Consider the following 138,940-nt stretch of genomic DNA (forward strand, 5'->3'; position numbering starts at 1 on the left):
GGAGAAGACTCAGAGGAGTCAGAGCTGTTATCTTGGCAAAAAGAGATTGCAGAAAGTATTTAATAAAAGGGTGCCAATAATTGTGGCCAACGTGTTTTGGAGAATAACATTTATTTCATAATGTGATTCCCCCTTGACCATCTTGATCAAAAATGAATGCACCTCTTGATGGAAATAAATGTTATTCCTATAAAGATGTGCATACATTTTTGGTCAAGATCTTGTATTGACAATGCAAGAGTCAAGCACTCTGTAAAGTCACATCCCAAAGACTCTCAATGAATTTAAGGGCTCAATGGTGTTTTAAGCCCCCAATGGCTCCTTAGAGGCAGCTAACCCTACCCTCAACCTTAAACCCATCCCCTCGCTGCCTGGAAGGCGCCGTTGGGGGCTTAAAACACCAAACACCAATTTAAGGTCTGGACTCAGAGGTGCCAATTCATGTGTGAAAATGATTCTTCCTGCTCCCTCCTAACTATTCTTTCAATTTGAGCCTGGTGGATCTGAACATTGTCATCCTGGAATATGGCCATGATGTGTCTTCCTACATGGTTGTTTAAGAAATGAAAACCTACACACTCCATCGAGGTCTGAAAATATGGCATCTTTTTTTTTTTCATTTTCTGAAAATAAATGCTCTAAATGACTTCTTTTTTTTTCTTTCTTGAAATTTGTGAGAAATGTTTTCAGTAGTTTATAGAATAAACCAAAAATCTTAATTTTACTAAAACACATACATATAAATAGCAAATCCAGAAAATCCAGTGCTAATTTTGCAACATTGGTCTCTTATTTTATTTTTCCAGAGCTGTATATTACAGCACATGGAAATAAATAGTTGCCTTTATATTTTAGGAAGTCGTATCTAACAAGGGGATTATCATATTTGGTGGTCCTTGGCATCAAAAAGTTGGTTCTTTTAACCAAAAAGGAATGTAATTTCAGAGACAAGGCAATTTAATAGCATTTAATGAAAGATTATGACAAATTATAAAAGATTTTGTGAGATTTTATTTTTCTTTAAAAAAAAAAAAATGCATGCACCCTGATGTACAATATATGACCAAAAAAGTAGTAAATTAAAGTAAATACTATATTTTTAGTTTCATGTTGACTTTATACACATTTAAACTCCCTGTTTTCAAAGACAGAGACTGCCACCACAGCACAGATCTGGCTCTATTAAATCAGAGAATCAAAGTGGTGCACTGCTTTCATTATAGGCTCTTCCAGGGCTCAGAGACTCTGCCTACACAGTGCCTTAACCATCTGTGCAGAGCTGGTTTTCCCCTCCCCTCAGCCCAGCCCTTCTCTGTGCAGAGCAGAGCTCCAGGGCCAGGGCATTCCGGGGCTGCTCCAGACCGCAGTTAAGCAGCTCCGTCTGGAGTACGTGACGGCATGCAGAGCCGCCCAAGTCCCTGCTCTCACTTAACAGATCATCACAGAAATCATTAACACGTTTCATTCGGAGAGAGTCTTTCAAGTTAAAGTTAAAAAAGATAAAGTTTGTTTTCCGCAGCTTACCTGAATAACACTTTCGGGTTAAGGGCACAGACATGTAAAAGTAACTCTAACGTGTCCCAGAGTTTGTTACCGCCAAACTCATAGGGTTGAAAAAAAAATTTTTTAAGAAAATGGAATAATTTCTTTAAAAAAAAATTCCCATCAGCCTTGTCTGTAGGTAAATTAGCAAATTAACTTCTGTGGGGGCTTCCTTCATGCAGTTGTTACCTTAAACTTAAGGGAGAGTTCACCCAAAAATGAACATTGTCATCATTTACTCACCCTGAAGTTGTTCCAAACCTGTATGAATTTCTTTCTTCTGCGGAACACAAAAGAAGATTTTTTGAAGAATGTTTGTAACTAAACAGTTAATGGGCCCCATTGACTCCCAATCCATAGTTTTTTCCCCCCATATGGAAATAAACTGTGCCCCATCAACTGTTTGGTTCTCATTAGAGTTACAAATGATTTGCAGTTATCATCCGATCATGGTTGTATCTCTCTATTAGTGTTACTGGATCTTAGTGCTGCATTTGATACTATCGACTACAATATTTTTGCAGTAGTTTAGAATTGCATTGGCATGATTCAAATCATACTTATCTGACCGTTATCAGTTTGTTGCAGTAAACGAAGAGGTGTCATATCGATTACAAGTTCAGTAAAGAGTACCACAAGGCTCAGTACTAGGACCGCTGCTGTTCACTCTGTACATGCTACCCTTGGGAAATATCATTAGGAAGCATGGCATTAGTTTTCACTGTTATGCTGATGATACTCAGCTCTATATTACTTTGCGCCCCAATGAAACTTACCAATTCACAAAATTAACCGAATGTATAGCTGTTATAAAAAATTGGACAACTAGTAATTTCCCTTCTACTTAATTCTAAAAAAAAAAAATCTAATTATTGGACCAAAATCAAACACTTGATGGATGTTCTGTCAAATCAGTTAGGAACCTGGGTGTGCTCTTTGATACCAATCTTTCATTTGAAAGCCACGTTTCTAGCATCCGTAAAAAAACACATTCTTCCATCTTAAAAATATATCTAAACTACGACATATGCTCTCAATGACAAATGCTGAACAGTTAGTTCATGCGTTCATGACCTAAAGGCTAGATTATTGTAATGCTCTATTGGCTGGTTGCCCTGTATGCTTAATAAAAAAAAAATTCCAGCTGCTCCAAAACGCAGCAGCTCTTACTGGTTCTTACTAGTTCTAGCCCGGTTCTGTCAACACTGCATTGGCTCCCTATTAAACATCGTATACATTTTTAAATCTTGCTAATTACTTACAAAGCACTAAATGGATTTGATCTCAAAACTCCGGCCAGTTGATAATACTTAGAATATCAAAATCAACTGCTGGCGGTAGATCCTTTTCCCATATAGCACCTAAACTCTGGAACAGTCTTCCTAGCATTGTTCGGGAAGCAGACACACTCTGTCAGTTTAAATCTAGACTAAAAACACATCTATTTAACCTGGAATACACATAACACATTTTCAATTTTTAATTCAAATCATGTAAAATGATTGTTAGGCTACATAAACTATATCAGCTGGAACCGGGAACACTTCCCATAACACCTGATGTACTTGTTACATCATAAGTAGAAAGGCATCTACGCTAATATTAGTCTCTCTGTTTATCCCGAGGTTTACCGTAGTCAGCCGTATCCGGGCCATATCCAGATCTGATGAAGGACCTGTGTCTAGACACGACCACAAAAGTGCTAAAGACGTAAAATTGTACGTAAAAAGTCCTTTGCCGTTTTCACAGATTCACGTTTTTGAAGTGTTGTTTTCAAAAACTTGCAATGTGAAACCTACTTCAAAGTTTGCATTCTCAGGCCACCAAAACTCCGTTGTCGTGTAGATGAACATCCAGAACACAGATGAAAACGGTGTCTAATGACTAATCATTTTTACAATGGGAATTAACCAATCATTGGACAATGACTTTCTTCTAGAGCTGCTGTTCAGCCAACAATCTCTGTTCTAATAATTTTCTATCATCACTGTGAAGCTGCTTTGAAACAATCTGTACGATTGTTCGGTCGGTGACTTGACTTCCCACTGTTTAAATCATTCTTACAATCCTGACTGTTGTCATAAATCACAGGAAGATGTACAGGCAAGAACGCGTATTATGTAAACAAAGCACTCTATTGTGAACGCTTGTCATTACATCAGAAATTCTGACTGCCAAGAAACTGCTGTTTTTGGTTGGGTGTCGAGTTGGCATTAACACAACAAACTTTTTTGGCTCTCAAAAAGATTTACATTACATGCAGCTCTCTCTTTTGCCAATTTGAGCAATTAGCTTAAAAAAAAAAAAAACAGCTTCACCTTCTGCTATGGTTTTAAAGTGAAATACTATTATTCAGAGCATGTCGCTTAAATGTACAGGAAGGGCAAAGAGATGTGTGTATTCTGATTAAATCAACAAGAGAATAATCAGACCCGGCGGCTCCAGATTTGACTGTTAGGGTTAATGGTGCAGAAAAAGATATTTTCTATAATTCCAGGTTCAAATCTTGTTTTCACTGTAACACTGCACCATTATACATCATTAGTGTCATAAAATACTACTTCTTTGCTCACACAATGCATTATTTATTTTCTTTAAAAATACAAAGATACCTCTAAACATCAATATTTCATTATTAAAAAAGGACAAACATAAGTGATAGATACATAACGTGGATGTTATTAATATGAAAAGCCTCTCAGCACGGAAACCATCAAGTCTCACCCAGAACTCAGCACTAACATACAGAAATGACCCTAAAATACATACATGGTAGAGAAGACCAGCAAAGCACAAACCTGAGCGTTCAGAGTAAAGGCACCAGAGTTTTTCTCTCACATAAAACACAAAACATAACTTTGCTTTTAGGTTGCATTGTTGATTAAAGTGCAAACCAAGCACTATTGTGAATGAGACACATCTTCTGTCTTTATCAAAGAGGATCATTCGCTAGGGCAACTCGACCGTACATCTATATACTTCCGAATATACAACTCCCTTGTGCAGCCCATTTAGTGGTTTTCCTCTTTGGAAATCATAAAACACCTTGCAGTATAACATTGCCTTTGACAAACAACAGTATAAAAGCTGAATACTTCAGTGTTGATCGTTGTTCGAATGACAGAAGCACTGAAATATAAATACAAAAGCACGATTGAATCGCATGCATGATGCTTTCTCTAGCACTGTGATACCCATTCCACAAAAATGGAAAACTGTCATGAAATTCATGAGGCCGCAGAAATGTTCACGAAATGTCCCGTGTTCTTTGATACCAACCACAGCTGAAACCAAAACCACTCAAAGCACTGACAATGAAAATGTTCAGCATGAATGTGTCTCGGAGAAAACAGAGTTTGTTTTGACAGTACAATGAGGATCTTATTAAGCTTAAACTGCCCATGAATCCTGGAGGAAACATCTGTCTCGAGCAGAAAATGTTCTGAGGTGGCGGAACATCTCATGCTGTTGAAACAAAATTCATAAGTGAAACGCTATGTTTAATAAAACCCCTTATTATTTCCAATCCTGCTCTTCAAAGTCTTAGTGCACGCTGCAAGGCATTCGCCTTGGAAAATGAGTCGGCTGATGCTCTTCCTCTATTATTTTAGAGTCTCTTTCACTTTCACGAAGGCGTAAGGAACATGTTCAAGTATTCAGACGACTGACACTCCTTGAGAGGTGGCGGCGAGGGCGGTGATGATGTCCGGCCGCTCGATGCGTGCCAGAGCGGAGCAGAGCAGGCCCAACGTGGACCCTTCCTGTTGGGCCCAATCAGTTAAGAGGGTGTGGATGGGGTCCTGGCCTCGTCCAAAGACGTCCACGCGGTCCTGTTCGTAACCGAGCGTGGCGGCCAGCTGCCTCCAGCTCCGACTGCCCCCCTCTGCAAGAAGCCCCTCTACCTCCTCCTGCCTGTGGGGAGGCAGGTTCACATAAAGCCGCGTGTCCTGTTTGCTGTCCCGTTTGCTGCCTGCCGAGAGTATGAGAAAGCCATCAGATAATTACTAATCAGCCATTTAGCAGACACTTTTAGTAAAAGCAACTTTTAAGGCCCTGTTTACACCTGGTATTAAGATGTGTTTTGGTTGATCGGATGACCTAACGCGTAAACTTTATGGGAAGCACGCTAGCCGGACGGGATTTAAACTTTGTTGGCTGGAGACCCAAGTTGTGTTTGAAGACGAAAAATGCACCAAGCACAATGTTCTCTCACCATTCCTGATTTCTAACACGCACTCAGTGTTCGGTGTAGTCTTGCGGCTGTGTTTTTCAGTCGTCTCCGTGCTCACTCATATGAAAATTGCGCAAACTTATTTTGTCCACTAGATCGAAAGATCTGAAAAACCCATTCATTTACCCACATAGATGCTCCCCTCGAAGAAATCCGGACAGAAGTGCTTGAAGGTGGACACAAGTCGGATTAAAACACCAGGTGTAAATGGGAATGTGCCTCCCTTGTCTACCTGTGATCTGATCGACCAAAACGCATCTTAATACCAGCTGTAAACAGGGCCTAAGAGTGACAATCCGTCCAAGTACATGCAAAAACAAACATTTAACACAACCAGTGTAGTCGAATTGTCCAACAAATTGCTCTTTTGAAACGATTCTTTCTCACAACCATTGTAGTCTGATGATTCCCAAAAAGAAATGAGTCTTAAAAGTTGGTTCTATTAATAAAGAAATGATTAAATAGAACAAATGACTAAGCAAGTTATTTTAATGAACAGTTGAAATAAATGAATGAATATTACAAATGACTCTTATGAGCAATTTCTTTTAATGAACGGTTCAAAAAGATGAATGAATAGTACAAAGGGCTCATATGAGCTGGTTGTTTTAATGAACAGTAAAAAGAGATGACTAAATAGTACAAATTATTCTTATTAGACGTTCAAAACAACAAATGGATAGAACGAATGATTCTTATGAGCCAGTTCTTTAAATAAATTGTTTTGAGTTTGCGGTCTTGATTTATAGAATCAAGTCAAATCAGGAAATCTGAATGGATTCTCAGCCCTAGACAATGTATCTGTGTTTAAGCGGTTCTCTTATACCTTTGCTGGGCTGGCTTTCCTGAAGGCTTTGACAGTCCAGGAACACGCCACTGTCGCTGTGTAATTTCTCTCCTTCCCCGGCATTATTCAACTCACCAACCCGTGCTTTCACTAGAGCCTGCTTCTGCTGACATGACTTCCAGCTGAACACACCCCCCAAATCACACACTTATTATATACAATAAAAACCAACAAGAATAATATTTCACTCAACATTTTGGTATTCTATGTCTTACATATACAAGTAGAATTAATTTTTGAGTAAATCATCTTGTAAAGCATAGTTTTTCTTCTTGAAACCGCCGTATGACCTCACCATTTGTAGGCAACGTAGAGCAGGAGGCCGAGCACCACTGCAGCCAGTACAGACACGTAGACCAGGATGTTGTTGTTGTTGTTACCCCCTTGATCCTGTGGTGTGAGTCGAGGGGATCCGGACCCTGGTGCTGGGCTGCTCCTGTTCTCGGTTTCATCACTCAGAGTCGGCCATCGGGGGAATTCCCGCGGCACATCAGAACCAGATGGCCGGGACAGGATGCTGAGGTCTTTCACTGGAAAAAGAGATTTAACGGAATAAGTCATTTTGAACTGCCTTTATATATTCAAGCAAGATATTGAAAAACTGGGAACTTTATATATATATACTACTGTTCAAAAAAAGAAAAAAAAAGCCAATTAACACTTTTATACTAAAAGGATGCATTAAATTGATTTAAAAAAATGTATATAGTAGAGACATTTATAATCTTACAAAAGATTTCCATTTCAAATAAATGATGTTATTATGAACTTATAAAAACTGTTTCACAGTTTCCAAAAAAATATTAAGCAGCACAATTGTTTTCAACATTAATAAGAAGAAATGTTTGTTGAGCCGCTAATCAGCATATTATAATGATTTCTGAAGGATCATGTGACACTGAAGACTGGAGTAATGATGTTAAAAAATATAATATAATATAATATAATATAATATAATATAATATAATATAAACACATACATATACACATACAGACATACATACACACATACATACACACATATACATAAACTAAATAGATATAATCTGAAAAATGAGTGCATATATACTCCTCTGGTAGTTGAACTAAATGAGTAGTTGTGCGGTCTTCATAAATCAAGTGAAACTCATTAGACTCACAATAGTTAGACGTTTGAAGCACACTCAAGTACACCCTAGCCTAGAGCATTCAAACACCTAGATTGCAGAAAAATGCAGATGCTCATTTTAGCCTACATATGAAACCCACATCTGACACACATCTGCTGTGAGTGATTAACACATCATCAGTGTGCACAGGCACAGCTGACAGACTAAATACCAGATCGAAATGTTGGAAAGTGTGGAATGGTCAGGAGGATTCATGCCTCCCGCCCTCCATCCTGAAATAGATTGTACAGGCGAGGCCACCCCACACACACTATCACACAGATGCATGCATTCTTTTGTCCACTCACTCTCTCTCTCACTCACACACACACACACCCCACAGGCTGCCTGTGCGGATCAAACACTCGGTGTGGCTGCCCTGACCTCGGCAGGTCAAGTGATCTAACTGGTCACTCCACCCTGCAGAGAACAGAGGGCAACATGGGATGCGACCCACTAGCCAGCTGGTTAACCTCCAAACCGATTTAACTCACCTCAGGCCACAGTTTAACAAGCAATCCAATGAGGACATGCCGCTTTTTAAATGACAGTTTCTAAAAATAAAAAAAGCTAAACAATTTCATATTTGATCAAACAAAATCTGACGTGTTTATCTTCTTAATCTGATCATGACTGGATTGTTGCTAAGATCATTGAAGAATGAGCAGAACATCTGAAGTCAAAGTGAGAGCTGCATTTTCTCAAAAGCTTCTCTCTGACTGAACACAGGTGTCTGCCACATGTTAACAATCTAACCACACACACTCACACACACATGCATAAATGTTTTTATATATAGCTTGGCACAAACTTCATCCAAGACACACATGCATATCGGGTTACGTTCACACAGTCAGTGTTTGGGATTGACAATCATATTTACTAACAGGTGCGATGACAAATAAAAGGTCCAAGATCCAGGAAAAGGAAACTTCTTTTAAAAATCTAGTTTAAACAGCACGTGTCAAGTTCTTAGAAATGTACTCATGCTTTATATCCATGTTGGTTTCACATGGTTTTAAAAAACATTTATTCCATTTTTGACAAAAAAATTAAATAAATAAATGTAATGAGTACAAAGTTATATTTTTCCTTATACCGTGAATACATGGGAGTGCACACGTTAATCATTGTTTTTTTTTTATTATTATTTTTTTTAACAATATAAAAATTTTTTCAAACTAATCTGTATATTTTACAAATATCGTTAATTCTTTATTAATAAATATCATTGTTATTAGGCGTTAATACCATTTAGTAACACATACATATACACACACACATATATATATATATATATATTATTAATACCATATTGTAATACGTGTATTATAATATATATATATATAATTTTTTATCACATGACATAACTTTCAGTTGACAGAAAAAAGTTTTTTTTTTTTTTTTATATTTATAATATTTTAATACAACGGTTTTACAGTTTTTTCCCTAAGAAATAATCAAATCTAAACGGAAAATTACTTAGGGTTATTTTTTCATCCTTTTAATAAGGCTTTTGTCTTCATTATGATATCAGGACGGTTGAATCACACTGTTGTATAGTGCTGCACGATTAAAAAAAAAAATTATTATTGAATTTTTCTGAAATTGCAATAATTTTTTTTATTAAAAAAAAAAAAAAAAAAAACTCCAGGTTTACTGTGCTTGTTTGTAGGGCTGCACAACTTGGCCAAACATGTTATAATCATATATAAATATGACAATAAAATATTGTTAATAAAATGTATTATTTCATTGTAAAATAAAGAATAGAGTATTAAAGACACATAGAGTGCATATATTTATTTCATTAAATCCCATCCTTTGCGATTTAATAAATCACAATACATACACCCAAGATCATTTACATAAATGCGCACTAGAATTTAATGAACATAACACTCACCCATACAGACGGTGTCAGAATCCGGCTGGCAGGATCTGATCTCCACCTCTTCGTCACTACATTGCGAACAGGGCACGCAGGGTTTCCTGTCGCTCCTCTCCCTTGAGTAAGTCCCGGGTTTACACCGCTCACATATGGTATTTCCCAGCGGACCACATTCCCGAGCCACTCCACTTCCATGCCCACACATGCTGCAGGCCGCGCACAGCGAGCTTGTACTGTTACCATCCCGCCACAGGAAGAAACCCTCACCGCAGTCACACTGGGTCTCCTGAGTGGGCGTGCAGCGGGCCAGTTCAGGAATGCCGGAAGGGCAGCGGGCGCACAGTCGACAGGTTGAAAGACTCTCAGAGTCTGAGAACGACACGCCTGGGAGAGATTTAAAGGGATTTTTATCAAGAATATGAATGTAAACATTTGCAAAAAACAACAATACTCACATTTAGGCATTTATTCAAAGTTTGTTTTAATAACACTCACCATCTTTACACGGCTTACACTTGGTGTCTTCCTGGCCGCAGTTGGTTGCCAAGCCAGAGCCCGCAGGACACATGCTGCAACATTCGCCTGTTTTTGTGAACTGCTCACTGATACAGGCCTGGCCAAAAGCCACCTGGAAAACACACAAGCACATGTCAAATTCAAATTAGTGATAGTAATTATATGGAATTTGTAGCATTATTTTGCTCTCAGTGACATAAAAGACAATCCTAGCACACAGAATGACAGTGTCATCACAGTGTCTCTCTTCTGAGGAGATCACCAGAGCAGAAACAAGAAGATATACTGATCTTCAGCCAGACAATTATGTTCAAAGAATGTGCGGAATAAATACAAACTGTAAAAACAATATAAATGGTGATTATAAAGATTATAGGTAAAGAAGATTATAAAGTTCTAAACAATAGAAGCCTGGTGGAGTACATATTCATTAAGAGACTGACACTGGCATATGTGAAAGGGACGCTTTCATGTTTTCTAACACACACACACTTCCCTGTGATTTTGCATTATATATATTAGAACAGTAATATTAAATAATAATAATATTTCACAATATTACTAATTTTCTGATCTGAAATTTTCTGTATTTTTGATCAAATAAATACAGTTTTGGTGAGCATTAGAGACTTTCAAAAACCTCAAAAACATAAAAAAAAAAAAAAAAGAATGGTAAGAGGGATGCCCTTATGCAAATGATACAAAATTCAGTTTCCTAATATGGTGTTTAATTCTCACCAAACATAGTAAGCTGACGGGGAACTAAATATATCCAAAAAGGAGGTCTAGGCATTTAAATTGCACAGGGTTTCCTGTGAGAGCCAGAAGTGAGTTTAAGATTAGTTCACTTATTTCCTGATAATTTACTCGCCCCCACGCCATCCAAGATGTTCATGTCTGTCTTTCTTCAGTCGAAAATAAATGAAGGTTTTTGAGGAAAAGATTCCAGGATTTTTCTCCATATACTGGACTTCAACGGTTATCAACGACTGACCGTTTGGCTAGATAAGACCCTTATTCCTCGCCTGGGATCGTGTAGTAGAGCCCTTTAAAGCTGCATTGAAACTGCAATTTGGACCTTCAACCCATTGATAACCGTTAAAGTCCACTATATGGAGAAAAATCCTGGAATGTTTTCCTCAAAAACCTTCATTTCTTTTCAACTGAAGAAAGAAAGACATGAGCATCTTGGATAATGTGGGGTGAGTAAATTATCAGGAAATTTTCATTCTTAAGTGAACTAATCCTTTAAGGAATCTGTGTGACTTGACCACTCCAATTTGAGGATAAATAGTGACTGAGTGTAACAACACACCCTTTCAAACAACTATAAAATACGTTATTAAGAATGAGGTGGGTACAGCGTGACTAGGGGATGTTTAAAAAGACTCCTCGTTTATGGGAATGGAACATTATGTGTATTTGCACCCAGTTCAAACAGAGGCATCAGCAGTGAGGACAGCGGTGCAGCTCGAGACCTCAGGGGAGGGTGTGATCTGTTTGGGTAAGAGAAAAGACTTTGATGTTCCCCACAGACCTGCAGGTGTGATAGAGGAGGTCAGTTCTGTGGCATCTAAGACATGCATATGTTTAGGAAAATTACCCCTCACACACCCCCTCTGCTTCCCAGCTGCCCCCTGGGGCTCTGACAAGAGCCAACAGATGCCTAACATATAAAGCTCCTCCAAAGAGGGAAAGCAAAAACCCACGCAGCCTCTCTGATGTCTCGCTCTTCTTCTCTCTGATCTCTGTTGGGACAAGAGAGCGTGTGTAAACCTGTTGAATGAGCGCACAAGCTCATAATCTCATTCAAACACTAATACACATTTGTACACAGCAGCCCACAGGGCAACAACCTTCACTTTGTGAGTAAAAAGAGCACCTTTATTCTGCGTTTCAGCCACACTTGCCTATTGTTGAAACACCAGGAACTTTGCATTGTTTAAAAAGAAGTAAAGCTGAGTAGCGATTAACCAGATATACAATACATTGAAAGGGACTGAATTTAAATGTTTAAGAATGTGCCATGTAAAAAAATCCCATATTGTTGAACCACGAATTTTAATATTAAGGAAATGCCTCCTCCATGTCCATGGTAATATATAAAGATGTAATATATTCAAATAAATAAAGTAAATAAAATATATATTCCTTTCAAAAGTTTGGGGTCAGTAAGATTTTTGTTTTTAAAGAAATGATTACTTTTATTCAGCCATTTTGATCTTTCTATTCATGAAAGAATCCTGAATCAGAGTTTCCACAAAAATATTAAGCAGCACAACATTGATAATTATCAGAAATGTTTCTTGAGCAGCAAAATAGCATATAAGGATGATTTCTGAAGGATCATGTGACACTGAAGACCGGAGCAATGATGCTAAAAAATTCTGCTTTGCCATCACAGGAATAAATGACATTTTAAGATACACCATCATTCAAAAGTTTGGGATCGGTAAGATTTTTTATCTTTTTAAAAGAAGTCTCTTATGCTTGCTCACCAAGTCTGCCTTTATTGAATTAAAAATACAAACTCACCCAGTAATATTGTGAAATATTATTACAATTTTAAATAACTGTTTTCTATTTGAATATATTTTAAAATACTTTAATCCTGATGCAAACCTGAATTTGTCAGCATCATCACTCCAGTCTTCAGTGTCACATGATCCTTCAGAAATCATTCTAATATGCCGATTTCCTGCTCAAGAAACGTTTATTATTAATCATCAATGTTGAAAATAGTTATGTACAATTTTTTTCAGGATTCTTTGAAACTTTGCATCTCAGGAATAAACTACATTTTAAAATACATTCAAATAGAAAACAGCTATTTTAAATTGTCATAATATTTAACAATATTACAGTTTTTTTTAAATCAAATAAATGCAGCCCTGGTAAGCATAAGACACTTCTTTTAAAAACTTACCGATCCCAAACGTTTGAACAGTAGTGTATATTCAAATAAAAGAGTTATTTTGAATTGTAATGATATTTCACAATATTATAATATTAAAACAAAAAAGTCAAGCATAAGAGACTGAATTATTGAAAAATCTTACAAACCCAACACTTTTGAACATTACCATAGTACCTGTCCAAAGTTGGGAAACATTAAAATTGTTTATGCTTTTAAAAGATGTCTCTTATCCTCACCAAGGCCACATTCATTTCTTCAAAAATACAGTAATGTTAAATGTTTCACAGGAATAAATTACTTTTAAAATATATTCAAAAAGAAAACAGTTATTTTAATTTGTAATAATATTCCACAATATTATTGATGTTTTTACTGCATTTTTAATTAAACAAGAGCAGCCTTGGTGAACTTAAGAGACTTCTTTCAAAAACATATATATTTTTAAAAAGTTTCCTAAGTAAACTTTTGACAGGTACGGTTTGAATTAAAACTAATTGGAAAAAGCTTTTGGGGGCAGGGGTCCAATAAATAAGTATACATTATTTCTTGGAAAGATGGAAAGAGACGGAGAGATTTCTGAGCAGTACCATTGGAATGTACAGTTTTCCTAATGTGGTGTTTAATACTAACCAAACAAAGTAAGCTGAGGGGAACTTAACATCCTCAATGACAATATCTCACCATATAATTTGTACCTAAGTCTAGCTAAATAGAATGTACAAAGTGGGGACAAATGATATATCACCTACACCTATAAACATTTGGGCAGAGCAGGAATGTAGTGCTCTGAGGAGGGACGGGGGTGGGCATGAATACAGACACGTCAGTGCTGATTCCACATAATGCAGAGAGCTAATGCATATGAATGAAGCGACTTCACACAAAACATCTTTGATCTACCCAAACATTTCGCTCGCTTCACTGAGAGATAATGTCAGTCTGGATGCCACACTTGATAATGTAGGTCCCACACACTTAATGATGGGGACTTTCGTAAAGGGATAGTCCACCCAAAAATTTAAATTCAATCATCATTTAATAGTCCTTCCAAACCTGTATGACCTGCGGGACACAAAAAGATGATGTTTTAAAGAACTATTTTTGTCCATTCAATGAAAGTCAGTGGGGTCAAAGACAACATCGTACCCCATTAACTTTCATTGTATGGTCAAAAACCACAGAGACATTTTTCAAAATATCTTCTTCTTTACAGAACAAAGAAAGTCATTCTGATTTGGAATGACATGAAGGTAAGGCAAGTAATATTTTTTTGAGTTGACTATGCCTTTAAGTCCAATGCTGTGTATGATATAATATAATACATAAGCACATCTGTGCTGCCATGAGCGAGTTTGGAAAGAGCAGTCTGAATTATGAGAACATGAAAGGAGCTATGAGCCCCTAAAGGCAACAGGGATTGACCCCTCACTCCTACAGGCCAAACATACAACCACAGACATCCACTGAGACTGAGCTAGAGACTGACCGCTATCTTATCTCCTGCAGCCAACAGTAGCAGAAGATCTGTTTCACAACAGGCTAAACACGGCCTCGGGCCTGTACAACTTCAAGATCATTTACAAAAGTGTCAGTTTGCCCCCAAAGACTTCTCTATCAAAACTTGAGGGGAACAAGAGAGAGGAAAAAAAAAAAAGAGGTTGTGAGTTCAAGAGAAAACCGCAATTCTGGCCCCCACCGAAAGAAGTAAAGTGATGTGGCTAAATGGAAAGTCAAATTACTGAGCTGCGATTTATACCCCCTCGCTGTCCACAGACCAAGAGAAAATTATGATAATTACAATGCTCCGGATATCCCGGGCCCCTGCAGTTCTTAAGCTGTGGTTGCCTATCAACCAACAGACATGGGGGGAGGGGGGGGGATCTGCTGCTATCCCTGGCTCCCCCAGAGACTGTTTGAACACACCAGGAGACATGGATCTGGATCAGGCCAGAAGCATTTAATGCATTAACTACCACTGACCTGAAAAGGGTGCAAAATCATCAAGCAAAAACGTTCATCGTTTGGGTTTTGCATACGTCTGTAACAGTCAGAACAAATGAATCAGGCGTTTTGTGATTAACGGTTTTAATTTAGAGTGAAAAAGCAGCTTTTTATTTTGGGGTTTGGATAAACGGGAATAAATCACAGGGCCATTTGTCTCTGCTTTGACATCTGCAGGGCGTATTTATTTGAGCATAATTTATCATTTGGAAAACTTTCCATTTGGATGGTAAATTTTCAACATTTTATACACACTGAGAACAACTGCAGGATATTGCACTAAGTGTGAAAGAAAAACATTAAAGTTATGCTATGCAGGTCCCAGGGAGACACAGGGCGTTACTTTCCTGTCTTTGCTTTTGTCACAGGAAATACCCAGAATTTATTAAAAGATAATCATGAAAAAAAACAACAAAAAAAAAACATTCTGGATAATATAATCCTACAATTCTCTGACAGACTAACATGCTAGTTCAGGGAGAACGGGGAGTGTTGGAATGCAGTTGAGTTGTAACACCACACCTTCAGTTTAACCAATTAGAATTTAGCCCAGATTTCTTTCTTAACCTGCTAGTTTGATATAAGAAAGTAAAATTGGATGCCTGACTTGTTGTGAAAATGTTAATGAATGCTAAATAAAGTGTCATCTGAATCAGGTTCTCTTGTTTAATGTGATATAGCCTATAACATGGACTGTAACACTGTCCTAAGTATTTCTACTGCACTGACATATAGTCAGTCATTATATGTTTTTAATTGTTGTTAGCTCCAATTAAAAATAGTTGTTATTCCTATTTTATTTCTATGTTTCAATTAAAAAGTTTACAATGAAATTAGGGTGGGTGTTTAAGTAGTTTGAACAAGTAGCCTAAATTTGATTTGTTACAACTTAACCGGATAGAGGTTGTAACAACAGGCACTTTTTGTACGTTACTTTAATTGATACAGTTTAGGGATAAGTTGTGGAATTCTAAACTATTTTAATATGTAGCTTAAAAACATGGGCATACTAGATCAAGTTTTAGATACATGGCACAAAAACATTGAGTTACAGACCTTATAGCAAACAGTGTTACAACCCTCCCCGGGCTCCGCTAATTAAAAGTAACGTAACTGGAAAGACACTACCATCGGAAAATATGAGAAGTGAAAACTATTTACAGTCATGCACCAGAAATTTAATAAAAAAACGAAACGACTTGTTACGAGTTTACAAGTCATAAATAGTGCAGAATAACTCACCTTTACGGCCAAAATAAACAAACAGAGTTGAAGTGCTGCCATCGCTCCCTTCATCATCTTCAGGACTTTCCCTCAGTGTTTGGGAAATAAATAATGCAACGAGTCTCTTGTGCTCAAAACACACTAATGTTCATAACGACAAAGTATAAACATAAGACATATAGAGCAGCTGTTGAAAGTATCTGGTACTCTCTTCCATATATGAAGAGTCTTTTTTTCTTCGAGACTTCCACTGAACAGCGCTGTAACAGTAAATACGGATAATCCTCGTAGGAAGCTTTAAAAGTTCACAACATCATCTTTCTTCGGTCTCCACAGTCAAATCTGCTTGTTAGTGTCGATTCTTCACTCGACTGCTGCTGTGGTCGCGGTCAGCTGTTGACTAAATAGCTTTTGCTGAAGGGGGTGAACAATGAACATAAAACCCCCATATACGCGCGCGCACAGAGCCTCAAACGCACGAGCTCTGTGATTGGACAGACTGGCGCGTGATGGAGAAAAGTTGATAGGTTAAACTCTTCAGCATGATATTCTTGTGGGAAAATAATTCTGTCTCATAGTGCTCATTTATTACATGGTCATATTAAATATAAAAATGTTGCACAAATATTTTGAAATGTTGTTTTTGCATTTTTAAAAATGTGTTGATATTTTCAGTTCAAATGTGTAGCCTATTATAATAACTGTTAACTGTGAACGGACAAGGTGGTTATCAAGGTGAATTACTGGACTACAAATACTGGCACAGATTAAACCCCATTTTGTTTAGTAGAGGCTTCAGTTAAGACTTTGAGATAAAAAGAGACACAACAAACTTTTCAGGGTTTTAAGTAACGTCGTAAAACTCAGTATGGGGTCTCGAGACTTCAGAGAGCAACAAATGGAGACTTCCCTCGCATACAATGATCAGCGCTTCAAAGAATGACCGATAAGAAGCGGGGGGAAAGTAGCCTAAAGAAGAGATGGTGTTCAGTTAATTCTTCGCCTATTCGTTTCGCCTTTTCCTTTCGTTCCTGGTAGGTCTTAATGACTGAACTCAATTGTGTGTAGGCTACTAGGGAACTAACGTCTATAAGAGCCCTTTTTTTGTGTGTGTTGAAGATGCCCTGTCAGTTTACAGAGAATATAATTCTTGTTTTTTTCTATGCTGACAATTTGTTAAAAATAACGCCAGTTTTAAGATTTAGATTAACTATCAAATATAAAAATTACTTTGGCAGTTCCCATAAAAACTCAATTTACTTCAGGTAGCCTAAAACTGTATAGGCTAACTGGAATATTCTATAAATAGGTTAAATCCATTTAATATCTTTAATAAACATAACATAATTATCTAACATACAATTAACATAGCTTTAGAAGTAGCTAGGTTTAAACATGATTTTGCCCAATAAAGTAACAGCTTCACTGAGGCCCCATTTTACAATTACATCTGGTGTCTTAAATAAAAGATTATCCCTTTGTCAGAATATTACATTAAGTACACAGTACTCGGAGGACCTACTGCTTCCAGTGAGATTCTGATGTGCATATGATGGGCTGCGTCTCAATCAGCTCCCTAGTTCCCTAGGTTGTGAATCAGTATATTGCGTACACGAATTCGGGCACTTCGACCCTGACTCACTCACTACACATTGGGACAGTGAAGGCTCTATTTCCGGCGACGTCCTCAATGTACAACTTCACTACTGGTATTTATGAACAACAGCCGCACATAAATCTTGCTGACATTAATTGTTTATTTAAAAGTACATTATGATACTTTGACTGTTACATGTCCCTATACAACATTTCAGCCATAAATGTTAGCTACATCATATATATTCACTAAGCTACCTGTCTAGCTATGTATGTTTATGCCGAAATATAACGTTATGTGTAGTGTTGGCTCACACGATTTATGTTTCACTCTTCATAATTTCCAGTAAGAGAACATGCGAGCATTTATGCTCCCTGGTTTTCACGGTGCGTTGTGGGACTTTTTAGGGAGCGAAGGTTTCAGTGCACTGGAAGGATTTTGCGATTGACACAGCTCTTAAAATGGCCGACTGTCTGATCAGTGCCCTGACTACTGAACTAGGGAGACGATTGAGACGCACCCATGGAAAATACTATCCCATGAGGCCACAGGAGTGAAGTTGTGAATGGCAGTGAAGGAATGGCAACATAGTAGGGAATATAGTACGTCCGGATTGCATTCAGACTACACACATTCACACTATACAACATACGTTTTTAACATGAAGTATGCTCCTCATCAAATGTAGTAGCTACTTAGTATGCAATTTTGGTTGCAGCTTCTGAAAAATAAGGAAGAAATCAGATTATTGTATTACGAGCTGCAGTGATCTCACATTTTAGTGGAAAATATGTTTAGGCTACCATGGTAATATGCCTACAAATGGTTCAGTGATTGAGAAAACTTTGACAAAACGTAAACAGTTCAGATGTTCACATTTGTCACAAAAAAACTACCCAAATATTGTCTTACTTAAAGGGTTAGCTCACCCCAAAATTATCCCAAAATGTACTCGCCCTCAAGTCAGATGTATGCGACTTTCTTCTTTCAGCCAAACACAATCGGAGTTATATTTAAAAATATCCTGGCTCTTCCAAGCTTTATAATTGGAGTGAATGGTACCTTAGATTTTGAAGCCCAAAAAAGCTCATCCATCCACGATAAAAGTAATCCATACGGCTTCAGGGTGTTAATAAAGGCCTTCTGAAGCGAAGCGATGCATTTTTGTAAGAAAAATATCCATATTTATAACTTTATAAACTATAATCATAATCCTGGCAACGGTCGTCCGTGAGTCTAGTTTCTGCGGAAGAGTGACCTCTGACCCTTTAAGAGTGGATTAACCCTTTAAGGCCTGTTCACACAGAGGAAAACAACTATAACGGTAACAATAGAGTTTTAATAATGAGAATAGGGAAAGTCCACATCACAGCTAACATATAACGGTAGGAATGCTATTGTTGGAATCGCTTTCAGAACGATTTGTTTTGGCTGATGAATGATAAAAACATGTGGCGACATAACTGCAGTGCATGCTTAAAATAAAAACAGTGTTATAGGCCTCGGTGTGGACGCTAATATAGTTATTATTATAGTTATCTTTAGAGTAATCAGGCCAACACCCATGTCAGTGAGTCCCGAGTCATTAAGTAGTTTTTAGTCTTTGGATCATGGTCAACAGACCCTGAGAAGCAGAGAACTGTAAATTACAAGCCTATAAACCCTCCAAAGATGCAAAGACTTTGGCAGCCTGTTACCAGAGTGTGAATTTGCAGATCACAGCAAAGAAATAATAATACTTGAAAGATGGAAGATGATCACGGCCTGACAACGCAGAGACAGGATAAGGGGGTGGGGGACACTGGGAGGCTTTGTGGTTGTTTGCAGGTTGTTGTGGTTCAGGAACTACCCAGACAACAAGTGATTGTCAAGACGTTTTAACCTACACCCCTTCCCCCACCTCTTGTTTTGGGGGTGGAGGGTAGATGCCTGGTTCTACTAAGAGCAAGGTGTCAAGCCCTCCTCCCATTGTTATCCACCCAGATCAGAGCAGAATTGCCACCATAACCAGCACATCCCATCTCCTCTCTGTCCCGCTGCATGTAGTGACTGGAAGAGGCGCATTCCATCCCTCCATGCCAGAGTCCTCCCCACCCCCCCTCCCCGTCGTCCACTCAAACGTACCCCTTGGGGTGTTTATGGTTCAGCCAACAGGATGCTCGGCCCATTGAGAGATCAAAGGATTCCCGGCTCAGATAAATGTGGTGTAACTGTGACCTCTTCAACTCTAATAGGGTTTAACACGTCAGGACAGGAGGAGGGAATAAAAGGCTGAGACGTCAGGAAAAAACCGAGACTTGATTTGAGAAAAGAAAAGAACCTTTTTTAGGATCAAAAAAAGGAGGGGGGAAAAAACAATGTAAGATCAATTATGATACAAGTTTTTGTATTTCCTTTTTTCATGATTTTTTTTTTAAGTAAAAAATATGTAAATTAAAATAAATCACATTATTTAAACAGATTATTTGGGTTTTTATAGTTAACAAACTAAAAACATAAAAAATACTAGAAATAAACATTAATTTTAATTTAAATTCAAATAAATTAAAAACAGTAATAATAATTAAAAAGACAAAAACATACCAGAAAATTACTAAAACTAATGGAAATTAAAATGAAAACAGAAAATAGCAATAAAAACGAATTCCCTAAACCTCAAAAGTCACAACTCAAGTCAATTTATTTAGACTTATATATTTAATTAAAAGAAACAATATACATTTACACAAACACATCACTCACTCAAGCAGAAATGGGCATGTGTTCAACTGAGAATGGTTGTTTACATCTCTTTTGAAGCCATCATTTGTTCGAACAGACATGAAGCTTAACATAATTCAACCAGTTTGACAACATCATAGTCTTTACATAAAAAGAATCATGGAGTGATTTAGTCGTAAGCGTTTCATAAAAACGGGACTTAAACTCTTATGGCTTCAGTTTCTCATCACAAATCAAATTCTATCATTCAATCTTTAAGACTAAACTCAAACAAGACAGACTCTCAAGGCTCAAGGTGTGTGTGTAGCTGGGAAATACAGTGAAAAAAATAATACACACTTTAAAAAAAACTCCCTTAAGTTACATAATCTTACAGTAATGGTTTCAGTGGCAGTTTAAACTATGAGTGATAGTGATATATTGTGTTTAAGGAATAATTCAATGAAGAAAATGAAAATTCTGTCATCATTTATTCACTCTTATGAAGTTCCAAACCTGTATGACTTTCTTTCTTTAGTCAAACACAAAAAGAGGATTTTGAAGAGTCGCTCTAGTTACTCTCGTTCATGCAGTTAAAATGAATGTTGACTGAAGCATAAAAAAAAGAGCCATATAAAAAAAATTATACAGTAGCTTTGAGTGTGGAATTTTAAGTCATTACTCATTACACTCTTCATAATAAAGACTCCAAAAGGGGATTTTCGCACCAATGCCATAGAGAAATCATTTTTGGTTTCCCAAAGAACCTTTCAGTTGAGAGTTCTTAAAAGAAAAAAAAAATTCTTGCAAAGAACCTATTTGGAATTGAAAGGTCCATGGATGTTAAAGATTCTTCATGAAACCATCAATGCTTTTGAGTCTAACATGAACAAATTGTTCTTTTGAGTTTGAACTTTTCAGTTCACAAAGCCTGAAAGATTCGTTCGTAAATCAAACTCACTCATGTGTTCCGGTCACAGCATCTAACAGCTCACCAGAGGGGAAGATTTTCAGCAATTAACACCTTAAATATTAGTTTGATACACAACACATATTGTACAACTTAATATATAATATGCAAGTTGTATGGACAACTTTTATGGTGCTTTTGTGTCCTATTTGAAGCTTGAAAGACTCAGTCCTCAGTCATTGTCGTTCTAAAAGAGCGATCGGTACGATTTTATTCCACAGAAGAAAGTCATGAGTTTAGAACAATACAAATGTGAGTAAATACCAGAAAAAAAACCCTTTAAACAGTGTGTAACTGCTGGCCGTTGTGCTCGGTGCTTCCCTTTGTCTCTGCTGACTTTGCTATACAGCACAGAGCAAAAGATTGAACGCAACCATCCCAGAGAAGCCAGCAAGATGTGTCCGAAACCCATGTGTCTCACAGACACCACTCATACAGCACAGCCTTCAAAGTATTCAGTGCATCAAGAGAAAAACAGCAACCCCAAAACATCTAGACAACAAAATTCCAATGGTAACATACACAGAATTGTGGCCCCAGCCAACAGACACATTCACAGGGCAATTAAGACTAGCTGGCATATGTTTCACATATTACAAATAGTTTAATAATTACAGTGAAGAACACAGTTGAGGCACTTTGCAAAGTTCAAAAGTGGATAACTATTAAGATTTCGATTTTGTGTAGGCTAAATGAGATTGGAAATGCAGCACATTAAGCGGCATCCAAGGATGCTCTGAAACCATATCGTAAATGTGAAAAGAAACCAAAAGCTTTTCATTTCAAGTGCAATTTATCCCTACAGTGGAAGAACAAACAAGTGCACTCATTGACTTTAACATTTAAGAGGATATTTGTGATGGCTGTGCGAATCCCTCAGTGCAATGACAGGAAGGCACTTTCTTTTTTATAACACATATAACAGGATATTAAAGATTTACCCAGTGCGAGTATGGAGAATATCATCATTTAAAATAAAGCGATAGTTCACCCCTAAATTAAAACCACGTGATCATTTACTCACCGTCATGCCGTTCCTAAATATGTTTTTGACCATGACTTTAATTGGAACAAAAGACGATTCTTCAATACATGTAATTTGTTTATTTGTTCTCATTATTTTGTTTTACTGACTCTTTACATGTTTTTTACATTTTTGAACTTTTTAGTAGTTAGGTTAGGCTAACAGTTTTTGTTAGAAATTGTAATCAAGAATTATGACATTTCACTGTTATGTAAAATGCTGGTGTGAAACTTATTTATTAAAATACAAGGTTACATAATCCAAAAACAACTAAAATAACTTTTATAACGTTTCTGTGGCGGCATGTGGCATTTATTAAAATGGGTTTATGTAAATATTCTTTTAAGTTCACTAAAATTAAAAGTTGCTTTTCTTTAAAGCCTGTTAAATGTTAAAATGATAGCTTTTTATTTTACTGTGATGTTGAATCGCTATAATTAAAAATTGTATTCCCCCACCCCCCCAAAAAAATTGATTAATCGTGATTACTTACAGAAAAATGTTTGAATTTTAGATTAATTACTCTGATGATTTTTTTTTATCAACTGACAGCACTAATATATATATATATATATATATATATATATATATATATATATATATATATATATATATATATATATATATATATATATATATATATATATATATATATATATATATATATACATCTCTTCTTTTGTGTTCTGCAGGAGAAAGTCATACAGGTTTGGAATGCCATGAGGGTGAATTTTCGGGTGAACAATCCCTTTAATATATATAATGTCATAATCAATCATAATCATGAACATTTATATTGTTTACCTGTTTTAAGGCACTAGTGGTACTGAATCAAGTCTCAAGACTTAGTAGGGCTCAAAGCGCTTCACATCGTCGGACAAGAGTGAAAGGATCTTTATCGTCATTATTATTGCCTCATACAAAGCATCTGCAAGTAACCGTGCAAAGCAATACAAACACCCACACCCACATATAAACACAGAGCTAAAATATCTCTGTTGGTGCCTGTCCCATGGATAAATCTGGATTCATAGCTCAAAGTAAGAAGGTTTTCAAGTGTCAGATGGAGTACCAGTGTTGCTGTGCTGACCGTGATCAGCAAAGCGGAAGCAAAAATCAGCATAGGAAGATCTACTATACTATTAAACGGCTCAGGTGATTACGGTTTGTCACTCAGTGACAGAGACTAAGTCCATCACGCTGAGCTACAGTGCCTCGGTCTCCAGACCAGTCTGTGATTCACAGGACAGAACATACTGCTTTTAAAGTTAAAGTTCAGTCTCAGCCGCCAACGCTCAAAAAGTTTGCCGCCTGATCAAAAATCTTTGGAATGTTTGTTTGTTAAAAGCAGTATAAATCATTGCATTGTCAAGAAGAATGTTCCCTTTTCATAAAAAAGTGCATGTTTTGGATGTTCACAACTGTTCCCATTATGCTCTCTTCTTCCCAATCTCTGTTTTGGAACTGCAGGAAACCAGACGAGTGCTGAAGGAACGGTGGAGGCAAAGGTTTTGCCGAAGGCACGTGGAGCTCATTTACCAGGAGGTTCAACAGGGTTGTATTCGGTCTCTCCTGAGGACACCTGGGAGATTCTGCGTGTGGAGCCCCACAGTCGCCGGGAAAACTGTCCTGATCGCACCTGAATTAAGACAAAGGTTTAAATATTCTTGAGAAAAGAAGGTGCGGATTCATTTTCTACATGTGCAGTAAAACATTTTAACAGTTCATATATTATGAGCTAATAATGAATAATATTACATTTTAGGGATGCCATTTTGAATCATTTTGTCTAATATACCATAAAAAAACTAATTGTAATATACATATTGTTTTAAAAGTTAATATTTTAAAGTTATTTTACACTGTTTACACAATTTTACTATATTTACAAAAGTTTACTAACTGTTACACTTAAAATGTATCCAACCGTTTTCGAAAATTCAGAAGAATAAATTACATTTTAAAATACATTTAAAATAGAAACCAGTTAGTTTGAATTATAACAATATGTCACATTATTAATGTTTTAATCAAATAAATGCAGCAGAGGTGTGCATAAGAGCACAACACAAAAAAAAAAAACAACAAAAAAAAACAATTCATACCAGCTCCAAACATTTGAATTGTAGTGTAACAGTAAACTGTGACTGTCAATTTTATGCTGAAGTACTAACACTGTAACTTCACAGAATATAGGTGACAGTTTCATTGGTCACTCCTTTAATGAGTAGCATGCATTCTATTTCAAACAGTAAAAAATAGGGCTGTCAAACGATTAATCGCATCCAAAATAAAAGTTTGTGTTTACATAATATATGTGTGTGTATGGAGTATAATTATTTTCTATATATAAATACACACACATGCATATATATTTAAGAAAAATGTGTTATTTATATATAAAATATTTATATATAATATAAATGATATATAATATAAATATATATACACAGTATATACATGCAAATATTTCTTAAATATATACATGCATGTGTGTGTATTTATATATAGAAAATAATTATACACCGTACACACACATATAATATAGTTATAGTTGTCAAACGATTAATCGCGATTAATCGCATCTAAAATAAAAGTTTGTTTTTACATAATATAATATTATGTAAAAACAAACTTTTATTTTAGATGCGATTAATCGCGATTAATCGTTTGACAACCCTAGTAAAAACATAATGGCTTAAAAACCCTTCCACATACAGACCCTCTCAAACTCACTCACCTCTTCTGGTTTCCCTGCTCCCACCACAATGAGTTTGCCATCCTCAAGGCCCACCAGGATATGACTGCTCTCTTTCGTGACAGACACACAGCGCACTGGGACCTTCAGGGCCAAGGGCGCCACAGCCAGATTTAAGCTACACACACACACAGAAAGAGAGACTTGGGAATGAGAAGTAAACATGGACCCAGCTGCTGAAGATTTAATGTGATGACACAAAGGATTTAAGAATTCTTCTACAATAAAGATAAATAAATAAATAAAGATGATCAAACAGTTTGTGCTAAGCTGGACAGCTGTACGCCTACACTACCGTTAAAAAGTTTGGGCTCAGTAGGATTTGAACATTTCTTTCTTTTTTCTTATGCTCACACAGGCTGCATTCATTAGATCACAAATGCAGTAAAACAGTAATATTCTTACAATTCAAAATAACTTTTTTATTTGAATATTTTTAAATTGAAATTTATTCCTGTGATGACACCGCTGAATTTCCAGCATCATTACTCCAGTGTCACATGATCCTTCAGAAATCATTCTAATATGTTGATTTGCTGCTCAAGAACCACTTCTTGTTGAAAACAGCTTAATTATCGTGTGGAAACTGTGACTTCTTTCAGGATGAATAAAAAGTTCAAAATAACAGTATATATTTGAAACAAACTGATTTGTAACAATGTAAAAGTCTTTACTGTCACTTTTGGTCAGTTGAATGTGTCCTAGCGGAATAAAAGTATTCATTTCTATTAAAAAACACTGACCCCAAACTTTTGAACGATAGTGTACAATAACCGTCAGAGGTGTACTGTGTTTACCTGTACAAGTCTCGAATGTGAAGGTTCCCCTGTTGTGTGCCCACGATGAGGTAGTCAGGCACCAGGTGCAAAGCTGAAATCTTCTCATCCAAGGTCTCAGATGCTAAGAGAGAGCCATTTACAGAATACACATGCAGTGCATACTTCTCCTACAGGCAGAAAAGAAATCAATCAATGTAACAGTCAAAAAACAGGGCCCAAAGTCAAGGGTTGAGAAGCACTGCTGAAATGGACCTACATATAAAAACAATACATATTTAATTATTATTTATAATTTCTTTTGCATTTTTATAATGTGTTCATTTCCATTCTTACAATAACTATTTTTGCACCGGGTAGTTTCGCACTTAGTTCTGGGAACTAGCTACCAGGGTGGTTCCCCGAGAACTAATGGTTCCCCTAGGAACTTTTTCCTGGTTGCATTCGCACCGCCAGAAGGAAGTGACGTAAGTCGCGCTTATTGTGACCTTTATTTTAACGGCGCTGAGAACGCCAGCCAGAGCCACACAGTGCTCGCATCCTCCGTGTTCATTAGTTTACGGTCTGTGTCTAACAGTCCTGTCTAATATGTTATTAGATAGAACTGTTATACATAGAAAGTAGACAGTAATGAAAAGTTGTTAGCGTTGCCGTGTGGTTGATGTTCAGTGTTGCTAGCTGAGCAGAAATACACAATCATGTTTCCTTTGGGAAAGCTGCGTTGGATTTTCTCCTCAGCGTAAAGGTTAAGAGGCCCATCTATCACTGTTTTCCATGTCCGTAGAGTTAGTTTGTAGAGTAAATATATAGGCTATAATCTGTGTGTTTTAAAAAATGGCGGGTGCTGGTGTTTCGCGTGTGTTTGGCCAATCACAATAGAGGTGGGCGGAGTTATGAGGTTTGACTTACAGTTTGAGAAACCAATTGAGTTAGAAGCTTTGCTCACAAGCTGTTTTTAATACTTTTCATTGGTTAGATTTGCAACACCCACAGCCAGATATAAAGAGTAGTGATTTATGGGGAAAAATAAAAATGACAAACAGTGTTTAGTGGTCTGCAGTCAATCAGCACCTTTCCAGCCGTGCGGCCCTCCATAACAGTCTGTGCCACTATGTGCCCCTCCATGCCGACCTCCAAGTGCGCCACAGGGGCAGGAACGCAGCTCTCACACGGTGGTCTCAGGGTCCGCAGGTACTGTCCACGACGCACACTGTGCATGATTACTGTGCCATCCTGAACGAGAGGCAAAGACAGCAAGTGAGAGGAAACTCATCAACCCTGATGGCAATGCAATAAAGCTCAACTCCTGAAGGGACGTTTTAGAAATGGCCTGATTTAAACTGACCTTTGACCCTGAGATCGCCATATCCAACTCAGTGCTGAGGGCGACACACGCGACCTCTTGATCATGTCCACAGAGGACCTGCACGGGCCGTGGAGACAGACCGCTAGAGAAACCACCCTACAGGTAATCAAAGAATATAATCACTAGTTATATAATCATGCTGTAGTTCGGACTATTATTATATACACTACTGTTCAAAAGTGTTTGGTCAGTATGATTTTTTAGTCGTTTTTGAGTCTCTTACGCTCACTAAGGCTACATTTATTTGATCAAAAATACAGTAAGAACAGAAATATTGTGAAATATTTTTATAATTTAAATGATCGGTTTCTATTTGAATATATAATTTTTTCCTGTGATGGCAAAGCTGAGTCAAAGCAGTCATTACTCTAGTCTTCAGTGTCATATATGATACTTTCAGAAATCATTCTAATATGCTGATTTGGTGCTCAAGAAACATTTCTTATTATCATCACAGTTGAAAACAGTTTTGGTTCTTACTATTTTTGTGGTAACCATGATACATTGTTTTCAGGATTCTTTGATGAATAGAAAGTAAGAACCCCCCCCTAAAAAACAGCATTTATTTGGAATAGAAATCTTTTTACTGTCCCTTTTTTATCAATTTAATGCATCCTTGCGGTATTATTTTATTTAATACATTAATAATTTATTTAATAATTAAACAAATCTGACTGACCCCAAACTTCTGAACAGTACTGTATCTCATGTCAGTTATATAAAGTGATGAAAATTCAGCATATCAATAAATTAACACATCTCGGTAACAGCAAAAATGAATATGCTACTAAACATACTTTTATTTAAAAAGTATTAACAAATTAAAATAAAACAAAGGAATATAGTCCAATTATGTCAATTAAGCAAACACTGCTTCAAATAATTATTCAAGTAAATGGTAATAAAATCAAGGAAAAAAAAAAGACAAGTTATGAGCAATAGAGCAAAATGTATATATAAAAAAATAACAACAGAACAAACATAAAAACAACAGTGCTTAAATATTTGTAGGTTACATTATAAATGTCTTTATAAGTTAAGTATGTTTTGATCTTTTAAATGTGTCCTTGTTGAATAAAAGTATTCATCTTTTATTAAAAGTCAAACAAATCTAATGATGACGCATCATCTTGAGATATGAAGCAGCACGGACGCCCTTCACATGGGAACACAAGCGATCAAAAGCAGCTGTCTGTCAGTGAGACAGAGACATGAGTATCGAATTGAGGAGGTACATGTTTCTACATACTTCTGATATAGAAAAACATACTAATATAATTTTATTTTTGTACTAACTTGGTACTAAAGTACAAGTATTTTGTGTACGCAAACCTGCTGTAGGACCTGCCACACCATGCATGTGGTGTCCCGTGAGCCAGAGATGAGGTAGATACCACAGAGATCCAAAGCCAGGCATGTGACTACATCTATATTCCACAGAAATACACATTAATTAGTCGTCATGACATGCATTCATAATCAAATGCATTACGAAATCAGCAATTTTCACCATACATATTCTGAATGATTCACATCAAGAGGGACCTGACAGTTATTAATTGTTCAGTTTCAGCCAAAAAATATTGGACAACTATACAACTATTATTGAACAACTCATTAATACGCCTACAGCTGCGTCTTGGCTCAGTACTATTTGGGTCCGTCTATGTCGGACAGACGGCTCTCACCTATGTGACGGCAGATCCTGCCCACCAGCTTGGCCTTGCCTAACATAGTGACCCGCAGGCTGCAGTCCCAGTGCCCCCCGCTGAACAGCAGACGCCCGTCACTGGACACCACCAGCACCTGGGAGCCCATTTCCACCCCTGGGGAGAACGGCCCGCTGAGGAACCGCTGGGTCCTAAAAACAGATCAAACAAAAGGTTAGCACCAACAAACGGGACTAAACTTGTCAGCAGGAACAGTGGGAGAACATTTTGAAATAGATCAATGTTGTGTTTAAGCATCAGACACATGTTAGCAAACCACTCATAAATAACAAGAAAGGCTTGGCAAAACAAATGAGATTTTACTACAAAGGACTCAATTTGACTAAAGAACATTATAGAGATGAAAGCAGCCAAACCACCAGAGTTTGATGTCAAATAGCTGCTGTTTATATGCTTCTATAAAGCTTTTGATTATTTGTCCAAGGACCAGTGTTGTCACCAAAAAATTACTTTCTGGCTAAACAAAACTTCGTCTTTAAAACCGTATGACATCACTGATCAAAAGCCTCTGCACATGATTATATAATGTGTTTATAGTGAATATTTGTGCTTGTTCAAACTTACTTTGGGTTGCTCACAGAGGGGTCTCTGGTGAAGGTGAAGTAATTGGCTATGTTCTTGTCGTAGGGCAGCCAGCTATGAGTGCCTATCATTCCATTAGCACTCACTGTCACCTTCAAAACAGGACAAAAGCCATTCAAAACTCATTCAGATGCCGGTGTCTGTTCTGCAACAAACTGTCAGGGACCCCCAAACTTGGACCACCTACTGTAAAGGCAGATATTCTACCGTTCAGATGTTTGGTGTCAGTAAGATTGAAAGAAATTAATACTTTAAAGGGACAGTTCACTTTGAAATTAAATGTTGGTATGTTTTAGCTTACCTGAAGGGCATCCAAGATGTAGGTGTCTTTTTTTCCGCAGTAGTTTCAATTTTGATATTATTTAGGTCAAACTGTTCTTGTCTGACAGTCATATCATGCAGGTCTATGGTCACTGTCTCAAAGAGCATGCATAAAGTCCAAATTAAAACAATTCCCCATCGTCCAAATTAAACAATTCCCCATCGTAAGTACACATTGATGGCCTAAGACACGAAACGAGCGGTTTGTGTGAGAAAACGAACAGTATTTATATCGTTTTTACCTCTTATAATACAACCACGTCCAAGTGATCTGAGGGCGCGGGCGCTTCCTGCTGTGTGACGTGTACGCAGACTGGTGCATAGATATATATACACTAGATGTCACATTAAAGACATTCGTTCCAATGAACTGCCGTAGCCAAGGCGACATCTAGTGTATATATCTATACCCGCCCGCGCCCTCAGATCACTTGGACGTGGTTGTGTTGTAAGAGGTAAAAACGATATAAATACTGTTCGTTTTCTCACACAAACCGCTCGTTTCGTGTCTTAGGCCATCAATGTGTACTTACGATGGGGAATTGTTTAATTTGGACGATGGGGAATTGTTTTAATTTGGACTTTGTGCATGCTCTTTGAGACAGTGACCATAGACCTGCATTATAGGACTGACAGACAAGAACGGTTTGACCTAAAAATATCAAAATTGAAACTACTGCGGAAAAAAAGACACCTACATCTTGGATGCCCTTGAGGTAAGCTAAAACATACCAAAATTTAATTTCAAAGTGAACTATCCCTTTAATTCAGCAAGGATGCATTAAATTGGTCAAAAGTGACAGTAAAACATTTATAATCTTACAAATAAATTAAAATACATTTCTATTAATCAAAGAATTTTCAACACAGATGATAATAGTAAATGTTTCTTGAGCAGCAAATCAGCATATTAGAATGATTTCTGAAGGATCATGTGACACTGAAGACTGAAGTAATGACGTAAATGGAATTAATAACATTTTAACATGTATTTAAATAGAAAACAGTTATTTTAAATAGTAATAATATTTCTCAATATTACTGTTTTTTTTATGGTATTTTTAAATCAAATAAATCACAATAAAAAAAAAACATTAAAGAATCTTACCAACACCACATTTTAAACGGCAGTGTCTATATTTTTTATGTTTACAGACCACTGATCTATAATAAATATATATGATATATAGAGATATGTGATAAAGATCCATGTACACTAAGTGAAAACAATATTAAGAGTGAGATAAACAAATTGTTACCAAAATGATCTGGAAAATATGTATTTTGTGTTAAGACATCTGTTAGAGTAATGTTTGTCTTGTAACATCTAATTAATTTAAAATGTATTTGTAAAATGCTTTTCCAATAAATATCATTCCAAAGCAGTTTTACCGAGAATTTTGATCCCCTGCGAACAGACAACTCCATAGAAACAACACAAATATAAACTATTCTAACTAAATGCAAATGTTTTTATTTTATTTCATACTGTAAAAAAAAAAAGAAACACAATAGTTCAAAATCCTGATCAATCTTTAGATTGAAAAATAGTGCGTTATTTAAAAAAAAAACTTGCATATTTAATATGCACTGAGCACATTTTCTTGCACATAATAATAAAAGAAGATTGCTAGTATGACAGCGTGTAATACTTTTTTTTTTTTGGATATGCAGCAAATGAATTTCAAGAATTATGTTTTTTACTTTTTTTGAAAGAACATATTTAACAATAGCCACAAAATCTTTTTTTTCTTCTCAAATATTCCTCAGACTTCAAAAGTGGTTCTGAACATTTTTTAAATCATTGTCCACAATAATATTTACAGCTTAAGTTGTTTCTGATTGACCGCATTAGGATTTTTTAGAGCTTGGCATAACAAGACAAATTTATATTAATTATAAATTTATATTCATGTTTGTTTTGTCTTATTTTACATCATTTTAAGTCATCTTGAGGGCCCTTTGGAAGTTTGCTGAGGCCCCCTAATGGACCCGGGCCCTTTGGTTGAGAGCCACAGCCCTAGCATCTTCCATGGACCCACTTGCACCCTAAAATTCCTGTTCTAAGTAATTGGTTCATCCTAATCGAATATTAGTATACAACAAGTGAACATAACCATGAACTAATCTTACCAGTATGTCAGAACCTGGGATGATAATGGAGCGAGTTTGATTTCTGGGCACCATGGCTTGCACCAACGGCAGACCATCACTCACCACCTCCACGAAAACAATCACAAATCACAGTTTCACAAAACAATCTCCTTAAATCAAACTCAAATTTGCCATTTCAGCACATTATTCAGTTGAAATAAAATACTGAGAAATTTGGACTTACCTCCTTGAAGGATCTGAGTTTACTGAGCTGATCAAAAAGGTTGGGGGGTAGTAAGTCCAGACGGGCCTGCCGCCTGAATGCGTTCTCTGCTGACATACGGGGAGGATGAGGCTCCTGAATAACACAGAGAGGGTTCACTTGTGCAATATTACTATATTACATACAGTATATATCAAATATAATTAAGCTTAAGCTATATATATATATATATACTACCTTGAGAAGCTGACAGGGCGTTTGGCCAAAGTTGCTGATGATGCCTTCCAGGGCCTTGCGCTCGGTCTCATTAGCTATGGCGTCCAGATCCACTGCACCTGACAGCCAAAACACACACCGATCAGTCATATTTTCCATGCAGGAACATGTTCAAACTTATACGAACTCACAAGAGGCCTCTTACCCTCATAAGTGCAGTAGTAGAAGACATTAAGAGCTTCCACTGCTTCAGGTCCTCGCTGCTTATACCCGAATATGAGATCTATCCACTCATGCAGGTGAGCAGACACATGCTCACACTCCTTTAAACACACAGATACACAAGGAGAGTGTGTGTCAGATGAAGAACAAAAGAGTGTGCATGTTTTAAAAGCAGTTTTTCCATTGAGCCATTAAACCTGCAGCGTCATGGCAGAAATATATTTGTGCCATTGTTAATTGCAGTCTGAATTGGATGTGATTACATAAAAATATATATTTTATTAGAATAACCGTGTTTTCTACATGCAGAAAACAAAAAAGCATAAACATTGTCTGATTCATAAGCAAATGACTCCTATGAGCTGATTCTTTTAATGAATCTATCAAAAAGACTCTTTCAGTTGGAATCAGTCTAACGTATCACTCACTGAATTTGTCAGAGCAGTAACTGAAACATCTGACTCACTCACTGGATATTCATAAGACAACACATTTAGTTATAGTAAATTAAATATATATATTGTGTCAGTTCCCACACCAAGGCTTTTCTGTGTTTCCTGATGAAGTCTTCACGTGAAGACGCCCAGGGGGGAAGCAACACATCATTGACCATGTCCTGATTCATTTGCAAGCATCCCAGATCAAAATCTGCACACAAGACATAATAAAATTTAAAGGCCATTTAACATATTTCTGTGGCTGTGTGCTTTTCATCATTGACTCACTTACTGTTCAAGTTCTGCAGGAACTCTGGGAAATAGAAGAACTCTGGGATGAGCTCCTTCACATCCGCTGGACTCTCCATTCGTGCCTGCCACGCTGCTGCTACTGAATGAAACTGCCTATCGGCACAATCAAACCTAAACACACACACACAATCACTCATTTAAGAGCAGCCCTATGACAATGTGCTGATTACTTAAAAACCATCAGGTAAACAACACTGCAACCTAGTGGTCATTACAAGGGAGTGCAAACAAACATGATATTTTATTTACAATATTTATAACATTTACAATTTGATGTTGGTGATCTACATAATTTTATAGTTTTGGAGTGTCAAAACCATCAAACTAATTTAAATGTTAAATGATCAATTACATTTAAAGAGGACATATTATGCTTTTTTTTCCCAACTTTCTTTAGCTCTGGAAAGTTACAAAGTCCACTCCAAAAGGAGTTACTCTCTGTATCAGTAAGCACTTTTTCCTGAACTCCATGAAATGCCACAAATGTCTTGAGTTTTCTTCTGGGAACATACACGTCCTAACCCTCCTAAGGTTTATGCATTAAAAAGGTAAGGTGTGACATTTTGGAAACGCTCTACGTGGTTGACCAATCACAACACACTGGGTCCAGCCGACCAATCAGAGCACATTGCACTTTTCAGAAGGAGGGGCTTCATAGAGACCGGAACTACACAGAGCGTTTCACACATACTTAGAAGAGACATGCTGCAACAATGCAACATCTGAAAAATAATGTTTTGTTTTTTTTCTTTACATTTAAGCATGAATTTGATCAGATCCCAAAAACAAAATCAAGACTTTGTAATGGGGCATAATATGGCCTCTTTAATGATATTATTAAGATTTTAGTTCAATTTGTACCTCAGTTAACAATACTTGGAACGAATAAATGCACACATTTGAGTACAAATGTCTTCAGCTATAGAAATAATAAATAATAATTTGAATGTGGCCCAAAGCAAAATTAAGCACACCCTTGATCAGGGGTGTCCAATGCAGCTTGAAGGGCCGACGTCCTGAAGAGTTTAGCTCCAGCCTGCCCCAACACGCCTTCTAATAATCCTGAAGAACTTGATTAGCTGGTTCAGGTGTGTTTGAGCTAAACTCTGCAGGATGTTGGTCGTCCAGGAGCAAGATTGGACTCCTCTGCCCTTAGCTTGCAGCATTTACCCAGTAGTATGACTGCACTGGTGTGTGTGTGAGAGAGTGTGTATCTTACTTGCCGCTCTGGAGCTGTATATGTAATGAGGTGAAGGGCTCTGTGCGGATCATGTAGTGCATGACGCCGGCAGCATTAGAGTAGTGTGTGCCATAATGGAACTTATCGATAGTGCCTGTTGGGTCCTCAAAACTCTCATATCTATTCAAACAACAACAACAAGACACTTAGCAAGTCAGGTGAAAGACAAAACATTCTACATTACAGTGCTTTACCTTATGAAAGATCAAACTATTATAATTTCCTCATTTAAATCTATTTATAAATCATGTTATAGCTATAGTTATAGCTATCGGTTTGTGGTGTTGTTATCCATCCTTCTGGTTTTGTGATACACATTCTTTGATAATGAGAATTCTGCAATAAGGACTGCAAGACTGTCTCACTTCTCCCTGACGTTCTGTGCATGGCGAGAGTTGACAACACCAATGGGTTTGGACAGATCTCTGAAAACTGCTTGGTCTTCCAGATCCAATTCAGCAGATGTGTAGTCACACAACACCCAGGGGAACTGAGAATACACACATGCACATGAAGAAAAGCGATGACTCGTGTGACCAGTACAATATCCAGTAACAACATCAGAATCATGCACATTTAGATTTTTCAGCAAAATGGATTTTAAATGCATATTTATCACCCATTTAAATGGATTAAATTAAATCTAGGGTTATTACAAAAAAAAAAAAAAAATGTAAAAAATGTGTCAAATATAAAGTTATATAAACATAAAAAAAAAAAATTTATATATATATATATATATATAAATAAATTAAAATGCATAAATAAAATTACGGTAAGCTTGAGAAGCTGGGTAAGCTCCAACTTACCCACGACACTACATAGGACAAGTGGTTTGGAAAACAAAACAAAAAGCAAAACAAAATTTAAACGAAAACAACAAAACAAAAGATATTGAAACTACACAAAACGAAAACAAAAATTTAAACGAAAACAACTAAACAACTAAAGAACAAACAAAAATTTCAATGAAGCGAGAACAACAAAACCAAACATAATAAAAAAAAAAAAAATGGAAATGAAACAAAAACAAAAAACAAACAAAATTTTATACAAAACTAAATGAAAACAACAAAACAGAAATTTAAACGAAATAGAAACTAAACAAAAACGACAAAATAAAACAAAACAACACAAATTGAAATGAAACGAAAACAAAACAACAAAACGAAAAAGAAATTGAAACAAAATGAAAACAAACAAAAACAAATATTTTAACAAAACAAAGGTTAGGCTCTGTAAGGACTCACCACTGGATACTGGGATAAATCATTGTATGTTCGACCAGCAATGGTGTTGAGCTGCATCAGATATTCAAAATTGGAGATCTCTCTGCAAATCCATCTCTGCAAAAGGAACAAAAATTAAAATGGTTTTTTTTGGGTCCTTTTAACAGGTTTTTTATTGGCAAATACAATACAGAGGGAATAGGAAATGATGGGGAGAGAGGGGGGAATGGGATTGGGACACAATGCAGAACAGTTTCCAATCAGAATCTCCCATATAAGCACCAAGGCTCAATGTGTCTGGAGTTTGTGTTAATCACTTGGCCAGGGCAAGTTTTTAATTCCCCACATAAATGGAAAAAAATTAATATGAGCATTCTTTCATATAAGACGTACGTGAGTCAGGTTGGAGGCTTTCAGGAGCTCCTGAGGAGAGCGAGAACCAAAGTAGAAGAGATTGGGCGGCCTGAGACCCAGGATCCTGGAGTAGACTTTGTTCCGCACCTGTGGGAAAACCCAAACAAATATAAAAACACGGAGACCTCAAATGCAACCAATGCTTGCTGCCATCTACTATGTGTCCTTGTCCATTGTCTCTCCTACAGAACCACAGTTTGTGTCGAACTCACCCCCTTCCTGAAGTTGATGAAGTAGTGTGCCTGGTCAATGAAGAACAGCTCTAGTGCTGATCTCCGCAGGTTGTATCGCCTCAGGTGGACCTCCCTTAGCTGTGACAATGACCTCTTGAAATCAAACCCAATACCTGGATGGACAGTCAAAAGCATACACATTATAATCATGAATCATATCTCATCTAATACACTACTGGTCAAAAGTTTGAAATAATAAATATCCATTTATGTTTTTGTAAGAAGTCTTTTATGCTCACCAAAATAATGCTTTTATTTAATCTAAAATAAATTAAAAATAGAAATATTGCGAAATATAATTACAATTTGAACTGTTATATAATACTATAACTGTTTTCAAATTTAATATATTTTAAAATGTAATTTATTCTTGTGGCGACAAAGCTGGATTTTTAACATCAATATTCCTCCTTTCGGAAATCATTCTAATATGCTGATTTGGTGCTCAAGAAGCATTTCTTCTAATTATCAATTCTTATTATTATCAATCTAATATTACAGTTTATGCTGCTTAATATTCTTGCGGAAACGGTGATACCCCAAACTTTTGAATGGTAGTGTAATAAAATAAAATATAAAAAAGATTTCTAATATTTAGCAAGTGTGCATTAAACTGATCAAAGGTGAAAGTAAAGGCATTTATAAAGTTCCAAAAGATTATATTTCAAATAAATGCTGTTCTTTTGAACTTTATATTCATCAAAGACTCCTGAGAAAAATTAACATCAAATTTAACATTGATAATAAGAACCATTACAATTGATCAATTTAAATAATTAATAAATAACAATTGATAAGTGAGCACCAAATCGGCATATTAGATTGATTTCTGAAGGATCATGTGACACTAAAGCTGAAAATTCAGCTTTAAAATTGATTAAAATAGACAACAGCTACTTTAAATTGTAATAATGTTTCACAAAAAGGTTTTTACAGTAATTTTGATCAAATGAATGCAGCATAAAAAACTTATTTAAAAAACAACAACATTTAAATTATTCCAAACTTTTGACATTTTTGGCATATACGGTCCGATACAAGCTGCAACTCACCTTCCTCGGTCTCCTCTTTCTCACTGCTGCCATCATAGAAGTACAGGTGATGTGTTGTGACCTCCAGGCGACCTGGTACCACGGCAACAATAGTGATGAGCTCACACTCCTCTGAGAGCACCAGCTTTTCTTTCTGGCTCTCCTCCTCGCCCTCCTCCGCCCTGAGGAATGACACACACACACCCTGCTTAACATACGCTCGCTCGATCACTAAAAACCCAGCTGTTTGCAGGTACCAGAAAGGCTGAATCATTACTCAACTGATTCGTTTACTTGGAGATCAAGTGCTCTTCCACTGCTCTTGTGTGGACTTTTATGTTATTTCCTGTTCTGTGCCATGTTTTGTAGTTTTCTTTGATCCCAGGAGTGTCTTGTTTGCCTTGTGTATTTAAAACCCCAGTGTTTCTTGTGTTCCTTGTCGAGTCTTATCCTACATGGATGTTATGTTTGCTGCACTCATTCTGTTCCCTGGTACTCTGCTCTCCATGTTAGATTTGTTATGTTTATTCTATTATTAAACTCACAGCATTTGGATCCAGCTCTCCTTTGTTTTTGAGTTCACCCTAAGTAACACTATTACTCGGTGGAAGAAATGTTTATTCTCAATATTATTATGAATAAACTATATTTTGAAAACTGGCTGTCATATTGCTGCTGACGGAATATTTGATTTTTAAAAATGTATTTTAGGTAACATGCTAATTCTATATTAAAATATAATTTTTATTCTATTACTATTGTATTATATTCACATACCAATTTTTTAATACATAAAAATATGTTCCTTATATATTTTAAGAGAATTCCTTGCAAGGGGTTCATCATATTTGGTGGTTCTTGGCATCAACCAGTTTAATTTAGATCTCTTGGTTTAGATAACTTACTTGAAGCAAATGAGTGCTCAGAATTACAGTAGGACACTCACTCTTCAAGGAAGACAAAATCCTCATCTTCTAGTTTGTCATCCTCCATGTCACTAACTTTGGCTTCCTTGGCAACAGCAAGAGGGATGGGTTCGGTCGAGCTGCGAGGACTGTCGGCTCCTGCAGAAAAAAACAACAACTAAGAACTCCAACGTATAAACATTAACATTGAAATAACAAAGAGTTCAAGTGGAGAGAGATGATTCTAAAGTACTTGGTCTAGGCAAAAAAAAATTATTAAAATTCACAATGGCCATTTACCACCAATCATTCTGAGATCTATAATTACTCCCTATTGTTTTATTCCGTATCATTCATTCATTTATTAAAACTCATTTAGCAGATTACAGGGATACTAACCCATGTTATCTCTCAGTGCACTGGCATCACTGTGAGAATCAAAGTTGTAGTTTGGCACCAGCTTCAGACGCATTTTAGAGTACGTCTCTGCACTCGACAGTTTCCATCTCACCTCTGGCTGAACCCTGAAACACAAACACTTCCACTCAGTCCATCATCACACATACCACAATATAATACTTAGATATACAGTATCAGTGTATACAACTGAACCTCACTTCAACTCAATTTACGGTGGCGCTGGTTAGAGAGTCAGACTGTTAACCCAAAGGTTGCGGGTTCGATTCTCAGTACCGGCAGGAAATGACTGAGTGTAGACTTGAGCAAGACACCTAACCCCCAATCACTCCCCGGGCTCCACAGCAAAAATGGCTGCCCACTGCACCGGGTGTGTGTGTGTGTGTGTTCACTACTCACTGCTCCTAATGTGTGTGCACTAACTTGGATGGGTTAAATGCAGAGGACAAATTCCAAGTATGGGTTACCATACTTGGCCTTCACATGTCACTTTCACTTTCACACATATATGTACATATATACATATATAAAGTGAAAAGTGGAAGAGACATGTGAAAGCCAAGTATCATGTATATACACACTTCCCAACCAAAAAAAAAAAAAAAAAAAAAAAAAGTCGCTGTTTGGATTTAAATAGGCAAATGCTTAAGAGTCTATGATTGGATCATTATTGCAGTGATTATTATGTTTCTAGCATGTTATATGTTTGGCTACAGTTCTTCTAACCCTAATTGATGGAGTGTGTGGGTTTTCATTTCTTAAACAACCATTTAGGAAGACACATCATGGGCATATTCCAGGATGACAATGTCAAGGTGCATCAGGCTCAAATTGTGAAAGAATAGTCTTAAATTAATTGAAAGTCTTTGGGTTGTGCTGGAGGAGACTTTACAGAGTGCTGGACTCTTGCATTGTCAATACAAGATCTTGACCAAAAATGTATGCACCTCTTGATGGAAATAATATCACAACATTTATTTTCATCAAGAGGTGCATCAATTTGGCAGACTAGATCTGCTACACTGATGCTCTGTTGCTGCAGAGCAAGTACGTACTTGCTATTGCCATTAGATAAGATATGCTGCTGATGTAAGCATTAAGGTACAAGAGGCTGTGCTGTATCTTGAATAAGTCACAGCTGAAGTGCGTTGTTAGGCACGGCACGAAGCAGAGTAAACCCCTTCTATTCACAATACAACACTAACCTCGAGTACCTTATTGCTGTTACAAAATGGTTACTACACATTACAAATATTAAAGCCAAAAAATAAATGTATCAATGCAACTTTCATGGAGTAAAATCACTAAAAGCCTTCCTTCCGCTGGAAAAAATAGATTCATTAGATGGCGGCAAATACTGTATGAGTACATACTTTATGAGTGAGTGAGTCAGTTTTAAATCGAAAGGACTTAACCCTTGTGTGGTGTTCAACACCTCTGATCTTCCTGGTCAAAAATGACCGGCCAATAAAAAATAGCTTATAAATCTCTTGTTATGCTATATTATCACCCAATATTGGATTCAATCTTTTTGTCAACTTGTTCTCTTTCAATTAGGACTGGTTTTATATTTCTATTTGCATCTGTTTAATCGTAGGCCTCATTTATCTGAGAGTAGGCATCTCATTTTTGAGTAAAAAAAGCATTATTTTTGAATAATTTTGATTTCGAAACAAACTTCATGGTGAGAAATTAAAGTAGACTAGTGTGATCAACAGTGATCAACAATTTCTTCATATTTAATATTTCCAAAATTATTCAAAAATAATGCTTTTTTTATTAAAAAATGAGACGCCTACTCTCAGATAAATGAGGCCTACGATTAATCAGATGCAAACAGAAATATAAAACCAGTCCTAATTGAAAGAGAATAAGTTGACAAAAAGATTGAATCCAATATTGGGTGATAATATAGTATAATGAGAGATTTATAAGCAATTTTTTGTAGGCCGGTCATTTTTGACCAGTAACGCCATAAGTGTAACAAGGTGACAAACCCCCCCCCCTAAAAAAGTACGAAAATTTTCAAAAAACATTTGAGAAGTAGTTAAACCCTTTGCGAACAAAGTCACCAAGTTTCAGTCCAATGCAATAACATTAACTAGTATTTTCGGGAAAAAGAAAATCTTCCCCAGGTCAAAATGACCCGAAGACAACGTGAACACGGAGAAGCAAGACTGACAAATGACTAGCATGCCTGTCGGCCACGGGAAACCCCCTAAACTGTTAAAAGGACAAGATATCAACCGATCAGCTTGCGCCATCTAGAGTTTCATGACTGAACTGCTGTGTATAGGGGAGAGGCGGGACGATTGAAACGCGGGACGGATGAAACACTTTGATTTTCTTGAAAACCACTCACGTCATGTACGTCAAATTTCGTCAGCACGTACAGCACGCAATGCCTAACATACCCGCGAAAACATTTCTTCTTTACGTCGTGTCGTTTTGGAGTTAAAGCCGCAAAGCTGTTTTTGAATGCGGTGAGTGAATTCTTTCGTGCGGTACTTTTTTTTGACTGACAAGTTGGATTTATTGTTTCATGTGCCATTGTAATGATAATACGGCAGGTGTATTAGTACTGCAACACACCCTTAAGTGTGCAATATCAGAGTTTTTTAGTTTAAGAGCAAAAGAGGTTTAAATGACAGGATGCGCTGTCGGGACGGTTGAAACAGTGTTTCAACCGTCCCGACAACGCGTCCTGCCCGTTAAACCTGGTCATAGCCTATACTGTTCATAGATTCATATACTGTTTCTAGACTTGTGTTTCTTTTAATGCAAATTAATTTTCAATTACGCAACACATGCTATCTCTGTAATAATCATCAATTGTCCAATCTTCAATATTCAATAAATTTAATTTATCGTCGTCTGGTTGACCTCGTTTTCTTCATAATAACAGGTTATTCAACTAGCAAACACTCAATATGACTCAAGGAAGAAATGTAAGAAAATTAATTGTAAACTGATTTGTCTGTCTTCGTCAAAATAGCCTGTTAGAAAGATTACAAAATGCGCATAGGCTTATCGCCTATTGTTTATTGGGCGACAGAACAAAAATGGTTAATATGAACCTTTAAATGAAAATAAATTACAAAATATGTTTGTAACAATATGTACATAAGTTACTTGTCAGGTGTTGTTCACAAAAAAAATCATTAGATGAATAGTTGCCATTTAAACTGTCATGTTTCATCCGTCCCACCCCTGTGTTTCAACCGTCCCGCACAGGCGGGACGATTGAAACAAAGCACAACTCCCGTTCAAAGTCATATTTTACTTAAATCATTCTATATTTGTACCGAATAACACATGATACTAAGAGAACACATATGTGAGTTGTTAATCACAAAAAAATAAAAAATCTATCTGTAACCTTATCTTAGAAAACGACATTTATCTGAAAAGTGTTTCAACTGTCCCGGCTCTCCCCTACTACATACATAAATATCTATAAATGAGAAGTAAAATAAAAAAAATACTTCAATGCATCATATTCACTAAGCATCAGAAAGGTTTAGCGCATGCAGACCTGAGAGCCCATGCTCCTCTCTCACTGCTCAGTAATCTACGCAGTGATTTCCAGTGCCTCCACACCACCGCCTGCTGGCCGTTAATCATCTTCTGCACACTGTGGTAGCGGCTGTTTTCTGTGCGCACTCGTTTTAGGTACGGGTCAATGATGAGCTCCTGCAAAGAGAAGAGCACAAACAGTCCATGTTATTAACTCATCTATCATAAACACTTATGTTTCGGGGTTTGGGATGTGTACAGTGATGCGCGGGTCAATGTATAAACAAACCGCACCCGACCGACGTTTTCAACTAACCCGCCCGCAACTCGGACCGCAAAAAACGAAAAAGAAAATATTGTACCCGACCCGCTTCCTGACCCGCATTTTTTTTAAAGTAGCTATAATGCTCATCGTAGCGTCTTAATATAACTTAATATTCTAATTTTGTCAAGAATTATAAAAAATCGTCAATATAAGCTCATAATTTGTACTAAAATAGTCTAAATGTTTAGTTTTAAAAACAATTTTAAAAAGCTGGCTAGGTCTATTTTGATGTTTCTGCGCAAGTTCAGCAGACAGTGGTTCGGGTTTGTTCCGATCAGAGCTCGTGAGCGGAGAGCGCATTTCTGAATATTCCGCTCCGCTCATGGTCGCTCGCCCAACCCAGATGGCCTGCTGTTTCGAAAATATGTGGAATAAGGGCTGCCTCCGACTATTTTTTTTTTCTTGTCGACTAGTTGTTCATTTAAGCCATTCGTGGACAAATCGCCCCTTTATATTAAATTAATTACTTAAAGGCTAGCCTACAGGAATAAGCGTAATGACCGCACGCTTAAAGCTTGCCACAAAGAACCGGTTGAAGTAATGATTATGAATGTGTCTAAATTAGCAAGGAGACATTTAATTGTTTAGTAATAAACTGGTGTTTTCTGTGTCGCTGCAAAGATGAAGTTGACAATGCGGACTCGCCATGAACGCCAGAGAGAAATGTACATTTCATATGGATTAGCCTACATAATCAGAGAGTATAGCCTATTTATTTTGGTTTGAATATTTTCGTTTAAAAGTAGACATTTCAAGCTTTCTGTAATATATAGCCTATATTTATCAAATCTGTGAGGCACAAGTTGAGTTTCGGCGCCCTCCAGTTCACATGCCGTGATCGCGTACCGGCGCCTTATTTTGTCTGCTATATATTTGCTTCTTATTTAATAAATACGGGCAATTGATTGATAAAACATTGATCAAAATTAAGATACAATTTATACAAAACGAAAATCTTTTAAAAAGAGTTTTCTATAAAACAAAACTTAATGAAGTCGTCAAAATCATGTTTTACCAAAAACAGCGCCGTTGCTAGGAGGGCGTCAGCGCCTCTGCCTCTCAGCGCCTCTGCCTCGCGAGTGGATGATAGCCCTGAAGACGCCTAGCAATGATATACCTTTAGTGGTAGTATACCTTTAGTTAAGTTATCGCAGCGCGCTAAGAGACAATGTTATCGGAAAATGCAGCCCAGGTATATGCATAATGGAGATTCCAAAGCTCTCTTCTTTGGTCAGAACCATGGAGAGCGATCGCGGATTTACTTTTACAATGCAACACAATATTTAAAGAGCATCAAGCTATTAAAATCTATATTATGTATACGCACAGATAATATAACAGTAGGCTATATTAGTCAATTTTTTTTATTAGGTTAAGCACTGATTGGATAACGTTTTTTTATTTTATTTTTATTTAACGTTTTTAATTTAAGGCCCACCCACAATTGGTCTGGCTTATCCAAAACTGGAATCCTGGCGTCGTGCCTGGTTGGTCGTGCCAGTTTTGTGGTTATCAAATGTGTAAATAGCATCGCAAGAAGTAGCCTACACATGACAAAGCCAGCACTTTGGTCATCATCTTTCATTATTTCGGCAAATGTCTCCCACACTTTGCTCTTTCTATTTGTGTATTTGCGGAGCTTCCACTCCCCAGTCTTCACCTTTTCTCTTGCCGCCTCCATCTCTACCTGCAGACTGAGCTCGTGCGTCATCTTCGCGCCAGTTATTCAGCCAATAAAGTGTAAATTAAATTTAAAACGTATTCATAGAAAATTGTGTCTAGAACTATATCAATTACAAAGGTTTAATTGGCATCTTTATTTCAAACGACCCGACCGACCGCGACCCGAATATCATTAAAAATATTTTTGGATGACTCGTAACCGCGGGTAACCGCGGGTGACCGCGGGCACCCGCTCATTTCGGATCAACCCGCGCATCACTGGATGTGTAATAAATAATCCCAGTATTCCCAAGCAGAAAGCACTCAAGGTTTGCTCAATGTATGGATCAAACCAGCAATCCTCTCTTTACCAGCCTAACATATTCCCTCTGTATTGGAATAACTGGGGTTAGCAGACACCTGAAACTTGGCTTTGCAGTCAGAACGGTCCTTGTCTCTTCTCTGCGCAGTGCTCATGAGGTCATCAAAGCAGGAATTCCAAAAGTTGGACATCAGGTCGTGACTCTTTCCAAAAGTGTCTAGCTCATACTGCTGCATTGTGGGCTCCACCTACAGGCATACATTATGAAAAACATGTCACATGGTTTAAAATGGATGTTTTCTGCACTAAAATTTGATGGAATGAGCCATGTTTGAAGTTACTGTAAAGCAGCTAATACTGGCACATCTGTGACCACACACCAGAAATATATATTAATGTGTACATTTCATTTTTGTAGAATTGTTTGGAAAAAATATAATATAATATAATATAATATAATATAATATAATATAATATAATATAATATAATATAATATAATAATAGTACAAATTAATCCTTAAAATAAAAATGCATTGTTATTATTAACAATTCTTACAATTGATTAAAATATTTTTACAAATTTCAAAAATTGTTAAAAGTACAAATAATATAATGTAATAAATTAATGCATAAAATAACTGTAAAAAATAATTGTAATTATTTCATAAATGTATACAATATACTTTAACAATATACTTTAAATGATTAAAATTTTAAAAAAAATGTAATTCAATATAATTACATAATGCATACAATAATTTGAATAAAATATTTATTTTATTTATATTATAAATGTATACAATTTATTTACAAATATTAAAATACTTGATCATTTAAAATAAATTGTAAACATTAATAATATAATTAAAATAATAATGATTACTGATCATCTTCAATCATATTACTGTTGTTGATATTTTGCTTCTTTCATTCATACTGAACATGTATTGTACTGTATCAACTTAAAAAAAACAAAGTTAATGAACATGACACATTTTAATGCTGAACAATCAAAACACAAAGATTTTACTCTCTCTCTTCACCTCCACTCACCTAGATATATATATATTTGGGAATAGTGTAAAACCTGGTTTACGTCCCGATTTAAGGCATGGTAATATACCGTGTGATTTGTATACACGAACAGTCTAAACAGGGTAGATTTATAACCACACACAGTCACACTCCAGCCCTCATAAATCTTCTTTAGGTCACTCTGCCGTGATGTCTGTTTCATTTAAACGCATGGTTTGTTTTGGATTTGTGAGATGAGGCGAATAAATCAGAATTTTTCTATCTTGTTTTGGCACTGGATGAACAAAAGGGTCTAAATAAAGAGTTCATCACTACAATGGAAGCGGATTAACCGTCAAAGTGCCCTCATGCTAAAACAAACACACGTCCACCGAGTAAGTTATTCACTGTTTTAGAGAGAGGGGTCAACAGCTCTGAAACCAGTCGAGCAGCTTTAGGTGAACTTAAATGAATCCAAGGTGATTATATAATATGCAACAGATGTGAACGAGGGTATGGGTTATTTCAACGAAAAAAAGTGCTTTAATCCTTCACGACTGAGCTTATCTCGTGTTTGACTGAGAATGAGACTTATTCTTGTCGTTCTGCATCCAAAAAAGGTAAAACAAAAAAGGTTTGTGGTAACATATACTGACACGGAGAAGCTGCCAGCTTATCGTAAGGTAAACAGTCCAACTGTGTGTCTGCTAGGCTGTGTGTGTGTGTGTGTGTTTGAGGAAGATGGGGCTGTACTGACGTGGTTCTGGAAGAACTGCTGCCACTCAGCAGTGCTGCAGTAGTTCTGGAGGTCCTGGGCGAAGGAGGGGCTGCCGTTGGTGGCGGGGAGGTTGGGGAGCAGATTCTGAAGGGTGGTGCGTTCCGCATGCTGGTCCAAAAGCGTTCGGACGATGGGCACCAGCGGGCTCAGCAAAACCTCAGCGCCTGGGTCTGAACCAGAGTTTGCTGGCCAAAGTGGTGTGCCAAGACGACCCAGCAGAAAACACACCTCCTCCCAGGACAGACATAGCACAGTTTGCAGCAGGCTATGAAGCTTTAAACAGGCCATCTCACACACCTAAGGATAAAAAATAGCAGATATTACATGTTACTGTCATGATTTTGGGGTTGTCTGTGTGTATTGTCTTTTTTCCTAGCAACATTAGGCTTTTATGTTGATATTGAGTATTGTGAAAAGAGGTGATGCTGCAACATGTTATACGAAAATGAAAGTGTTTTTTTCAAAGTCGGACCCTACCAAATTAAGAGTCTTTTTTCACAAACAACCAATTTTTTTAATTAAGGCACATTATACTAAAGGAAATATTTAGAAGCTTAATGCTGTATAAACAGACAACCTGATGAACAGCCGACTGAAAGAAGCCATGAGGCAGGCACATGCTTTCCTGAACTGCCCAACAGTAATTCAGTTCCTCAGTCAGTTGATATGATCTAATTTGAGTGTGGGATGGGTTTGAGTAAGTCTGCAGAAGAACGATAAAAAACCCCACACATCTCCATATACGGACATCTGCTCTCCATTGGAATGAAGTAAAGCTACTTACAAAAAAAAGCTCTTTAAAGCCCAAAAGCCTATCTAATAATTCTGAACATGACCATGGAAAATGTGTGTGTGTTTTAACAGTCCACCTGAGGAAGGGAGTATAACAAGTGTGCAATTTCAACACCATAATTTATTTTATTTAGTTTTGTTTGACACTGTCATATTAATCATTCAGTTCATCCCACATAATCAGCTAATTAAAACAAATTGGTAAATGTCAAAGAACAAGAATTTTATAAAACAACCCTGGAATCCCTGGTTTATCTAGTAAGACGAGTGTATATGTGTGTACCTGTGGGTTCTGCTGCTGCTGAATGTATCCAGTGATGATACGCAGGCCAATCAGAGACATCTCTTTGAGCTCAGCAGACCCGGCTGACCCGGGGGTCGTGTGCCACGCTTGCAGCCTGTCCAGCAGATTTACCACCCCTTCAAAGATCTGCCACGAATATAGACACACTCTTATAGTCATTCAAAAATGAACACGTTGTTTACAGTAAAAAAGCAACACCAGAAGAAAGTTTCCTTAAAACTAATTATTTATATTACATATATGATTATACAGTACATATGAGATTCTATGTGAGTGGGATAGTGTGCTCATACATGTATTGTCTCACTACCCAGATCCTTACAAGTTGTGTGTAATACGTTCAAAACTTTGGGGTCAAAGATTAAGATGGTGATAAGATTTTTTTTAAATAAGCAGTTAATACTTTTATTCAGCACTGATGATGCATTAAAAGTGACAGTAATGTTTTTTTTTATTATATTTACAATGTTAATATATTCATATTTCAATTAAATGTTGTTCTTTTGAACTTTCTATTCATCAAAACAAAAAAACTAAAAAATCACCGTTTCCATAAAAATATTAAACAGCACAACTATTTTCAACATTGATAATAATAATAAATGTTTCTTGAGCTCCAAATCCGCATATTAGAATGATTTCTGAAGGATCAAGTAACACTGAAGTGTGGAGTAATGAAAACTTTGCCATCACAGGAATAAATTACATTTTAACATATATAAAAAGTTATAATACATTGTAATAATATTTCACAATATTATTGTTTTTACTGTATTTTCTTTAAAATACATTTAAAAAAAGCCTTGGTGAGTCTTTCGAAGACTTTTCAAAAACATAATTTTTTTTTTTACTGATCCCAAATGATTAAAAAGTAGTGTTATGTTGTGCAGATCTGAATTTTTGCAGTATTGACAAGGTTTATGTAGTTTATTCTGAACAGCAAAAAAAAAAAAAAAAAAACTGAAATCTGATGTTTACAAACTTCTTAAAATCAGATTTTTTTGTAATGTGCATCAACGATCTTAATGATCTGTTTCCAAATACAATTATTTTTCCCAACAGATTTAAAGCCAAATTGGATTTGTGTGTATTGTGAACATCCTCGTTCTGAATATCCTCCAACTTCTTGTTTCAGACTCTTCTGGCTTTGGAATAAGAGTCTGTGAGTTATAAAATCAATTCTCAGAGTATAAGAATATATCAATCCATTCCTAACCTTCTCACTCCATAGTGTGTGATTGTCAGTGCCCTCGGCGAATAGGAAGTCCTGGAGCAGTCTGAGGAGGCGAAGCAAAGAAGGCACATGGTGCAGAGACACGCCCTGAGAGTCCCTCAAATCTGACAGAGACGACTCCAGCATCATCTCCAACAGACTACAACACACAGAACACACATGAGGCATCTGTACCACCCCCACCAGCTTATGTTTGTTCACAGCCACAAAACAAAGACAATACAATTTGTCTTGAACAAGTCATCAGACAGGCACGCCCTGAGACTTAAAGTAAAAACAAGCTCTATGCTGATGCAATGCTGAAGCCACACCAAAAAAAGCAACAGCCCAGTAGCGCAAAGAACTTGTGTCCTCCAGAGATCCCCACCCTGCCCTCATCTGAACCAAAGGATTCCAGAAAACGCTTTAATGTACGGTACCTCCCTTCAGCCTCTGATCTCTACTGGATTTCAATTGCAGTTGTTGTTCTTATAACAGGGGCCATTTGCAACTTAAAGAGGCCATATTATGCCTTGATTTTGTTTTTGAGGTATGCTAGAACAGGTTTTCATGCTTGAATATTCAAAAAATTATTAATTCCCCCCCCCCCCACACACACATATTGTACATTATCACAGCACCTCTCTTCCCAGTCTGTCTCTAACATGTCTCTTCCCAGTTTAGTTCTTGTGTCTATGAAACCCCTCCTAAAAAAAGAGCAATGTGCTCTGATTGGCCGGCTAGACTGGTGTGTTGTGATTGGTCAACCGCTTTGAGAGTGTTTCAGAAATGCCAATGAGTTTTAACACACTACTGTCCCCCTTTTTTTTGCGTATGCCTTGGACGGGAATAATTATAAAGAGGAATATTGTGACATTTACGTTCCCGAAAGACTACAATCGAGCTCAGAAACAGTGCTTACTGCTATAGAGATAGAGAACAACACTCTTTGGATGCTCAAACAGCAACATTACACACTAAACAAAGATGAAAATGTAAAAAAAGCATAATAGGTCCTCTTTAAAACAAGCTTTACAATGTATAAAACAGAAAAAAAACCCATTTCTATGCAACCAATAGTATGGTTTCTAGGGTGTTCTGTGCGGTTGTTATGGCTTTGCTTATTGGTCCAAGTAAAAAAAAGCCCATCCCCAAGAGTCTAAGATTAATTCAAGAATTTGACAGTTTTCTCGGCCATGCTACATTACAAAATCAAGCCGCACAACTTGAGGTATCAGATGCAAAATTTAAATGCTCTGTGATAGGGTTTTGTTCAAAGTTCATTCAGTTTCAAAAGGTTCAATCTTCAAAGTTCAATCAGTCTGAAAAAAAACCATCAGTCTTCATTTTAGCTCTCTAGGACAGAGGAATTGTTAATGCAACATTAAAACCATTAAATTTCTACGTTTCTGACCTGCGTTTGATGTCGTCAGGAGGCCGCACCAGTTGGCAGGACGAGCCAAGCTTGGTAAGGACAGAGAACACCTGACCCCTCTCTCTCCATATCACATCCTCAGAACCCTCAGTGCCACTCCACAGCACAGAGAATACGATGTTTGTCAGCAAATTACACAACTCCTCCTCTGGAGCCTAATGGGGGGGGATAAAGAGGCATGTTTTTAGCTATCAGAGCTATCAAAGTATCACAAAGTTTGACTCATGTGTGTTCTGAATGGATATTAGCACATTATTATGGTTGCTGGAGGGGTTCTGGGTGGATGCAAGATGGTTACCTATTAGCCCATGTCAAAAGAGCTTCAAAAAAAGGTTGTTTGCTGGTCTTAGCTTGTTTAAGCTGATATTGCAGCCTGGCCAATCTTGTCTAGCAAGTCTGCTTTTTCCAGCATGGTCAAGTGTCCATGATATCCTGCTCCCTACACTCTGGTACATCCTTTAATTGTTGGGTTTCAATCCAACTATTTTATTTTATTTTTTGCAAATTTTAAACACTGAACAAGTAACTTGGTTTACTTTTATCATGCTTTTTACTTTGCTTTTCACTTGGTCTATAATTACACCCTGCTATATTGTCTGTTATCCTGTTTCAGCGTCTAAATCCCGAATTTACCCCGTCAACCTTTATTCACTATTCCCTACATTATTTTACTACTATAGTCCACTGAGTAAACAAATGAAAATGAGTGAGCGAATTCAGACAACTTGTGTGCCGGAAGTGCTGTAGATGCCATATTTATTCAGTGTGAAGCTCACAGTGCATGGGTCTAGCAGCTAGGCGTTGAGTATACATCTGTTGTACACTTGATTTTGAGTAGAGTGCAACTGGGATTGAATGAGTGTACTCGATAATGTCCCCTATGGTTTTGGACTCCAGCACAAATGGCTGTCCCCTTAAATAGTGTATGGGGGTGATTTCGGACACCTCCAGGGTGTTCAGCATGTACCTGTGGGTTGGATGTGTTGGAGATGGTGTCTGTAGGTGGTTCAGTGCTATAGCTTGTGTCGTCCAGAACGTTGGACAGACTGGAGCTCTTGCGTGGTCTCATGCCTGGGAAGGTCTTACTGTGCTCCAGAGGAGAAGGGGTCTCTGGCTGGCTACCCACAGGGGTCTGAGGTCCCTTTTGGAGTTCCAACTCAAAGGGTGAGCTGAAGGGCGAGAGAGGCTGATACACACTTTCCTCTCCCTCTAGCAGGCGGGACGATGATGGAATGTCCACGATGTTGGACAGGGAGGACGAATGACTGCTTTGTTCTCCAGAGTCAAATGGCTTGAAGTGGAGGGAACCGTTCCTGAGTTGTTCGGTTGACGGGGGAGACTGGGAGAGGTCAGAGTAGCCCTCGGACACATCCTGAGTTTCTCCTTCTTCCTCCTCATACTCCTCTTCAGGGCGGGGAGTGAGGGAGATGTAGACGTTCTGCCGAGTGTCCTCCATTACGCTGTCCTCACGATGGAAGACGGGTCTGGAAAGAACAGGGTCCAGCGAGGTGGTGGGGCTGGATAAAGAAGTGGATTGGGTGCGAACGCGAGACTCGTACGATTCTTTGACGTATAGTTTGGTGAGAACATCCTGCCAGCCTGATTGACGAGCGAGCTGCTTCACATACTCTTCATTAGAGTAGATCAAGTGGAAGAGCTACAGGAATGAAAGATGAAGACAGAAATGTTAATTAATTAATATAATAATTAGTCATTTAGATGAGTATGTATGTGTATGTTTAGAAATAGGCTTGGTTTTGCAGTTTTAAATATGCACGGCCACTGTGTTGTATTTTGCAAGGGAATCTATATTGTCAGATGGAATGTATCTTCCATTAAAACTTGTGAAATACCTGAGAGATTCGTTTTTCGGTGTGAACTTGATAAGATGATTTGCAGAGTGAGTCAAATGTTGAAATGGTAATTATGCTTTTTTTAATTTTTATTGTGATATCTTGCTCTAGCTAATCAAAATAACCTTTCTTAACCAATTTAGGTAAGGTAACAAGCAAAACTGTTAGCAAGTTAGCAAACTTGTTAACCACAAAGGCTAACTGAAAGCACAATCTTATCCCATTTTGGTTTGTAATGCATGATCATGAAAGTACTTAGTTATTATTATGATATATTGTTCTAAATTATCAAAAGAGCTTTTCTTAACCAGTTATCACTATGCTAAGGTGGTAGGCTTAGCAAGTTTGCTAACCAAAGGCTAACTGACAAACACAAAGAAAGGGAAAAGCTACAACACCTCTTAAAATTCCCTTACAAAAATTAACAATGGTTTTATTATAGTAATAGTGTAGTAACCATGTTTTTTTTTTCAGCTGATTGATTACCATTTGTATAACCACAGTTTTACTACAGATACTATGGTTAAACTATGGTTTGTGTAGTAAAACCATAGTTACATTTTCATAAGGGTAAGCTTATCATTAATACTTTTCATTTCACTAAAAGAGAAAATAATTTTCCCTGATCCTGCTGCGAAACAAACAAACAAACAAACAAACTGATTATTAAGCTGATCAAGCTGGTCTCCAAGCCCTGCCAAGTTAGCTGGTTGTGCAGCTGATCTTCCAGGCTGACCAGCTAAGACCAAACGGACCAGATAAAGAAGTGGTCAAAACCCCTATAAAACCAGCCTGCAAAAACCAGCTATGACCAGGCTGACAAAACCAGCCAACCAGCTGAGGGTGGTTTTAGCTATTTTTTCAGCAATCACTCACCTTACGACAAATATCTAGTCGAACACTAAGGTCGGCGCGATGGGACAGATACGCCACTGCCAACAGGTCTCTAAAATTAGGATTGGGATCTGCACAAAACAGACAACAAAACAGACCAATCAACACCTGAAGCATAAGTTGAAAACTACTGCCCACCTTTTCTTCAGTTTACCTGTGGCGAGCACCTGCTCATACAGACAGCGCACAGTTGTCATGGTGATGGGGACGTCTCCAAATGAGCAGACCAGCCCAAGGTAACTGGAGTCCTTAAGTTTGATGCGCAGTTTATTGCGCTCAGGTACACGCTCACTCTTCAGGACTTTATACATGACCTGCAGAAGAGCAGCAGACGTGTTAATATCACACTGAAAGAAACTGATCTCATCGTGATGATTTCAATGACTCAAAACATGCCTTACTGCAATGATTTCTGCACCATTTTAAGTGTTTCTCACCCGGAATAATCTCTCACGAGCCTCGTCGCCATAGTTGTGTTTGAGCAGCAGACAGTAGAGCTGCTCCACCCCTCGATCCAGAAGAACCGTCACAGCCTGCTCACGTGGATGAGGAGAACTCCTCAACACAGTGTATAACACATCTAGAATACTGATCAACTACAGTGAGAGAGAGAGAGAAAATATTCAGTCATGAGTCTGCAAGCTCTAGTCCTACCAGAATATTCCCATTATAACAAATGAAAAAATAATAATTGAAAGAAAAGTTTCTGTTTTAATTTTTATTTTTCACTGTAATAAAATGATAAGAATTTGTCTTAAAATGTTCAGTAATGCCTTTCTGTCTTTTTCCAAAGTAAAATATTAAATTGACAGTGACAAACCTAAATGTTGTGTCAGTGTTATTTTATTTTAACATTGATATACTATTACAGTTTTTCTCAATATATTCAATTAGATTTTATTTTTATATTTTCCTTAGTAATTTTAATTAAAGTTGAACTTTTAGTCATTTTGTTGTTATTATTTTTAATATATTTAATAATAATTTTTAATAATAATTCTTTACATTTTTATTAGTTTTTGTTTTTAAAATATGTCTGTATAGTTTTTGTTAAGTTTCAGTTTTTAGTTTATTTAGTTTTAGTTATTAATGTTAGTACTTATGAGAAATGGTGTCTTGACAACTAGCTGTATTTCCATACTTAATTTAATTTAATTTAAGTTAATGTTAATTTATTTTAAATAGTGGAAATGTTTTCTGTGGTTTTAGTTTTAATTAATTATAAATGTGCAATCCATGGCATGCCAAGCAATTATTTATGGGTCAGTTTGACCCTCTTTATGAAAACCTGCGGTGGTCATACAAAAATGTTATATTTTCCTGATCCTATGAAATTGACATTTCTGAGAAATACTTTTATTCTTGAATAATACAGAATTAGATTCACTATTATTTTTTATTGAAGAAATCTACAAATCATATATTATTTAGTCAATTTGACCCTCTTTATGCATTCTAGGGTCAAATATATTCCATTGGTTGGGCAAATATAGTCCCGCCCCAAAAATTGGTTGATCTAATGTGTCAAGCTGGTTGAGATACTCAAATAAACAATGATCTGACACAAACAGACACCGTTTACTCTTTTCAGGAAGTCAACCTACCAGTGTCTGACTACTAACAGCTATTTTTCTCTCTTATGAGTTTCCATGGGAGTTAGAATACTGCTTTTGAAGGCAGCTACAGATCACTACACTTTAAAACAGAGCTAGTGTGGTTCACCTGTTGCTCATCCTGCACTATAGCAGCGTAGGCTAGTACACTGTGCAGCTCCTCAGCAGTGGGAGATTTCAGAAGGTCCTTCAGCAGAGAGAAAAGAGAGATCTGCACCGTCCGCCTCTCTTCAGACAGAGGACTGCCATCCTTCTCCGCACTGTCGACCCCCCAAAAAAGTATAAACATCTTACATCAGCATTACGTTTAACTTTTACTTGGATCTATCACCAAAATCATAATAGTACAATTTAAATCTGAACGCACCTGTAGTGTGACCGAATCGAGTCCAGGATGTATTGAACACCGTACCTCTTGCGCGTTTTTAGCTTGCCTTCATTGATGACAGTGGTTAGGTACTGCACATGACCTACAAAGCAACATAAATTCCGAGAAAGGGGTTCGGAATGACATAATCAGGTAAATAATAACAGACGTATCCTTTTTAAGTAAACTATTCCTTTAGGACCTGATTGTTATTTGCATTTAATGCCAAGCAGTTAAAAAACAATGGCTTATGCTATTGTGATGTGTCGTGGTTGTTGATGTGTTTTTTTTACCCAGACAGACAGCAAAGTGGCTGTGGCTCCAGATCCTGAAGTCAAAGAGCAGGTACTGGTACAGTTGTGATAGGAGGGCGTTGTTGCCCTCGTTGGACACCTGCTTGAGCAGGAACTGACAGGCCATCAGAACGCTCATGTCCATCATACTGCTGGGGACCTGGAAAAGACAAATACGATCAGACAGCGTTTGTAGTTATTATAGTCATCCATCAATCTGTAATCAAATTAACTAAAGCGATTTCTGAGAAATTTAAATCAACCTAAATAAACTATTTTTTGAATATTTGCTAGATGTGTGTTTGGTGTGTGTGCTGTTTCTAAATAGTCCTGGCTGTGTAAATGGGAGAAAAAAACAACGTGGATTGGACCGATCCGCAGAGCACCAAAACATTCTTGTAGCCAATCATCAATAGGGGGCGTATACGCTCATGATTGGAGAGGAGAGAGAGTGAGCAAGAGGGGCATTTGTAGAAAGACTGTAGAAAGAGAGATGCCTGAGAGACATTACAAAAGAGGAGAAGGTCAGAGGAATAAAATTGGAAGAAGAAGGGTTACAATCAGGCAAAAGCTTTAGGACCCGCACTAATATTGGAAAAGCTTTTCAATGCTGGAGAGATATTAGAGAGTGGGAAGGCCTGAAAACGTACACAGAGGTTGCACTGTTTCTGCCCGATACGAGAGTAACATTTTTTTTTTGCTGTTTCATGGAACCAAGATATGCTGTTGTTTAAATCACAGCTGATTCATCCATACTTGCGCCAGCTGTTAGTTGTTGCCTGTGTTGCAAAGCATGTTCGTTATTTTGAGGACTGAGCAATGAAGGGAGGGGTGTGCTTGTTTTGGCGTCGATTTTAAATATCAACATTGTTTCTCAGAAATCGCTTGCTGCACCTTTAAATGATCTGATGATTTATCACATTATTTGCATATGAAAAACTATTTATATTAGAAATAAATATTTAGAAATGTCTTGTTTATGGTTAAATGAAACATGAGACGCACAACTTTAATTGTTGCATAGCGCCTCAATTCAATCTTGAGTTGCTCTGATGGTAAGGAAACTCTCTTTTATCTACTTTGCATATGTATCAGGAGGCTTGCTTTATGTTTTGCATTATATATATTTTGTACTAATAAATATAAATCAAAAGTAAAATTAAAATGAAATAAAATTAGTTATATTTCCATCCACCTATTTTATGCACATTTTGGGATATAGCAAAAAAAAAAAAAAATGCTGGATGGAAACACCAAGATACTTATAAATTCTAAAAATGTGCATTAAAAAAATGTATACGCTCAATTGACAAAAAAGTCATGTGACTTTGCCTCAACAATGGGTGTGATTGGATAACTGGATTAACCAGGAATCTACGATTTTTTTCTCTTAAACACATGGGATGGAAACAGTGCTTTATTCGCAAATGTTTTATGCAATATTCCAATTTTGCGCACAAGTTAAATTCGAACTTTGGATGGAAACATAGCTATTGATAATGATAATACATTTTCCTTAAACACCAAATAAGCTATAACAGGAATAAATAAGTATTTTAAATATATATATATATATATATATATATATATATATATATATATATATATATATATATATATATATATATATATATATATATATATAAAAGAAAAAAACATTATAAAGACGTAATTTAAACCTATATATATATATATATATATATATATATATATATATATATGCAGCCTTGGTGAGCAGAATTGTTTTTTAAAAAAACATTAAAAACCACAAACTTTTGAACGGTAGTGAAAATATTAATAACAAATATTATCAAAAATCGTATATATATATATATATATATATATATATATATATATATATATATATATATATTTTTTTTTTTTTTAAATAGGCCTCTGGACAATAAAATCCTGTGGGCTTTTTGGCCTATATTCGTGTGCGGATCTCTTTTTTCTTATTTTTTTATATATTTTCAAGTTAAATTTAATTTAATGCTTGTCCTACATTAATGTATATAATTGACAGCCTTGGTATTATGCCTGAGGATGGTATACTTGCGTAACTGTGTGTGTGTGTGTACTTTTCAACTCTCAAACTCAAGAATGTCTCTTCAAAGGACTTCACAGGCCTGTCAAGTCACAGTACATCAGAAGCAGATTAGATACGACTTTTAAATCTGTGTAACAATATAAGCCACTGCTGAGCCTAATGTTCCACAGCAGATCAGCATCTGTTTCTATCAACTTCAGCTGCTGTTTAATTACATGCTGTATCATTTTCACTTATCAACTTCTAATCAAACTACCTTATTAATATCACGTGCCTAGTAACTGATCTTTGTAAAGACAACTATGCAGCTTTTCTTTATATTGATTACGTTAAATGTCTCACAGAAGTTGATTGTGCTGTTTTGCTACACATGTGAACTCTTGATTTGAATGCATTTACGCCAGACGCTCAAACACTGCTTGTTCATTTCTTGAAAGATTCCTGGCACCAGATAAAACCTTAAAGCATGTGAAACTGTGGTTGTGTGTGTATTGTGTAATACCATGAGATTGTTAGCACAAGTGTTTCCTAACAGGATGCTACGCCTTGAAGACACTGTTAAATCTCCAGACGCCCTCTCTATTGACCAGCGTGTGTGTGTGTGCGTACCTTGCCGAGCATGGCTCCGATGATGGGCGGCCCGTGGCACTGGAGCAGACTCTCCTGATTGGCCGGGTGGTTGCGCAGCATGTTCTTAATCATCAGCAAAAACGCTGCCACACTGTTCTTCTCTAAACGGCCCTCTAACACACAAACACACACACCAGCAATTGGTTTTATATCAGTGAAGTGCACCATTGACAAATAACTGCAACAGCAGCATTACATGAGAAATCAACAGCCAAAGGAAATATAAAAGTTTAATAACAGAACACGAAAAACACAATCTTGCCTTCAGCCTCTTGCGCAGGCATATACACACATACGCAAACACTTAAACACTACTACATGAATCACTAACTTAGAGCAAAAACAGCATGCTCAGAAAATATCAATGGTGACTCATACTGCAATTACAGAAAATTGACATCATCAATGTGCTAAGCAGCTCAAAGTGCCAAAGTAACAATATGTTAATAATTCATTCTGTAATGCTGCAGACTTCCATTAAAATAAGTTGGATTATTTTAGGACCCTTAATATATTTTTTCATTGTGACATTATTGAAATGAGAATTAAATGCATTTCCCTCAGATTTTTCACTTTAATGTGTCAGAATGTTTTACGTCGAAGTCTGTTTGTAATTCTCAATGGTGATTCTCATCTAGGTTTTAAGTCCTGTAATATAATGTCATTTTTTATATGCATTACAAAAAATAAAATGTATTTATCTCTACAATTACTGTAAAACAATGATTTGTTTATTTTCCAACAAATACTACCAAGTTCTATATATACACGCACATACACACATTTTTCCTTTCAATGAGCATTTTTGTTTTTAGTTTTACACTTAGTGACACTAAAAACAAAAATAGACAGATAGACAGATATATATATATATATATATATATATATATATATAGAGAGAGAGAGAGAGAGAGAGAGAGAGAGAGAGAGAGAGAGAGAGAGAGAGAGAGAGAGAGAGAGAGAGAGAGAGAGAGAGAGAGAGAGAGAGAGAGAGAGAGAGAGAGAGAGAGAGAGAGAGAGAGAGAGAGAGAGAGAGAGAGAGAGAGAGAATGAATACTAACCAGATGACTTCCCCAGTGGCAGCAGCATGCCGGCAGGACCCCTGGATGATGTGAGCTCTGGCCCGAGAAGATCTGAAGTCTCCTGACCTACAGACTCGCCCCTATCCAGTAAACATACCTGCTCCAACAGAGGCAAGAGAGCCCCCATCCCACCTACTGAGCTCAGCACATCCTACACATTAGACAAGATAATAAAACTTAATTAGCGGTTACTTCTCCTGCAGGGATGTGTGAGCATAAGCTTTGTTCCAGAAGAATGTGTTGAATACACACATTTCCAAACACTGGTACACACAAAAGGCCGTACTGGTGTCAGGAATAGGTAAATCATTCTGATCTTAAAAGACAATAAAGCTCAGTGACAGACACATACTTTGACGTCCCAGTTCACCACTCTGTGACCTGTCAACCTGCCATCGTACAGATGATTCGGGGACAGATCCAAGCAGATCTGACTCTTAAAGGCCTACAAGACAAAAGAATGTGGGCAATCCTTCGATATAAGGCCAGTAGATATTATTGTCATAATATATACAGTGGGGTCACAACTGAAAATCAACAGGGATTCAAAATATTTGATAAACTTGGAAATAAAGTTTTAGGATTTAGTTTTTTTTTACACAAAAAACTATATATATATATATATATTTATTTATTACTTTAGACTTTTGAACCTAACTTTATATTATATTTATTTTATATTACTATCATTATAAATATACAAAACGTGTATGGATCAATGACAAGATAATTACCTGTGGGGTATAGTATAGCACTAGTTTACTGTTGACTTCTGACGGCTCACCATCAGCTTTGAAAAGAGATACGTTATTGGGACCTAAAAGCAGAATGAGAGAAACAGAGATAGACATATTTTCCGCTTGTTTCTTTGTGGTTGGAGCCGTGAATTAATGTTTTACATGTAGGAATGTCTCATTCATACCTGCAGTGAACAAGGCTCGCGCTTGAGCAGGCTGCAGAGCTTCATGGCAGATGAACGCCGTGGCTAAAAGACCACCCAGTGATGTAGGAGAACCCCAAGCCGTGTCCTGAAGCCCTGCCGGGATGGTGTGGACCGGACTGTCACGACTCAAACCTGGCCTCCCCCCTGCGGCTGCTGCAAAGGATGCTGGGAAGGACTGGGAGCGTGCAAGGGTTGGCGGCCCAGTGTGAGCTGCAAATGCCATCTCGGAGGGCGAGTGGGACGGGTTGGTCAAGGTTGGAGAGGTAGTCATAGTGGTAGTAGTCCGGTGTCCAGCTGATCCAATGCAGCAGGAAGTGAAAGGCTGAAACGTTGAAAGTCAAAAAGACCAATAAAACAAAACATTAAAAACAAAAAAACTACTGAAAACAATAAAACTTACTCACCTCATTCAGAGAAGGAAAGCGCAAGGGTGCTGTTTTACACAGCTCTCCATCCACATAAACAGTGACCACATTCTGTCCAAAAGGTCGACGGCCAGGAACGTGAACTATGGCGACTGAGTGCTAGAGAGAAGAAAAGAAGGGTAAGAATGAGACTTTGCATATAGACAGTGGACTTTACAGTACCAGTGTTGTTATTGTTAACTAAAACTATGAAAAATCATTTTCGGCATTTGAAATAAAAGTTGCCTTGGCAAATGACTGAAATAAAATAATTTTAAGTTTAAATACTAAAATAACTAAAACTGCTGTTTCCTATGTAGGATACAAGTCCAATCTCATTTCTACTTAAATTGGGAAAAACTGTTTTTCAATATTATATTTCAATATTATGTCAATTCAGCAATAAAATCTGATATTGGTATCATAAAGTTAGCTTAAGCTAATACTGCAGCAACAATACATGTGACAGACATTTTTTTATATATATAACTCAAAGAGACTTTCTTTCCACTGCCATTTTGAGCAATATTTTTATAGTTTCATACAAGTTCTTAGTCTTCTCTTCATATATTGTTAATGTGTGTGTGAGTTATCTGCAAGATTACTAACCCAGGCACAGTCATTGAATGGGTGTTCTGGCAAGGAAACGGCCATGTATTCTTTTTTGGTACATACTGCAACCACCAAAACTTCTTCTGTGGTGAAAAAAGCTTCAAAGCCAGTTCCGCTTGCTGTGAAGAAACTACACACAGGACACAATACAGCTTTAAAATGTATAATTACACACACTAGTACAGAATCTTGTATTTTTTTGTTATAGATTAGGACAAATGTACTAGACTCATACAGGTACACAATATGAAAAACATTTTGTGGGAAATATATTGAATATTCACTGCTTACATGCTATGAATTTGTTAGCAACATACAATTGTAAACAAATTACGGTCATGAGAGTGCTAAGACACATATTTCAATGTCATCTCTGATTCAAACCTCAGTAGTAAAATTGTTGTTATAGTTAAATTCCTAAGTTGTAATTAATTGATGCAGACAAATTAAAATGATCAAATACTGCAGATGCACGATATACATGTTTACACATTGACAAAGGTAATATGTAATGTTGTACATAATAATGTTGTGATGCCTAAACTCACCTGTGACATTAAAGTTTTTAGTGTTTTTTATTTAACAAAACTGAAAACAGTTCTTTTAAATTGTAATAATAATAATAATAATAATAATAATAATAATATTATATATATATATATTGAAAATATATAAAAAATAAGAAAAAAGAGATCCGCACACGAATATAGGCCAAAAAGCCCACGGGATTTTATTGTCCAGAGGCCTATTAAAAAAATAATAATAATAATTATATATATATATATATATATATATATATATATATATATATATATATATATATATATATACACACACACACACTCACCTAAAGGATTATTAGGAACACCATACTAATACTGTGTTTGACCCCCTTTCGCCTTCAGAACTGCCTTAATTCTACGTGGCATTGATTCAACAAGGTGCTGAAAGCATTCTTTAGAAATGTTGGCCCATATTGATAGGATAGCATCTTGCAGTTGATGGAGATTTGTGGGATGCACATCCAGGGCACGAAGCTCCCATTCCACCACATCCCAAAGATGCTCTATTGGGTTGAGATCTGGTGACTGTGGGGGCCATTTTAGTACAGTGAACTCATTGTCATGTTCAAGAAACCAATTTGAAATGATTCGAGCTTTGTGACATGGTGCATTATCCTGCTGGAAGTAGCCATCAGAGGATGGGTACATGGTGGTCATAAAGGGATGGACATGGTCAGAAACAATGCTCAGGTAGGCCGTGGCATTTAAACGATGCCCAATTGGCACTAATGGGCCTAAAGTGTGCCAAGAAAACATCCCCCACACCATTACACCACCACCACCAGCCTGCACAGTGGTAACAAGGCATGATGGATCCATGTCCTCATTCTGTTTACGCCAAATTCTGACTCTACCATCTGAATGTCTCAACAGAAATCGAGACTCATCAGACCAGGCAACATTTTTCCAGTCTTCAACTGTCCAATTTTGGTGAGCTCGTGCAAATTGTAGCCTCTTTTTCCTATTTGTAGTGGAGATGAGTGGTACCCGGTGGGGTCTTCTGCTGTTGTAGCCCATCCGCCTCAAGGTTGTGCGTGTTGTGGCTTCACAAATGCTTTGCTGCATACCTCAGTTGTAACGAGTGGTTATTTCAGTCAAAGTTGCTCTTCTATCAACTTGAATCAGACGGCCCATTCTCCTCTGACCTCTAGCATCAACAAGGCATTTTCGCCCACAGGACTGCCGCATACTGGATGTTTTTCCCTTTTCACACCATTCTTTGTAAACCCTAGAAATGGTTGTGCGTGAAAATCCCAGTAACTGAGCAGATTGTGAAATACTCAGATCGGCCCGTCTGGCACCAACAACCATGCCACGCTCAAAATTGCTTAAATCACCTTTCTTTCCCATTCTGACATTCAGTTTGGAGTTCAGGAGATTGTCTTGACCAGGACCACACCCCTAAATGCATTGAAGCAACTGCCATGTGATTGGTTGATTAGATAATTGCATTAATGAGAAATTGAACAGGTGTTCCTAATAATCCTTTAGGTGAGTGTATATATATATATATATATATATATATATATATATATATATATATATATATATATATATATATATATAAAAGAAAAAAAAAAACATTATAAAGACGTAATTTAAACCTGTAAAGCTGTTTCCTGCGTGGTCCCTTGGCCATGCGAACTGCATTATCCGGGTTTGTCAGGTGGGATTCTGAGTAGTAGTGCTGGGGTGGAGGAAAGTCCGTGTTGAGGCACAGCCAGGCATGGAAAGCAAACGCACTCCCTGACCAGCGTTGTATAGCTGGCACCATAATACCCGCCATAGGGGGCATAAGGTCAAAATACTGCAAGGCGCTGCACCCACCCTCCCCACGGGCTGCCATGGCGGAGAGCACCCTTACAACGCGCCCGCAGTACGGGTGAGGGGGTGCACCGGGCTCAGTCCGCAAGAGCTTCAGCAGACTCTTCAGTTCACAGGGCCGTAAAGAAAGAGATCCCAAGTCTTGAAGCAAGCCCAGGAGGGCGTCCGCACACTGCCGGTCAAGCCGCTCCGGGGGTTCGGAAAGCACCTCCAGCAGAGCGCCCACTAAACCCGCCTCGACGGCTACAGTGCGGCAGGACAGAGTTCCTCGACACACGGCAGCCAGCCACTGGGACACCAGCAGCTGCAGAGAGCGAGAGCCCAGATCAGGCAACCACTGTAGAAGCAGGAGCAAAGGCTGTTCGTTACTGATGCCCAACTGCATGGCCTGGGAATACTCTCCTTCAACAGCCTGAGAGAAAGAAGAAGGAAAAAGCAAAAAAATTATGTAAGGATACAAGTTTTTTGATAGCACAGTGACTCTCAGTAATGATTCTTGAATAATGCATTTGATGAAGAACTTGTTCGACGTTTTATAAGTATGCATGTGTGTAGTATGAATTCAGTGTTATTTTACAGAGTATTATAGTATTTATAAAAAAAAAAATATTTACATAGTGTAGCTTTAACGATTGGTGACCTTCAATATCCGTCATGTTCTCCACAATTTCCGAATACTAACTAAGACTCTTCTCCTGTGGCCTAGTGGGATAGTAAAGTGTCCATCGGATGCACACTTCAGAATCTTGGTGGAAACATTAGATTTTCCATCTACTATTTTCTGAATACTTTGTATGCGGACATGCTACTCATTTGACATTGCTTTTTGCATACTATATAGGATGGAAGCAGTTATATTTGAATGTGAAGCATTTTTTTAAATGTGAGTCAAAGCCATCCAAAATGTGCAGTGTTGGGAGTCCTCCAGGACCGGGATTGAGAATCCCTACTATAGAACATTTAACAACAACAGAAGTTGACCAATGCGCTTTACAGGTAAAATATAGGTAAAATTTTACAGGGACAACTTTCGTGCAGTTCTTCACACAATTGCTACTGTATTTCTTCAGAAGGCTTTTAATATAATTATTATTGAATAAATTATTACTTTGCTTTGAAAAAAAATGTGGCCATTCAAATTGAATCCCATTCAAATATTATGGCTAGTCACATGATCTCAAGATGGCCGCCCCCATGAGGTGACCCTCTTCGTAACGTCGTCAAGTGGGTGAGGGAAATTTATTTGGACAGACCCTTGACCCCTCAATTTTGATCGAGGGAGCGAGTCTACTTAATATGCAAACTTCAGGCAGATCCATAGACCACAATGCAACACGATTGTGACGTCACAGCAGATCACGCTAAATTTACCCCCACCCCACACAACTCTAGTGCATGATATTGGAGTTAATTTGACATTTAACCACATAATACTTGTAGCTACCCTAAGCTGACTTATTTTCGTTTGTGTAATTTTATATATTCTCAAAAAAAAACAAAAAAAAAACAGCCCAAGCCTACACACAGGCCTATAGAATGGAGCGTAAAACATATTCTTAATGTAAATAATAATTGTGGATTCCAAGTGATCGAAGGCTTAGGGTGTTTCATTTGAACATATTGCAAGGGTTCCGCCAGTAGTGGGCACTTGTGCAACGTAAGCATTGACATACATCGTAGTGAATGAGACGGAGGGAAGTTAGTGAGGGAAGGGTATAAAATAACAGCCTTAGTCTCTTCTCACTTACCATGTTCATCAGCTCCTGCAGGAGTCTTTTGGTGGGCTGTCCTTGACTTTTCAACACATCGAACAACTGTGAGTAGCCAATTCGTTCCTTAAATACCTCCTGGGAAGACAAACCATACAAAACCTTACATTACAATTGAACACGCACAGAATACAATGGGAGATTTCCCACCCAGTTACCCAAAATAAACCAAAACACAAAAGGTATTATATAAAGTAGAAATGTTTTCCAAGTGGGAATATCATAAAAAACAACAACAGAATCTCACTTTAAATTCAAGTTAAATGAAAAAGTCCAATCCACTATGTAAATTGCTTTCACAACGCAAGGCCACCAAGATTATTTATTTAAACTATGCTGCAAAAACTGAGAAAACAAAAAGTTATACATCTTCATTGTGCTGCAGTATAATGTTAGTATTGCAAAGATGATGTTATAGAAGAACAGGGCGGCACAGACTATATCTGACCTAACAGCAAAGAGTTTAGCTAATAATAATAGAGGGCATTTACATAAAGTAGCAGCAGTTTCATTCTGAAAATTAGTCACAAAAAATACTTTATTTCAGTTTTGATAGAAGAAACTTTGAAATTATAAATACACTTCAAAAGAAAAACAAAACAAAAAATAGGACATGGAATGACATTTTTTGATCTGTAAGTACCATAAAATAAAAGGAGGAAGAGCATGTCATAACGTCACCATGGGTGACCTGGTTCTGCACCACAACATCAAAGGTGCTGATAAGATTAACCACACGCGCATAAGGGGCACATTTATCACACGCAAGCACTTTGACTTATCATGCTGATAAGACGAGCGACGTCTCTAAGCTGACCTTTCAGAGACTTTAGGAGAAACATACATAAGGAACGAGAGGAGAGGAGGTGTGAGAAATGAGTCGATGGAGACATGTCATACCTTGGCAGAGGGCGAGTTGCTCATAATGGCGGTGAGGACTCGAATGGCGTGTACTGTGATGCAGTCAGAGCCCTTTTCCCAGACCTACACACACACACACACGCAAAATACACATCATTTAGTTCACAATCTTCATATAATCTCATATGTTAAATGATTAGTTCAATACTAATGTATTTCCAACCCCATTTGAATAAAACCAAGGCCGTGACATTTCTGAATGTAACACGGAAACAAAAGAGAATTTAAAGCTTCAGTGAATTTTCGATGATTAATGACTTATGTTTTTTGTCTGCTATCATATGGCTTCAGAAGACTTTAGAAGAATGGAGTGCACAAGTCATATGGACCACTTTTATTCTGCATTTATGGTGTTTGTAGACCATTTTAGCTTGACAGACATGGTCACTGTTATAAGAACTGCATAAAGATACTTCAGAATCTCCTTTTGTTTCCATGGACAAAAACAACAGACTATGGGTTTGGAATGACATTTAAGTGAGTAAATAATGATATACACTACTGTTAAAAAAATGTAGAGTTAGTATGATTATTAAAAAAAGAAATTCATACTTTTATTCAGCAAGGATGCATTAAATTGATCACAAATTCCAGACTTGTATATGGTTAAACATTTTTTTTCCAGTTTCCACAGATATATTAAGCAGCACAACTGTTTTGTACATTGATAATAATAAGAAACAATAAAATAATAGTATTTATAAATATAAATATGTCACAATGTTACTGTTTTAACTGTATTTTCAATCAAATAAATGCAGCCTTGGTGAGCAAAATGGCATTTTGTGTGAAATATTTATTTTAGTTGAAGAGTTTCAGAGAGAAGCACGCGAGGTTGATAAATTCATAAATTATGAAAACATGCAACAGTAAAGCAATTTTCTCACTTTAACCTTGAAATATTTACCACCACTCAACCACAAATATCCCACCAAAAAAGACCACCAAATGAAACACACATCAAATGTTACACCCACAGCACCACAGCCAGACTAGACATGCTAAAAATCTAGAAACACTCTGCAAACTGCAAGACAACATGCAAGGTGACATGGCCTTGCAATAATACATCCAAAGAACTTCACACATACTCTCTCTCTCCACACACACACACACACACACACACACTAAACCACCATCAGCAGGATCCTCACCCTCTGTGTACTGACACTGCACTAACCTTTAAAAAAGTACTCAGATGGTACCATGGTATCAAATGCTACAATTTCATGTTACTATATGATTACCATATGTATATACGACAGTGTTAACTAAAACTAAAACTATTACAAAATAAAATATAAATATTAGGAAAAAACTATGCAAAGGTGACAAATCTTTCTGTGAAAAAAACTGTAACGAGTTTAAGTTGAAGAAATACAATTACCAACTGAAATAAATACACTAAAACTGAAATAGAAACTACTTAATTAATAAATGACAACTATTTAAAAATATATATTTTTAAAACTAATAAAAATGACAGAAGCACTCAATGTACTAAAATCTAAACTAAAAATTTAAATAATAACTGAAAATATAAATATAAAACGTAATTCAATAGTATAATAGTATATACATAATATTAAAATAACACTGATATACAATGGAAATAAAGTAGTTGACATATAATACTTTTGACAAAGTTAACAGGTGTTACATGTTTTTGCAATTTATTCTACATCATTTGGGAAGATAATATTGATGTTCTGCATCAAATACCTTTAGAACACGAGTGATTACCATCAATCTCACATCCAAATACCAAATATCATGGGATGTATTACCATGTAAGAGAACCGCATAATGTTGTTATTTTCCACATTTCTTTTGTTGCATTTAAGTCAACTGTGAACTGACAGATGCAAAGACACGTGTACATGCATGCAAATGTTTTGCTACTGCATATTCACCTAGGCAACATTGCATGTTTGTGGAACGGTGTGGAGTATGTTATGCAGAATCTAATGTTGCTCAATCAGCAGTTGTCTGTCTGTGTATTAGTGTGTTTGTCTGCGTTTGTGTCAGTCGAGTGAAGGGTGGGTTTCCTGCTGACGAACACCACACTGGATCAGCGGTGAAGGGAAAGTACCTGCTCCACTTCAGCCTCTGTGAGCAAACGTGTAGTGAGGTCACATTGGCCCTCACACTCCACCATAAACTTGTTACTCTGATAGAGCTGCAGGACGGACGCACATTCACACAAGTACCGGCACAAACAAACACATGAACACAAGTGAGTCAGAGATAAAATAAGCAAGCAGAAATTAAACTTACTGATAGATAAAGCAAAAAGAACTGAAAAGGTAATAGATGAAAAAGAGAAGCTCTTCGCAATCCTCATTACACAACATAATGCCTAGTTACAACACACTCAGAAACCACCCAGCTTAGCCAAACTGACTGTGATCACATACAAACCAGTGACCCAGCACCTATATTTCATCACCTGATGGAAACAGAGGCTGCACTACAAATAATTTTTTTCGTCACTTTGACGCACTGGGTTGACGCACTGTCATGCTGTCAATTTGTATCTGTCTGTAAAATATTGCAAAGCTTGATGGGTCAATGACAAATCTAGCTTAAATGCATTAGTGCAAATGCAAAGTATTTTTTGCAAATATCATGATTTTTTTATTTTTTTATATCATTATATTTTAATGAGTTGTACCACATGACTTTTACAACTACCTCAGCTGAACTAACCATGCCTTGTCAAAGGTCAAATTGTCTAATATTTTAAGATACTTATTGGCCTGGTCATTAGGGTTCACAGGGATCCACTCTATGATATCATTTCCTCTTTATGTTATGTTTGCATAATGATTGCATCACCTGACTTTGATTTGGCAGACATATTTTTCAAATATTTATTTATTAAAAGAATAAAAAAACGTGAGGCTTTTAATATTGGGACAGTTTGACATTATTTGGTAACACTTTATTTTACAGTGTCCTTGTATGTAGGAACTAAAGTGATAACTATAACTTAGGCATAATTACATGTAACTAACCCTAAACCAAACCCTCATCCTAACCTTATAGTAAGTACATGTAGATAATTATTACTACTCAGTACTTAAATGTATAATTACACTGTAACACGGACACCTTAAAATATAGTGTAACTGTGGATTTTAATTCAGAAACTAAAGCATGTTTAAATGTTCTAACTAATGTACGCATAAATTAAACCTTTATTGTATTTTTGAATAACTGAATAGATCTAGACTAAAAAAAATGCCATTGACCATGTTATTTCTGTCTTATCAAGCACTGTGTTGCAGTTTTTATTCTGCTCACGAAATGTGAAAGAACAGCTTCAAATCCCTACTGACATCCTTTAGTGGGAAACTTTCAAAAGCAGGGAAAAACATACCTTAGAAATACCTTACGTAAAAATGATAGAAAGCATATGAACCATTTCTAAAACCTCTGGATGGAACCATAGCAAATCTGTGGTTCAGATTAGTTTATTCGAGGACAGGTGTCTGCTTGTTATCTTTCAGAAAAAACACCAGCAGATTGCCACATTTCCATTGTCAGAGAATGGTTTGAATCCTCAGGGCTGGTATTGTGAAACGCTGCTGCAGATATCTCAGAGGGTTTAAGAAGGTAGCATTCTGACCTTGCTGTTCTGGATGAGGCGGAGGATGTGCTCAAAACAGTTGTTAGTTAGAAAGATGGCCTGCAACACCGGCCGGTCTGAACACTGCAGGATCTCTGGGATAGCATCTGCAGGGCAAAAACACAAGAACATTCAGACCTGTGTCCTCTGGAGAGATAAAACTATGCCAGTTCAAGCACTGGGACGTCTGCATTACTCATGGTGAAGAGACTACATGCAACAGCTGTTCTGTTTGGTTCAACTTCTCTATTCAAATTGTTTCCAGAGAACTGTCTACAATTACACTGAACTTCTCCAAAAGAGAAGGAAGTTCACCACAAACATAATATAAATGTTTAAGGAACATCAAACATATCAGACACAGTGATCTGGGTTAAAAAAAATAATCAGAAGCACTACAATTTGCCATGTATGATAGTTTTGTTGAGTTGACACAATCTCAACGATTTTTTTCTGGATGCAAAATGCCAACAGTTTCATCATGACGTAATATCACATTGCATGCCGAATACTATATACATATACATATACAACATACTATACTCCACATAAAACTATTCTAAAAGGCATTTTGCTATTTGTTTCAAAATTATAATGCATGCAGTTTCATGACCTTATATTAATTGAATATTTGTGTTTTAAAAATGTATGTTAATTATAATTGAACTAGTGAAGACAGAAAAGGTGTTTGGAAATTATGAGAAGGTAGAGGACATAAGATATGCACTTTCCCTCACATTTTATTAATAATTTTATTTATAATAATTTATTTATAATATAAATTTAACCCACAATTTCAACAGAAACCTAAAGGATATAAAGTTCTAGAGGCAACATGAAAGCTACGCTGAATAAACTAAACTAAAAACACAAACAGACCTTGAGAACCTTATAAATCCAAACAAAACAGACAGTGCAAATACAACACAACTCATTAACAAAGCAAACAAGCCAGTGCATTACATATAATGATTTGTTTAATGAAAGGGGTGTGTTCAAATATATGTAATCCTGGAAGGCCATACATGAGGGTGAGTAAAAGATGACAGATATATTTTTTAGGTGAATTATACCTTTAAAACGATTTGTCATGAAATGGGAACCTCCCACCATAGAAAAACACTGGATGCTTTAAATGAACACTTGAAATGAACGCAGAACTAACCAATTGATGACTGAGCTAAGGTTATTGTGTCTTTACTTAAAGAAACTACAAGAAAGTAAAACTAAACAAAAACATCTTAATTTTCCCGATGGACACTTCAAGTTAATATTTGAAACCCAAATATTACTAGTGGCATCATTTACTCACCCTTGCAAACATGTATGAAGTTCTTTATTCTGTGGAAGGGCTGCTCGATTGTGAAAAAAATCCTGATCATGATTATTTTAGTAATAATAATATTGAAATCAAGATTTTAACACAATTATTGGTGGGCGATATGATCAAAGTCTTATTTCAGATATCAGATATATAGGTATCAGTGAAATTTCACAATTACAGATACTTCAGCATAAACTAATACTAGGTTAATTAATGTAAAGTTCCTCAAAACAATTATAGAAGACAAGTAAACAGCCAGAAACACAATAAGAACAAAAAAATTATAATTATAAACAAAATTGGCAAATAAATACAATAAATTAAATAAACAGTGCTTTTAGTTTTTCAGGAAGATCAGTGGTATTCAGTTAAGTAATAGCTAATATAAATGGAATATAATCAAATGTAAAATAACTGCACAGTCTTCTAAATACAGATTAATCCTTAATAAAGCTACTTAAGTTATTCAATCAAGAGCAGTGGGTGATTTTCTCTCTGTCTTTTGTTGTTTGATTCTTATTAAAAACACAAACAGCAGCAGGTTTATTAGGCTGATGTCACTTTAAGAGCTGCACTGAATAGTATATTGATACACATCCTATTTTCTTCCAACTGTTTACATTCACTTAAGACGTTAACGATTTACGTGAATAAATACTCGCTAAAATGACATTTTTGTGTGTATTTGACCATTTAGACCCACACCTAAAGCTCAAAGTACCGTATGCACTTTTAATAACACTGTTTAATATCAAGCACGTCTTGCAGTTTAGCAACAGTAGACTGCGTTTTACAACACTTGCTTATTTGGCTAATTTGTATGTTAAGTTTTTGGGCTTTTAGGGAGGAGCGAAAGTGCACTCATGTGAAGGAAAGAAAGGTGCGCTGGACGGAATGCGGCAGCAGCACAATAATTGTTTTACCTATCTTATCTTGTTTTCATAATCGTTGGAAGCCAAAATTGAAAATCAATTATGATTAATCGCACAGCCCTAATCTGCAGAACACAAAAGAAATAGTCAATGGGGTGCAACTTTTTATCTTTATCTTCCTTTGTGTTCCACAGAAGAAAATAAATCACACAGGTTTCGAATGACATTAGGGTGAGTAAATGATGAAAAATGTTTAAAGTTAAAGAGTGATGGCAAATATTCTCTTACTCAGCATATGTTCGAGAAGGATAATGAGGTTATCCTCCCAGGCCAGGATATCTCCCTGCTGGCTCTCTGGTGGCCGGTTCCAGTTGAGCAGCTGAAAGTAATTATCCAGTACAGTCCGGATCTCCACCTGCCTATCGCATGGGCTGCTGGAGTGCAGAAGGTGGATCATTGTGGTCAGGCACCGCAGGGACATTCTAAGCAGCCGAGGGTCCCTGGGCTCTTGCGAGGATGAGGCAGGACAGAGGCACCAGGAACGCAGCACAGACATGAGGTCCTTCACAGCCTGGAGGGTGATGGAGAGAAGGCCGTTCCTCTGAAACACACACACACCACAGAAATGACAGCACGTAACAGACTCATGCAGTAAGGTATGTGGACCCCCATGAAACCCCTCAGAAGATAATTCATGTAAACAGGGCCAAATAGTCTAATTTACCTTGCACCCACTGATTACGGCTCCCTGTAGGTGCACCAGCCTCACCACGAGGGGCTCTGGGATTAGTTCACTCTCTTGTAGGTAGTCTGTGGGTGTAACCAGTCATTTAGTGACAAGAATCTTAAAGAAGTCATGACATGAGGAACGTCTTTGTCAAAAAGACTGAAAAATGAGGTCTCACTTTGGAGACACTCACCTCTCAGTTTTAGAAATACGGGCAATGAAAACGGCAAGTGGAATTTGCATGCCGAGCCACTCCCCGTACATATGGGTATATGAGATGGCGGCACGCATCAACTCATTCAGGTTTATGCTGAGGAGCCGAGACGAGGGCAACGGCCATTCAGCTGTGATTCAGGGTTGTGGCAGGAGGGACATAATGTCTCTGTTCCCTCCATCAGGGAACAAGACGTTCCCTATCTTTCAGTCACATTCGACGTTATAATGAAAAGACTGACATGGAGTGCAGAAGGTGGATTATTGTGGTCAGGCACCGCAGGGACATTCTATGGGTCCCATGGACATTCCATTCCATGGGTCCAATGGAAAGCTCCACAACCACTGAACTGTGTTACAAATGATAGAGATGCAGATGCTGGCAAGATGTATCGTGCCCTTTTGGCAACTGCTTCCATTAAGTCGTAACCTAACTAGTGCCCCATGTCAGCTTTGAATTTTAGTCCTCCATGCCAATGGGATGGAAGGGACAGGGCTTACCATGGAGACAGTCGTAGCTGCTGTTCCTTTTACCTGTTCCGTAGGGAGAAACATGTGGGAATACACATATAGACTGACCCGTTGGGCAGTGCAAAATATGGAAATACCTCTGCAGTAGGTCCTGCCTAGAAAGGAATGGAACTACTACAACTAGCAAAATCTGCCCAGGGAAAGACACGGGTTTACCAACTGGGAAACCGTACCATAGAAGTATACACATATGGGATTACCAAGGGGGAAGCACAACATATGGGGCATCTAGCCCAGTACAGGGGCTGACTGAGCGGGTATGCACTCGAGTACTGGGCCTGGCGTTGGACAACTCTGTCGAGTCTGACTCCCGGAGGATGCTCGGAGGAAACTCAATCCAGCCGGCTTATGCCAAGAGGGGAACTCACCTGGAGAGCCAAGAAGACACTCTTTTCCCCCCTTAGAGGGGAATGACGCTGCAAGCGAGACACCGAGCCAGCCTTCCCACACATTAGCTGTTTGTACCCAACACACCGGAATAAACCGGCTCTACTCGGAGATTGTAGAATCTCGTGAATATATTAGGTATTGCTCAGCCCACAGATCTGCAGATGCCTGGCAAAGAGGTGCCACGTGCCAACGCCCAGGAGGAGGCAACTCTCCAAGTGGAGTGAGCCCTAACTCCAACGGGACACGGCTTGACTTGGTATTGGTAAGTGGGCCAACGTCTGCTTGGAGACAGCCTTTCCCTTCTGCTGACCTCCAAAAGCAGACAAAGATGTAAGAGAAGTCCATGTAAACATGCAGAGCACAAACAGGACACAGCAACGCAAGGGCTACAAGTTCATCACCTGGTCCTGAAAAGGAGTGCTGTTGCGGTCTCATATGCATCAATCCGAGCAGCATGACCACGGCTGTGGAATGCCATATGCCCCAGGATTCTCTGAAAATATTTCAGTGGAACCACTGTTTTGCCCCTGAACGTATTCAGGCAGTTCAGCATTGACGCGTCGTTATATTGACAGAGTCCAATTCCATACCCTGAAAAGAGATGCTCTGCACAGAGGAGAGCTTTCTCTTTTCCCAGTTGACCCAAATCCCCAGATGTCTGAGGTTGCCTGAGCACCATGTCCCTGTGTTCGCACAACAGATTTCGAGAGTGAGCTACCATGAGCCAGTCGTCGAGACAGTTGAGACTGTGAATGCCCACTTCCCTTGACGGTGCGAGGGCAGCCTCTGTGACTTTGGTGAAGATGCGGGGAAACAGGGTCAGCCAAAAGGGGAGGACCTTGTACTGATATGCTTGACCCTCGAAGGCAAACCAAAGAAAAGGTCTGTGTCAAGGCAGAATCAAGACGTGGAAGTACGTGTCCTTCAGGTCGATTGCTGCAAACAAATCTTGGGGACGAACGTATGCCAGAATGCTTTTCTGCATTAACATTTTGCTTGTGAAGGGCCCGGTTCACACATGGCTTTGCCTGCCACCGAGGTAAAGATGAAGCCGCGGAACCTGGGGGGACGCCTGGCGAACTGAATCACATAGCTGAGTCTGATTGTCCGCAAGAGCCAGCAGGACGGGCTGGGCTTGGGGTTCAGAGGTGATTGGGGCTCCCAAGTGAGACCCCATCTGTCAGTCTTTTCAACATAATGTCAAATGTGACTGACAGACATGGAATCAAATTTTGAACCCTTTAAAACTGAGCATCTTTTGTGCAATTGTCATTATTTTAATGTATAGCACAAAAACATATTTTATTGAGGAGAAAGTTAATTAAAAAAATGTAAATTCTGTCATAATTTATGACTTAAGATTAGTCTTTCCAAACCTGTATTCATTTATTTTTTTGCTGGAACACAAAAGATATTTCGAAAAATGTCAGCGTACATTTCGTCTATTCGGTTAAAGTCAAAATTGTTTGACAGAATTTACATTTTTTTGTGAACTATCCCTTAAAAAAAATAATTTTCATATAATGGGAACCGCCTACCAACACTGGTTGGCAAAAAAAAGAAAAACACCAAAACAAAACAAAAAACAAAGCAAAGCAAAGCAAAAACAAAACGCAAAAAAACTAAACCAAACAAAGAGCAAAAAACTAAACAAAACACCAAAATGTGAACCTGGAGTGTTTTTTTGTTTTAACTGAATTGTACCACAGTGCGGACCAAAAAACCTGATATGTGAGTTCATATGGCCAGCCTTCCTCTGGATTTATGACATGCAGAGTAGAAAATCTAACAAACCTCATATAATCAATTACACCAATACATTATAAACACAATGTTGATAAACCTTTTGGTGAAAAACACCTTTTCAGCACAAGAAGCTAGTTTACCTCACCTCATGACCACAGGCCACTTGGACCCACTGTCGCTTGCCTACTAAACCAATACAGTTGTGGAAGTTGCTTCACAGAGCTTCTAATCACTTGGACAAAGCTTGTAGCACTGTCAGGATCATGTTATTTGTTTTGGCCATTGCCTGCAGGCTGCAACACAGTCCTGCTTCTCATATGTGTTGATTTGTGCTGATGAGGAGACCGGTTAGAATCTAGCCTCAAATGTAACATCTTTATCCCATTCCTTTCTCTCTTTCCTGTCTCATCTGTCATGTACATCTGTCATCAATGGTCTTTGCAAGACTCAATTACTCAATAGTTCTTTACAAACAGCAAGCCATTTTGTCTCATGTAAGGCAGGATGTGTGATATCTCCCAGGATGTGATGAAGTGAGTAAATGGGGGTAAAGATTGTGTCAGAAGGCAGGAGTGGGTGACATACCGTGGAAGAGCAAAGGAAGCTCCTCTGGCAGAACAAGAGGGGAGAATTTATACTTGCTTCTCTCCAGCATACTGACCTCCTCCCTGAAAAACACATATCAAAGGTCTTTGTGGAAATACTTGACACATTCTTACTTATCACTCAAGCAATAAGCTACAGGACACTGCAATAAATCATCTTAAACAGTAGAAGCATAGAATATTAAGACTTGTTACTTTTCTCAACTTGCTTTTTTCTTGTTTTAAAGCAGGGCTATGCAGTTTCGGGAATTTCTTCGCTGTATTCTCGCTTTTTGCTCGCAGGTTTCTCTATAGAGCCCCCCCTACAGCTTCGGAATAGATATTTGACAACACTGTCGAAAAACTCGTTGGCGACTCTCAGATACCAGAGGCTATAGATCAACGACATCAAAGATGGCAGATGGGACATTCTTTAAAACGTGTTCTTCATTCGGGTTCGAACAGCGTGAGGGAGTGCAATACTGACAGAATTTTAGCAGATTTTTTTGCCGTAAAGCAATTCGTTACATCGCGAGACCTGATATCACGCGATACTTCCTGACGCTGACGCCCGCCGGCCCAAAGTTGCAAGGGTGGTTTTTCGGCTCACAGGCGCTTGGGGGGTGCGAGACGACCACCATTCAACCCGAAAAAAGTCATATAACTATTCCCATGACTCCGAAGCTGTTCGGTTAAGGTAAAAAAGTTACTTAGTTCACCTTTAAGCATAAATCTAACTAATACATTATTCCATAATAATAATAAATGGCAGTAATACCGTGGTATTTTGATATATACATCAAGTTCATTAATCTACTTATACACCATGGAATTGACATGAATTATGTTTATTTTTCTTGTTTTAAGCAATAATCTCTTAAAAGTAATAAACTATTCAATAATAATAATAGCAGTACAATTATGTTTTCAGGCTGTAATACCATGGTATTTTATGCATTCCATATTCCACGGTACTTTACAGAATGTTATACAACAGCTTTTAACATCCAATCCATTTGTAGAGCTGGAAATATCCATTTTATAACACATACTATTCCATGAACTTCACCTTAGTGGATGGGTAGAACAGTGCTGTTTGAAGAGATGCATTGGTGCTGTGAGGAGTTTATGCTTTGTGTAATTCAGACAGAGCATAAGAACGCTTGAGAGCTGAGAGGTGAGGTCTGGGTGTGTTATTAACTGTTAAAGTGGAGCTGAAACAGAGCTTGCCGCTCTCAAAGGCTCCTATGTATTCCTATTGTAGTTTAACACCCTACCCAACTCACAGATACACACATAGCACACACTCACCCTGCCTGCCGTCTCCTCCACGTCTGATAAGGGTCATAGAGATTTTCGCACAGCAGTAGGCCGTGTTGTACCACCGACTGTAAAGTGCTCTGATCATCTGGCTGCTTCTTCAGCTGTAACAAACATACATACACATGCTTGACTGAGTCTTGTGAATACACAAACCTAGCTTATTATCACACAAACACTCCTTTGAATAAAGTAGAGGTCTTCCACCCAAAGCTTTCTGATTCAACCTGTTAGTTCAGAAACCTATAAAAGCACAGTAAACTAAACACGTGTATCGTAATAACAATAGCTGCATAACATACAATTAAGTGGACAAAATGTCCATTGGTATGTTTGGAATAAACAAAAAATGCAATACAAATTAAGTTAACTAGTTTTGATATCTAACACTAGAGTAACACTAGAACATTTTGCGGCTTTCTTCTACTGATAAGATAACGGAGAGGTGACAAGAAAAAATAAGAAGAGGAGGGTAATGGGATTAGGAAATGACGCAAACTAGACTCATATTTCCCACATGTATCAGCAGTGGTGCAAACCACAGTGAAACAGCTTCACAGATTTTTGGACTTCTTACCTGAGACAAACAGAAGTTTAGGAGCTTGATTGTCTCAAACACAAACCCAGGGGTCTTTTCAGAGTCTATATTCTCCATATTCCTGCAGGCAGAGATTTCAAAAGGATTCACATCAGCACTGGTGTTATTGTACACACCAAATTTGAAATTTAGCATAAACCGCTGCCTTGCATTATCCCTGCTGTTCGAAGATAGAAGCATATCAACGAGGTTTGAGCCACTGGGGCATTGTCACAAAGAGAATGATGGTGTTCACTATGTGCTCCGTGGGAACTGACCTGCAGATGATGATGAAGAACTTGATGAGGAGCAGTGGGTGTGGAGCAGTGCTGTTCTGGTCCTGCCCTGACATGTGGAGGGCGCTGTGCCACAGCTGGGTGCTGAGGAACACCAGTACCTCCTTGGGGAGTAGGGGAACATCGGCGCTCCATTCCTCCAGCCTGCAGACAAAAACATGTTTGTTTTGCTGTTTTTGCTTTTTGTTTGTTTTTGTTTTTCTGTTGCTTTTCATTTTGCTATGCTTTTTGTTTTGTTTTGATGAATGATTGATAAATAGACATCAAAAAAGTCAAAGTACTGTTTGTTTTATTTAACTGAAGTCATTGAACATAAGCCTTGGTCATCCTTGTTTCGTCTGCTCTTTTTTCTTAGGCCATTGCATCACATTCCATTAACATATTTCCAGACAGCCTCAATTTTTTCTTCTTCAAAATGTTTAATTAGTAGCCCTTGCTGAACTACAACACAGGGCTGGTTCAAACTGTGTGCTAAGATTACAGATCTGGTGTGTATAGGTAAGTTTTCAAAAGATGGATTTTTTCAAACTCAGCAACCGTTAAATATGCAATTAAACAAATATAGACCACTTAAAACCATCATAGTCAGAGTTCCATCTGGACCTGACCACCTACAGATCAACTCCCTGTGTCTGCGACATTTTGATAGGTCAGCATGTAACTGACTCACCGACGAGGCTCCGTCGACTGCACATCAATGATCTTCTCAAAAGACGCCACAAATGCCTCCAACCACTGCTGCAGGTAAACAACATCTTTCTGAAAGAAAGAAAAATGGAAAGAGTAAGAGTCGGTAAAACATCTTTTAACAGGACAGCCCCATTGTCAGAGGAATGGGTTACGAAGAAACGCACACTTTTGGTAATCCAAAAGTGAATCAACTACTGTAGTACAATCAATAGTCTCTCAGGCAACCCACCAAATAATCAAAATAAGTCATAAGCTTAATAAGTCTTTGCACCACAAGGTTTCACTAAAGCATGACTGGGCGCTATCTCCAAAATCAGAGCATGCACACCCTTGTGTTAACACAACAGGAAACTACAAAGTATGCAAACTTGTGCAATGTAACAGTGGATACTGTGAATTCTTAATGCAATCAATGCAGTGACACCCATTACTTTCGTCAATAGGCCAAAAACAAGTAGTGTTCGCTAGTATAGTTCACATTATAGTATTCTGGTGAGCCCAATATTTATATTATATATATATATTTTTTTTTTTTTCAGAGCAACAGTGTGCTGAGTCACAAAAATAAGTAGCACTTGCAATGTCTCCCATTAGACTGTTTGTGCAAATATAAAAGAGTAAATCTGATTAAATATGGTTTGACAAAAAGTCTTTACACTCTCAACGGGACATCTTTGTACCTTACTTATCCATGAAAGGTTCATAGTAGTACATTAAACATACACATTAAAACTTTAAAGTAGTATGTATGCACCTTTAAGGGGTAGATGGTACAGCATTGTCCCAAAGTTGTACTGCCACAGTGACAAGCTGTTGTACTCCTATGGGTGTATGGGTTTTTCTGAGATTGTACATCACAACATTTGTCATATGCAAACATTTATATGTAGTTTTATTGGGTTCCTTATTATCGCTACCATTGCAACCTACTCTGCAAGAAATTCTCATTGTCTGCCTTCAAATCATATTGTTGTTAAAAATTCCCTTTTTCTCAGCTGTGAAGCATGAACAACTGGTGTATAAACCTTCAGTCATACCCTGCTATTCGATCTCATGAATCAATTATAACTAAAACAGGAGGACTAGTTAAACAAATCACATGTCCTGCCTGGGTAATTTAATGAGATAGTCTTTGTATAGCACTTCTCTAGCATGAGCATCGCACTAGCAATGGGTTCAAATTCAAGGGAATGCATGAACTGATTGAACGTAACTCTGACATTAAGTATTTCCAGGCATAATCAATCAATCAAAATAACCGCTGATATAATTCACCTTTTGATGGAGAGATCACAATAACCTTTACTGTAAAGTTCTGTTGAGAATGAGTCACAAGCAAGAACATGTGTATCAAGACGAACAAACTCTTGCATGTGACTGTCACTTGAAAGCGGCTGGTGGAAAACATTTCAAAGAGCGAGGAGCTATGCTTAGCTTAAATGATGCGGCTTGATCCGCCCACTCATATAGGGGAAGTTGGGCTGTCAGCAGCTTCATAAAACACTCTCTGAAATGTACACACTCTGATCACAAAATACAGGGGGCTTTTGGTATACTAAAGCAATGTGCACTACAGCAGAATGCAACTGTAAGATAACATTAAACCTGCTCAAGGTGGAAAAAAAAAAGAACTTTACCAATTGCTGTTCATTTAGGGGCCAGTCCATGTCTCATGGCAGGTGATGTGCGGTGGAGGGGCTCTTGTTACCCCGGACTCTGCTGAGCCCCCACCAAGTTGGTTCTAAAACGTCCAGAATGTGTCCACTTGTAAGCCTCAGTATCAATCAGAATCCATCATGACGCCTCGGTTTAGACGCGCTGGCTTACTTCACTGCTCTTTTCTGCTCTCTTGCTGTCTGTACGTCTGTCAAGCAACCAGGAAATGGCAAGTCACTTTAACTGAGCCACATTTCCTGTCTTCTCTCAGCTGGGCTTATCGTCACTATTTTCGCTTCCTTCTTTGCCGCTACCATAGCTTTATTGGAAGAGTGTGATCACTTGGAAGATCACCTTGCCATGAACGACAACCGGTAAGCTACGGTGTATGATGAATGCAACCTTTCACAACATTTTTAATGAAAATTCTGTCTTTATTTATTCTCTTTCAGGTTGTTCAAAACCAGTATGACTTTCTTTCATTAGAGGAACACAATGAGAAATGATGGACGGGGAATGGAGCTTTTTAAGTTTCGAAAAGGGCAAAAAAAAGTCTCATAATAGTGATATTCACAACTAATGCACCAAAGTCTAAGTCTTCTGTAAACATACGACAGCTTTGTGTTACAAACAGGTTGAAATGTACGTTGTTATTCACTGATAACCTTCCTCTCCAGTGAGGCGTTAGTAGCTATGACGAACTGCTATGAGAGTTGAACTTGAGAAAAAGATCACTCTGATTCTTGAGCAAATCATTCACATTGGTTTTGTAAACTGGATCAATTGAGTTACTGAAAGACATCTGATTTATATAATTACTGCAGATTTCAAGATTTTCAGTGAATAACAACTTAAAGGGTTATTCTGTCATCATTTACTCACACTCATGACATTCCAAACCCATACGAATCCCATATGAATTGAGCTGTTTAATCAAAGAGGCATGAACAATTTTTATATTGAACAGATTTAATTTAGGGTTTTAATATCAACATATAAACATTGATCAGCGCATATAGAACATCAAAAATGGTAAACGGAAACTCAACAGAAGCTTGCTTGACGCCTGAGAGCCATTGACTTTTGTTTTCATACGTCAAGCACCGTTGATCATTGTTTACATGTGAATAAAAGCCAAAATTAAATCTGTGCGTCATATAAAACGATCATGTCTCTTCAGAATAATCGCTCAAACCATATGGATTTCTTCTACAATCTCTTAATGAACTTTTTAAAGCATCAAAGTTTTTCAATGGAGGGATAGAAAATCTCTCAGGATTCAATAAAAATATCTTCATTTGAATTTCAAAGATGAACAAACGCCTGGAACGATCATCATGAGGGTGTGTAACTGTGTGAGAAACAGACCGAAATTTCATCATCAAATTAATCAAATGACTTCAGAAGATTTGGTATACAGTGCAGAAGTTATTTTGTCATTTTGGAGCCTACCCGTTCTCATTCACTTTTATTAAAATAATAATAATAATAAATCACATTTTTTTATTTACAGTCAGCAACAAATTCTTTGTAAATCATCATGCAATCAAAGGCTGATCAAAAACGTTGTGACACTGTAAACTGAACTGAATTCTTTCTAAAGACCTTGACAGAGTTGAAAGCCCAGTTGTGCAACAGAGAATCCTCTCATTTCGGCAAAGACTCACACAGACTCTGGCTGAGTGCTGCAATAGCATGCATTCATCCCACAAAAGTCAAAAAGATTTAGTGTGGCTTTCAAGTAATAGCTGAAGGGAAACCTGAAGATTGAGCGACGATATATCACTGATTCTGTCATCGGTATGAATCAATAGTCAGGTGGAAATGACATGCCTTGACTTGATCAGATGCATAAACCAACACATTGACATCTGCATGGGACGGGAACCCTAAAATGAAACTCTTAAAGCAATGACACGGAACTGCAGTTGAGCTGGTATTGACTCACTCTGCCGATTGATCACTTGATCCTAACTAAGTGCTGAGCTTAATAGGGGGAAATGCCAACAGTGTGTCTCTGTGGACCCAGTGTTGCCTACTGTTTATATCATCACCCTTAATGAGTTTTCCATTTTAAGCTCTGGCACAATTGAATCCAGTAAATTAGTTTTTGAACTTGACACAGATTTCATTTGTTGAGAATACTAGATTTACAAGACCATTTTGGACACTTTTCTGAGAAAGAAAAAAGAGTTGAATTTATATGAATATGAATATATATATATATATATATATATATATATATATATATATATATATATATATATATATATATTATATATAAAATATATATATATATATGAATAATTTAACCAATTTCAACATAAATAGTTTTGCAGTGACCTTAATATTATTTGCCACTGGCAGATAAAATATGTGAGAATAACTATATTTATAGGGGTTGGGTGGTCTTATAACCGCTGTTACTTGACTAGATAATCCGTCTGAGTTGCTTCATTTCAAAAGAATTAAAATTGCACTTCCTCAAACTAACCGTCAAAAATAACAACAACAGCCAACATGCTAAATCTTTTTAATTGATAATGGGAAATGAAAATGTTTCATGCAGATCTCAGAACTGAAACTATTGTGAAACCATTGTAAATTCATATTCACATCCATATGTCATGTGGAAAACACTCTCACTACAAGGCATACCTGCCAACAAAAATGAGCAACACTAAATACTTCCTACATAAAACTTTAACTAATTCTGACGTTTCATGAATAAGGTACAAAACTTGAACAAATCAACAAAGTCAGCATATGGAAACTAAAATTTGGTTGAAATACATTTTAGAATTTTGTGTGATTATTATTTTTGGCACGTAATAGTAAATAAATAAAAAAACATTTTATTTAACATTTTAAAAATTATGTATGTACATTTTTGAAGATAAGTTATAGAACTTGCATTAACAAATTCAAGAAAAATATTTATTTGATCATTTTTCTTACAATATGTTATATGCCAGTGGCAATTAATATTAAGAACACTGCAACAATTTTTTTTTACAGAATTTGGTTACAGAATTAGCCTGGAAATCCAGACCTAAATCTAAAAGATTAATGGTCTGGCGTCGACTAATGAAAATCGCCCAGCTCGAGGGGCGGCACCAAGCGTGCATTTGAAAATCTCACTGCACGCAATTGGATAACACTACGACCAATCACAACATCGCTTAGCTACCAGCGGAGCTAACCGGTAGATTATACTCTTACCATATCCGGTCGGCAAAACAGCAAAAACGGCCTTCTTGCAAAGGAACGATTCGAGCGGCGTCTTCTGTTCCTGTTTTAGATAAAAAGCCAAGTCTAACTCATTCATTGTAGCGGCCAAAGCCGTTTCAAACAACTGGTATTCATCCACAGCCATCTTGCAATGTCACAGCGCTGTCGTCATCTGTTTGCCTATATCAGATAACCCGATGTGATTGGTACAGCTCGGATAGAGGGGCATATTTAATGAGCATCATTACTCGACACCAGAGTAAACTCGCTGAGCAAATTCAACTTGTGCTCTCACGAGAACTCTGGATTACCTGAGTATTACAGAATGGAAATCAATAAAAATTAAGAAAATCGTATGAGATTATGTCTTACAGTCTAATCCTGGGTGTCATAATTCAATACAGTATAATCATACAGTCATATAATCATACAGTTTTTGATAATAAAAACACATTTGATGTTGAAACTTTGACGTTGTGTGATTTTCATTTTTTGTTATAGTCAAGAAAGTCAAAAGCGCTGAGGTGGAACAGACCAAAATCCCCATTTCAAGGGGGAGATGGAGACATTTGATGAGTTTAAAATGAAATGATTAATTCCATGTTAAGACAATATTGTATCAAATTGGTCTCTTTACCCTATTCATGGAAACTAATTGCTATTCATTTCCCTTTTCCATAAATATGATAATTGTCTTGTGATGATTTAAGGAGAGTTAGTTACATTCAGGTCAGTTCTTGAATGGTATATTTGAGTTCAGTGGTATTCTCTGAAGATGGCAAATCACAGATGAGCCATTCTGTTTGAGATTCCTTGCGGCTCTCAGCGCCTGCAGCTGCTCAGCGGACACAAAGAGAGTTTTTCACCCGGTTTCTATTAATTATTCTCAATGTCAGTAAACACAGGCCCCGGGGCACATGCGAAAAAGACTTTTCACGAGGCAAAACATTAAAAATACTTGAACATTCAACCGTTTTCATGATTATTCAAGACAAATTAACTCTATGCACACCTAGACCAACTTAAAAGGCTCAACCAGTCGCACCAAGTACTGTGTGGCTTCCATACAAACAGCCCATACCGCCACCAACTGCCACAAGCCTCACCCACTATAGCAACAGGATAATGTCCTTTAAACATAACCCTAAAAGAAGGGTGATTTCCTCCTGATTAGCCTTCTTCCAGGTGATTGAAACTGTTAAATGAGTCAAAGAGGGTTAAATATAGTTGAACAGTCCCACGGGGAAGTCACGGAAAGTACTGGAGCTCCTTGACAGCAGCGGCCTGGACTTGTCCCTCCACCTGGGGTTTTTTGAAGTCTTTCTCTAAAAAGCAGTGTGGATTACCCTGCAGCATTGAAAATGTTACTGCACCTCTATTGAACTGTTTTTTTTACCAGGCCTGCCAATTTTGGTTTTGTGAAAAAAAAAATGTAACAAACAAAAATAAGATAAGAAAAATAAGAAGTCAACGTTTAGCTAAATGTTACATTGTCTTAACATTTAGATATGATACTATATGCATCAAGGCCAGACTTTAAAAGCAACAAATAGTATCACTTCCAAAACCAAAGTCATATTAAAAATGTGTCTTCTGCATACAGTATAAGTATGTTTAATCAAATGTGTGTGGTGATCAAGTATGTGTTTAAGGTTGTAAATTGAGTCAATTGTTTTTAACACATTTCTAACATGTATTATCACATTGCTATATTTCTAGCATGTTTTAGCATATAGCATGTATTAACATTGCTATCATGTTTTAGCCATAGATGTACTGTATACACGTAGATTCCTCATCATTAGCGGCTGTTTCTAAGGGCCACTATACGTAAGTCTGTAAGACTTGAGACGAGAGCAAGTGTTTGTCTGTAACCATAGTTATTCGCAAGTATGCATATCTACTAGTTAACAGTCTTTAGCAGATATACCGACTACCGATTTCTTGTCATCATGATTGGCCGATACCGATCCTGATCATTCAAACATTATATAAGTGATATGTAACCTCTCTGTTGACTGTCACTGTTAACCCTTTAACCCCTGAAGGCATTTTTAATGATTTTTTAATGATAAGTGGCATACTTAAATGTAATGGCTTATAACTCTACAATCAATCAATAAAACAAGGCATCATCAAGTACATGGTTCATTTGATAGAAAACCTTTCAAATTTGAAAGAAATTTTGATCACGTTTGGAGGAACTTATGTTACTGCTGAGAAAATCCCAGAAAAGTTATGCAATTTATTGATTTATTTTGTTATTATTCATGCTTGACATGATTAGAAAGTATATATGACAGGTCATAAAATCAAGTTTGGGCTTGTTTACAATCATGTCAACTGCATCTGGGCCAAATTTTTATATTATGTTGATATTATGATTATATGTTGATATCTCAAAACAATCAAAATTTATGACATTTGGAACCATGGTAACCTTTTTAATCAAAAGTCCAAAAACCTCTCCAAACAAATGATCAAATGTTTAGTGAACATAAAAACTACAAGTGTAAATGCATATAATATAATATAATATAATATAATATAATATAATATAATATAATATAATATAATATTTTTTTTTTTAAATAATATATAAAAAGTATTCTCAAAAGTAATAAGATCCTGATTGATGAATGATGATTTTCCAGCGCTGTTTCAGCTTTGCTCTTCTATTCTATGGCGCACGCACAGTAAATCAAGACCTGTCAATCTGAGTGATCGATCCAGTGACAGTCCAATCTTTAAACATCGTCCCTACCCTACCGACCATACCTGAGATCCAGATTCCACTGGTATAACTTTTTTAAATGACGTTAGAAAACACTGAATTTTCTCAAGATCTGCGCATCATGTTATGTTGTGTGTGGTTTAAATCGATACAACCTTCATTATGTACTCGTTTATTATATACATTTTGAAAACAAAAAAAAGTTATGGACTACAGCTTTAAATTGTGATCGGTTTGTGAGATCGGCCAAATTTAGTGACTACGAATCGAGTCATAGAATGTGATTATCAGCCAATACCGATCTGCGGCCGATCGATCTGTAAAAGCTTATCACATTTCATTTTAAAATATATAGCTTGGTGGTTATTACAACCAAAGGCTACACAATGTTGTGGCCTTTTTTGATGAAAATTCATTGATTTGTTAGTGTGAGTGATGAACTATTTACTATCATGATGTAAAGTGTAACAACAACAATCACCAGGCCGTTGGCCCTCTGCAGGCATTTGTAAATACATAATGTACATAAGTTGATTATGTTATATTATGTAGATTACCTAATGTATTTTAAAGGGGTCACATAATGGTACATGCACTTTTACAAGTTGATTGTACTGAAATGTGTGTTGGCAGTGCCTGTACACAACCATCATATAATGATAAAAATCCATCCAGTGTTTTTTTTTTTTTAATCTCCTTATATGTTTTCCCTTGTCTCAAATCGAGCCGTCTGACCGTGTGACGTCACACGGTCGGACGCCCCTCCCACGATTGTTAATTGACAGCAGCGTTTCAACACAGACTGAGCGAGCTATCATCATAGTCCGCCATTGTTGATACGCTGGAGCAGATTGGCGTCTAAGCGATTGTGGTGTTCTGTTCTTGGGTGTTTAACGAACACAGCAGTCATTTAGATGTTCCTAAATCCGAACCGCTGAAGACGCAGTGGCTGAGTTTTGTTTTCGAAGGGAATATTCCCCACGATCAACGTCAATGCTTTCATGTTTGCGCGAATCATTTCTCACCAGACTGCTTTATAAACGAGAACATTGAAAAGGGTATTAGCTCCTGTCTGAGTATGTGTTGTTTATGTGCCTAATGACTGTCATAGTCTCACAGACTGGTTATTTTTTAAACAGATCAGTCAAATTTTAGTGCTTCAGCCCTGACAGTTGTACCTAACACTGCATAGATAACGTTACGCATCACTGACAAGCCTACATTTACCGAAAAAAAGTTTTTCATGACCATTAGCTGTAACATCAATCTGTCAATGAACGTATACATCAGTAAACACATAGCGTTCGTATCTTACTCTACCTTGCCAGTACATACAAAGATAGATCAAAGTGACATTACGTTAACCAACCATTCAGAAACGTCATGTTCGAGCCTTAATTGTCGAACTTCTTCGGGGCCGTCATCTTGTTCCGGGTCCGACTCCGGTTCAAATTGATACGGTTGCACAAATGTGTCCTCAGAGACTCCCGCTGCCATTCTTTCTCCAAAATATACCCTCAACTGTTGTCAAGGCAACACTCCACATGTGTTGTGTCAAAACGCCCCACAGAACAGAAGGCCGGGGTGAGCAAAGCCAAAAAGCTCATTATCATTTAAAGACACATGCACTTAAATGGCGTGCTGAAAACAGAGCTGTTTTTGACACAGGTAAAATGAGTGTTTTCTTAAAATATTAATGAGAATTTTTAATTAAAGTATATTACAAACTTTTCATTTAGACCCTAAAGAATCATATTAACTTGTACAAAAAAAGGCATTATATGACCCCTTTAACAGTGTTCAATAAAACCATGTGATTGCTTGCTTTTAAAACTTTATTTGAACCTATTATTATTATTATATATTTACAAAAAATATTTTAAGTCATTTTAAAGGCTATTGTTCACATGGGTCTATTTTTATCACCACAAAAAAGTATCCGATTACTCGATTAATCGTCAAAATAATCAACCGATTATAATACCATAAATGAAACAGGGTCTAGCGGCCTACTACTGGAACAGAACTACAAATCCGGCTCTCCTGTTTCATATTTTCTGGTCACAGGAAAAGCCTATAACTACTGTCTGGAGAAAACAAGCATATAGACACATAGATTTACATTAAAAAAAATGATTAGATCTCCCAATAAATCACCATGCAGTTGAGTAATAAAGAACGTCTTGCAACATAAAACAAATCCACTGGACAAAAACAATAACATTGACACATCAATGCAAAAGCCTGAGGTCAAGGCTTAGATCACAGCTTTCTGGTTCATCCAGACAGCCTGCTTGTGTGCACATCCTCAGCCACTTTAAGCGGGTGATGAAGTCAGTGACTGCGTCAATGACTCAAACAAAATATGTGTGAAGGAAGGTCATAAAATGCATTACAAAATCAGGAAGTAGCAAACTTTTTTTAGTATCTTTTTGATTAATCTGCTTTTCAAAGAACAGGTTGTAACTGTTTGCTGTAACTTGCACTGTGAAATTGGGTTGGGTTTGACAGCGCAGAGTCATTCTCATGTCTGCTTAAAACGTTACATACTCAGACCCTGATGGAAATCATTTTGGTGCTATCCTGGGCTGTAGTGCATTTTCTAGAAAGATCTTGTTTTCTGTTTAGTGTGAACTGCAATGTATAGTATATTCTCTACTTATAAAGCTTTTTTCATTCTTCAAAACTGGGCAGTGAGTGACCTTAGGCCTAAACAAAGTGATAAGTATGCACTTTGTAAACGCTCAAACCATTTCAACTGTTTGGAAGCTTAGTCAAGTGACGATTAAAAAAAATATTTACAAGGAAATTAATAAATTAATTACCCTTTAAAAAGGTTCTAATATGTACAATTTAGGTACCAATGTACCTTTGAGGTATTATTATGCACTCTTTAGGTACAAAGGTGTACCTTCTGAAAGGGTACTGCAGTGACAGCTTTTGTGCCTTTTTTTCTGAGATTGTAAAAACTGGCAATCCAATATATCAGCAAAACTCTTCAAAGCTATGTAATTGAATGGTACGAACTGCGTCCATCAAGAGGATGGCCTGGATTACACAACACTCTTTAAAAAAACAGGTTAGGGTTACGGATTTGAAACCATCAAGAACCTGTATTTTTAAGAGTGAGTGTTAAATTAGTTCTCTGTGCGTTTTGCTCTGGAAAGGAAAAGCCCTGTTGAATAACTTTAAGTATCTATTAAAGTATTGAACTATCCAGCACAAAGTCTTTTTAGATTTGCTTTTAAGAAGTTGCTCTTTGTTGGCTCCACCACACTGGGGAATCCGAGGGCCGTTTCTCATTGCTTGCAGGAATGTGAGGGAATAGATAAAACGAGAGCTGAAAATGCTTTTTAGTGCCTCGCATGCACAACGCTGGCATTTACACCAGATTAAGGTCAAATAATGGCACCTGTACACAAACATTTGTCTTAAACGTGACGTATATCTCAAAAACTTGACTTACTGGTACATGACAATGGTACATAATGGCAGTTGAAAGAAATGAGTTGGGTGATGTCTTTTCACAGCTGCCTACACGAGGACTCTCAGCTTATTGTTACAAAATACTAAAATCTATTCAGATTAACAAGCAGGTAGAACAAGTCTGTAAAAACATAGACACCTGTCAAGTCGGCCTCCTCCTAGGAGGAACATGTGTGAGGAGCAACCAACAAATGAAAAAATGTTGCAATATGCATGATTGATGTTACTGTGAGGGAGTCCAGAAGGTCTGTACTTCGTCATGTTGATGGTAACATAGAATTGGTGAAACATTCTATGATGTTCTATCAGTGGTCATCATTTACTCATCCTCATCTCAACCCTGTATTATTTTTTTCTTCTGTGAAAAACAACACGAGATATTTTGTTTGACGCTTCTGTTTTTCACACAAAGATGGTGATTTAAACTGTTAATCTATGATAATTATAAACTTCTTTATAACAGATAAAAATGCATGCCTTTAGATGCGCACCAGGTTTGATATTGACGCAAAATTACATTGGTTATGTAAAATGCAACAACCAATGCAGACATAATTTCAGTTTTTGCAATATAAATCATCATTCACTTTCCTTGTGTGGACGCCAGAAGCTCCAGAATCTTCTTTTGTTTACACACACACACACACACAAATACACATACACACAAAGTTAGACACCGGAAGATATAAATTACAATATGTTTGTTATTTTTCGGGGACTGTTTCTTCCATTGTAGAAATTAGACAACTATTTCTAATACAGATCCAGACAACTAGCTCAAGCTCATTTGTACATCACCCTCCATGGAGGTCTTCTAAATATCAGATGCTCATAGAATGTACAGTGTCAACCATGAAAAATCACAACAAACAAACACAAGAGTGTTATTTTCCAAAACCTCTTCCTCATTGGGCTTCAGCTGAACTGAACTGGTGTGATGATGTGTACCATGTGTTTGTCAACTCAAAAACAGGTTGTTTTGGGAGGTTACAAATGGTAGCAACCATGACGGGAAGTGGTTTTTATCACATCAGTGTTGTCCTCTGAACAGCACACTCAAGAGGAAGTGGTCTGACAGAGAGGCAGCATTGCTCCAACAGCCAAATTAAAAAAAGGCTGGCACCACATTACAATACAGCAAGATCATCAGAATGACATGACATTAAACTTAGCTGTTCTTCACAGATTGTGTACTGCTGCCTCTGATGGGGAAGGAGTATTCAGTTCTAAAGACAGGCAGCCAGCATTCGTATTATGAAATCACAGACTCACATGTGATGAAGACTCCTGTCATAACAGCCTATAGAAGCTGTTTAATTCTACATGGAGTGGGTCACCTCATGGGGGTGGCCATCTTGAGATCACATGACTCACTCTATCTTGGTAGCCTTTCTGTAATTCTGTACATCCTCATTAAATGCATTAATCATGTCTGACTGCAAATGTCTATATCTATACCATCAAACATTTGATTTCATGTAATGCTACATCCACACCACTAGGAGTCAGTAAAATGAGTGCCATATTGATCAGAGCCAGAATTAAAATATTACTAAATACATCAGTTACAATAAATAAAATTTACAGTAGATATTTTCTTCCATATTGTGATGTACATCTGAAAGTAATACATTATTGGGGAAAAAGTAGGATGGGGACTTGGTTCTACGCATCAATTATTGATTGGCTCTTGAGATGTGAAACATTTTTTTACATTGGATGAATTGTTTTAGAAAATAGATTGGATGAATATTCATTTCATGACGATTTTAAACTAACCACACTTTGATATAACATGTAATAGCAAATGATACAAATTTAAAAGAAATAAAAAAGCTTAAAGGAGAACTCCGGTCAATTTTTTTGTAAATTTGGAGTGCTGTCAGTACAGAGAACAACGACAAAAATCGGTGTTGCCTACACCGTGTTATCCTCTTTTTAAAATTTGCACCCTGTTGACTTCAATGGGGCAAGTTTTAAACCTGCTTTTAGCCTCTTAACATCCTTGATGTGTCATTACAAGTGCACAGCCATGTGAGTGATTCCTTCAGAGTCAACACGGTGAATCTGACTGCAGTAGATGTGAAAGAGATGAATAAAAGTGTCGAGTTCACGCGCGTGATCATAGGTAACTAAGCAACAGTGGAGAACTCGACAATTGACTACTATGGACTTCGACCGAAAACAGGAAATAAATACAGGTATGAGCGCTGGCCGAATTAACTTCACTTTTATTCATCTCTTTCACATCTACTGCAGTCAGATTCACTCGTGTTCACTCTAAAGGAATCACTCACATGGCTGGGCACTTGTAATGACACATCAAGGATGTTAAGAGGCTAAAAGCAGCTTTAAAACTTGCCCCATTGAAGTCAACAGGGTGCAAATTTTAAAAAGAGGATAACACGGTGTAGGCAACACCGATTTTTGTCGTTGTTCTCTGTACTGACAGCACTCCAAAAATGAGCTCAATGTTAAAATTGACCGGAGTTCTCCTTTAAAGGCAAACATTGCGTCAGTCCAATTTTACTAGCTTCCCATTAGACCTCATTACATTGGGAGGACAGGACACAGGACTTATTCTATGGTCAAATGACTTGCATAATAGGTGAGGAGAGGTTTACATTGATTTAAAACAGAGCACAGCCTCATGAGCCCAGAGGAAAAACAAGTCCATTTTCCACTATCCAGTCGGCCTTATCCAGTTAGAATCTCAGCAGACAGTCGCAAGCAGTGCCATTAAAATGGGTGTTTCAAACAGAGTTTGAATCATGAGGGCGAAACCAACCCATAAACATGAGTGTACAAAAATCACATACACTTCACCTTTTATCGTTTAACGGAAAATCACATTTATGTCATCTACTTTGCATGTGTGGATGTGTGGAAGCAGTTATTAATAAATGGGAATGGAATGACAAAGGGTTTCTTTTTTGGATTATACCATGAATGAGATCTAGAGAAACATTCCAAGCTATCTGGACAACTTTGTGCCAATGGCAAGACCAGACTAGAACACTGCATAATTCATACAGCTGCTATTCCATGCAATCTGCTAACTATACAATATTTTAGAGTGCAAGCACCAAATTAAAACAGTGACCTGCTAGTCACCATTTCTCTATGGTGACCCCTTGTGCTTCTTGTATCCTGCACCTGCTGTTTTGGTTACCATGGTAGCCATTCATAAAAAATACTTCAAATAGTGAGCCATTACAGCTGACTTCAGCTGCTGACCCTAAAAAGTGGTCATGACAGAGTTTGAATACATGAATTTTGCACTAACTTTACATTTTGTTTTAGCAATATAAAATAATCTCTCTCAAAAATACGCAGAAGTGCAATTTGGTCTTTGTATACACCGCCAGAGGGTGTTGTCAAACAACCATTCTTCTTGGGGCATGTCCATTTCTTATTCATAGTGAAGAGAAGGGTTCTTCCAGAATAGTTCAATGAACCAGTTAAAAAATGATTCAGCGATTATTTTATGTCACAGCATAATCAAGTGTCCCCTGATATCCTGGCGTGTATTATTACATATTCTAAATATCTCAGAAAAGAAGTCATGGGTGCACATATTGATGTTGATTAAACTGTATAAACATTTTTGTGGTAGGACATTATCTGTTGATAATCTATTTTTTGTTGATTAAGTTTTATTATTAATAGTTTGCATTGTGATTTCATGAGCCCCAGTTCAGTTTGTTGCAACTATGATTTAGCTCATAAAAACAAAGTCATAAAACTGCTGATAAAACTGTCATCTCTCAAAACCGTAAACATTCTATTTTAGATTCAACAAATCTGTGAACTGTTGACAAGTATACACTGCTCGGACCATAGACTGTGAAAAAGGTGAATGTATGATAATATCCACGAAATAACATCCAGAGTGTGCGCAGTAGTGATCCTGAGGTGGAGTGAGTCGCGACTATACACTAGAACAGGGATGGGCAACTTTGGCCCTGGAGGGCCAATGTCCTACAGAGTTTAGCTCCAACCCTAATCAAACACACCTGAACAAGCTAATCAAGGTCCTCAGGATTACTAGAAAGTTACAGGCAGGTGATTTTTTCAGGGTTGGAGCTAAACTCTGTAGGACAGTGGCCCTCCAGGACCGAAGTTGCCCATCCCTGCACTAGAACATCCTCTGAAGTAATTACTTATTCAAAATAAGTACCTACTCAAGAGAGTATGCGATTTTGTACTTCATTTTTCAGAATGTGTGCAGCACACTTAATGGCTGAAACCGATTCGTGAACTATTGTTTAGACCGAATCGTTAGAAGCTGGTTTGACTGATTCACTGAAAAGATTCGACTTGATCTGTTCGTGAATCGGACATGGCTAATTGAGAAATAAATCTAAAACATCCCAGCAATAACAAAGAAAATGAATTATTTAAATAAATGATAAACAATTCAAGTTTAGTTGAAGTATAGACTACCCACGGCAATGTAAAATTAAAATTAAAACATTATAATACATTGCAGATTTATTACTGCCGTTGATTTTGGTCAAATAAACAAACCACAGAATTTGCAAGTCATGTTGCATAATGAACAAGAGACATTTCAACTAAAAAAGAAAAAACTTTTTATGCGTTTTTGGCTGGTTATTTAGGCTACACGACAACAGCATTTTGGTGCCTGCAAACGCAAATTTTTGAAAACGATAGAGTTATTATCACCGTGAAAACTACAAAGGCCACTAGTCTGCACTTTCGTGACGTAACGCCGCTTTGACTGTCGGGAAGTAGTCTGCTGCGGAGCTCACAAAAGTGCATATGGAGGGCGCATATCGACCACAAAAGGGGTGTCCGCGAGCACCCTTCTGAGACCTAAAATTACTAATTGGACACCCAATGGTCTCATGAACTTAACGGACAAGCGGACACGTCAGCCATTTTTAGTCCACAAGACTTTTAGTCACGCGCATGCGTATTACGTGTTTAACAGAAGCGCGTAATTTTTGTTTACAAAGTAACCTCGCCAACTACTGGCCTGGCATGAATAATACAGCGATTTGAATCGTTTTTTGCGGATCCGTGTGAACAGGGTCGTTTTTTATAACGCTGTCGCCTGTCCGCAAAAAAAAAAAGGAAAAAAAGGGGGAAAAAAAGAAGAAAAAAAAACCTTTCCGTTTCTAGTAGGCTACATCGTTGTCGTGTAAACGTACCTAAGAGACGTGAGGAGAAGGAAGCATGACATTAACGTTACCTGGCTCACACAGGTAAACACTAGAACTGTACAGAATAACTGCAAACATCAAACTGATCTGTGATGAACTGTCGTGCTTAGCTAAAATATCACCGGTCCTTGTCATCACAAGTGTCAATCGCTTCATAACAAAATACTAATTAAATATTAAGTGAGCGTCAAATGTTTTCACTCTGTACGTGCACGCGCAACCTTCCCAAAAAATAACCACAGGCGCACTTCCTGAAACTGTTCCAACACAAAGGGGCAGGGAATTATGGCGAATATGTTTACCACATAACTATATATGCGACACAATATTAAATGACAGTGGCAAGTTTGCGACAACATTAAACTCAGAAGGCAACAGGTGTCGAGCGGCTCGCGCGTTCGCCTGCTCATGACTCACCTTAGTGTAATATAACATCCACAGCTCGTACAGTCGCTCTTTCGAAGCCATTCTCACTCGCCTTTCTGCGTATTCCTTCCACTTATGCGTCAATCAAACCATCTGAATATACATCCACAAACGAAGTATCCGTGGATTGACTCAGCGAAGATCCAGGGAATTTTGTTTGCTAGAAACAGCATGCTGCTGTACAGCGGTCCACTACCTGGTTGCCAAGCTCTCCCAAAGTTGCATGTCTTTTAGACGGAGGGTGGGTCAAAATGACAATTCCGTGCTGAGAAACTAGAGAATGTAGAGAGCAACATTTGAGAAATGTCGCCGAATAGACGCTGGATAAACGTGCATCTCAGCTAGAGGAATTCTAAGGGAGTTAAACGCACTTGTCAGTGCACGCAGAACCCTGTTCACACTGCCCTCCTCTTGAGCATTACAGTGGCAGTAGAGAGCAAACCAAGGAAGAGCCGGGAGGAGTTCTGTCTGCCTCAAAGCTACACACAGATGAAGGAAAACCAGTGAGCATCACAGTGTCACAGCGGATTGTGAAAATTAGCAGGGATGGAATGGCACTGCACTGGAGCGCACATACTTTTCCTGGTGGATTGGTTTGTGAAAACAAAATTTTAATTAAGAAGTAAAGATCAGAATATGGATATAATATATATATAAAACATACATACATACACACACACACACACGTCTGTTACTATCTTTGTAGGGACTCTCCATAGGCGTAATGATTTGTATATTCTGTCCCCTAACACCAACCCTGCCCTTAAACATACCCATCACAGAAAACTTTCTGCATTTTTACACTTTCAAAAAAATAATAATAATTCTGTATGATTTATAAGCTTGTTTCCTCATGGGGGACCTCAATGTAGGTCCCCACGGTGACACGAGTCCCCATGAGCCTGTGCATTCAGGTTGAAGTCCCCACCGGGATAGAAAAACATGAACACACACACACACACACACACACACACACACACACACACACACACACACACACACACACACACACACACACACACACACACACACACACATACGTTTACATGTTTTATAGGGACTTTCCATAATGATTTTTATACTGCACAAACTGTATATTCTATCCCCTGACCCTAAACATACCACACAGGAAACTTAGGCATTTTACATTTTCATAAAACATCACTTAGTTTAATTTATAAGCTTTTTATAAGATTATGTTTCTAAATATGATTTGTAAGGATGGGGACCAAAAATGTCCAAACAAGGACAAGGATTTTGGATATTGCCATCTTTGTGGGGACATTTGTACCTATATAAATTATTGTGTACATACTTTTTCATCTATCTTGTCTATATATATACCAATTTAGGTCAACCAGTTACCAAGCAATGCTTAATTTTGTTCAGTCTGTGGTGTAAAAAGGTCACATTAGCAATTAAAGAAAAAACACTTAAGCAAAACATGGTCAGGTCAAAGTGTCGAATAATTTTTGGTCACAAATTTTTATACATTTTACTGGTAGTCCTCTGTATGAAGAATTTTTGGGTATAACATGTCACAGTTTACTTTATTTTGCTATCTTCACTTACATAAATTAACTATAGTGTCCTGCACCCACTGTTAAAATATATATATATATCTGGTGTCTGAATAATTTTTGGTTTGACTGTATATACAGTCTATATACTATATGTAGACAAGATACATAAGAAGGATGTACAAAATAATCTATAGGTACAGAAACAATATAAATAAGTGTAAATAATGTGTTGTTGGGTATTTTATGTTTATTTATTTATATTTATTCATAAGTTCCCTGCATCCTATTTGGGATAGTGCTCCCAGTGATCATTTAGGCTGCTCACTCTCATGCTGTTTCAAACCTGTATGACAGCATTTACAGAAGAAAGAAAGTCATACAGGTTTGAAACAGCATGAGAGTGTTTTCTCTTTTTTTTGAGGACTGAGATTTTATTAAGACATGTGTTTTAATAAGTCAATGTCTTAATAAAATCTCAGTCCTCAAAAAAAAGAGAAAACATTGTTTTGATATGTTTCTATCTTGATTAAAATTGAGCTGTACACATTAGGACATTGGCACTGATTCATTGTGTCTCATGGTTTTGCTGTGCGTTGGGTATTTGTCTCATTGCTCATTTTAATTAATTAATTATTATTATTATTATGTTTTTTTAACTACAGGGATGGACACCTGAGGTTGGAGAGCCAGAAAAAAAACAAAAAGAATTCTCCATCATTGTAAAGGACACTGCTTTACAAGTAGTAGCAGTTCTATTTAGAACCATATCATCCTGAAGAACCCTTTATATGCTGAAATGGTTCTTTGTGTTGGAGTTTAGGGTTCTTTATTCCTGCCTTTTTGTTTTTCAAATCTGTAACTGTCAAAGCCTCCTCATTACTGATTTTCTGGAGCTCAGCTATACAACAACACAGACTGTCAACATACTCTCAACATGTAAATTATTTCTTTCTTGTCTATAAATTACAACTTTAAAAATAGTAACTGGTTTCCTACCAATAATGTAATTTTCTCTTTTTAGTTTAACAGAACATGTTAGTGGAGCAGCTCTGTTCAGCTAAGGATACTCATCATCTCTTCTCCACAAAGTAAGTTAACAGAGATATGGAATTTATGATCCATATTGTTTTTCTTTTTAATGATTAATTTATGCCTAAACATACCCAGTCACAAAAAAAACAAAAAAACATTAAAGCTATCCCATGACTTTTTCCTTTTAACACGGTAAAGGGCTCATACTGTCCATTTTTGCTAATTTTGGCCTTCATGTACATAATTGTTTTTACATAATCAATTGGAAAAGAAACAATGTAACTCTAAACTCCGGTGGTGTGATTACTGATGAGCGTCACCTGTCTCGTATTTCTCACGAGGAGCTTCGGAAGCATAAAAGAAGGAGCGACGACAGTGAAGGACGAGGACCAGGCCTGGCTGGACTATTTATGTTATGTTTTGTTTTGTTTTTATATGTGGCAGCAGTCGTCAGTGAGGGGCTGCCGCCTTTACTTTCGTTTTATATTTATTTAATGATTATTAAAGTGTGTTACTCATTTGCCGGTTCCCACCTCCTTCTTTCCACAACAACATACTTTGCTACATTAATGTATTTTACATGTAATGTATATGAAACCTATTTTCCACTTTTTTTCTAATACATGCATTTGGCCTGTCATGGCTTATGACGTATTAATATTCCTTCTTGTTGCTGTTTTTATTGCAAAACAATGTGATTTTCCCCCACAGCCCAATCTTTTAAAAGTAAAATACCACTATTTTACAGTCAAAATCATTGAAGATTTTCATCCATACAATGGCCATTGGATCCATTGAGAACCCATGCAAACTCAATGCAAATAAACTGGTGTTGGTTGAGAGTCTGAATGATCTCATTTAGTGTCCTTCCTAAAGGCATGTGCAGCGACACCACCATATTTAACATAATTATTGAGTTCTGAAGGGTCTGCTGTGTTTGCTGCTGTCCCGGAGCAACAATATGCTTTTGATGGTGCTTTGGCATAAGATATACCACAACTTAAACAATACATCCATTCTAAATCAAAGCAAATATTTACCACACTACCACACTGTTAGCCCATTATCCTTAAACAATATATAAAATATTTAACATTTGACTCATTTTTAGTAATCCATCAAATAAAAATGACAGTCTAAGGTTCATAATGCACTATTTGTATTTATCCTATTACTAAGTGCATCTTTGTGACTGTTTGGCCAACATGGTGACTGGGAAGAGGATGGACCTTGAGGCAGCTGTATTGCCATGGCAATGCCCTACATTCCACACCATGTCACGTTCGGGGTGTTTGTTTGCCTGTTCGGAGAACATGTACTGGCCATTTTTTGGCGTTATGATTTTTGATTTTCTTTTATGAATAGAGCTGTGTGTGCATGTAGCCTATTAAAACGTGCTGTTCAATCTTTCTTAAAATTACTTTGTTATCTTATTACTTTATATCTTATTTTAATGGACCATAGCGTATAGCATATTAGTTGTCCGTCTTACATAAGTAGCCTACTGAATGTTTTGAAGTCTATGGCAGTTGTTGTAGCATTAAAACTATTGATTTTATTTTCTGGATTTTTTTAAATCAGCTATTTATCAGTTAGCAGCCATAATTATCAGCTTATTAATGTTAGCTAGAATGTTAATATCGGTGCATCCCTGTTAACTTCTAATAATTATTTTAGCAAATGATGTAAATACAGCCATTTGTTTATTTATTAATTACTATTTTTAAACATTTAATAAACACCATATTATCATTATGTTATCACTTTAGTCAATGTATTATAGTTATTTACATTATTGACTGGCAGTTTATACAAAATCGCTGTTTTCGGTGCTCCTCTAGCAGCCTCGCTCGGACAGACCTTATGATCGATTGCAGATTCATCGATCCTGCTACCCATGCTTTAATTTTACCATGGAGAAGCCTGTGGGTTCTTTACAAGAGCAAGCTTTGAAAAGGAAAGAACGATTAAAAGCTCTACGAGACCGACAGTTTCAAGTGAGTTGCGTAATAAATGTTATTTTCTTTAAGACATCGGGTAAATAAAGCGCGCTCACTGGCCAACTTGCTTTAGTTAGCATGTTAGCAAAACAATTAAACGTTAAGCATTTCAGATTGTTTTATGAGACATTTAGCATCAGTTGTCATCAAGAGGATTGAGTAATTTTAATGTTCCCCCCCGTCTTACTTTTAATGAATTTATTTTCCAGTCTATTATCCAAAGAAGTTAGCTCTAAAAAAATAGCATTTCCGACTCAGTTGATATTTTCTTTTTATGCTTGAATGATCATTGAACACATACTTACAATGATTGTAGAATGGCTTGATAAGCAAGCATGTTTTAGGTTGGTTTAAGCTTTTTTTTCGCCTGTAGGATAGGTCATGCAAACCGATCAGCTGTGCTGGTAACTTATAACAGAAATAATCACAATTACATGGAATGAAGATTTGTCTTCTCTATACAATAACATAGGGGTGAATTCAGGTTGATTGAGACACATTTTCCAAGTCATCTCAATGGCAAAAAGTGTCCCAATCACCCTGAATTCACCCTATAACTAACGTTAGATTCAGTGCTTCCTTAAAATTCATACCTTAAAACATGAGGAACAAGCCCGTTATTATCAGTGGTAATCGACACACCACAAATGTCGTTAGAGTTGAACTAACCTGTTTCCTTAAATGCGCAGTCATGCTTTTGCTCTGATTCATTGTGCATCAGAGTTTTCATGTGTGTTATTTTATGTCAGTGTTCATCAGAGTTTAATAGTTTTGGATCAACATTTGGATTTTCTCTTTTTGTTCACGTTAACTAGTTGTTGTTTTTTAACTACAGGGACAGGCACCCGAGGATGGAGAGCCTGCGAGCAAAAGAGCTCTGGAGATCTCTGAGACAGAGGACAGACACAGGTAAACACACAGATATAAAGTCTGGTGTCACTTCTACCGAAGAATACTGCAAAGAACTAAACTAAATTCTCAGTTCCACCATTTAGAAACAAATAGGAGTTTGTTGAAAAGCCTGCCTGTTGTAAATGGGCAATAAATAACAAAGCTGTACTCCGTTTACATGATCTTAAGAAGGGCTGCGAGGTAAAGGTCTCTCTTGCTCTCGGCTCTATTTCAGGCTCAAGCCAAGGCCTCGAGCTCTCTGCTTTTTTCCGTTGTTTACTTTCAGATTCACAGAACCCTTGTGCTCCCCTCCTCCCTGAGCTCAAGAGGTGTTTGGCATTAACAGTTTGCAAAGGTTCCTAAACACTCGTCCCCCGATATCTGGACTATGTCTACCTTAGTACATAGTTCACACGAAAAAAAGAAAATACTGCCCTCATTTACTTGCTCTCATGTCATTTCGAACCTGTATGACTTTCTTCTGTGGAACAAAAATGAAAGATATTTTGAAGATTGTTGGTAACCAAACAGTTTTGACTCCAATTGTATGAACTAAAAATACTGAGACATTTAGTACAATATCTTCTTTTACGTTTAAAAATCATAGAGTTTTGGAACAACACAAGGGCGGGTAAATGATGACAAAATTAACCTATTAACTTTAATTGATCTACAGTTTTGTGGGTATAAGGCTTTACTTTTTTTCGAGGAGTTTTTTGAAATGGAGCTGATATGGGAGATTGAATGTTTTTTTTTGTACTTTTTTTTTTTGTACTTTTTTCGAAACAAATACAAAACCACAACAACATTTACAATGCATGTGCACATCTTCATCTTTACATACTCTTGTGTACACCAGTACAAACAAAATGTATATTCCGAGCACATACCCACATACATTGACATACATTGGTCACCAGGGATAACTTCTATTACATTCATGATCATATGATTCAATCAACTTCTGCCGTACAGTTTTGTTTAGGGTTACATATCCAACACCGTCCATTGGTTCGAAGTCAAAAATGGTTCACAAGTTTTGTTATTTATTTATTGTTATTATTATTTTTTTTTTTATCGTACCTTCTTCCTCATATGTGCATGTCATGAGGGACCTTAGATTACAGATGTAGTATTTTCATCTCTTTTCAACCATTTCCGCCAGTATGAAGCGATACTTTTAGTTTGTTTTCTTAATGAAAAAGTCAGAGATTCCATATTATACATATCAGTTACAATTTCTTGCCATTCGTCTATCGATGGGGGATCTTCTTTGAGCCATTTCCTTCTTAATGGCCTTCTTACTAGCTGCTAGCAGTATATTAGAAAGATAAGTGTCCTCCTTTGTCATTTCTGAAAGAATGATGCCCAAGTACATTGTTTTAAAGTCACATTCCAGATTCAACCCCATTATTGGGGAGAGAATGTTTTAAGGTGTGTCTCCTTAAACATCCATTATTAAAATGGCGACACAGCTTGGAAACAATGAGGTGTAATTCACCGCCCAGCACACTTGTTATTGTGACACTTCAATGCTGCAATACCTGACAAATAATCTACTTGTCTTAACAAAAACAAAATGACAGTTTGAATTGTCTTTCAGGTTTTTTTAAATCGGGGAAACAAAAATTTAACTGGTTATAGAGGGAAATATTTTATGATCTTTTTTCATGGAGACAACTGGAATTAATCAAAATTAACTTTTTTAATACTTAAAAAAAAAAATATTCAGCAAGTACACATTAAGTTGATCAAAAGTGACAGTAAAGACAAAATAATTCTATTTCAAATATATGCAGGTCTATTGAACTTAATATGATTAATACAATCCTGACATTCTTCTTTTTAACTCAGTTTCCACAAAAATACTAAGCAGCACAACTGTTTGATAATAACAACAACATTGATAATAATAAGCATCAAATCAGCATATTAGAATGATTTCTGAAGGATCATGTGACACTGAAGACTGGCATAATGATGCTTAAAAATTCAGCTTTGGCATAACAGGAATAAATGACGTATTTAAATAGAAAACAATTATTTTGCATTGTAATATTTCACAATTTTGACAGTTTTTACTGTATTTTTGATCAAATAAATGCTGCTGTAAGTTGGCATAAGAGACTTATTTCAGAAACGTTTGAATGGTAGTGTACTTTATCGTGCTTGAAAGTGTTTGCTGCTTATTTATTTCCAGCCTGAATAAGAGGAAACATCCTCTTTTGTTGGGCTTTTTGTTTAAGCTGTCAAAAATCTGAAGTAAGGTGAGTCAGATAATGAATATCTGCTCAGGCTTTGAATGAACCTCAACCTTTCACCAGACAGTATTTTGTCAGCTTAAGCAGTAAGACAAATATCAAAATTCCAACTTGACTTTGAATTTTCCCAAGCAAAGCAGCAGCCCATCTCACCACATCGCATTTGTTATTGCTGTACTTTGTAAATGACTTTTGTCAGCAGCCAGGATTTATTGTTCCACTGCTGCCTATTTTAGAGTGAAGGAAGCCCAACGCTGGTCCCCTCGGTTGTTTTGCTGGCTCTGAGAAACGAGAGACCTTCCACCAAACTGTCAAGGCCCTCAATTCAGCTCCGTCCCTTGAGCATTAGTCCCATCTTTCTGTATGTGATTAAATTAGAAAGCAGGATACTGTTCTAGGCAATGCGTCCAAACCCTTGGCCACAAGTTATTCAGGACTTCAGGATGTTCTAAATGCTCACTTAGGGTTGACAAACGGCTGTTGACATTCTGAAAATGTTGGATTGTTTGGCTGTTCTACTGTAGATGAGGAAAGCCAGTGGTCCTGTATTGTTCCAGCAGGTGGTCAGGAAGTCTTTTCAGGAAAGTTGAGGACAGGGAGGCGTTCCCAGCTCTTTGTTTCAGTCGGTTGCTTTGAGTGTTTTTTCCAACATGCTTCAAAACTCTTGTTTGGGGTCATAATATGTTGTGCAGCTTTCCATGGCCTTGCCCTTGATGGGTTTTGGCTATGAAATTTGAGTATTATTATGGTAGCGGTCGCAATGTTTTGGGTTGGGTGACGTTGTTTCCATTTTATTACGCTTTATTTTGACAACCCTACACCCAAGACTATTGAAAAGGAGTGGTGACACAGCTGACAATAACAATCTGTTTGTTCCCAGCCCATTTAATTACATGGTTTGACTCTACTGAAATTCATTTAGATCAAGCAGTGACAAATGTGGGCCTGCTGTAGCCGGGTCAATAACAAACAAGTGTCCACAATAAACAAGAGGAATCATCTTTTAAAAATCGTTTTTTAAAAATGTGTAATTTTTGTATTCATGTTGGTTTCATATGGGTTTGAGAAACTTTTATACCGATTTCTAAATGTTGGTCGCACCACATGACAAAAATGTTACAAATAACCAATGAAATGCTTTAAAATATTGTTTTTTTTTCTAAGAAATAATATTAAGTTTACGCCAGGTTTTTTTCATTACCACCTTGACATGTTTGACGTCAAGTCCCCCCCAAAAATATTAAAACTATATAGTTCTATGTTCATTATAGAAGAATTATTTATTTGAACAAACAAAATAAACATCACATTGTTGACACTTGACTCAATACTGGCTCTGATTTAGATCAGATGGTGATGAATGTGGACCTTCTGTAGTAAATGGCTGTTTCCATCCACCCGTTTTTATGCGAATTTTGAGAGATCGCATAAAAAAACTCTGGATGAAACTCCAAGATGCGCATCAATTCTAAAAATGCACATAAAAAAAACATGCATTTTGTCTGCTTTGCTCTGAGGCGCAAGTAATTTATGATGTACAAAAAAGAGCCACAGTGGCTTCCCCAATTGCAGAAACTTCCATTTTTTTATTACTGATATTTTCAGGGAAGTGACGGTTTTGTTGTCTTGAACACATGGGATGGAAACTGTTTTATGTGATATTCCAATTTTGTGATGAGTCAAATTTGCAACTTTGAATGGAAACGTTGATGATGACGAATAATAGTGTTCACGATTGAGAAGAGGAAACATGTTTTTAAAAATCTAGTTTAAAAGCACATGTGCCAGGTTCTTAGAAATGTTGGATGTCTTGTATTAAAATGTTGGTTCTGTTTTTGAAATTTGTATTCGATTTTCAAGAAAGGTTTCAGTGTAATGACTACAAGTGAAACCTTTTTAATAATTCATTTAATGAATGTATACTTCTCAAAGTAAACACATTTTTTACAAATATCATGAATTATTAAAAAATCATAAGGCGGTGATGAGTGTGGGCCTGCTGTAGCCCCCTTTTTGAGAACAAAATTGGCACACATCTCAAGAGACCAACGAGTAAGCAATTTGATGAAAATGAATTCTCAGTCTCCTATAGGACAGTTTTAAACAAACTTTCATGTTCTGTTGATCATGCTGTGAAGAATCCTCTGTGCTTCCCTGAAGATCCAGCAGCACATTTTGCTGCAACTTGCAAGGATGTTAATAGACCTGTCGGCTGAGTGATGGCATAATTGGGCTCGTTTCAACCCCTCTCAGCTGCGCTCCCTAGACACGGTCAGGTGCTACATGCTAATTAGCTAGTTCTTCAAAGATGAAGGGAGGCTTTGTACACATGGTGAGTGAATGTGCTCTGGATGCCGCCACAGAATGGATTCAGCACTCATATAGCACCAGCTGCCCACTGCCCAAACTACATGTTTATCTGCACTGCCACCTGCTGGTTACTGGGGTTTCCTGTGATTTGCCTTTGTATTATGTTCTTGAATATAATAATAATAATAAGTTTATAATGGAGGCAGTGACTAAACACTTGTTCATAACTGCCACTGAATTGCATATTTTTGCAATTATGTTTGCAGAGAGCTGAAGCTGAGGAATTACACACCGGAGGACGAGGAGCTGAAGGAGAGACAGGTGCCCAAAGCAAAACCTGCATCAGGTGAGAACGCTTCTGGCTTACCTGCACAATAAATATTACTGGCTGTACCTTTTAAATTATATTTTCAAATGTTTATACTTGCAAATTAAGCTGACCTTTCATGCTGGTTGATAATGTTACATCAGGTGATCAGGTGTTGAGTTACAGGTTGTCTTAAAGGAATAGTTCACTTAAAAATGAAAATTCTGTCATCATGTACTCACCCCCTTTAAATAGTTAAAAACCTGTATGAATTTCTTTCTTCTGCTGAACAAAAAGGAAGATTATTTTGAAGAATGTCAGTAACCAGACAGTTGATGGACCCCATTGACTACCATAGTAGGAAAAAAAATACAGTCAATGGGGTCCATCAACTGGTTACCAACATTCTTCAAAATAGCTTTTGTCTTCAACAGAAGAAAGAAATTCATACAGGTTTGAAACAATTTGAGGGTGAGTAAATTATGACACAATTTTCATTTTTAAGTGAACTATTCTTTAATGGTCTTGTTTCATATTCCTGTAGTGGAGGACAAGGTCAAGGACCAACTGGAAGCTGCAAACCCAGAGCCTGTGATTGAGGAAGTGGTGAGTGGATTTTTCCCTCAATCCAAAGTCTCAGTTTTCAAACATGATGCCATATGGACAGCATCAGTTTCCTTACACTCAGATACACTACTTGTCAAACGTTTGGAATAAGTTGGAATAAATATTTTTTCTCTTGACTTGTGTTCTCAGGATCTGGCCAATCTTGCCCCCAGAAAACCAGACTGGTACAAACCTTCAATTTTTATTGATAAAACAGAATCATACATCATATTTACTGTGATTTTGATTTTAGATAAAGTTTCATTCATTTAATGCTGTTAATAAAAAATGACTGTTTTGTGTTTGTTAAAGGGATCTAAAGAGGGACGTTGCCAAGAAGCTTGAGAAGCTAGAGAGGCGAACACAGAAAGCCATTGCTGAACTTATACGTGAGTATGACACTAACTGAGACAGGAATTCTTAAAGTGACCCTATTATGCTATTCTTAAGATTCCTAATTTTGTTTAGCGGGCCTACAACAATAGGTTATTGTAGCATCCAAGGTCAAAAAACACTTTAATTTCCTCATAATTCTCATTACAGCATCACCTCTTTTTCACATAGTGTCAGAAATGGTTTGATGCAAGATTCGGTCTCTCTAAATCCCTCTTTTCCGAGAGCCTGCTCTGCTCTGATTGGTCAGATGGCCCAGTCTGTTGTGATTGGTGTACCACTTACAACACGTGTCATATCTGAATATCAGCTCTGGAGGCTTCCTCAGCACTTAATAGGGACATTTAACTGTGTGCTGCACATTTTATGGAGAACAGCTTGTTTTCTGTAGCTTTTGTAAGACGGTTCACCACTCCTTAGGAAAATTAACCATGGTTTTGTGTTTGATTACGGTTTCTATTATCTTAGTTTTCTGACAAATATCATGATTAAATGCTGGATAACGACGTATCTATAATGTATAAGAATATTACAAAAACATACCAGTCTGAAACTTCCTGTGAAAGCCATGCCTGCAAAATCTGTGCATGAAATCTGTTCTGGACAATCCTCTTGTTCGTTAACATTGTCAGGGTCTGAATCGGGCTCGAATTGGTTTGAAATAACCTTAATAGAGAAGAGCTTTCAGTTATGGAGGGCTGGGACATTTCCTGAACACATGCTAAGCAGTGCCAGTCACAACACACTGGGTCAGCTAACCAATCACAGCACATTTCATATTTTGGAAGGAGGGGCTTTATTGAAATCAGTGTGTTCGAGCGAGAGAGGTGCTGTAATAATGTAAAATTGTAAAAAAAGAAATATTTTTCACATAATCAAGCATGAAAACATTCTAGTACACCCCAAAAACAAAATCAAGACTTCGTAAAAGGGCATATTAGGACCCTTTAAGGCGCGTTCACACAAGAGTACAATAACAATAACAATATTAAGTAATATTAAAATTCGGAGATTTCCTTACCAGAGCTATTATGTTAATGACACAGGAACTATATAATTGGAATCACATTCAGAACCAGCTGATGAATGATTAAAAAAAGCATTGACTTTAAAGAGCTTGAGGATTTAAAGTGGCAAATTACATAACTGAGGCATTTAAATAGAATGGTGTTGTCCATTGGTGTGGATGCTAATATAGTTATCGTTATTGTTCTTGGTGTGAATGGCTTTTGACTGGTGACATAAAAAAAAAGCAATGTAGCACTGAGCACTATCCATCTCTACATCGCTTTTATCAGTTATATAGCTGTAAAGCCTTTTTGTAATGAGCTCCGCCCGTGCTTCATGTAAGGCTAATTGCTGTGAGGATTTAAAAAGCCCTGGAGATCTGATGTCTCTTAATGACATCATATATGGATGGCACACACATTACTACTACACTCTAGTTTTTTTCTCTCAAACCCACAATAAAAATGAAAGTCTGTATTATCTAGAAAATAAATATTTTGTAGATCACCAATCAGAGCTAAACCTCACATGTGTTTTTGAGTCATGTAGTCATACCCCATGTTCATAGCTTATGTCTGGGCATGTGTGATTCCACAGGGGAACGGCTCAAGGGCAGCGAGGCAGAGCTGGCGGGAGCGGTCGCAGCAGTTGGCATGGAAGAGGGAGACTCCGACTGAATGATGGTCCCACACAACAGATTTTCTAGAACTTTCCGGCCTATGCCCCATTACATTGCAGTGTGTGTTTTCTTATGCTGAGCTCAGAATGAGTTTACACACAACCAGATCAGGTGATAATAAGTGTGAGTGTTTGTATGAGAGAGAATGATATAGAAAGAGTTGCATGTGTTTTCATGTGGAGTACACAAAGAACATCAAATCTCTCCTTCTCTTTTTTTATTATTTTGTTGTTGTTTATTAGTAAACAATTGTTTCTTTTCTAAATTGACTCTGTCTTTTTCCTTTCTGGGCTTTATGATAAAACATTATCCAATGTCAGTTGGTTTCATTTACACTTGAATCCTGACAAAGAAGGGGTAGATTGACATGTTCATGTTGTATTTCTCTCCTATCTCATTAATCTACATTAAATGGGAAGTTCTCATTACAGAGGAGAATACAAAATATCATAATTCAAGAGAATGTTACATCTAAAACTGCAGTACTTCATTAACTTAATATATTTTATGTTAATAATAACTTAATTTGGGTACTTGAGCCAATTTCTTTATAAAAAAACAAGTCTCAAATATTTGTTTTTCCCCAGAACTATTTTGCCAATTTTCTCAAACAAAATGATAGACCTACTGTACACTTTTTTTAGGTTAAAAGACAAGTTGTATGAACAGCACAAGTGTTTGACAATAAAGTGCATTCATTATTCTCTCACTGTAACATGGCTAAAACTAAAGAGACCGAAGAACTATGACAATTCACATCAAACGTAAACTTATCCTAAACATCCCAGAAAGTTAATACTTCTATATCATTCATTTAAATATATAGTTTGTTGTATGGTTGTATATTTATTACAAATTAATAATGAAAATATATAATAATGTTTAAGAGTAACATTTTATTCAGTGTGGTTTACTCTCAAACCGAAAAATGAGATGTTCCCCACTAAGAAAAAAGCTATTGCACATATTGTTGTCAAGTATAGTTACATTCGTTCTTATCTTTAACAGGTGCTTTCTTATCCAAAGGCTGGCTTCATTTTCTTGCTGTCAAATAACTCAAGAACTATCTGGTTTATGAATCACCCCCTCAGATTGTTGAAAATATGACCCTTTGGTTATTAGCCTGGATCTAAAATGCTAAGCTACCACCTTTGCAGGGAAATAAAGTCAGCATATGCTGATTTTGTGCAATTCGGCTGAACTCACATCCTTTGTACCTAATAAAATACAGATCGACTGGTTCTACATACACAACATAATCATGGACGTCAACACCAACCATACACAAACAAACATATTTTGGCCATTACTTTCTAAATATATTATACCAAATAATTTATGTTTTTGAGTAAATATCAGTATAAACTTCAAGCAATTAAGATACTGTGGTCTCCTGTGTTGTGAATCAGAAGAATTTTTTTTTTTATGCAAGATTTGCTGAAATATCCTCTGCACTTTAGTGATATTTTGAACTTACGGAGATGGAGAGCTTGTCTTGATACTGGTGGTGGTGGGTGTTGGTGAGACTTTGACATGCAGATCAGCTAATGGAGAAAAGCCATTGCTAAATATGTGGCGTCACAGACGTTTCCAGAACTGTAGCCCTTGAGTAGGATTGGAAGCCTCAGCCACGGGCTGAAAAGTGCAAGGCTTGTCCATCTACACTTAATGCCATTTCTGGCCCTGTGGTTACTTGTGAGGGTTGATAGTATGCATTAACTTTTGTTTTCATTATGTCCTCCCGTCTCAATTTTTCTTGCAGCAGGGCCCAGCTCCACCTTGCACACTCGCTGGGCAAACTTTAGCGAGCACAGGGTCTCTCCGACGTTGCTCTCGAGAGATGAAACCTAAAGAAGACAAATAATTTTTACACAAGTATTTTAGTTAATTAGATTTATTTAAAAATTGACATTACTGTGTAGGAGGTTGTTTAACTATGTGATCCATCAAATGGCATTCCCATGGACTACCTATAGACCATTCAAGAACTTTGAGGGATATTTTACAAAACATAGAACAAGCTGGTTAAAATTGCTTTAGTATATTTAGTACATGCAATTTGTTAAGAATATGAGTGCTGCCAGGATAACTAATTGTTAGATTAGCTAAAATTAAAAAGGTTCATGGTAAGGTAAGAGTTTTGAAGCATTTAGTAACATGAAAAATAAGCTATCCATGTAGCCAACTGTATGTCCTTGTATGTCCAATCTATGTCCAATGTCCTTGAATTATTCAGTACTCACTACTTTTGGATGGACAGAAACTCTTATCACAAAGTCTACGCATTGTCTGCTTCTGTGTTGTCAGTCCAGCCTTATCCAGCCTGTCTATAGTGTTATTAATATGCTTTAAGACAAACCATGTGCAAATTCATGAGTCAACACCATTGCTGAGTATTTTCTCCTTAAAACTGCAGTGAAAAAAAGACAGTCTAAAATCATGGTTTGAAATCGCCGGTGTTTCTTATGTCACAAACTTCCTTGTAACCAATCACGTCAACGTGCTGGCGGACTTTAGCATATCATTAACTGCTGCGAAGCAGGGGAGTTTCAAGAGAAGCCAGGTTATACCGTTATGTATATTTTTCTGTTGCAATATAGAGGATGGATTATGTATGTGATGTATATTGCAATGTTATGATAAACTATATGCCTTTCTCCATTATTGTTCTAAGTTGTTCAAAGTGTTTCTAAAAATACAGATTTTTAGATGGCAGACTGAGATGGTGAACGGGATTAATTACGGTTGTGTGTCCGACGTTCTAGAGAACGATACATAAAACGCATTACTATTCTGATACATCGACTTGTAGACAAGCCTGTATGAGTGAGTGGAGGCGGGGCACATTTGCATATTCATGGATCAATCAGCGTGTACTAAATGAGGCAAAAGTGTAGTTACATTCAAGCTATTTTAAGTCATGAATAAAAATCTCACAGGAAAAAACTTTAAATATGCCATTTTGGTAATCAAAGATGAGTTTTAAGGGATACAATTATTGACTACAGGGGGCATTAAGAAAAACTTTGAGAAAAAAGGTGCATTTTTATTATTGGTTGTGCCTCCTATGCAGTCCAGAGCATCTTTTTTTTTTTTTATAATAATTTTTGTTTTTGTCTCCCGCACATTGATAGTGTCTCCCTGAAGACAAACTATTTTAAATATTCTGGAAATTGAGTGCATGTGTGCCTTGTTTCCACCTGGTTTGGAAAGTAATTCAAATGTGTCTATGGTGACCACCTGAGGATATCGTTCAACTCTACATTCCTTTAGCGGTGGTTTGTTGTGCGAGTGCTGCCTCCCTGAAATTAGTTTTTGCATGGCAGAATGTCTGAACCTCATTGGCATCATATGAAAAAGAATGAGAAAAAGAATTAGATATATATTTCGGACAGTTACCTTGGCCCTTTCCTGTCTAATTTGGTGTAACAGTATACACCAGACTTTGTCCTGATAGTCACACTCCACTTAACCCTCGGTTATTGTCGCTTTTTTAACCCTGGGCTAACCCAGGGTTTCACATTTGTCATTTTAAAAGGGGCTTAGCACAGCTAAGCTAATGGGGTTAACTTGTGAGTCTTGGTAAATTCTTGTACCTGAACAACCATGGCGGTTTTGTTGCCCTTTCCTAGTGAGTCCTGCAGCAGGTAGGTGAGTCGTGAGTTCCTGAAGGGTATATGAGTCTGGTGGGCCTTAAGAGCTTGGATCACATCTCCTAGAGCGAGCAGTGAGCGGTTGATATTCTGGGCTTCCTTTAGTCTTTCCCCCTCTGCCCCAGACTTCCACACCCTTTCGGAACCAGCCAGATCCACAAGATTCAGCTTGCCTGCAAAGGAGAGGTCAGGGATTTTGGATGCAGAGGGCTGTTTGAGCAGAACTCAAGACATTTGAGAACTCACAACTCAACCAATCTAAAGTTCCAGAGTCGTTGGGACTGACCGGTGGTTTTGGCTCCACTGGCGAGGTCTGTGCCCAGCACAGTCACAGTGAGCAAGGCATGTGATCGAGAGCTATGCTCATTCATCTGCGTTCCAAATGTAATCCTGTTCTTTCGAGCTATGGCCAAAATCTACAAAAAACAACAGATTATTAGAGAGAAGTTTTTTGTATAGTCAGCATTATCTTGACAGATGACACCCTGGGACTCACTTTTTTGATATGCTGGAAGCTTTTGACCTCATTGACCCTGAGTCCTGGCACATGGAGCTGTCCTGTCCCATCAGGGTTGATCTTGATGTCAAGCTTCTCTCCATCCTTACTGAGTAGATCTCTGTTGTTAACAATATTGTTAACAATTGAATTGCATTAAAGGGTTAGTTCACCCAAAAATGAAAACTCATTATTTACTCAACCCTCCTGTCATTCTTAGACTTTTTACTTCTAACATTAATAAAGTGCAATAACATGCTTCTAACATTTAATTGAATGGGCAACAATTTATTTGAAATTCCAAAGAGTTTTTCATGATAAAGAGGTAAAATACAATACCTCAGGACCTCGTTGTAAATTTCCACTGAACTGACACTGACGGTATACGTCCACATGTCTTTTCTTTCCTCAATCTCGTTGAACAGGTGTTTTAGGGCTCGTTGGTTGATACCGGGGTTCTCAACAGTACCCTGAGCAGACACGGATGGTTACTGAGACCTGACAGTCTTATTGAATAATTAATGGAAACATCATCTGGGTCAAAAGTATGAAATCGGAACTATGTGTTATGACAGGTATATAGTTACAGATCCCTATATATTACCTCCATAGTATAGGTCTTGCCAGATCCTGTCTGGCCATAAGCAAAGATGCAAACATGATACCCATCTATACAGGATGTGATGAGCGGCTCAATTTCCTGGAACACCTGAGAGATAAAGAATGGTATAAAAATCAAAAACATTACTAAAAATGCTTTCTTGATCAATTAAAGGGATAGTTCACACAAAAAAGAAAGTTCTGTCATCATTTACTCACCCCCAAGTTGTTCCAAACCTGTATGAGTTTCTTTCTTCTGCTGGACACAAAAGAAGATATTTTTAAGAATATGGGTAACCAAACAGCTGATGGCCCCACTGACTTCCATAGGGGGGGATACTATGGAAGTCAGTAGGGTCCATCAATTGTTTGGTTACCGACATTCTTCAAAATATCTTCTTTTGTGTTCAGCAGAAGAAAACAATTCATACAGGTTTGGAACAACTCGAGAGTGAGTAAATTATGACAGATTTTTCTGGGTGAACTATCCCTTTAAGGGATGCACTATGGCTTATTACGCACAACGGTTATTGGCTGGTTTTAGAGATTTATTGTTCCACTTTAGTGTTGGATATCTACTTGTGCATGCTTTACCCAAATTTCATCAAATGCTCACTTAATCTTAACAAATAACTTAATTACACTTCAGTGTAATCTTTAGCTAATCTCAAAATTAATGCAGTATACGTTTTTAAAAATGTTGTGATGCTTAAATTCACTTGTAGCATTTAAAAAGATTGATTTTAGTGTTTTATTTATTTTTATTTATTTAGGCAAAATAGAATAGAATTTTAATATCAGCCATGAAAATAATGACTAACTAACATTAAATATCAGTGCATCATTACTATATAAGCTAACGATGTTTATAGGCCTACAAGTCTTTTAGTATTTCATGTGAATATGACATTTACTCTGCTTACCTCATCTTGAGTGGCCTGAGGGTGAAATACTTTATCAAGCTCAAAGTTTTTGGCCTTTCCCTTGCTTAAAACTGTGAGTGCAGATTCATTATGGGGGTCTGTTGTCACAACTACCGCTTGGCCTTCCTCATGTTGATCTTCCTTCAGTACTGGCTTTACACGGCACAGAACACGAATATTACCTGGTGGGAAAAAAAACACAAAAAAACTTTTCTTATATTTTGCTTAAGTCATATGGACAGAAATTATAAAAATGGTCATTACTGCCAACCTTTAAGCTCAACCAGCTGCTCGTGGTACTTCCTGCGGAGTGCTACCTCCTTTCTATATTTTTCCAAAAGGTCTTTGTTGGCCTCTGACATCTCATTTATAGCTGCCATTATCTATGGAATAATGTTGTAATATTAGAAAACAATTTAGAAATTAAAGCAACAAATAAAATGTGACAATATCAAACTCTTCGATCTCAGAAGTTGTACATTTAGTACAGGTTTGTGCAGCAGTAGATATTTGCTTACCTGTTTCTTGGCTTCTTTGATAGCTGTTCCATAGAAGTCAGAAAAGTTGCGGACCTGACTGCGCAGACTGGCATAGTCGGTCTTCATGGAGCGTAACGTGGGAGGGAGAGCACTCAGACGCTTCTGGAGGGCTGGAAATTACATATAAACATGTGCAGAGCCATACACATTGCCACACATTTAACAATGTCAACAATAGGGGTGCTCATGAGCACACCTAAATCATGTCTTGTGGACTTCACAAGTGTAGTGAACACTATAGACCAGGGATGTCAACTTCGGTCCTGGAGTGCTGCTGTCCTGCATAGGTCAGCTCGAACCCTGATAAAAAACCTTGTTTGCCTGTGGCCTTAGCAGAGATGGGCTTATTATTGGGGGATACGAGGGCCCGTGGGTCTACCTTTGGAAAAAGCGTAATGGCTAATCACGTGTGCCTTGATAACCAATCACGTTACAGCCTTGACATCATTGAATATCGTTGTGCGACAGTCAATCACTGTTTGCGGATACCATAGAAATGAATGAGAAGTGCCATAAACTGAACCCTACCTGTTGCGCAATTGTCCGTGACTTTTTTTTGTGTGTAAACTTTAAAAATAGATCAATCGAAAACAAATGTGCTAATAACATGCTGAAGATTAACCGATTCATCACATGATAAGCTATTTCCTCACAAAAGCGGTTATTCAGCGTAGTGAAGCCACTTCCCCATTGACAAACATAAAGAAAATGGCCTCTTGTATCCTTCCCTGCGTACCGCAGTGTTATCTGTCATTACGCTTTTTATGGCTAAGGTTGCAGGCTTGCCTTCAAGTGGCTTTGGCATAAGTAATCTTGAAGACATTGATTTGCTTGTTCAGGTGTGTTTGATTAGGGTTGGAGGAGCTAAACTCTGCAGGACAGCGGCACTCCAGGACTGACGTTGCCCATCCCTGCTGTAGTCAATATCAAGTGTGCCATTCAAGACAAGGAAGATTATAGGGATCAGAAAACATGAAATCACCAAAACAATTTTTAAAGAACAGGCATGAACCATCTATTAAGATTTGTAGTATATATACAGTAAACCCACTTATGAACTGGTTCTGCAGGCTCTGGAGATGCTCTTCAGAGCAGTTGGCTGCAGCTTTTACAGCTGCCTCTTTCTTTTCCTCAAGATGTCCAATCTCCTTCAGCAGCTCCTCCCTCAGGGTCCCAATCTCCCTCTCATATGCAGCAATCTGTGGAGCCATTGCTTTTTTAGAAGAGCTGAGGTTTTCTAGTTGTGTTCTGACATGGACTGTATAATTCATCAATTTTGTATCTGAGATCCCATCGACATAGTTATACTGTATGTACAATCATAAAAACAAATGGATAAAGCTTAGAAACCTTGTGTTGCAAATTGCAGCTGACTTCATCTGAATGTCTGATGTTCTCCTCCAACTGTCTGCATCGTTCGCTCTGGTTGCTTAGCTTCCCAGAAAGCTGTGCATTCTGTTGTCTGGCTTCAGATAGTTGACGCAGAGTTGAAGGCGACTCAACCGCAACGGTTTGGGTAACATACTAGAAGACAGGGAAAAAAAGATGATTTATTACTATTGATTCTCATTCTAAAGAGTATGTGATTGGACAAAATACTATACCCCAGAGAGTGCAAGACAATCATCAGTATTTTTGGTCCGTTTTCTCGTAATACACTAAATACTTACCTATATATATCTTTTGTGTATGTGTGTGTGTATCTGTTAAAAATCTATTTGATCAAGTTTGTTGTGGCTTTTTTTAGGTTTTAAGTCCAATATATAAATATTGATATATATATATCATAATAAATATTGGAGAACAATTGATTATGAATTTTTCTGATAAATCTTCTTCTGAAAAACCTTCTTCTAAAAACTCTCCAGAAATTGTATATATTAAAGACTGGCTGAATGCATTGAATGTAACAGATGAAGATGAAACAGAAATAAGAAATGTTAATGTCACAGACAAGGTTGAGATTTTTATGAATGATCTTATAGTTGAACACCTCCAGAGGAACAACGCAAAGAGAGCTCGCAAGGCGGAGAAGGAGAGAAAGGCGCTGGCGAACATCTTCCACTAAGGCTCAGCTTCCTCGAAACGAACTGATTCATTGTGCACAGAAGTTAATAAAAATGATTAGACAAGCCGAAAGATTAAATAAAAAAATAGCAAATAGTTTTATGGTTGAAAATGGGATAAACTGTTCAAATGAAGATGTGTTGAATTTGCAGGACAAGCTCAAATTACTTAAAGCCTAGTTTGAGCTTGGCCTGCAAACTTAAGGGTCATTGTTAGAAGTGTACAGTGTGTGTGTGTAGCTATATGGACACAACATGTTTAGGGTTGTTAAGACCACATGTATTTTTAAAGGGACTTTGAACATCTTTTGCTCCAGACATAGAATATGTGTGAAGCTAGAGAAAGGTCAAGAGGGCTGTGATAGAGGAACTTACCATATAAAGCTTTTGTGTATGTGCTGCATAGAATAAGTGTGAAAGAATAAATAGATAATTTGAATATGTACTTTTGCAAGCTTATGTTAATAAAGGGACTAGGACAGAGGTCTTCAATCCTGCTTCTGGAGGGCCACTGTCCTGCAGAGTTTAGTTCCAACCTGGTTCAGCACACCTGCCTTTGAATACTCAAGCGATTCTGAAGTGCTTGATGAGCTGATTCAGGTGTGTTTGATTAGGGTTGGAACTAAACTTTGCAGGACAGTGGCCTTCCAGGAGCAGGATTGAAGACCTCTGGACTAGGATAAGTCCCAACCAAGTATTACCTTAAAAGGGAATTAACTGTACTATAATGACAGCCCATAGTTAGAAGGCGGCCCAAAAAACAGGGTTAATATAAAAAGCCTTGAAGAGGTTTTTTCGGGGCCGCATTTCGGGTGAAGACTTTTACCTGTTTATCTTATTTTTGCCTTTGGAATTTTTGTCTTTGTATTATTCTGAATCTTTTTAAATAAAACGAAATCACGTTGTGGTGATTCGTAAAATTTGTTAAATAAGTCTCAGAGTAATTTTTCCCTATCAATATTTCATAATTTTGGTAATGGAATATTAATATTGGCAAAAGCCCAGTGCATTCGAATTCAAGATTGAACTGGTTAGAGGCACCGCCGAGGACCCTGAATCGACATCCTACATCCTTAATCTAAAAGGTAAGGGCAATATTTAATTGCAGCAGATTATGGATATGTCTGAGAATGATTTATAGGTTACAGAGAGATAAAAATACAACAATATCTTGCATTTTTCTTACTTTAACCACAGGCTCCTTGTTGCGTTCTTTGTCTAGTTCAAGCTGCAGATCTCTCACACTCTCCTCTCGTCTCCTGAGCTCTTCTGCCTTCCTCCATTCGCTCTGCTCTTTCTGGTGCTCCAGAGTTGACAGCTGCTCAGCCCGCTGCTGCAGTGAACTTTCCAGCTGCAGAACACGACTGCGCAAGTTCTCATTTTCCTATAGGGTACAATAGTATACTGATAATTCATATAATTCATACAATCGGTGCATATACACATAATGACGTCCAAGCTACACTGAACAAAATCATAAACACAACACTTTTGTTTTTGCTCCCATTTTTCATGAGCTGAATTCAAAGATCTAAGACTTTTCTATGAACACAAAAGGCCTATTTCTCTCAAATATTGTTCACAAATCTGTCTAAATCTGTGTTGGTGAGCACTTCTCCTTTGCCGAGATAATCCATCCATCTCACAGGTGTGGCATATCAAGATGCTGATTGGACAGCATGATTATTCCACAGGTGTGCAGTTTTACTGTATTGGGGGGGTCCGAAAACCAGTCAGTATCTGGTTTGACCATTTGCCTCACGCAGTGCAACACATCTCCTTCGCATAGAGTTGATCAGGTTGTTGATTGTGGCCTGTGGAATGTTGGTCCACTCCTCTTCAATAGCTGTGCGAAGTTGCTGGATATTGGTGTGCATTATCATGCTGCAACATGAGGTTATGGTAGTGGATGAATGGCACAACAATAGGCCTCAGGATCTCGTCACGGTATTTCTGTGCATTCAAAATGCCATCAATAAAATGCACCTGTGTTCGTTGTCCATAACATATGCCTGCACTTTCGTTGTTTTGTCATTATTGTTAGTTACATGTGTCACATTGTCATATTCTGATGTTAAGAGCTCGTATTTTTACATTTATTGATTGTCACCGTTCTTAAGGGTTTGTGTGTCTGGGCTACTGCTTTAAAATTAGTTGGACAAGAAATCTTGTTTATGTATTGAATGCATGTTAAAGAACATGCACTCAAAAAAATGTATCTGAATGTATGGTGAAAAAATCTGAAGGCATGTTTAATTTATTTAAGTTTTTTCAAAAGATCCTTTTTTACAGTGTATAATATAGGCAATAAAAAAAAAAAAAAAAACCTTATCAAACTGTTTCAAAGACCACAGGGAGTATATTTGTTTGCTTTTGTGTGGTTTCAGTTGTTTCAAAATTTAAATGTAGAAAATTTGCTTGCAGATTTTACAAATATGTGCATGCCCATGGTTAGTGAATGAGAGCATGTCTATGGGCCACAGAGGTGAGGCGTACTGAAAATGTCACAAGGGAGGGAGTAAAGACAACAATCAGGAGTGTCATATGAGTTTCGTTGTCATCAGTTACTGTACCCAATGCATTAAAAGACATTCTCACCTTGATGAGCACAGAGCTGGACTGGGATGGGATGACCGACAGCTGCTGCAGAAGACCCTGCGTCACTGTGAGGCTGTGTTTCAAACTCTCATTCTCTGCTGATAAGCAAAGCACTCGTTTTTCAGAGTCTGTTACTCCCTGGTGAAAGAAAAAAAAAACAGAAAAAAATCACAGCTGACCTGGAAAAAAGTGTCTGATAGAACAACCTAGATTAGCTCTTGGTCACGAATCATTTTGAGGCTGTCTGGCCTGGTTTTAATGTGCTCAGTTTTAAATGCAGAGCACTTACTGATGTAACTCTGAGTTTGGACAGCTCCTCTTCTCTTTCCTCAATACAGCTCTTCAACTCATCAATCTACAGGAAGAAAATCAATTGTGTCAGCTTAGCAAGTCTGGAAAGCAAAATGAGTGAAGAGGATGGATGAAACTGAATAAAATGATGGAGAGGTAGCTGAATGGATGAAATATGCAGACTTATATATTACTCTCTGGATAAAGGTAAAAAAGAGATGCTTTCATGATCATTGGTGAGGTAGAGAGAGGAATACGTGGAGATGTGCTATTAAATACTCTGAATGTGAAAGCATCACTGATTGCATGATTACATGTTGTGGGTTGAATGATAGTATGAATGTATAGAATGAGTGACTGGATGAGTAATGCTCATCACCTGCTGTTGGAAGGCCTGCACTTTAGTGTGGCGATCTCGTTCTCTCTGCTCAAGCTGTGAATGAAGCGATCGCAGCTCTCCTCTCAGTTGACTCCTCTCCCCCTGCAGCCCACATAGAGATTGAACCAACTTATGCAGCCCAACCGGAGATGATGCAGGTAGCATGTACTCACCTACACACAAACACACACATGGCATGACCGTTTAGAATGGAATTTCAAAAGAAGCTAGTGCATCTGGCATAAGGAGTGGCTTACCAATATACAATCCTACCATTCGGATTGTCCCTAGCTCCGTGACTTTTACAAAATGTCTGGATGCGGCCCTCTCCCCCGTGAGACAGTTGGGAGTACTCATCCTGAACTACCTCGATGATTGGTTGCTCTTAGCCCAATCGAAGAAAAACTATGCACAGGTCTTAGCTCCTCAGCCACTTGGAAAGTCAGAGGCTAGCGGCATCTTTCAGAACCGGGGATATCCTTCCCATGAAAATGTTTCAGAAGCTACTGGGCCTCATGGCAGCAGCCTCCTCAGTAGTTCCCTTGGGTCTGTTACATATTCGGCCACTACAACACAGAAGGCCCACGTCCCATCTAAAGTGTGGCGCGAAGGCCGCCTCATTCTCAGGGTGAACCATGGTTTTACCAAATCCCTGGTCCCCTGGAAATGGCCCCATCTGTATCAGTTGGGGGTAGAACTGGGCTCAGTATCCAGAAGGAAAGTAGTCTCCTGGATGGAACCGATGACGAATTGGCACAACTGCCTGGGAATGATGGCAGTACTTCTGGCCTTCAATGAGTTCCAGTCAGAACTCAAGGCGGACCATGTCCTGGTCCGATCAGACAGCATGTCAGTGGTAGCCTATTGAAATTACCAAGGACCTCAGGTCTCATCTGCGAAAAAAGTTGGAATGCCGCCTCCTTCTGTGGGCCCGATACAATCTTTGCTCAGTGAGAGCGGTCCACATACCAGGCTCCATGAACACGGGAGCAGATATGCTGTCCTGGAATTGACCATCCGTGGAGGAGTGGGGAATCCTCCCCCAGTCGGTTTGCATGATCTGGAGCATTTTCAGGGATGCAGAAGTGGACCTCTTTGCATCAAAAGAGAAGTCCCACTGCCCGATGCTCGTCTCAAAGGAAAAATTATTCAGTATACAATTGATTTTAAGATTTTATTATTGGTTTTTAAAGCTCTTTACAACATGTCTCCAATTTATATCACTAACCTTTTAGGATCTTTTTAACCTTTTAGTCATCAAAGGGTGATCGAGCTTTCACAGTAGTTGCTCCTAAATCTTCCACATATTCAGCAGGCTCCATCTATAGAGGTTTTTAGGTCTCATTTGAAAACATGTCTTTTTAACTTAGCTTTTGGAGGAAGGGGATCTTGAGTAATTGTCTCTGTGTCTGTATAGGCACAATAAATGTTATTAGCTGTGAATCAGACAACTTTCCATCCAAAGTTGCCAATTTAAATTTCGGCTCAAAGTTCAAGATTTTAATAAAAATTCAAACATTTCTCATCTGATTGTTTTGCTATTCACATTAATTGTATAGTTGTATCATATGTTTTGGCTTCTGCTCTTCTGTTCATGTCTCTTATCAATATGCATTCTCACAGTCATATGCTGCGTTAATGCCATGTCGGAAATTACAAAAAGTTTTATTCAGAGCTTTATTCACGTCGTTGGACTGGGAATTATGCGTTTTTATGTCAACACTATCAACGCCTAAATTAATCTGCAGAAGTCAGGTGGTACAATGGTCATGTGGTACAAGCAGGAGCTTGTAGAAAATTCCCAGCTTACAAGTTGTAATTACGAGCACTACGAGGACGTGAAGGCTCTTTACAAGTTGAAATCTCTTAATTACGGTAATTACGACATGGCGTGCACACCTTTACTTCCTGGTTTTGTCATGTCCTGTTTTTTTCAACTCAAAGACTTTTGCAATGTGCCTGGGAGCCTAACTGCTCTGCAACATTTTATTTAGATTCCCGCCATTTATTATTGATATGCCGAGTCAGAGTTGCTGTCTTTTCCTGTGCTGTACACTAATTACTGAGGCAGACGGCGTCAGATATGAGCTTCCAGTCTCGGGTGGAGCAAGTCTATTGGTGGGAAGGATGAATGGAGACACAAAGGGACGCCACCGCAAACGAACAAACGTGATGGAGGAACAGGCTTGAACAAAAAATATTACACCATTTTCTGTAATTCCAGACAACATTTCATGGTGGGATTAATCTAGGCAAAAAATGGGTATGAGCTATGGGCTAATTCAGATATGGGCAGACATGGAACACATGTAACTCAAGCCCATTTCATGCCTAAATTGGCTCCACCAATAAATATTGGCTGGGATATTTGATTCTAAATGATTTTGTGGTCAATATTTCTGTACAATGAACGCTAAACAGTACATAATTGACCGATACTCCTTGAAACCGATTTCCTACTGTGCTTTTTTCATCGTTCTCCTCCTCACATTAAATAAAACTTAAATCTTGAGAGCATGGTCTACTCATTTTATGCTTTCGTGTTTAAAGCTGAATTTCCTCTCGGCTGTACACTGGATTTATATAGTATCTTACAGCAGTGCACGTGAAGTTCAGCTGTGCTAGTTTGTAAGTACACTTGCATTTGTAAGAGAAGCAGCTCTCACAATGTTTTATTCATCTCTGTGAGCCACAGAGAAACATGCCAAGTGCTGTAGATGTACCATCCGGGCAAATGGGTATTTTTACTACATGCTAATAAAAGACATTGACGTCTCATGAGCAACAAACACATGTATTCCCATGTCAATTAGCCATCTGATTAATATGATTCATACTGTATCTGTATTTCATGTGGCTAATGGATTAAATGAAAGTGTCTGCAGACATGTGGGTGTCATGACGAAGGGGTCAAGGTTTGGTGGGTTAGCATAGCCCAGATTGCTGGTATATAGCTATAACTACCAATTTTTCTCATTTGATGGAAATACATTTTTTGTGCAACAACATTTAAATTAATTTTACATATATTTCATTAGTATAAATTTTAACAATGCTGGTTCTTTTTAGGAGGGATGTTTACATTTTCTCTGTCTGCTACCTCTCAAGAAACAGGATAATTGCTATTGCAGTTTATTCAGGATAAGGGTTTGTGAGCATTTTTGGAGTGTCATCAGCCAACCAGAATTGTTATGATGTAATTATGCAGAATGTGCAAGGGATTAATATAGCTTAATATAGTAATATAATATAAAATGGGCTTAATATAGCTCCTTAGATTGTAGTATCCTGATCATTAAGAGTCATGTGCACACCACAAAGCCAAGTACATCTGACATTGAATTAGTGCAAGAGATGTGCATTTTAAACACACAATGTTTGTCTGAGGAGAAACAGACCGCCAGAGAGTCCAGATGCCCCATATAGCTCTGAGGTCACTGCCAGGTGCGGTTTCTAAAACCGTCAATCTGCTATTTTTGGCACTTTTTCCCAGTATTCTCATTTAATTAAAGTACAATTTTAAGCTGTCCACATGATGTGAACAGGTCATTATCTCTTCCGTCATTGACGTCAAACAAAATTCTGAATCCAAAAACAAACAATGACATCATCTGGGGCCAGATTCACAAAACATTCCCCTATTGTGCCCCTATTGTGCTATTATTAAAGGTTCCTAATTTTGTTTTGGAGGTTTCCTACAATAGGTTTACAAGCATCCAAGGTCAAAAACACTTTCATTTTCTCATAATATACATTGAACATCACCTAATTTCTTAAGATTCAGTCTCTCTAAGCCCCTCCTTTTCGAGAGCTTCCTCTGCTCTGATTGGTCAGATGGCCCAGTCTGTTGTGATTGGTCTACTCGCTTTTACGAGTCTACATCCCTACCAGAGGCCTACAATTGGTAAATGAGCGAAAGGCCCGTGGTACCATCACAGAAAGGCACAAAATCACTCTCCAGAACATTTTCTCTCACTGTTCCTTGCTGGTGGAATGATCTCCCAGGCTTCATGCCTTCAATGCAGAATCCCTGACAACATTCAACAGACAGCTGAAAACTCATCTTTCCCGGGAGCACTTAACCTCATTATAAAAATAAATAAATAAATAAAAAATTATATTCTTTCACTTTCCTTTAATCCCTTCCTATTCTAGCTTATGCTACTCTGAGAAATGTCTGAAACTTTGTATTTTGAGCACTTCCTGTGTTTATGTCCTGTATGTCTTTGGATTGTGTGGGAAACCCAGAGGAAATCAATGTCAACACAGAGAAAGCATACAAACTCCACACAGAACGGCCTCTTGACACAGCTGCGTCTCCAATACTGCACATACGGGATTATACTAGACAAGTTGTTGATGTTATTGATGTTGTTTTTTATTATTATTATTATTATTATTATTATTATTATTATTATAGCTTCAGGATTTTGTTGTTGTTGTTTCCACTTTAATTTTTTTGCATGTAAATTACTACATGTAAAGATATAGAAAAAAAAACAAATTGCTGCATTTCTCATTAATTCTTTATGCTGTAATACAGTCAGTAAAATAAAAAGATCTGATTCTGATCATGTGAAAAATAATCATTCAAACTTTAAAAATAAAAGTTAATGATTTATGTAATGCTCCCTGTTGTTAGTGTTTTTAAGATCAGTGTTTTATGAATGAAATGCATGATTTCTGAATGAGAATTGTTGCCAGTGTTAAGGTGGAAGGAGCTTATTTTGAGACATACATAAAGTGTTTTGTTGGTCTGAGGTGAGATTAAAGGGATAGTTCACCCAAAAATGAAAATTCTGTCAGTAATTACTCACCCTCATGTTGTTCCAACCCCGTAAGACCTTCGTTCATCTTCGGAACACAAATTAAGATATTTTTGATTAAATCTGAGAGTTGTCTCACTCCTCCATAGGCTTCTAAGGGACTGAAACTTGCTGGCCCAGAAAATGTATTAAAGACATCGTTTAATATAGTCCAAGTGACTCCAGTGGCTCAATCTTAAGTTTATAAAGCGACGAGAATACTTTTTGTGCGCAAAAACAGACAAAAATAACGACTTTATTCCACTTTTCATTTCCTTCTCTCTGGGCCTCGGGTCTTTTCACGTAATGTTTAAGCGTAGCGCATCTGTGTTGTACGTCACCACGTATCACACATGACCAGCATCGGCCAATAGTGAGCCTACGTGGTGACGTACAACACAGAAGCGCTACGCTTAAACATTACGTGAAAAGACCCGAGGCCCAGAGAGAAGGAAATGAATAGTTGAATAAAGTCGTTATCTTTGTCTGTTTTTGCGCACAAAAAGTATTCTCGTCACTTTATAAACTTAAGATTGAGCCACTGGAGTCACTTGGACTATATTAACGATGTCTTTAATACATTTTCTGGGCCAGCAAGTTTCAGTCCCTTAGAAGCCTATGGAGGAGTGAGACAACTCTCAGATTTAATCAAAAATATCTTAATTTGTGTTCCAAAAATGAACGAAGGTCTTACGGGGTTGGAACAACATGAGGGTGAGTAATTACTGACATAATTTTCATTTTTGGGTGAACTATCCCTTTAACTGTTTGGCCAAGATTCATCTTGGTAATGCAGACTGCATGAAGAGTTTTGAAAATGTGGCTTCAGTATTGACCGATGCTTTTTAGCAATAAAAAAACAAAAAAAAACCTGTAATGTTACTGAGAACTTTTTGTTCAGAACTCTGAAAAACCTTGCCAGAACATTAGCTAAAGTTCTGAGAAAGGTTCATATTAGCTGGGTAAAGCTACATAATGTAAGAATAATTTGAATCTGTACCACAGTTTGTAAAATAAATAAATAAATAAAAATGGATTGACAGACATGTATACAATGTAAGTCTAAATATTCAGAAACATTCTTTTAACGTAAAGGCTGAATCTTTCAGACAGACCAAACAGCAAAGACAGAAACAGATGCACCTCCTGATATTGCCGAATTAGACCAGTTCCTGGGTATATAATTTGTTGATTCTGGAACAACATTCCTGTCTGAAAATTTGGTTGTAACCATATCCCTACCCCGAAACCTAATCCTACCCATAAGTTCCCCCTAAAATCAGAGGGAAATGATAGGTGAATAGCAGTGATGTAGAAGCACCTAACTCTGGTTGTAACCCTAAACTTGACATAAACGGTACACTTTTCCCTAAAATCTGATTGGTGAATGGAATGTTGTTCCAGGATCAACAAAAATGTTGATCCAAGAACATGTTGTACTTGATGAAATCAGGTTCTGTGTAAGGTAAAAGGCAGCCTCCAAAAAATCAATGAATGTCAAGGTAAAGTACATAAAGAGAGGTATTAAACTCATCATTATCCACATCTAAAGTCTTCACACTGAGATTCTGTGATTTATTTAGGTTCAAAAGGTCTCACCCTCATTTTCAGGTGATGGGCTCTGCTGCTGAGCGATCACTTCCTCCAGGTTGTTAATCACACTGTTCTTGTCTCTGAGGCGCTGGCGGTAGGACGCACGCAGGGTCTTCATCTTCCGCCGGTGCTGGGCACGGTGTCTGCGTAGCTGCAGACGGTACTGATCAGCCTGCTGCTGCAGCTGTTGCAGGTGGGAATATTGCTCCAGGAAGCTCAGGAGGTGGGACATCACAGACAGCAATGGAGACTCTGTCACCTGGAAAATACACATTTCATATTTACTCAACTATTAAAAATAAATGTGCACTAATAAAAAATGCTTTTACATGTTTCATTACGTTTCTACACTTTCTTTCAGAAAATGTGACCGGTGCTTCCAGATAAGGTGTTGTGGAGGTAAAACAAAAGCTGAAATAAAATTAATGTAAACTCTAAAGACCTATTAAAAAACTAAAACTATTAAAAATGACAAAACACAACAAAAATACTAAACCTTTAACTAAAATGAAAACAGAAAATAAAAACAAATTCAAATTATCAATAAAAACTATGATAGGAACCAGGGCCATGCACAGACCTTTTGAGGGGCATGTGTTGAAACTGAAAAAGGCACCCCCCTCCCTTTTTTTATATTAAGATTATTTAGTAAGCTTACATAAAAGGAAAAAATGGTCACATCTTCATGACAAATTCAATAACACAAAATAACAGTCTCAAAAGCTTTAGATTTATTCACTATTAATAACAACCATAATAATAATATAAATATACAGGGTTTCAGGGCTTCTTTAGCCCTAAAGGGCTAAAACCCTCAAAAAACATGTTTTACTACATTTATACATGTGAAGACGAGCGGAGAGTATAGAATACTATAGGTAAAAAAAAAGAAAAGCTAGATAGCAAATACGTGCACATTTACAGCCTTGAATTAACCATAATTTAATATTATTACCATAACATGATTAAATGTTAATAAATTAAGTGTATCAGCAATCATAAATCAAAGAAGAAATTTCATAGAAATATATGTTACCTAGATGACGACCCAGCAAACACAGAACGTTGGCACAACGTACCCAACATTCTAACAACGTTTTGACAACATGGCCAAAAGGTTGCTATAACTACGTTGTGTGGTGAAGGTTGTTACAGCGTTGTCACAATGTTGACATTAAACCACCGTTCAGGGCCATGATTGCTTAAAGGAGAACTCCGGTCAATTTTAACATTGAGCTCATTTTTTTGTACATTTGGAGTGTTGTCAATACAGAGAACAACGACAAAAATCGGTGTTGCCTACACCGTGTTATCCTCTTTTTAAAATTTGCACCCTGTTGACTTCAATGGGGCAAGTTTTAAACCTGCTTTTAGCCTCTTAACATCCTTGATGTGTCATTACAAGTGCACAGGTCATGTGAGTGATTCCTTTAGAGTTAACACGGGTGAATCTGACTGCAGTAGATGTGAAAGATATGAATAAAAATGATGTTTATTCAGCCAGCGCACATACCTGTATTTACATCCTGTTTTCGGTCGAAGTCCATAGTAATCGATTGTCGAGTTCACGCGCATGATCATAGGTACTAAACCAATGCGCGTGAACTCGACAATCGATTACTATGGACTTTGACCGAAAACAGGATGTAAATACAGGTATGAGCGCTGGCTAAATAAATATCATTTTTATTCATATCTTTCACATCTACTGCAGTCAGATTGACCCGCGTTCACTCCGAAGGAATCACTCACATGACCTGTGCTCTTGTAATGACACATCAAGGATGTTAAGAGGCTAAAAGCAGGTTTAAAACTTGCCCCATTGAAGTCAACAGGGTGCAAATTTTAAAAAGAGGATAACACGGTGTAGGCAACACCGATTTTTGTCGTTGTTCTCTGTACTGACAGCACTCCAAATGTACAAAAAAATGAGCTCAATGTTAAAATTGACCGGAGTTCTCCTTTAAGGTTGTGCCTATGGTGTATTTATAACCACTGGACTACATATGTAATCATCACTGCCCTGAAGCGCGAAAATCAGCCCTTTAAATTTCAACCGCCCGTTGGGCTCATTGTGTTGTCTCATTCTTCATCGAAGGATACGTGAATATTGCCTTTAATTTACCTCAGCTAAATAAGATACGTAATTATTCAAACACAACATACAACTTCATTTTCTAATGTGACTAAAGTAGCCTCGCTCGCACTGTTTAGTTTTTCATTAGATTTGTCTGCTATTTAGTCTCATTCGTTTCTTTGCTCCTAGGGTTTGTGGATGTTTCCTGGACTGATTCCGATTACAGACCTTTATCGCCCGGCTTTCGATTACGCTCCCCTGTCTGCCATGTACAGAACACGGTTTTGTTCATTAAATGTTCTGATCTTTGCTCTTTATGTTTTATTTATTATACTTAAAAATACTTCTGCTGCTGCGGAACTTCAGTTCATTCAGTCAAGATAGAGGGGGCGGGGTTATCAGTTTACTGACAGTTTGAGGATGAACAAGATTTACACAAGCTCTTTTATAGAACTTTCATTGGCTAAATATTTGTATAAACAGGCAGACAGTAAAGGTTGACCAATAGCATTGATTTATATATATATATATATATATAAAAAAAAAAAACCGACCACTACCAAAAAAAAAAGGGCACTTCAAGGAGTGTAAGGGCAAAAAGGGTATGTGCTCTGCACATGTTGAGCCCTACCTGTGCATGTGCCTGATAGGAAGGAACCCAATTATACTAAAATATTATATTTACTATATTATGCTATAAAAATTATATAAAAATAACAATGGTTGGTGATTAAGGACACAAATTATAGTACAGCCTATTGAACATACCGTACTGTACAGCTCCATTTTCATTAGTGGAAAATTCAATATTTGCTGTCCTTATTTAAGTAGCTACAGACTTTACATCTATCCATTCCAGCCTCATTTTAATTAATGAAAAATTAAATATGGCATCTACCCTGACTAAGGTCTAATGAGGTCCTTAAGTTTGACTAGTGTCAATGCCGTGTGTCAATGTAGGCCTAAGTCTTTTTTTTTCTGCCATTTTATCAATTTTGCTCATTTTGAAAAGTAATAACCAAATTTAAAGTATTATTCATAAATAATCACAGAACAAACTGTGAATTATATACATACTGTAGGCAGAACCTGATTTCACCAAGTGCAACATGTTCCTGGATCAACATCTTTTGTTGATTCTGAAACAACATTCTAATCAACCAATTATGTCAAGTTCTGTCAGGACCACTATCGTCAAAGATGAGTATGGTTCTGTTCTGGGCGAGAACTCCCTGTGCAGGGAGAGCAGTGATAACCCCCGTTAGGGTAAACAGAACAGAACCAACATAAATGTATGCAAATATCATTAATGTCACTATTTTAATATACACCATAATTCGAGAAATTATTCAAGAGGAATCACGCTACGCTAACGCTACGCTTGATTTTAGGCTTACAACCAGGGTTTGGTGCTTCTACATCAGTGTTATTCATCTATTATTCCCCTCTGATTTTAGGGTTAACTTATGGGTAGGGTTAGGTTTAGGGGTAGGGATATGGTTATGATTAAATTTTCAGACAGGAATGTTGTTCCAGGATCAACAAAATATGTTGACACAGGCATATTGTGCATATTATTCTAACTCAGCATAATCAGCAAAGGGTCTGCTGAAATACTACCACCACCACTATGAAACATGGTAAATGTGAATGTAGTTAGAAGGTCTTCACCTTTTCACTAGGTTCTGTTGGAGAATTAGTGGCTCTTCTCTTTTCTGCCTCTTGCTTGAAAGACAGGAAAGCTGTTAATGGTGTTTTGGCAGGTAATCCATGACCTTCATCAAACTCATCATCTTCATCACTGAGAGACGCCCCATCACTATCACTGCTGCTGCCTGCAATTTAATAGGTGATTATGGTTGAATGCTGATTATGTGGAGCAGCACTTCATTGTATTTGGAACATCACGCAACAAAACATTCTTACTTGAATCACTCAGTCTTGCACACCCTCTTTTGCCCAACCTGGGGGTGTGGCTACTCTTCCCCTTGCTCTTTGTTTCCATGGAAACATGGCCAGGCTCCTGTCAGTTACAGAGGGAGATGAATGTGATTATTGGAAGGTGTTAAAGCCACCACTGAGGACATTCGATTCATGTGCATGCGTGCATAATCGAATTGTTTCTATATATTTAATATATTATATTATAATATAATAAATCATTCTATTTTTCTTGTTTGCATATTTTGTAATGAGGACAATAAGGAATGCATATATTAACATATCTATCGACGTGTGTCCACTGCGGCCAAACATACCTCCAGGGATTCTCCATACGCCCCCTCGAGCGCTGCCTCCTCCTCCTTTTTAAAAACGGTGTAGAAGATGTACACCAGCAAAGAATAGAAGGCATACATGTTTCCTGATGTGCGGCTGTTACAATGACAGTGGCTGGAAATAAATGTTTTTGCTTCACAGCATCTCTCTGCTCTTCCCACACTGCAATACAATCAGACAAGTGTTACTAAACCGCAGCTCCAGTAGCAAATCCACCAAAACAAATCATGATGGCATTCTCATGTTGTCAAGCTCCTTAGAATGATGATATTCCCATTGTTTTGCAGAGTCTTACCATCTGCTGAGGTTGATCCTCCACAACTGCAGTTACTGCATTCCCATTCTTCCGCTCTGAAGCTCTACATGGTGATTCTGCAGGACTGCTTGTGCCTGTTCACCAGTGTTTCGGGGCTTTGGTTGGCAACACTAGCTCTTGACTCCGCACATCTGTCCAACCTGCTATTCCTGGCTTCCTTTTCCCCCTCCTTTTTCTCCTCCTCTCTCATTATCCATTCCTCTCCTCCCCCCTCCTCTCTCTCCTCAGCAGTGTTTGAGAACGCTCATCGCAGATGTGTAGTGCACTGCAGTGGTGGGGTGAAGCTGACAGAAATTGGTGAGAGGAAGAACAGGAAGTCAGAAGCTCAAAAAAAGCGCTCTGATGTTGCTATATTCAAAGTGACAACCATATATGAATTCTATGGTTACAAATCATGTAGAACCATAGGTTTGTTCGTTCTATAGCTTCACCACAGCAAGATTTAATAAGTTTTTTAAGTTCTGATGATGATATTTTGTGCCTGTAAGCAGAATACTGTGGTAATAATTAGATTTTACTGGGACATGAGGACCGGGGTGACCACTGTTCTAGATGGTTAAATGGTTGAATGCTGTACAAATGGAAATAGCCCAACAAAACGTTTGATGGTAAAAACAAATATTGCTTGCCTGAGATCAGCTCTCCAGCCACCACACTGTGGAGAATATTCAATACAATTCAGCTGCATTTTAGACAATGAAACACTAGAGGGCGCACTACATCAGCTGAAATAAATGTGGCAGTGTTCGAAATTGTTTCCTATACCCTCATTCACCATTCCTTACATTAGTAGTGGAAACAGTGCAGCGCTTCCAGGTTCTACGTCAGAACGTCGGCTCATTATTGGCCAGCTCCTAAGTCAGCTGATACTAAAGCATCACACATGTGTCGTGGTGCTCACGTGAACAGCGTCAGCCAATAATGAGCCAGTGTTCTGGCGTAGAACCTGGAAGCATTGCATTGTATACACTACGTGAATAGCATGGGAGAATGACATGGAAGAGATTATTGAATAAAGTCGTTATTATTATTATTATTTTTTGCTCACAAAAAGTATTCACGTCGCTTCATAACATTAAAGGCTTACTGACGTGCCTTGGAATGCACAGTTTTGTATGATGCATTGACGTAATTTCCACTGAAACAGGAAGCAAAGGCGGGACATATTGAATGGCTCCTCCCCATTTTCAAATAGCCAATAGCGTTTAGTTTACCTCACAGACTGCTATTGACAGCACCATGGAAGCGAATCCCAGCGCTGATGATACATTGGATTCAATAGTAGAGGTGAGAATAAAACTTGAGCGTTTGAGCAATCGAACACACATCTCCAACCGATGTTGCTCCGTGACATGTCAACATTTGCTTTGGCTCGGTGGGATTTATAGCATAAGGTGCGGGACGCTTTAGATTCTAGAGAGCATTTGATAATATAATATAATATAATATAATATAATATAATATAATATAATATAATATAATATAATATAAAGAGCAAAAAAATATTATTTGATCCCCTGGTGAATTTGTAAGTTCGTCCACTTACAATGAAATGAAGGGTCTATAATTTTTATGGTAGGTTTTTTTAATGGATAGAGACAGAATATCAACCAAAATCCAGAAAAAACACATTATATAAAGGTAATAAATTGCAGTTCAGTGAGTGAAATAAGTATTTGATCCCCAAGCAAAACATGCCTTAGTACTTGCCAACCTTTGTTGGCAATCACAGAGGTAAGACGTTTCTTGTAGTTGGTCACCAGGTTTGCACACATCTCAGGGGGGATTTTGGTCCATTCCTGTTTACAGATACTTTCAAAATCCTCAAAGTTTCAGCTCCCTCCACAGATTTTCTATAGGATTAAGGTCTAGAGACTGGCTAGGCCACTCCAAGACCTTAATGTGCTTCTTCTTGAGCCACTCCTTTGTTGCCTGGGCGGTATGTTTTGGGTCATTCTCATGCTGGAAGACCCATCTTCAGTGTTCTTGCTGAAGGAAGGAGTTTCTCGTCCAAGATTTGACGGTACATGACCCCGTCCATTGGCCCCTCAATACGGTGAAATCGTCCTGTACCCTTAGCAGAGATACAGCCCCTGAGCATGTTTCCACCTCCGTGCTTGACTGTAGGGATGGTGTTCTTGGGGTCATAGTCAGCATTTCTCTTCCACCAAACACGGTGAGTTGAGTTGATGCCAAATGCTCAGTTTTGGTCTCATCTGACCACAGCACTTTCTCCCAAGCCTTCTCTGAATCATTAGATGTTTATTGGCAAACTTTAGAAGGGATTCTATATGTGCCTTCTTGAGCGGTGAGACCCACTGCAGGATTTCAATTAATTGCGGCTCAGTGTGTTACCAATAGTTTGCTTGGTGACTGTGGTCCCAACTGTCTTGAGATCATTAACAAGCTCCTCCAGTGTAGTTCTGGGCTGATCCCTCACCTTTCTCATTTCTCCATTTCTGAATAATCACACCAACAAAAGTCTCCTTCTCACCAAGCTTCTTGATGATGGTCTTGTAGCCCATTCCAGCCTTGTGCAGGTCTACAATCTGGTCCCTGACGTTTGACAGCTCTTTGGTCTTGCCCATGGTGGTGGAGAGGTTGGAATAGAAGATACAGATTCTGTGGACAGGTGTCTTTTATACACACAACGAGCTGGCATTAGGAGTACTTTCTTAGGCCTTGTCCACACGGACACGGGTATTTTTATAACCGTGACTTTTTTTACGCGGTTCGGCCGTTCGTCAACACGGAAACGCAGTATCAGGTCACTGAAACCGCACATTTTTGAAAACCCCTGCCAGGGTGAGGATTTTCAGAAACGCCGGTTGCAGTGTTGTCGTGTAGACAGTAAAACCGGGGTTTTTGCTTCTGATTCAGGCTTCTGATTGGCCAACGTGGCTTAACGATCGCCGCCTGCTGGTGTGGCATGCTCTTGACAGCGTTTGATAGCGTGTTTTTTGCATTTTCATGTAGGCAGAGATTTCTTTTAAACCGAGCATGTGTGGACGGGATTTTTTTTTTTAAACGCAGGAGGAAAAACTCCGGTTATAAAAATACCCGTGTCCGTGTGGACTAGGCCTTAAAGTGACAGGACTAATCTGTGTTTCACATGGGCACATAACCAATCTGTGGGAGGCAGCATTCTTGCTGGTTGGTAGGGGATCAAATACTTATTTCACTCGATCAAATGCTAATCAATTTACAACCTTTATATAATGTGGTTTTTTTTCTGGATTTTTTGGTTGATATTCTGTATCTATCCATTAAAATAAACCTACTATAAAATTTGTGCTTCATTGTTTGAATTTACATGTCCTCAGTAAAAGTAATACTATGTACATTTAAACCAGTGTTGCCAGATCTTACTAGACAAATGAGTTACTAATGAAGTGACTAAACAATGCCAAAATAAGTAACTATCCTCACCAAAACAACCTGCTAATTTTTTTCATTGCCTTTTAGTATAAACCTGTATAAACACACATTAAATAAAGTTAAGTTGCATTATTGACATTCAGAAAACATCTTTGCAATTATATAATTTTACAAAAATCTAAATCATCTAAATCAATGATTAAATTTACCACACATTTACCAAAGTTTCTTATAATAAGTAGACATGGCAACACTGACTTAAACAGAGTCCCATTCTTTCTTTACAAAGGACTACATTGTTGATGATGCTAAACAATTTATTCATCGCTCAGGGATTTTAGAAGCATTCAATGTCACTGTAATGGATTTAATAGGTTATAAGCAAACTCTAATTATACGAATAGATGTAAACAAACTCCAGTTTCTGTAATATAATACATGTTAGCTTATAGACAGAAGTTAGACAGAAGGCTTTTACATGCAACAGTAAAACACAGTACATATACCTGCTAGTAACCTGAGAGTACCATTTTGTGGTTCTCCGTTAACTTTGGAAAACATTACTTGCTCCTAAGTCAGTCCCAGCCTTTCAAATCAAGCAGGTATTTAATAAGGGCCTTCCTGGTGGTCCAGCATCCTAATGCCATGATGACTTTAAAGATCCAGCTCAGTCCTTCTGTAGGCAACACGAGGGAACCGAAAGATCTAGATCTGCTCCTTGGGGAAACTAATAAAGGGAGACTGAGGGCAACACTCCCTACTGCCCCTGCTGCATTTTCAGCAAATGCACACACTGTCAGCGAACAGGAAAGGGTGGAAAAGGCCAAGCAGCGTGACATAATGACCAACCCATCTGGCGATAGCCAATCAGAGAGCATTACAAAAAAAGTGGAGCCAATCAGTAGGATACGGGCTGTGATGTGGTCGTCACTAAGCCACAGGAAGTCAAAAGTAGAAAGCACAGGTCCGAGTGATTCACCTGCCCATTCTAAATCATTCTGCAGTGACATGATAATTTGGTTACTGGGAGAAAAGAATGAAAGGACAGAGGAGCAGCCAATCAGGAGGAAGCCCAATGATGAAGCTCTGTGATCCTGCAAACAGAGAAAGAAAAATTATAACAGTGCAACCACATGCATCTTACTGATAGTATGCATATAATGGATTCAAGACACTGAATGGACGTTTACCTTGAATAGCTGATAAGCAGCATGGAGTGATGAGACAGACAAAATCATTAATGTCATGACTGTGGTAAACTCTTTTATAAAATCCATCAGTGCCCTTTGAACACATAAATCACACATGCATGAAATTAGTGCACTTTTAAGTGTACACAACAAATAGGCTATGTTAAGTATAAAATACAAAGAAAGAAAGAAAAAGCATATAAGCAAAGTTGCCAGACATACTCAAACTCATTAGGCAAAGCAACAAACTTACTGGTAAAACACAGCTATAATGAAAACGAAAAAATGCTATATGTATAGAAATATAAGTTACAAACACATTTACTAATGAGTGAAATCTACTGTATTGTAGCAAATAGGATTGTCACGCCATACCTGAGCAGTAAGTGAAGTATTTCATTGTTCAGAGTGTAATTACAGAGACAAGGCAAATTGCAAAACGTCAAGCTACTGAATTAAGATTTAAATCAAAGTAGTTGTCATTCGGTTCAGTGGCAAAATGTAAAAGATTGCGTTCAGCATGTGCTCGCTGTTTACCATCAACAAGCCGTTACCCGAGCGAGCCGAGCACAGGAAGTGTGTGCAGTTCTGCGCTCAGCTGGTAGAGTGTGTGTTCTACCCTCTAGTGGACGAGAGAGGAACAGCTCCAATGTTGAGATCACTCTACAAATCCGGGTTATAGCACTGTTATCCGACCATTTATCTTATGGAATACATAGAATCGTACTCGGTTACTAATGTAACCTCGGTTCTCTCTAGAAGAGGGAACGAGTATTGCGTAAGGTTAGCTTACGCATCGGGAAAGTCTTCTTTCTTCGAGATCTGAAGCCAAAAAATTATCCTTAATTTTGTATACATTGTCAACGCAGTGCAGCAGCCGACAGACCTAGGCAGGCTGTATAAGCGTGCTCATTGGCTGCTCGGCGGCAACTGCTTAAGCCTATCGGTGAGCGCTCTGAACGCGGCAACCAATGAGGGCGCTTCGCGCCCTCCGCACCCTTCTAACCGTCAGAATGGGTGTGGCCAGCGTGTATATATTCAGCGCTCATAGGCTAAAATTCTGGTTTTCGCAGTCTGAAGCGCAAAAGCTCGTGGCGCGACACGGCAGGTTACGCAATACTCGTTCCCTCTTCTAGAGAGAACCGAGGTTACATTAGTAACCGAGTACGTTCTCTTACGAGAGGTCTCTCGTATTGCGTAAGGTTAGCTTACGCATCGGGAACCCTTTGTCAACGCCGTGTGCGCCGAGCATCCAGCCCATGAATCCCAGGGAAACCGGGGAAAACACTCTGCTGGGAAATGTGGCCGGTCGGAGAGACGGGCCAGCGCAGTACAGGCACTTCATGCAGCATATGAAATAGAGCGGCACGGCCGGTCTATAAACATATAACAGTACAAACAGTAGGGCCGGCAGAGCGAGCCCATACAGTACATAAGCACTCATAAGGGTAGGAGAAAAACGACATAGTCGGTCTCACATGAAGGGAAAAATTCCCGCGCGACAGAGAATAATACGGGCGGCCAGCAGCGCGGGCCAGCACCGACAACAGCGCGTAACGGGAAATAGGAAACAGAGCGGATCAGCCGGTCTGAGTCAAACACTTCACCCTGAGTATAGTACCAGAATAGCGCCAGCATATGAACGTAGTCTGCACACGAGAAATGGGCAGAGCATACATGTCACTTATGCTGACAGTCTTTTTGCCTGTAGGGCAGGAACTTCCAGGTTATAAAACCTCACGAATGTTGATGGGGAGGCCCAGCCCTCCGCCATACAAATACCGTGATTAGAAATTCCGCTGGACCAGGCCCACGACGAGGCCATGCCTCTAGTGGAGTGGGCTCTGATGCCCAGAGGGCACTGCAGGTGTCTGGAGGCATAAGCTGCTGCTATCGCGTCCACTATCCACCTGGACAAGCTCTGTTTCGAGGCGGCAAGACCCTTGGTGCGTCCGCCGAAGGAAACAAAGAGCTGCTCTGAATGCCTGAAAGCGGCGGAGCGCGTGATGTAAACTCTCAGCGCCCGGAGGGCATAGGAGGTTATCACTGTCCCCACTGTCGGATGCTGGCAGAGCCGAGAGGGACATAACTTGTGCCTTAAACGGGGTTCCAATCGCTTTGGGGATGTAACCGTGTCTCGGTCTGAGAATGACTTTCGAGTCATTCGGCCCGAACTCAAGACATGCAGGGCTAACAGATAGCGCGTGCAAATCACCCACTCGTTTGACTGAAGACAGAGCTATCAGAAAAACGGTTTTAAGCGACAGATACTTTAGATCCGCGGATTCAAGCGGTTCAAAGGGAAAAGCCTCTAGGGCCGCTAGGACCAAGGACAGATCCCACGAGGGAACCGAGGGGGGCCGCGGGGGATTCATCCGTCTAGCTCCTCTGAGGAAGCGGATAATGAGCTCATTCCTTCCCATTGCCCGGCCGCGCGTCGTCTCAGCGAACGCTGCAATAGCGGCCACATATACTTTGAGCGTGGAAGGGGATCTGCCCTTTTCCAACAGCTCTTGTAAGAAGGAGAGCACCCGCGGGACCCCGCATGCGCGCGGATCCAAGTTTTTAGTAGCGCACCATTTAGAAAACACCGACCATTTAGACGCGTAGAGCCGTCTCGTGGAGGGGGCTCTCGACTGTGTGATCGTGTTCACGACCCCTTCTGACAGGTCAACGGGTATCCGTTGATCACCCATGCATGCAGCGACCAGCGCTCTGGATGGGGATGCCAGATCGATCCACCGGCTTGGGAGAGGAGATCCTTTCTCACCGGGATCGGCCATGGGGGTGAGTGCGACAGCCTCACTAGCTCTGGGTACCAAGTTTGGTTTT

At 37.8% G+C, this 138,940-nt stretch overlaps 4 protein-coding genes across 8 annotated transcripts; 1 reads left to right on the top strand and 3 right to left on the bottom strand.

Moving 5' to 3' along the window:
• Positions 1–4,910: 4,910 nt before the first annotated feature.
• On the bottom strand, positions 4,911–16,805 carry nradd (neurotrophin receptor associated death domain). Its single transcript, XM_079894046.1, has 6 exons — positions 16,336–16,805; positions 10,155–10,287; positions 9,675–10,043; positions 6,916–7,150; positions 6,600–6,742; positions 4,911–5,512 (listed from the first exon to the last, which is right to left on the bottom strand). The coding sequence occupies exons 1-6, from the start codon at positions 16,390–16,392 to the stop codon at positions 5,199–5,201; spliced, it is 1,251 nt and encodes a 416-aa protein (XP_079750172.1). The 5' UTR covers positions 16,393–16,805; the 3' UTR covers positions 4,911–5,198.
• A 6,484-nt stretch (positions 16,806–23,289) lies between these two features.
• Positions 23,290–96,336, bottom strand: nbeal2 (neurobeachin-like 2). 5 transcript variants are annotated; one of them, XM_079895914.1, is made up of 55 exons: positions 95,909–96,336; positions 79,176–79,264; positions 78,488–78,649; positions 78,210–78,291; positions 77,624–77,736; positions 76,314–76,396; positions 72,846–72,931; positions 72,410–72,722; positions 69,926–70,032; positions 68,387–68,473; positions 66,274–66,357; positions 65,353–65,451; positions 63,385–64,016; positions 61,215–61,347; positions 60,606–60,725; positions 60,181–60,523; positions 59,993–60,075; positions 59,611–59,703; positions 59,238–59,409; positions 58,156–58,289; positions 55,497–55,656; positions 55,204–55,306; positions 54,946–55,096; positions 53,661–53,819; positions 53,378–53,537; positions 53,206–53,294; positions 51,444–52,133; positions 50,456–50,631; positions 49,045–49,201; positions 47,808–47,954; positions 46,712–47,029; positions 45,038–45,187; positions 42,650–42,807; positions 39,097–39,221; positions 38,739–38,856; positions 37,814–37,974; positions 36,741–36,874; positions 36,508–36,615; positions 36,136–36,231; positions 35,251–35,375; positions 34,865–35,005; positions 33,626–33,756; positions 33,435–33,544; positions 32,880–32,997; positions 32,696–32,793; positions 32,480–32,593; positions 32,275–32,361; positions 29,803–29,912; positions 29,197–29,369; positions 28,841–28,935; positions 27,488–27,604; positions 27,214–27,375; positions 26,164–26,312; positions 25,349–25,484; positions 23,290–24,247 (listed from the first exon to the last, which is right to left on the bottom strand). In XM_079895914.1, exons 1-55 carry the CDS (start codon positions 95,957–95,959, stop codon positions 24,140–24,142), a joined length of 8,400 nt encoding a protein of 2,799 aa, XP_079752040.1. In that variant the 5' UTR covers positions 95,960–96,336; the 3' UTR covers positions 23,290–24,139. The 5 variants fall into 5 exon arrangements, with proteins under 5 accessions (XP_079752040.1, XP_079752041.1, XP_079752042.1 ...); XM_079895915.1 differs by lacking the exon at positions 95,909–96,336 and adding an exon at positions 80,833–81,064; XM_079895916.1 differs by lacking the exon at positions 95,909–96,336 and adding an exon at positions 79,425–79,485.
• Positions 96,337–99,662: 3,326 nt separating this feature from the next.
• On the top strand, positions 99,663–109,192 carry ccdc12 (coiled-coil domain containing 12). Its single transcript, XM_079895922.1, has 7 exons — positions 99,663–100,469; positions 101,308–101,381; positions 106,201–106,280; positions 106,786–106,847; positions 106,998–107,032; positions 107,160–107,236; positions 108,846–109,192. Exons 1-7 carry the CDS (start codon positions 100,386–100,388, stop codon positions 108,923–108,925), a joined length of 492 nt encoding a protein of 163 aa, XP_079752048.1. The 5' UTR covers positions 99,663–100,385; the 3' UTR covers positions 108,926–109,192.
• LOC307173105 (kinesin-like protein KIFC3) lies at positions 108,888–136,765 on the bottom strand. The gene is made up of 23 exons (XM_079895919.1): positions 136,484–136,765; positions 136,109–136,202; positions 135,425–136,012; positions 131,520–131,824; positions 131,206–131,386; positions 130,874–130,970; positions 130,619–130,782; positions 126,877–127,129; positions 120,473–120,645; positions 120,092–120,157; positions 119,803–119,940; positions 118,391–118,588; positions 116,489–116,662; positions 116,190–116,337; positions 115,118–115,248; positions 114,871–114,982; positions 114,600–114,781; positions 113,681–113,785; positions 113,416–113,546; positions 113,077–113,197; positions 112,867–112,996; positions 112,524–112,753; positions 108,888–110,774 (listed from the first exon to the last, which is right to left on the bottom strand). Exons 5-23 carry the CDS (start codon positions 131,302–131,304, stop codon positions 110,643–110,645), a joined length of 2,784 nt encoding a protein of 927 aa, XP_079752045.1. The 5' UTR covers positions 131,305–131,386; positions 131,520–131,824; positions 135,425–136,012; positions 136,109–136,202; positions 136,484–136,765; the 3' UTR covers positions 108,888–110,642.
• Between the last annotated feature and the right edge of the window lie 2,175 nt (positions 136,766–138,940).

The sequence above is a fragment of the Squalius cephalus genome (genome assembly GCF_949319135.1).
Source record: "Squalius cephalus genome assembly, chromosome: 15".
Taxonomy (NCBI): domain Eukaryota; kingdom Metazoa; phylum Chordata; class Actinopteri; order Cypriniformes; family Leuciscidae; genus Squalius; species Squalius cephalus.

Excerpts from the sequence above, each read along its gene's own strand:
- LOC307173105 (XM_079895919.1), bottom strand. The coding sequence starts at position 131,304 with ATGTATGCCTTCTATTCTTTGCTGGTGTACATCTTCTACACCGTTTTT. Across the intron at positions 114,983-115,117 it reads TCAAAGAAGCCAAGAAACAG|ATAATGGCAGCTATAAATGA; the intron begins GTAAGCAAATAT and ends ATTATTCCATAG. Across the intron at positions 113,786-114,599 it reads CTCAGGCCACTCAAGATGAG|GTGTTCCAGGAAATTGAGCC; the intron begins GTAAGCAGAGTA and ends TTTATCTCTCAG.
- ccdc12 (XM_079895922.1), top strand. The coding sequence starts at position 100,386 with ATGGAGAAGCCTGTGGGTTCTTTACAAGAGCAAGCTTTGAAAAGGAAA. Across the intron at positions 100,470-101,307 it reads TACGAGACCGACAGTTTCAA|GGACAGGCACCCGAGGATGG; the intron begins GTGAGTTGCGTA and ends TTTTAACTACAG. Across the intron at positions 107,237-108,845 it reads AGCCATTGCTGAACTTATAC|GGGAACGGCTCAAGGGCAGC; the intron begins GTGAGTATGACA and ends GTGATTCCACAG.
- nradd (XM_079894046.1), bottom strand. The coding sequence starts at position 16,392 with ATGATGAAGGGAGCGATGGCAGCACTTCAACTCTGTTTGTTTATTTTG. Across the intron at positions 6,743-6,915 it reads CTCTACGTTGCCTACAAATG|CTGGAAGTCATGTCAGCAGA; the intron begins GTGAGGTCATAC and ends GGGTGTGTTCAG. Across the intron at positions 5,513-6,599 it reads GGAAAGCCAGCCCAGCAAAG|GCAGCAAACGGGACAGCAAA; the intron begins GTATAAGAGAAC and ends TACTCTCGGCAG.
- nbeal2 (XM_079895914.1), bottom strand. The coding sequence starts at position 95,959 with ATGGCTTCGAAAGAGCGACTGTACGAGCTGTGGATGTTATATTACACT. Across the intron at positions 72,932-76,313 it reads GCTTCCTTTGCTCTTCCACG|ACTACCTACAAGAGAGTGAA; the intron begins GTATGTCACCCA and ends TTACACCCACAG. Across the intron at positions 29,913-32,274 it reads TCCCAGGTTCTGACATACTG|GTGACAGTGAGTGCTAATGG; the intron begins GTAAGATTAGTT and ends CCTGTTTTGAAG.